The sequence below is a fragment of the Chiloscyllium plagiosum genome, unplaced genomic scaffold, assembly GCF_037043375.1.
Source record: "Chiloscyllium plagiosum isolate Xiang-an unplaced genomic scaffold, Cpla_swu_hap1 HiC_scaffold_33, whole genome shotgun sequence".
Taxonomy (NCBI): Eukaryota; Metazoa; Chordata; class Chondrichthyes; order Orectolobiformes; family Hemiscylliidae; genus Chiloscyllium; species Chiloscyllium plagiosum.
In genome coordinates this window covers 18,395,422-18,539,600 of record NW_028270171.1, presented here as the reverse complement: position 1 = coordinate 18,539,600, position 144,179 = coordinate 18,395,422, and the positions used below count along the sequence as shown (strand labels likewise).

Sequence of the window (144,179 nt, the reverse complement as noted above, 5' to 3'; positions counted from 1 at the left end):
ACTTCTGACTTCCATCTTATGGACTGCAGACAAGTTTTAGGGAATTGAGAGGTGAGTTACCAGCTGGACTGCTCCTATTGGTTGACCTGCTCTTGAGCCACTGAGTCCAGTGGAGTTTCTGGTTGGTGGTAAGCCCCAGGATGTTACTAGTAAGAATTCAGTGATGGTAACACCACTGAATGTCTCTTACTGGAGGTGGTCATTATCTGGCATTTGTGGGTATGAATGTTACTTGCCACTTGTCAGTCCAAGTTTGGATATTGTCAGGATCATGTTGATTTTAGAACACAAACTGCTTCAGTATCTGAGGAGGCATGAATGGTGTTGAAGATTGCCACTTTCACCTTCTGATGGAGAGAAGATCATTTGAAGCAGCTGAAGATGTTCAGGCTGAGGACACTACCATGTGAAATACATGCAGGGATATCTTGGAACTGAGAATACTAACCTTCAACAACCTCACTCATTACTCATCTTCCTATGTGCCAGATATGACTCCAACCAGCGGTGGGTTTGTACCCCAATATCTCCTTGATGCCACATTGTCAGATGATGTCAAGGTCTGTCACTCTTGCCTCACCTCTGAAATTCAGCATTTTTGTGCCCATGTTTGAACCAAGTCCGTAAAGAGGTTAGGAGCGGAGAGGCCCTGGCGGAACCCAAACTGGGTGTCGCTGAGCAGATGCTGCTAGATAGTACTGTCGCTGACACATTCCATCACTTTTACTGATGATTGAGAGTAGACTGGTGGGGTGTTATTTGGCTGTTTACTGTGGCAGTTACAGGGACAAAATTTAGCAAAGTGATCAAGGAACTCAGCAGGCCTGACATCATCTGAGGAGAGAGAAAAACAGTTAACAATTTTGAGGCCTGATATAATTCTTTGGATCTGGAAGGGGCTGGAAAATGATTTTCATCCTGTTGTAAGGAGGAGGAGCATGTGGAATAAATGGTGAGGGTTTTGGAAAAATAGACAAGAAATATACATGCAAATAGGTGTTATGGTATGTGTCCATAGTAGAAAATAGATCACCTGTGTTAACAGCAAACACTCACACAGGCGAGGGACTAGGGGAGGAAGGGTATGTAATCAAAATGGAGGACTTTGTGCATGCTCTGATGTTGTTAAATTCACTGTTGAGTACTGATGGCTATAAGGTGCCTAATTGGGGAATAAGCTACTGAACTTTCAGCTTGCATTGAGCTTGACTGAAGCGCAGCAGCAGGCCTCAAACAGAAACATTCGCTTGAGAGCAAACTGCAGTATTGAAGTGTTAAGTAGCAGGGAGGTTGGACTCATTCTCCGGCAGCATAGGTGTTCCATAAAGCAGTCACCCTGTGTATTTTGCCTTGCTGTTGTAGAGGTGACTATACTTGTGAGAAGCAAATACAACAGATTGAAAGTCGTGCAAGTAAACTGCTTCACCTAGAAGGTGTCTTGAATCTTGGACAGTGAGGAAGGAGGTGGTAAAGGGGCAAAAGTCTCACTATCTGAAGTTGTATGGGAAGACGTTCGTTCTTCCTTTTGGCAAAAGCATGAAGTTATTTACCAGCTCCCCTCAGTTCTGAAGCAGTCAGGTTGGATATGAGATGTTTAACTCTGCTTTTATCTCTCTCATTCTGCCAAATTGGCTAAATTTTTTCCAATAATTCTGTCTTTAGTTCAGATCTTCAGCTTCCATAGTACTTTGCCTTTAACTAATTGAATGCAGAGACAATTGTAATAAGCAGGGTTTTTAGATTCTTCAAAAATATGGTGCTCTGAAAATGGTTTCCCAACCTGAGTACTCTTTTATTTATTTATTTCTTGGTATGGAGATATTAACAAGGCCTCTTTGCCCTGAGAAAATGGTGGCAGCGTGGCACTTCTTTCTGCAACTGAATGGTTTGCTGACTAGTTGCCAATTGTGTAAATTGGGACTAGAGAACCTGAAGAAAGGGGATGGCAAATGCACTTCCCATATGACATTGACCTGTCATATTGACCATATGGCAGGGAGGTCCTTTATTAGGGATTAAATTATTTAGCTATACTAGTTATTGTTGATTTAATTTAATCTAGACCAGAAGCAGAAACCAATATATTACTCTGGTCAGGCAGCATCTGTGGAGTATAGACAAGTTAACTTTTCCAGATGGACACATCTCAAATATATTTTCTAAATTTTGGGCATTGTGCATAATGTTACGAGAGTAATGAGGAATTGCTGTGTGCAAATGTTCACTACATTGACAATATCCAGATTGTAGTAAACCATTGAATTATTCTAGATGGTTAGTTAATGAATTTTATTGGTTGAGAACAAATAATTTGTGTACACATCACTCGTCCTAAATGGAGGTTCAGAATTTTCATGTGTTCTAAACTCCAGCGAAATGCTACTTCAGTCACCAAAAACTCAATGTCATCAGAATTTTGGAGTTAATGACGAAAAATGGCTTGCTTTTTGTAATTTTTTTTCTACCCACACACTGCTTTAGTGATTTTGTTGCCAGCTTTTATTTTAATGAGTGAGCTCAGAGCAAATTATATATATTGTAATGTTTCTTAACACATTCATAATGAATAAGAAGGTGTATATTAGCATAGCCAGTAGAACCTCACCTGCTTAAGTAATGTCTTATGCAATATACTTTTGGTTTAGTGAGCACGCAAATGTTTACAGACCCTCCTTAACTGTGGCTAATTATGGACACTCAAGGAGGACCATTGACCTGAGCAGGACATCAGAGCCTTAATTAGTTTACAGGAAATTCATTTCAATGTTAATACAATCTTGTGCATATTAAGTAAGTGTAGGTTCTAAGTTATTTTTCTTTGTGTTCTAATCATAATCCAGAGCAAACAACTACGTTTTATAAGATTAGAATCTTGAAGCGCTCATACTAAAGTTAATGCAGTGGTCTGCAAAGAGCATCCTGCACTGGTCAATATCCTCGTACTGTAGCTTTACATACTTGTCATCCGAATGTACATTACTGTTAAACAGTTTTTAAACAAGCTGAGCCAAGTTCATTTTTTTTTTTAAATTGTCAAAGATCAAATCTGTTACACCACCAAATTGTGAAAAGTCCCCATGTTATGAAAATTGGTTCTTTTACAGTTTTCCTTCTAAATAAGCAGTCTTGGATTGTACTAGGCCTTCCATTTCTAATTATTTTTGTTAAATCAAACTGAATCCTCCAACAAAACTTTGACTAAACAGTGGGTTGAGATATCTGGTCGGCATGGACGAGTTGTTTCCGTGCTGTAAACCTCTATGACTCTATTAGTCTGACTTTTTAATGTGCTGAGTATGCTTTATATTCCTTAACTGGTTTACTTGTATTGGCATCAGAAATGTTGCATAAAACCCAGATTTCGATGTCGGTACATTCATTCATGTTACTGTCTAATAAAGGAATTGGGAAGAGTGTACAAGTTCATGCTGTTTCCACTGTTTGTTTGGACTTGACTTCATATCCAAAGACCGCATAATAGTTAGACAAATTTTTTGGGGATGAAACTGGAGAGTAAATAGTATTTTCCACCCTTGGACTTATATTCCCAGAGATCACTTCCATCCAGAAAGATTTAAATTGACTTTTGATACCAAATTGGATGAGCAACATTTCATTTTCACTCTGTCATTGGACTTCTACAGTCTTCTGTGGCCAAAAGGAAGAAGTTATTGCCCAATAATCAATATCTGTACCACTACTATGATTGTGTTTTGACATTTTAAAATGAGTTTAGAAAACCTGGATAATGGTAGAAACAGTATTTTCAACAATATACACCTTTGGTTCATTATTGCTATTATATAACGCCTAGGAGCATCTGTTGTACTTCTGTTATTATCTATATTGCTTACATGAGAATTTTCTCTCCAATCTGTGGTGTATTTGGCAATGAACTGGGCAAGAACTGAATATTTGTGAGGTTTTGCCTAGTAATTTCTAATCTGCCACAGTTCAATGTATTTTTAAAAATTCTTTAAGCTTAAACGGTACCATCAATGATTAACACCAATTTGGGGTTATGGAGCAAGAATACTGGCAGTGGCCACTTTAGGAGGAGTGTGGCTTTTATTGTAAATGCTTTTTTTGTGTAACTTTTGTAATGAACTCAGCAGGTGGCGATCGTTTTAAAATGAACATGAAGGAGCATTGCATTATTCTAAATAATGCATAGATTCTTACCATTCAGATTTTGCACATGTGACCATGGCGTTATATAATATGTTACTCTTACCGTTAGTGTTTTTGGGAATGCAAATATGAGCTGATGGATTGACTGTGTATGAAAACTGCAAAGAAGTTGTGTTTCTGAATGAAATGTGAGCTGCAACATAATGGATTCTTTACTTTTCAGTGAAACTGACTTTCAAAACAATGTGCATCTTTTTGAAAAATGAAAGTCCTCGAATTTGGAAGGCTGTCAGATTATTTAATAATCTCCCTCCTTGTGTGTCTGTAATGTGGCAGTTGTAAACTACTAATTAACATCCAAATGTTTTGTGACCATTAGGGAATGGAATAAAAGTGCAAGGCTTTGATTTATTTGGCTGATCAGTGTTGTGCAATTCTTGTTAAACACTGAATGAGGCCTTGTGCTTAATATCCTTCACTGGTCTAAAAAATACTTTTGAGTGCAATTTATCTCAAGTATTTTAAGCCTAAACTGAGGACAATAGCCAATAGTGGGTGTTTTTGTAACTCCCTACTGTGGAACTGGGGGCTAACTTGGCTACAAACAACTCTTGGATCAGCATTCATTCCTCAAGTCTGTTGAAGAGTTTACTGTATATTTTGGCTTTCCTGTGAATGCTGTATTCTGTTTCTTCTTGTGCTTCAGTCAGCTCCTTTCCTTCTATTGTGTGCATCCAACTCATTGATAGAATGTGCTTCCATGGGGCCATTTACCCAGAATCATTAGAGATCCCCACTGCCCTGCCAAAAGTAACTTTCAATATTAGGGCGGCACAGTCGTTGGCACTGCTGCCTCACAGCACCGGAGACCCGGGTTCAATTCCTGCCTCAGGCGACTGACTGTGTGGAGTTTGCACATTCTCCCCGTGTCTGCGTGGGTTTCCTCCGGGTGCTCCGGTTTCCTCCCACAGTCCAAAGATGTGCAGGTCAGGTGAATTGGCCATGCTAAATTGCCCGTAGTGTTAGGTAAGGGGTAAATGTAGGGGTATGGGTGGGTTGCGCTTCGGCGGGGCGGTGTGGACTTGTTGGGCCGAAGGGCCTGTTTCTACACTAAGTAATCTAATCTAATATCTTCAGTAGTTTATAAATATCAAATTATTCAAAAGTCATTCAAATTTGGTTAATATGGTACAATAACAACGTTGCAAACTGAGATTTAAATGGCATTGTGGGTTGGGTGACCAGTGGGATTAAGAAACATTGTCATATCCCTGTAGGTGGCCCCAGTGAGAGAGCTGCCACGTTTGTGTTTAGCAGTTTACTCTCCATTCTCATGCAGTGCAGATTCTGCATTGTTGCACTTTAGATTTCTAATATTTGTCTTTCTTATCACTTGCACTTTAATCTGCTTTAACCTCAATTTCATTTCATCCTCAGCTAGTTATACTATGTGCAGCCGTCAGTTTCTGCTTTAATCTTTTCTGCTTTACCGTTAGTGCACTCTGTCTCCAGTGTTGTTGAGAAAACAAATTGTTCCTTGTGTCAGTAAACTGGCTGCTTTGTCATTATTTCAGTGTAAGAGCTGCATTATTGTGATAAACTAAGCCTTACTGTGGTTTGTGTATGATATATACGTTGCATTACACTGACATGCTCCAATTTATTCTGCATCCTCTCTGTGCATAGATTGTAATCCATCATATGTTGTGGGCCCAGGGTACTGAGGTATATGGACTGCAGTGCTTAGCTGTTAATTTCTCACTTCACATGCTCTATTCAGTGTAAATCCAGTCAACACTGTAGCCTCATTGAAATGATAAATGGGACAGCAGAATATCTTTGTTCAAATAAACGAAGTTGTAACACTTTGTGGATTTTAAAACTTTATTTTGAACATGATTAATTGTTGCATAAGTGTTGGTTCCAGGTTTGCTTAATTGCCAAAATTCTATTTGCATCGAATGGGAGGGCTCTTCTGGTAGTCTTAATGCCCCTATCTCTGAGCCAAAGAGGCCTGGATTCAAGCCCCACCTCCTCTAGAGGTTGTGTAATAACCTCTCTCAACAGAAAAATTGACTAGGAACATGCAAATAAAAACAAATTTACTAGAAAAACTCCACAGATCTGGCTGCATCTATAGAGAGGAATTGGAGTTAACATTTCATGTCCACTGATCCTCCTTCAGATTAGGAAAATATCTTGTAGTGAATGGTGAGAGCTCAAAGTTCCCTCTAATGACTTAGTAACATCCTCCCCTTTACCAGTCATCATCCCTCCCATTTCATTTCCTCTGCTGAGGATGCTGTAATGTTAAACCAAATTCCACAACATGTGCAAGTGGTTTGTTGGTAGCTCCCTCCATTGGTAAGATTTGTGAAATTCGAGAGCTCATTGCAACTCAATCCTGTCCTCAGTGACTACACCCACACATTTCTTTTTCTATAAGATTCAGTGAATGGTGATTGGCAAATTTGTATGGCTGCTACACTTTCAGCCCCTGACCCACAGTTGAGGGACACGCAGGCAATTTATGGCACCTCTTCTACAATTTCCTAGCTGAGATTCTCTAAACATCGCATGTGTAACCTCATCTGGACATAAATAACCCACAATTTGCCCATTAAAAAGAAAATATTTCAGTTTCCATGAGCCTATGGAAACTCTTAAGTACTCTGTTTTTATGCTTCCATTATAATCAATTCAGAAAAACCGAATAATGAAAATAAAATTACCATTTAACACATTATGCCTGTGCCCACTTTTGGTTATATTTTCCTGCAACCTGGAAATTTTTCAATCTAATTTTTTTTAAAATTACTCCAGTTTCATTCCTTCAGCTTTTCAGAAATCACATTTCAAACTGCAACTTGCTGCATTTTGAATGAAAAGAAATTTCATATCATTTCTGGTTCTTGCACCAGTTTTGACAATCTCCGGTTGTTTACCCATCTCGCATTGAAAAAATACTTTTTTATTATCACAAGATGGACAGTTTTGACTGCAGCACTGTTGAATGATTTGCATTTTTAAACCTATTTCATTGTACTCTTAACTTTCAATCCACTTCATTTTCCCTTGAAACTGGAAGCTGCAGTTACTCTTCTTGGTTGTATTCTCCTTCCATCTCTATCTCCTTGCACTTTAAAACAGCTCATGTTAAGGAATGGGAGAGTTGTAAAGTATGTTACTAGACATAAACATACAGCACCACTGTCTCTTAAAGCACTTCATCGTGCCCTCAAAGCTTCCATTTCTAGTGATGCTATTTAAAGTCCAGTTGCGTAATTGGATTCCAAGCATCCATCCACATCCCAGCAATATGCAGAATCACCATGTTGAAGTTTGAACAAGCTGTTGGACTAATTGTGGTTGGTTTTGTATTCTTTTGTATAACAACAAGCTGCTGTATAATCATGCAGTTCAGCTTCTCCTGCAGACAGAATTTGCAAAGAGGATAGATTTTTTTTAAACAAGAAAATTATGGAATTTTACTTTTTGAAGTGGGTGAGTTATAGGGTCGTGATGAGTGCTGGTTACTGATTCCTGATTTCCTCATTACCTCATTACATCACAAACTGATGGTTATAACTGGATAAGTCCTTCAAAACAGGGTCTGATTCCAAGCAGACATAGTTGTTTGAAGTACTGTTAATCCTATAGCACCATTGCCATTATCCTAGCATCAGACAAAAGGGATGCAGTCAATCAGTTTGGAAAAATTTACATCTAATACAAGCATAAACACGATAATTCAGGCAGTGTACTTTTTTCATGAGAAATCATAGCTTACCTTTGTTAGATATACAAAATCTTACTGGATATTTTTAATTCTGCAGCAAGAAACTGATTAAAATATTGCAAACTCTAAAAGTTATGACCTTTTATACTGAATGGTATTTGTTTAAAATTAGACATTCTAGACTAAAAGCAATGCACACCTGAGCAGAATACCACTGCTTTGTACTGTGTAACATTCCTGTTCCTATAAAATATTGCAACATCTGATTTATGGTAACTGAAAGTACAGAAGCTGCATTGGTCACTACTTAAAATCTAAATTAAGCATCCTTCTGCACTTGCATATAATATTAACTGACAAAGATGTTACCAAATTATAAGCTAAAATGACCATAAGTTTCAACTGTAGTAAGTCATTCCTTTTTGCAACTAGCTAAGGACTATTTACTTCCAATGTATGCTTTCATTATACAGTTGGTTCTGCTATAATGCACATTTCTTCAACGCGAATTGGCTTTAACGTGATTGAAGAAATTGCACTTACTTATAGAATGCAAACTTTCCTTACCACTATTGACTATAACGCAATTCAGTGCCCATTAGTTCAAGTGGCGTGACTATTGGGCAATTTTCTTATAATACGAGATCACACAAGAACGGAGCTATCGCATTATATCAGAACCGATTGTAGTTTGTCTGTGCCACTGTGGGAATATTACAGTAGTCTCAGACCACCTGCATGAATGCTTCCAGAAGATGCAAAAAGACTATATAACATTTTATAAAGAGTTGGAGAACACTATAGAAGAATGTGGGTTTGTTTTTAAAAAAAAAATAACTGCAGGAAGATTGATAATAGATAAGAAAATGGCAAGCTTATTAAATGAATATTTTGTATCAGTTTTCATGCTGAGAAGAGGGCAAAATATCTGCAGTAGAAGGGGACCCCAGCATAAGTTAAGGCAAGGAATCTTTTTGTTTAGAAAACACAGTAATGGAGAAAATTTAAGGTGCAAGTTTTTTTTTAACCTAGCTTCCTAGTATTCTAAAGTAATTGAGAATTTCGGATACATTAGTCATAAATGACTTTTCAAGCATGGTAGACATGTCTTCAGATTGGATAAGTACAAGCTTTCTCATGAGATGAGTGAAAAGCCAAAAATGTACAGACCAATCACGCTTATACAGGGAAATTAACTGGAAATTTATTGAAGTCATCGATCACTTGCACAATTATCACTGAGTATTTGTACAAGGGTAAGCTGATCACAGAAGCCCAAAACTAGAGGTTATGCACATTAATAAATCCATTGGGACTTCAGGAGAATTTTCTTCAACTGAAGTGCTAATGGGGAGCTCACTAGCATGTGTCAATAGCATGACAAGCTATTTGAATAAATAAGTGAATAAGAGCGAAGCAGACCAAGTTAGGTGAAGTAGGCTCATGTGGAGCATAAACCACAGAATAGACCACTTGGCCAGTATCTGTACTGGAGATTTGATTAAAGTACGAATCCTGGCTGTATAACCTAATTGACTTCTTTTAGGATCATTAACTAGGTGGATAAGAAAATATCTATTGATGTTTTCTATGTGAACTTCCAGAAGGCAGCTAACAAGAGGCCGTGTAAGATTTGAATAGGAATCAGTGTGTAAGGAAAGTGCGATAACCTTGTAAATAGGTTAGCTATTATTTGGGCAACAGGACTTAGAGATAAAAGACAATGCTTTGGAAGAATGAGGGGTGTTCCCCAGATAATTTATGCAAAATAGTACTTTGGATGAAAGAATGAAGTTGCACATCCAACTTTGGAGATGATATTATATTTTGAGTATTACATTAAAGTGAGCAGATAGAAGCAGGAAGGTGTGTTGTTTTAGTAGGTAAGACCAGGGCCCATGGAGTTCAAAGTGGGTCCAGTTTTGAACCAAGAGTGTTACAGAATTTTCTTCTATAATGGCAAGTTTCTGGAAATGGAGAACCAAATGCGTTTGGACTGTCTGCAAACATGATCTTTAAAAATGAACATGTTGGTATAAAATGTAATCAAAATGAAATGCTCACCAAGAATCAGTCTGACTGATCTGTTGTACTTGCAATACATACACATATAAAGCCTATTCTTGGGGTCAGTGAGACTTTGTTTTGGGTATTTTTTTTATTCGGGTTTCACGAATCAGGGGTGCAGGTTTACTGCTGGATTCTTAAAGACGTAATATATTTTCTGACATTTTTTATCCTGTAAATGGAGTTGGATGAATTGTCTCCCTTGGTTCTGGAACATCTTACATTGGTCACATTTAATTATGCTTATTGGTCTGTTTTAAGCAATCTTTGTATTTTTAGCTTTGACCATTGGAAGGTTAAACTTGTACTTAAATGCAAGATGAGAGACTAAGAGAAGTAGTGTTTGATTTTTTTTTTAAAAGGGATCTGAAGGACACCACTAAACGTACCCAATCCTGCAACCTGAAGCATGTCAAAGGCAAGCACAAAAGCTAAAGTTGCAATTGAAGAGCAACTACAAAAGCATTTTAGTGCTACATATGGTGTAAGCCATCTATCAGAAATTCTAACCTGCTCTACAACTTAGACAGAAATCCACGATCTCCAGAACTCTTTCTCCCCCCCCCCCCCCAAAAAGTGGTAAATATGCAAAAGTCTATTACTAATGGTAACGTGTGTGTTGGTTTTGGGAAGACACAAATGTTGCAAACAGAATTTCTTCTTGAAGACTTTGCCTCCCATCAACCTACATTTGTAATTTCACTTATGATGATTTTCAATTTCTTGTGATTTCAACAGACCTAATCTGCAGGAACGAACTATAATTGCCTGACCCCCATACAGTGCCAAGCTGGAAGTTAGCTGCAGAACTGTTTCCAGTGCAAAATAAGCCTGTTACTGTAATATGAAAAATAAAGGAATGTTACAGTACTGTTTTTTTGTTGACTGTTGCTCAGGCATGATTGTTTTTTACAATTTAACTTTTTATTTCTGTGAAATCACTAATGAAATAAATTACTGCAATTATCTGACACTTCACTACATTCCTATCAAGCTCATTTTGATTGTTCCCCTGACTGTCACTCCTGTGATCAGAGGTTTCAGTTACCTTGAAATCTTCCAATTTGACCAACATGAAGATGATCAGTAATCCCTTATTCCAAGGCAGACAATGAATGAGAATTTGCTATCGGTAATTCCATTCTTGAACAACTATAGACACATCAAAGTAAGTTCTCGTGGATGACTTTATTTCCTGTGGCTATTCTGCTGAAGTCATTGAGGACACCTTAAGAGAATGGGAGAACTTTCTGTGGTAACCATCTCGTGTGTGCACTTCAGTGTTTCTTTTATTCCCCAATTTGCTCAGGTTATATGTATTAATTCATTTTTCTCCATTTTTAGAATTTCTTTTCACACTTTCAACTTCTACACTTTTGTACATAGGTAGTGCCTTTTAACATAAAAATCATTCAGATCGCTTGGCAGAGGGGCGATATTATTTGACAAGCCGTATTAAAGATTAAGATAAGGAATCTAAGGAGTGTTTTAAAGAAGAGAGGGTTTTAGGGGAAGGAAGTCTATAGGTTAAGGTCTCAGACAAAGTAATTCTTCCAATGATGACCATTATGAAAACTGACAATGCACAGAAGGCCAAAACTGAATTGCATAGATCAGTGAGGTGTGGAAGAGTTTGTGTAGGGCTATGGTGTGAGGATGGTGGGTAGAGAGAGAATAAGGCCTTGGAGCGGGTTTGAAAATCTAAACAATGCCAGACTTTGAGTCACTGAACACTCAAGTGTTTATAGATCTTTTAGGAACGTCCAGGTTCTCGTCCCACCTATCCCACCTATGTATAATAGCTTGTCTGAATAGGTTAATTAAAATCTACATGTGAATAAAGCTTTGAATAACCCCACATTTGTGGATAGTGCAAGATGGGAGACCAGCCAGGGGGGCATTAGTTATCAGGAGTAGTCAACGGCATGGATTAAGTTTCCGACAATGGCTCTGGTCTTTGGTCTTGTCAAATATTTAATCAATAGGAATTTCTGTTCATCCGATGCTCAATATTGAATGAGCATTGCTCTACGAGAGGCATTGGAGGAATTGGAAGGGGTGCAGTGGCAAGGCAGAACTAAGAGTCTGGGAGCCAACATCACCCCAAATATTAAAGCCAACACGTTTTTTTTTCTCTTAAGCTGTTTTTTTTTTAAGAAATAGCATGTGTCCCTGCTTCAATTCCATGCAACAGTGCTGCCATTTACATTGGTTAGATTTGAGAGGCTGCTGTAGTTATACACAGGCCTTGTTAGGTTATGACTCAGTTTTAAATTCCAACAGGCATATCTGCCACCTCAGCTCGAGGTTTCCATGTTATTTCTGATCTGCTCATGGGATTGATGGTTTTCTGACCTCAAGCATCAAGATATTTTGGTGGGAGTTGCCTCTGATTTGCCTTGATTTGTAGATACTGGAGTTCCAGAAAACATTTGAAAGTTACAGTTCCAGGGATTGACTGACAAACAAGAAAATGGTTCCATTTCCACAGCTGTAAATTTGCACTGGTGTTGTTTAATCCTTAGTCATGCTTTAATCACTATCTCCTTATCAATAGACAGGTAAGACTTGCAGAATTCTAGGCATTCACTGGTGTGAGTGTTTTATTTCATGATTTGATGCACTGTTAATTAGTGTTAAAGTTTATGGAAAAATGCAATAGTCACTGACTGGATTTTTAAGATTAACCAGTAGACAATGATGAAAAGCAACAGTACAATTCATACCGGTCAAAGGTCTGTATTTAGTGATGTGACCACATGTTGTTAATGTAGCCCATCGCGAATAGAGGAATGCCATCGCAAAACAGCAGTTTTTTCTTTCAGAGTGCAAAGACAGGAGGAAGTGACATGGGAGCTGTCATTGACTTGACTGGTGATGATGAGGATGATGTGACTGCCCAAGGTATGGACCCATATAATATTTCTCCACCTTCCTCCAACAACTTGTTATATTTAACATGTGACGTAACATTATTTGAGTCAAATCTCCAAACTTCACCTGTAATTGATACATACTCTAGATTAACTTGCTAAGCTGCTTACCTGGTATAGTGCAAATACCTGTTAAAGGAAGGAATAAATATTTGTCTCATCTTTGGATGAATTTACCTTCCTCTTTATAGTTGTATTATTCATTCCTGTTTTCAATGGAGATTGTCTTGGTATTGCATTTTAACTGTTCTATGATTCTGTTCAACCAGTAGCTTCAGTTCAGTATTCTTGAGGAGCTTGAGTGCTTAAGGATAAATTCTTTTCAAGAGTACATATCAGCAGGTAGAATTAAGCAATGCAAACTGATTTAAGGTATGGTTGACTTGTGTATAAACCCCACTGATAGCAATTATGTAATGGTAGATTAAATAAATTCTGAGATTAGACAAGTGTACAGCAGAGATTTTTAACTTGCATTCAGATTTTTGGCAGCAGACTAGCACATGGCAAAGCGTGGTGAATTTGTTGAATCTGGCTAGGATAGTTTCTGGAACATTATGCTTTAGTCAACAAAGGAAGAAGCGGTTTTGAATTTGGTAAGAAACATTGCTGATATCCTAGACCAATCTCTTGGAAATTTGTCAACTTTATAATTAAAGTTCCATGTTGACCACACATGTTGAAAACTTTCAGCTGACCAGTGAGAACTAGCTTGAATTTTTTGGAGAAAAAAAATCATGCCTGACAAATGTGAAATTTCTGTTTTGAAAAGCTGATCAAACTAATGGACAGGAGAAAGTATGGATGTTGTTTATGCGACCTTCCAGAAGGCAGTTGGAAAGGTCCATCATGAGAGACTGATGGCTAAAGTTGAAGCCCATGGAATTGAAGGAAAGCTATTGGTGTGGTGTGAAAATTGACTGGTGATAGAACATCAGGAGGAAAGATAATGGGCAGTGTGATGATGCTGTGGTTTTAAGAGGTGTTTTGTCCTGGTTTATTTTAGAAACAGATTGGGGAGAGGCTTCGAGCAGTCTGAGAAGATAAACAACTTGTGTAGCCTCGGTTTTTAAAAGTGGGAACAATAGAAGCAGCCTGAATGGGTGGTGTTGAGTTCCCACTGAGCCAGGGATTTTAGGGTTAGCTCTCGGCGTTGCTATCGAGGTCTTGAAGTGAAAGTTGCATTTTCCCCTTTTCAGTTACAGCTGAAAGCTGGGGTTCTCTGTCCCTTTCAGAATTGTCTAGTGATGCCCTTTCTACCTAGATTAGAGAACTGCATGTAAGACCATGTTTTCTGAATCTCCCTTTTGCCAAGGGTGTGTTTTTGTAATGTTACTATATTGGAACAGTTAATAATAGTTACTGTATCTATTGCTCTAAGTTTTCAAATAGAGTTAAGTTATTCCAATTTCTCACCTTTTTTTGTATTTTAACCATAGTGGATGAATAAAGTGTGTTATGCTTTAAATTCGATAGCTTGACCAATTGAATTTCACCTGGAACGCAGTATCTCCCACTTACCTTTTTTAAAATAAGAGACAGTTAGGGTCTAGGTTACCACCTAAATATATTTTAAAGGGGTCTGGTCTGGCCCATAAGAGCAAGTATTCTACATGGCAAGAGGTGACTAGTGTTCTGTTGTAAACAATGTTGGGGCTACACCATCACTTTGTGATAGAAAACCATATATCCAAATTTACTGATGAGACAAAGATAGGTAGCATTATAATCTGTACAGTTGGAAGTGTAAAAGAGCTATTGACACAGTAAGGGAATTAGCAAAACAAGTTCAAAAGTTCTATATTTTGAATGCTGAAAAGTGAAAAACAGTGGAGGTTCAAAGAGGCTTGGAGCTCCTTGTACATTGTTTTCTATATCTGTTCATCGACTTTCCATCATCAGTCGAAGACTAATGGGATCTGGCTTTTATATCTGGAGATCTGGAACACAAGCTAGTGGAAGTTATGCTATAACTTTACAAAAGCCTGGGTACTGTCCCTGTTGTACAGTGATTTGGTTGGAGTAATAAATCTTAAATATGTAATGATATTGGTTGAGTGTGCTGTATCAATTTGCAGAATGATGTTCGAACTCCACATTGCAATATAAGCTTATGCAATACCTGGGGTTGTGTACCCTGGAATTTAGACTGTTACAATATTCATGACTCAAGGGTAGTTGGAGAGAAATTAACTGGTCACTGTAAGACTGAGGTGGGGACATTATCTGAAACTTGCAACCAGTCCTTTAAGGACTGAAATTACAAAATACTTCAACCTACTATGTGGTAGAGTTTTGGGACACTCTTCCACACAAATGGCAATTGATGCATGATCAGATATTAATTTTAAATCTGAGAATTCTTTGTTATCCATAGGTATACAGAAGTATAGACTAATCATGATTTTATTGAATTGTGATTAGTTTTAGATGCTAAATGGCCTCCAACTTTTCCTCCGTTTCCAAATGCCTTCTAATACACATTTATCAGATTGCATAAATAAGGTAAAGCAATATATCGGTAAGAATGTTTGAGTTGAATGGGAGATCTGAAATAGAACAGTAGGATGATTTACAGAGGACAAGCAGCCTGAAATGAAACATACTATTCTTATGTTCACTATTCTTATATGTTCACAATCCTTTTAAATTAATTTGTGCATAAGCTTCTATTTAAAATGGTTGCTAAACTATGTCTTTGCGCAGATGCCAGGAAACATAATCAGGCTGCTAACCAAGGAGCAATGGGAACAACTCTGCTGCAGACGTCTCCACCTACAGTCCAACCGCAGATCAGACCACCTACAACTTCCCAGGGACTCTCACCACAGCAGACATCAACACAGTCCCATTTGCCAGCACCACAGAGCAACCTCGGCACCACTGGGTTGACTGTGCAAACTACCAATGTGCAAAGCGTGTCTGCAGGTAGAGTACAAACAGGTACTGGAATCAGTAATAATGGTCAGAATTTCCAATCATATCCAGCTTCAGTGGTAAGATTGAGAAGGGCTGGGAATTTATCTAAACTGATGCTTAAGTAGATCACTGAGGAAGAGCTGCATCATCAAAGGTTGAATCTTTAGGATGAGATTTTAAACAGCACCGGTGGATAGAAAAGATCCTATGGAAGTATTTGAAGAGGACAGTGGTTTCTTCACTTTCCTGATTTTGTCCCTCAACCAACATCACTAAGCAGATTATCTAGTCATTATTGCATTACTATTTGCAGGAGTTAAGCGTGCACAAATTGGCTGCTATGTTTCCTACATTACAAGTGACTGCATTTCAAAAATACATAATTGGCTGTAAAGTGCTTTGGGATGTATGAAGTTGGGAAAAGTGCACTAGAAACACTTTTTTTTTCATTATTTCCATAACCTTCATGAAGTTGATGGCTCTATTATACAGCTGTTATCAGCATTTTCGGTATCTTGCATTTACACATTTTATGAAAAAGTTAAATTGTCTGTTATTTGATTACATGGTACCTATAGGAGGATTGCTTTTGGTTTCTTAGCATGTTTGTTCTAGCACGTTTTTAGAATGTTGAGAGCTCAATAATGTTATCACATTACTGTTCATGAAAGGTTACTGTGCACAAATTGTCTTGTTTTTCCTACATTTCAGCAAAACTGTGTTTTAATTTTAAAGCACTTAATTGGCTGTAAAATATTTTAGGATATCCTGGGGTTTTGAAAGATGCAATATAAATTAGTGTCTTTAATGGGTTTGGCTGTACAAATCTGCTCTGGAGATTTAAAATGTAGAGCGATTATGGGAAGATCTTTAATGTGTTCTCTTTAAAGGGCAAACAAGTGCTAACATACTTCAGCACCAACGTCCTCAGATGCCTCCACCGACATCGCAGGCCCCTGTGAGACCACCACTTCCAACTCTCCAAAGAGGAACCTCGAACCCCACAGTTTTCACATCACCCCCTCCATACCAAAGTCACAATCCAGTGCGGGCTGTCACAACACAGAGCCAGGCTATACGACAGCCCAGTCCTCAGCCTCCAGTTAGTGGTAAGGAAGCATATTTCGTTTTCTTCTTGTTTACTGTAAGGACACAGTCTTACAGATCATTCCCAATCCTTGTTTTCCAAAATCATCTTATTGCCTAAGAATAGTCAGTGTTTATTTAAACAAGCTAGTAAATAGCCTGTAGCATTCCACACAGTCAGTAGTTGAGTTTATTTTATTGACTAAATTGGTGACTGCATCAGGAGTCAAGAGTGGTGCTGGAAAAGCACAGCAGGTCAGGCAACATCCGAGGGGCAGGAGCCCCTGATCAGGAAGAAGGGATTATCAATTCTCCTCCTTGGATGTTACCTGGCCTTCTGTGCTTTTCTAGCATCACACTCTCGACTCTGGTCTCCAGCATCTGCTGTCCTCATTTTCTGGATCGGGAGCAAGAATTCAGAAAAGACCTTCAGATGCCCACTTAATAATGGAACCTGTAGTAGTATTTTGATGACATAGCAAAATTGAGCACTATTTATGGAAGTGGCAATGTACAGCAGTAAATGTTAACAGGAAAGCATTGCCAAGAATCATAATGGCAGCAAGTCTGGTTTGTGGACCAGAAAAGCATTCCCTATTCCAGATTATTCATAACGTGCCAATGTCTTTGGACAGGCATGAGCCATGTTGGCTTTCTTCCACTCCAGTGATGTTTCCAACATGGTAGAGACCATTCATCTAGCAAGTAGCTCTTCTGAAGGCATGAGCAGTTGGAAGCTTATCCAGAATGCTGTTGCCTGAATGGAGTAGAAATTCATGGCATTTGAAAATTAACTTGCTGAGCAATCGGCCAAGAGGTGTGCCACTTGGACTGGATCAAAGACCACATCCAAGAATTAAATGGACTGCTCTTTAACAGTACTATTATAAAATGGTTGCGTTAGCCTCCTCAGTCCCCATTGCCTCTCATGTAATTTCCCAACTCGAACTATTTATCTCGGAGCAAAATTCCAGCCCAATGTTTCAGTTGTGGCTGAGACACTGAATTATAAAGGTTCTTTATAATTCCTCTTGCTGTTATGTTTTACGAACAGAGGCATGAAGCATAAGATCCCACGTGCCTCTTAATTACTCTCTCAATATGTCTCTTCCTTCATCCCTCCACTTTAGAATTGTTTTGTTTAGTTACACTGACTTTCCAGCTTTTTCCTGCAAACATATACACATTTATATTTATCTGCACTAAATTTCATCCACTATATATTTGCCCATTCTACAAGTCTATCCTCTTGAAGTGTATCACCACAACATTTCCAAGATTTGTTATTGTAAATTTTTTAATTTTCACCTAAGTCTTATATACATATGTACAGAAAAAATTGTGGTCGTTGTAATTACCCCTGGAAACTCCAGAGTACATCTCCCTTAAGCCAAATTGCAACCATACTGACTGTCTTTGTTACTCCATGGACATTAATTGATGCTGTCAAGCCTATTTTGTGGCACAATGGCGTTATTGAAATCTACGCACTGTTTATCAACTTGCCCTTGCCACAACACTCTCTTTATCGAAAAATCTCAATCAAATTTGTTTAAACACTACTTTTGCCTTTAATAAACATGCGCTGGTATTCCTGAATAAATACATCCTTGTCTAAGTAACCGCTAAATTTGTTCTGCTGTGATTTTTGAAAGCTTTCCCACCACTGGGTTTAAATTGTCTGGCTGTAGCTGCTGGGCTTGCATATGTCCACAGCAATTAATACTCCTCTCTCCCATCTGTTAGAGAGAACCCAATGACTGACTGTGGTTAGCAGAGCAGGGTGGCACGGGGCCTCAGTGGTTGGCACTGGCTACCTCAGTGCCAGGGACCTAGGCTCGATTCCACACTTGGACAACTGTCTGTGTAGAGTTTGCGTGGATGCTCTGGTTTCCTTCCACAGTCCAAAGATAATGCAGGGTTACAGGGATAGAGTAGAGGGTGAGTCTGGATGGGATGCTTTTTGGAGGGTTGGTGTGGTCTCAATAGGCTGAATGGCTTGATTCCACACCTTGGGGATTTTGATTCATGAGCATTTGACCAAATATCTAGCAAAAATGAACAATAAAAAAGATACATTTGACATGCTGTGTTAGTCAAATGTGAGAAAAGTTCCTTATGCTTTGTCATAACTGTCTATCCTTGTGAATCTTGATCCACCTTCATAATCCTCCACCTTGTAAATTTTGAGTAAAGAGATAGCAAAGGTATGGGAGGGACAGTGGGTCGAGAGAATCAGCAACAGGGAAAATATCTTCAATTAAGCATTCCATCTGAATTTTCACCTATTACTGAGATTACCTGTTGCCTAACTCAAGTGTAAGGAATAGGAAGGGGAAGCAATTAACTTGATCTTCTGAACCTGCATTACCATTCTACAAAATAACAGATGACATTCGCTCTCCTTTCCTGCACAACCCGATATCTTTCAATTCTAATATTACCCAAAAACCTGGACAACGTTCTGTATTCCTCTGCCAAAGGAAACGTTTTCTTAGGATTTAAACTGTCAAATGCCTTCAATTATTTTTCAATTATTTACTTTTCATTATGAAAGTAAAAGTCCGGCCATATGAACCAGTTGGGTTTTTATCATTTGACATTTTTGTAAGTTATAAGAACCCTCGTTAGTGGTCTCTTAACAATTGTGCTATTCTGTGCATTTGTGTAACCATCAGGTATATAAATTCTGTTATGTATTAAACCAGAATGTAAAGAATCTTACCAGTGACATTTTGAAGTACTACAGGTATTTGTTATTTTGATGAACAGGGATTTGGGAACCAGCATCTAATATCCTGGACCGAGGAAAGTCTCCACATTTACTTTCACAGCTCTAATGTTAAATCCACCATAACCACTTGTTCTTTGGAATATTATTGCAGTGCATGTAATGTTGCTATTGACTGACTAGATGAGAGCTTTTCCCGTACTTCACCTTTTCCCGTACTTCACCTTTTCCCGTACTTCACCTTTTCCCGTACTTCACCTTTTCCCGTACTTCACCTTTTCCCGTACTTCACCTTTTCCCGTACTTCACCTTTTCCCGTACTTCACCTTTTCCCGTACTTCACCTTTTCCCGTACTTCACCTTTTCCCGTACTTCACCTTTTCCCAAAGTAATTCTTTTTGTTTTAGTTTCAAATACTGCAATCATTATGGTCATTTTTCAAAGACCCCACAATAAAGTATGCTCCAAATTTAAAAGTCCTCTGCAATAGAAAAGCCCCTCTATGATGCCTAGACAGCCAGTCATTCATATTGGCCCTCACCCAACCTTCTTTCACTCCCCACACCAATATTGAATGATGGTATGTGCTATACTTCAAAATAATATGTTGCTTTTTATACAGCAGGTGTGTCGGTCAGGCTGCCTCAGACATCTTACATAGTGAACAATGTAATCTCCATTCCTGTGATGCCAAATATGCCTCAGTTCACAGTCCATCACCGGCCTTCACAGGTAAGGCTTTCTAAGTGTTGATATTCAGGCACTTTGGAACCAACTATTAATAATTGAGTGTTAGCCACAATCAGGATTGTGGATTGAACCGTTTAACCTCGATATTTGAAGAGAAACCTGAAACTTTGTTTTCTGCTACCCTGCAAAACAAAATCCCTTTCAAAGTTTGTGACAAGATTTGTAGCTCGGGTGCTCGTTGTTGTGGTTCTGTTCGCCGAGCTGGGAATTTGTGTTGCAGACATTTCGTCCCCTGTCCAGGTGACATCCTCAGTGCTTGGGAGCCTCCTGTGAAGCGCTTCTGTGATGCTTCCTCCGGCATTTATAGTGATTTGTACCTGCCGCTTCCGGTTGTCAGATATGTGGATGACACATTTGTAATCATTACAAACACAGAAATAGAGAACACACACCGGATTATCAACGCCACACTCACAGGAATCCGATTCACTAGAGAGGAAGAAAAGGACAACCAACTCCCATTCCTAGACGTGATGGTACAGAGAACACCGAACGGAGATTTCACCACAAAGGTATACAGGAGAGTCACACATATAGACCAAGTCCTGAACTACAAAAGCAACCACCCCAACACACACAAGAAGTTGCATCAAGACACTATTCAAAAGGGCCACAACACACTGCAGTACACCAGAACTGCAAAAAGAGGAAGAAGAACACCTATACAATGTATTCGCCAAAAACGGATACCCGCGCAATTTCATCAACAGATGCCTAAGGGAAAGACTATGGAACGAGGACATGCAGCAACCCAAAGGACTCTGCACACTACCATACACCAAGAACATTTCTGAACTGACAGCCAGACTACTGCAACCAATGGGACTCATAACAGCACACAAACCAACAGCCACTCTCAGACAACAACTCACCAGGATGAAGGACCCAATACCCAGCATGAGCAAAACCAATGTAGTGTACAAAATCCCATGCAAGGACTGCATAAAACACTACATAGGACAAACAGGAAGACAGCTAACGATCCGCATCCATGAACACCAACTAGCCATGAAACGACACGGCCAGCTATCCTTAGCTCCGATGACAAGCAACATGCATTCGACTGGGACAACACTACTATTATAGGACAAACCAAACAGAGAACAGCCAGGGAATTCCTAGAGGCATGGCACTCATCCACAGATTCAATCAATAAGCACATCGACCTGGACCCAATATACCAACCACTGCAACGGACAGTTGGAACCGACAACTGGAAGCGACAGATTCAAACCACTATAAATGCCGGAGGAAACATCACAGAAGCGCTTCACAGGAGGCTCCCAAGCACTGAGGATGTCACCTAGACAGGGGATAAAACGTCTGCAACAGAAATTCCCAGCTCAGCGAACAGAACCACAACAAAATCCCTTTCAATCGAGGACATTTTAATGTTGTGGATCATTGAGTCCCAGTTCAAATTTATTACAAATTTTAGAAATGTGGATGATTTATAGCATTAACGTCTGAAACTGAGACAATCTGCATTGACCAGAAGGCAAGGTACATGAGAGAGAAACCGAAATCTGCTTTCATTTGTATTTTCTCATTCTGACTCTTTTGTGTACATATTGTGTGTTAAATGGGCAGACCTGCACAGTTGGTATTTCCACATTGCAACAAAAACTGGAATGTAATCCAATCAAGAAAAAAGTAGTGTGAGGCTAGTCACATCCCTACATGGTCCAGGAATGAATTCTGGAATTACTACACACCTGGCTACTCCTGTAGCATGATGAATGGTGCTGGCTTGTGTACAAGTGATGTACCTTCCCTTTCCTTATATGCAATTGTTAAATTGTCCCTGACCTGACATACTGAAGTTAACTTTCTTATTCAGAGTTGTTCCGTTTCAGGTGGAGAACAAGATATGTTCTTTCAATACATAATAAAGCTTTCACAACTGCCAGGATAACCAGCTGTAAAATAGGTGTTTTGGTCAGAAACCCTACTACTTTAGGTCATCTGTTATTTACTTGTACCATTTCCTGGTTCAAATCATGATTCCATAAGACATAGGAGTGGAAGTAAGGCCATTCGGCCCATCGAGTCCACTCTGCCATTTAATCATGGCTGATGGGCATTTCAACTCCACTCACCCGCACTCTCCCTTATCCCTTAATTTCTTGTGAGATCAAGAATTTATTAATCTCTGCCTTGAAAACATGTAATGTCCCAGCCTCCACTGCACTCCGTGGCAGTAAATTCCACAGGCTCACCCTCTGGCTGAAGAAATGTCTCCTCATTTCTGTTCTAAATTGACCCCCTCTAATTCTAAGGCTGTGCCCACGAGTCCTAGTCTTGTCACCTAACGGAAACAGTTTCCCAGTGTCCACTCTTTCTAAGCAATGCATTATCTTGTAAGTTTCTATTAGATCTCCCCTCAACATTCTAAACTCCTGAATACAATCCCAGGATCCTCAGCCGTCATTGTATGTTAGGCCTACCATTCCAGGGATCATCCGTGAATCTTCACTGGACACGGTGCAGTGCCAGTATGTCCTTCCTGAGGTGTGGGGCCCAAATTTGGACACAGTATTCTAAATGGGGCCTACCTGGAGCTTTAAAAAGTCTCAGAAGCACATCGCCGCTTTTATATTCCAACCCTCTTGTGATAAATGACAACATTACATTTGCTTTCTTAATCACAGACTCAACCTGCAAGTTAACCTTTTAGAGAATTCTGGACTAGCCCTCCCAGGTCCCTTTGTACTTTGGATTTATGAATTTTCTCACTGTTTAGAAAATAATCCATGCCTGTATTGTTTTTTTTTCCCCCAAAGTGCAAGACTTTGCAATTGCTGAGTTGAATTTCATCAGCCATTTCCTGGACCACTCCTAAACTGTTTAAATCTTTCTGCAGCCTCTCCACCACCTCAGTACTACCTGCTTAACTTCGTGTCATCGGCAAACTTCGCCAAAATGCCCCCAGTCCCTTCATCCAGATTATTAATATATATAAAGTGAACAGCTGCGACCCCAACACTGAACCCTGCGGGACACCACTTGTCACCAACTGCCGTTCCAGAAAGGAACCCTTTATCCCAATTCTTCGCCTTCTGTCAGACAGCTAACCCTCAATCCATGCCAGTAGCTCACCTTGAACACCATGGGTCCTCACCTTACTCAGCAGCCTCCCGTGAAGCATTTTATCAAAGGCCTTTTGGAAGTCTTGATAGAAAACATCCACAGGGTTTCCCTGGTCTAACCTACTTGTTACCGCTTCAAAGAATTCTAACAGATTTGTCAGGCATGACCTCCCCTTATGAAATCCATGCTGACTTGTCCTAATCTGACCCTACACTTCCAAGAATTTAGAAATCTCATCCTTAACGATGGACTCTAGAATTTTACCAACAACCAAGGTTAGGCTAATCGGCCAATAATTTTCCATCTTTTGTCTTCACCCTTTCTTGAACAAGGGGGTTACAACAGTGATTTTCTAATCATCGAGGACTTTCCCTGACTCCAGTGATTTTTGAAAGATTACAACCAACGCTTCTGCTATATCCTCAGCCACCTCCCTCAGAACTCAGGACATAGGCTGTTGGGACCAGGAGATTTATCGACTTTTAGATCTTTTAGCTTTTCTAGCACTTTGTCTTTTGTAATGGCTACCATACTCAACTCTCCCCTGACACTCCTTAATTGATGGGATATTACTCATTCTTCCACTGAAGACTGACACAAAGTACTAAAGTTCTTCAACTATTTCCTTACCTTCCAGCACTAGCCTTCCTGCATTAATTTGGAGCAGCCCAATGTCTACTTTTACAATCATTTCTAATATGGCTAGCTAGCCTACCATCATATTTGATCCCCTCCTTCCTTATTTCTCTTTTTATTATCCTGTTTGTTTTTGTAGTCTTCCCAATCTTCTGCTCTTGGCCACTTTTTTTGTTTGATACATTTCCTGATTTTCTTCTCTACCGTCCCCGTTTTCCCCCCCCCCCCCCCGATATTTTTTCTTTTCTTTGGGATAAACCTCTGTATTGTGTCCTCAATTACACCCAGAACTCCTGCCATTGTTGCTCTATTGTCTTCCCTGCTAGGCTCTGCTTCCAGTCAATTTTCGGCAGTTCCCCTCTCATGCCCCTGTAATTACCTAACTGTAACACCATTACATCCGATTTTTTGCCTTCTCTCTTTCAAACTGCAGACTGAACTCTGCCATTTTATGATCACTGCCTCCTAAGTGTTCCCTTACTTTAAGACCTTTTTATAAAGGCTGGCTCATTACATAGCACTAAGTCCAGAATAGCCTGCTCTCTTGTGGGCTCCATCACAAGCTGTTCCAAAAAGCCATTCTGTAAGCATTCCATGAATTCCCCTTTCTTTGGATCCACTAGCAACATTATTCACCCAGTCCACCTGCATATTGAAGTCCTCAGTGATCACCGTGACCTTGCCTTTCTGACATGCCCTGTCTATTTCCTGGTGCATCTTGCGCCCCTGATCCTGACCACTGTTAGGAGGTCTGTACATAATCCCATTATGGTTTTTTTGCCTCAACTCCACCCACACAGACCCCACATCATCTGACCCTATGTCATTTAATGCCATAGATTTAATTTTATTCTTAACTAACAATGCAACCCTGCCCCTTCTGCCCACCTCCCTGTCATTTCGATGTTGTAAATCTTTGGATGTTTAACTGCCAGTCCTGAACCCCCTGCAACCATGTCTCTCTGATTCCTACCACATCATAATCATTCACGATGATTTGTGCTGATAATTCATCTACTTTGTGACATACACAAGCATTCAGATAAAGCACCATAATGCTAATTTTCTTATCCTCGTGATTTCCAACGTCTCTAGTAATATGTCCTAAGTTATCCATCCTTTTTGCTTCATTCCTAGTCTGCCTTGAACTTAAACCCTGCGCACATGCTAACCTGTTGCAGATCTTTTCTCCCTGACTCCATACTCCCCGTCGCTTTCCCTTTCCCTTCCGCTGACTGACCAGTTTAAAGTCCTAGTGACCACCCTGTTTATCCTTTTTGCTAGAACACTGCTTCCAGATCAGTTCAGGATGGAGACCGTCCCATCAGTACAGATCCTCTTTTCTCCCCCCCCCCCCCCCCCCCCCCCCACCCCGCGCCTTCCCCCGTTCTAAAACTGATGCCCATGTCCCTTGAAATGGAATCTCTCTTTCCCACACCAATCTCTTAGCCACACGTTTACTTCCCTGATTTTCTTATCCCTATGCCAGTTTGCACGTGGCTTGGGCAGTAATCCAGAGATTATGATCCTTTTAGGACCTGTTCTTCAATTTCCTTCCTAGTGCTTGATAATCCCCAAACAGGTCCTCCTTCCTAGCCTTGTGGACCGTAACTATATCTTCTCCCTCCTGCTCCAATATCATTTCAAGCTGGTCGGAGATGACCTGCACCATAGCACTGGGTAGGCAACACACCATGCAGGACTCCTGATCTGGCGCTCAAAGGATACTATCTGTCCCCCTAATTGTAGGATCCCTTATAACAACTAGTGTTTTTGCTCCCTGCTCTTGAATGGCCTTTGCACCATCGTGCTGTGGTCAGCTGGCTCATCCTGTCCACAGCCCTTTCCCTCATCCGTATAGGGAGCAAGAATCTCATAGCTGTTGACCTTGCCCAACAGGTAAAGCTTCTGCACTCCAAATGCCCCTACCTGCCTCACTTACAGTCGCACCCTGTTGTCCCTGATCACTTACTGAATTTGAATTATTTAATCTATCTCTTGAAACTAAGCGTCCAGGTAACTCTTCCCCTTTCCAGATGTGCCACAATGTTTGAAGCACAGATTCCAGATAATCAATGCTGATCTGGAGTTTTTCCAGAAACCAACACTTGCTGCAGACCTGGTCACTGCCATTCACAATGGAATTGGCCAGCTCCCACATCATACAGCTACAGACATCACCTGTCCATCCATCTCTACTTATTTAATTAATTTATACAAATTTATGATTCAAACAGTACAGATTCAAACTACTTCTGCCCTTAAGTTAAATCTTTTTAACAGTACTCTCAAGTAATTTGCTCAAGATGTCAACATTGTAAGACACTAATGAATGTAAACACCATAACCTTGGTCACAGAGTTTGAGATAACAGAAACAAAAAAGGAATCTTCATTTCCATGCCCAATTATATCAAAATGTAAGCCCTTCCAGGATTTCTCCTATTCTCAACTCATTTGACAGTAAAAGCATCTGTCATAGGAAGATTCACTGCAATTGTTATTGAATTTGAGTTCACCTTCCTTCAGAACTTAATGTGTTGCTGGAAAAGTGCAGCAGGTCAGGCAGCATCAAAGGAACAGGAGAATCGACGTTTCGGGCATAAGCCCTTCTTCAGGGCTTATGCCCGAAACATTGATTCTCCTGTTCCTTTGCTGCCTGACCTGCTGTGCTTTTCTAGCAACACATTTTTAAGCTCTGATCTCCAGCATCTGCAGTCTTCACTTTCTCCTAGTTGATTTTCACCTTCCTTCAGGCCTGTCTCAGTTAGATTGTTTGGGTGTTACTGAGATCATTAACAAGTGAGTTATTTTAGTTTTACCAGATCATCCCTAAATCTCCTAAAATCAACTAGGTTTATTCAGCCTGTCTTCTATTTTAACTTTTTAATCCCTGTTATAATTGTCTTCTACACCATAACTACTCCAAGACCTGTATATCCACCCTGAGGTGCAGTGGTCTGAGTTGATTAGACCTCACCTAGAGCAAATCTGATCAAGAACTTACAGCTGAAACATCATTCTGTACTTCCTAATCTTTTGCTGTTGGGAAATAACTGCTGGATTCTGCTTTTTATTAATTGTGATTTTTGCGTTGAAATTAGGCTAGTTATTTTCTATTGATCTGTTAGCATTTATGTTCCATACCAGCCTCTTTCTACCTCTTCACAACCTAACATTCATTTATTTCTTACATTCCTTTGTTTCCTCCCTTCCCTCCCTTCACTGACCCCTCCCCCATTCCCTCCCTGACCCCCATCTCTCAAACTCCCTCATCTCTCTCTCCCCCTCTCTCTCTGCCCCCCACCTCTCCTGCCTCTCTTTCCCCCCCACTGCCCCTCTCTCCCCTCTGGCCAGCGATCTGAGTCTAGAAATTACTAATCAATTATCTGTTTTGATGTAGGATCCACCTCGACCTATCCACCCAGCACCACTTCCCGAGGCCCAAGTGCCGCAGCGGTTACCTCCAGAAGCTGCTAATACCTCTCCGCCCCAGAAACCCCACCTGAAGCTAGCCCGTGTTCAGAGTCAAAATGGAATCGTCCTGTCGTGGAGTGTCCTTGAAGTGGACCGGTCTTGTGCACTTGTGGACAGTTACCATCTCTATGCCTACCATGAAGATCCTGCTACTACGACTCCTTCCCAATGGAAGAAGATTGGAGAAGTCAAGGCATTGCCACTTCCCATGGCCTGCACCCTTACTCAGTTTGTATCTGGAAGCAAGTACTACTTTGCAGTCCGAGCAAAAGACATTTATGGACGATACGGGGCTTTCTGTGATCCACAGTCGACTGATGTGATGTCGACTCAGAGTAATTAATTCAACAAAAAAAAATCAAAGACAATGAACCTCAAGGCCCACAATGATATTTTTTCATTTCTTTTCTTACATCATGCATGACGTGTTGTAGTTTTTCTATAGTTGTCTGATCCTCTTGGTATCTGTGTACACTACACTGTAATACACAAGGGAGTCCTAGTATAAATTAGGCAACGCTGATTTGCAGCAAAGAAAGGACAGGACACTGCACCAAGGGTGCTGTATTACTGCTGCCAGACAGAAGTTGCTTCTTTTGTCACCATAGACCCAGTTTGACTGGGACACAACGTGATAGTGACTGATGAAGCAGCAGCAACAAATGACATTTCTTTATTCTCTGGTCAGCCATTAGTTTGGGTTTTAAAGAAAAACATTCCCAAATGTGACGCGTGATACAGACCATTAACATGATCATTCATACATGTATTATCTTATTGTTATTTTTTTAAACTATATTCACTGCGACTTTAGTTATCACTTCAAATAGCAGTGGAAATTGATCAGCAGTGACCATAGGAAAGTGAGTTTTATTGCATTCTGAAATACTGAAATAAATGCAACTTGCAATGGACTGCATACTTGATTATTAAGAGGTGTTATATCGACCATGAGCCTCATTGAAGAAATCGGACACGCCTCATTCATTCATATCCAGTGAGATTGTTGAAACTTCCAAGTTTTTAAAATGAGATGCTTCTCTGTGTTGTGGGGGTGGGAGATGAATAAAAGCAAATTCTGTTTTTTTTTGCCAAATGCTTTTGTTAAATGTGTTATCAGAGTAATCTGTGCACTCCAGAGACAGATAAAATTCTCAAAATATATTTTTAATCAGTGTGAAAGGAGTACTTTGTGATGTGGTCACTGGACAGTGAGTTTGACACTTTGAGAGAGCCCTTTTCATCAGTACCACTTTTCTGGTCTAATGAATATTTTTTGAATATATGTGTGTGTATGTCTCTATGTAAATTTTCAGACCTGCTCTCCCATTAAAGCCACTATGTTGTACATATTCTTGCTTGCCAGCAGCAAAATTTCATGCCTACTTGATGTAATCAGCAAGCACAAGTTAAATCTCCAGTCACTTTGCCTGTCAAGGCAAGTCAGGGTTTTGGGAGCATGCAGCAGGACCTGTTTGTCCTCTGAGGCATTGCACCCATCAGTCAGCATGAAGAGAAAATGAACTCTCAACATCTGCAAATTGTTGCAAGCTATCTTCTCCCCATTTTGGTTACTTTCTTCAGCTGTTTTGGACTGCCAACATTGGACATATCACAGATGTGTTTGAGCTTGCACATTGACAGCCAGCACTGTTTATGTAACTTTACTGTTTAGAACAATTATGAGCATCCCAGCTGGTTACACAGACCATGGTAAAGTGACAAAGCAAGCCCAACTTGGTGTAAGTTGTGCATCCTGTGTTCTATGGTGACAGTTTTGTCAGTGTTCTACTGCTGCCTTGGTCACTAAGGGATCGTGACTCATCAAGTAAGTCATTCTCAGCACAGTATCCAACAAAGTCTCTGCATTCTTTTGTCATTGAACTATTGTAAATTAAATAATTTATGAATAAAACAAAATATTTCTTAACTCAGTGATTTCAATTAAGATGCAACTGATAATGTGAGTAACATAGTGTCCTGTTTAGGAAGGATTCCCTGAACGCACTCCCCAAGTAATTTAAAAGTTGATACATTCTAATCTGATGTTTTTAAGCTGCCAAGATATGACCTGGAACTAACCTGAACCCAGAGATTTGCTCTAATTCTGAGGATTTTTTATATAAAACTAGAAAAGCAGCAAAATTTCCTTCCATAATCTTTACACAAACTTTGAACAGCAACAAATGTAATTCTGTGCACAAATCTTGATTTCCATTGAAGGCTGTACTGGTAACATTTTGGTCAAATATTACTGCAATTTAATAAGCGATTGCTCCAGGCTGCAGCTTCACCCTGCTGTCATTCACAGCCAGAATATTTTCATCAGTATTTGTATGCCCTTGGGCTGAATTCAAGGAAGATAGTTCTAAAATATTCACCATGATTGGAGTTAACCAGAGCATGTTTTGCTTTGCAGTGTGGTGTTCAAAGTTGGGGGAGGGGGAAGGGGTGATATAGTAGGAAGACTCCCCTCCTTCCCATATCAGCTGGTAAAAAGATTGCAACCAGCTGAGGTGCAAAGTTACTGCCTGTCACCAGATGCATGGACGCTATGTTGCATGGTATCTGTCCAGGATACAGCACTCTGGACCTTGGGGAAATAAATGATGCCACTCCTTGTAGACAAAATGTATATTGCACTGCATGTTATGGAAAAGGGATTCAAGTACCTGCCAACTTGTGCGATATTGGGAACTGATGCTCCTTTCATCAGTAGAAGAAGTGAATTTTAACTCACTGCAATTTCCATTTATTAAATTGTGAAGGCTTCTAGCCACAGGGTACAGAAATAAATTATGATAAACCTATTTGTAATAAATACTAAGCAATCTCTCTCCCAGGGAGGGATTAAACACTGAAATGCTGGAACATGTTGAATGTAATTAAGTATTGCCATTTTTAATTGCTTTTTTTAATTTGTTAAAAGTAGTATACTGTCAATTGCAAGTTAAACGTGCTGATGTTGTATTTCAGAAATGTGATGTCATCCTGTGTTGCCCTGCAAATTACTTTTAAGTGATATTTTGTTCACTAAAACCTGAAGTTTATAGTTTGAAAATAAAGAACCTATCAATTTTATCTTCTCTTGTGTATAACTAAAATTTGAACTTGGAATTTAGTTTTCTATGATCTGCCCTTCTGCCACTCCCTCCACCCCCTCCTCCCCCCCCCCCCCCATCCCCCTCAGAACCACCACCACTCCCAAAACTCCTTTCCTCAATGTATTTGATTTGTCTCACCATTCTCAGTTCTTTTTATGTAGACAGCCTGCATGTTTAAAAGACTAATAAGTGGAAATCATGGTTGTCACATGGCAGGATGCAGCTTTTTAAATACTAGTTTCAGCTGAGTTATCTGAATATCAACCAGGCAGATGTGAATCAAAATTGCCCAAAGCAAATGTGGAAGTAAGTTGATATAGCTGCTGGACATCCAGTAAAACATGCTGGTCAATGCATATATGTGGATGTTGTACAAGGCAGTACTGGACTGATCTGTGGATTTCCTCCAAGCAACAGTCAAATAGCTTCCTATGTGTTCACTGTGTGGACTTGCCCATGTAATACAATAGGGGAGGTTTATACTGCATCATTGGGAACTATATGGCCAAGGAATTTGACTAGTCTCTGGGAAAGGGAAGCAATTATTCAACTAACTCATTTAGAAATTCTCCAAGCCCTGGGGTTTTAACTGACTAGATTTGTGTTACCAGTTGTCCTATCTGGATATTTTGAATATCAAAGAATTCCTGCAATTAAGCTGCTGCCAAGTTGTAATGTCATAGAACTTGTGAAGCTGCTTGAATGTTGTGTTTCATATTTTAATCATACATTTTGTGTATGTAATGGATATTGGAATTCTTTATGTTGACAGTTTTGAATGTACAATAACAACTTATTCCTTCCCAAACAGATTCATTGCTGAATTCTAAATGCACACCTCAATATTGGCAAAGACTACGTATAAATACTCCTGTTGTTTATAGTGAGTCAGGTTCTTTGATAATGGAAACTAAAATGAACTAATGCTATGCAATGTGTGAAACAAAATGCTAGATCACTTTGGTCGATGGATACTGCTGAGGAAGATGGGCAATATAGGTTGCTTGTGTTACTTGATGAGTTGGATGACATTGGTGTGCCATTATCCCTCCAGTAACTGAACTAACTTATTATCCTTTGCCTTTCTGATGCAACACATTCGTTTAACCAAGTGTTTTCCATAGGATTTGTAATGTAACTATTTCAGCATTTCAGTTTTTAAGGGAGAAGAATGTCATGTAATACTAAATTGCCAGTTGTTTTTGGCACAAGATGTCAAAACATTTTTGAACATTATGCAACTATAACATGTTGTATGAAATTTGTGTTCTTTTCACTTTTCACTCTCTCTCCAACTAATAACCCAAACCCAGTATTAATTTTTTTTGTGGATGATATACTTCAAGCCAGAGGAGCAAAGCTGCATATTTGCGACAAGTCGATCAATAAGTAAAACGAAACTTTCAATTTGCACTTGATTTGCCAACCTGTTAATTCGAGTAGGGTGTAACATTTCTGTTTCAGTGAAATCAGATTCCACCCTCTCTCAATGTCACTATATTCCAGTGACCTGGTTGTCACATTAATTGAAGGGGGAGTACATGAGCAAAACAGCCTCATTCGTAAGATGTCGTTATTAATTATAAACAATGCTGGAGAGACTCAGCTGTCTGGCAGTATCTGAGGAGAGAGAAACATTTAACATAGAGTCCAATGTGACTTCAGCATTCTTAAGACCACTCTATTAAAACAAGTTTCCCTATTTAATGTTATAGATTTCATTTATGGGCAGCACAGTGGCTCAGTGGTTAGCACTGCTGCCTCACAGCGTCAGGGACCCTAGTTTGATTCCAGCCTCTGGCGACTGTGTGGAGTCTGCACTTTCTCCCCATATCTGTGTGGGTTTCCGGATGCTCTGGTTTTCTCCCACAGTCCAAAGATGTGCATGTTTGATTAATTGGCCATGCTAAATTGCCCATAGTGTTCAGGGATGTGTAGTTTAGGTGCATTGGTCAAGTAAATCTAGGATAATAGGGTAGGTGAATGGGTTTTGGTGGGTTACTGTTTGGAGGGTCAGTGTGGACTTGCTTGGCCAAATGGCCTGTTTCCACACTGTAGGGATTCCATGATTGCTGTGACACCTCTCACTTCAAAGTGTACATCTAATTTCTGACTTGGAAAATATTTGATATTCCAAATCTGGCACGATGAGGGTGGAGGATACTATAGAATTACAAATTTTTGTTTATTGACCATACTGTAAGTGGTCTGTATCTTTCTGCTTCCAATTTATCATATTCAGCACTAAAATTGGCTTAGTTTTCTTGTGTGTATTTAAAGCTTCAAAGGATATTAAAATCAGGGGTTTAAGAGCTTTTGTACTTCCTGATTCTTGATGTGCACCTGGCTGTTATTTCCATTTGAGGGACAACCAAACCAGATTTTGCACCAGTTGTGATTTTCATAGCAATGTGACGAATTTAAACCAGTAAACAGATCAAACCCATTGTTGCAATCTGACCATTCAGTGCAGATGTTTAGTGGCTCACACTTGGAACACAATTATTTTTGAACTATCCAGGTAGTAGCAACAACAGGATTTGCAGCAGCCTGGTTGGAAATTCCAGAAATTTAGGTCTCTCTGCCCAAATAGCTCAACCTCTGTAACTCATTGATTTCCTCTATTTGAATTTTGTAGATCTTACAGGACTATTTTAAATATTCTCTCATTGTTGGAGTAAATGCTAAATCAGTTACCATTATGGAATTTACTAATGTGAGGATAACAGATTTTATAATTATGCTGTATCTCAGATTTTATATACAAAATTTCCGAAATAGTCCATGAAGGCTAATGTCATGCCAACACCTGTTATGCGCTATGAGGTACTAATCTGAGGGGAGGGTTAATCTACAAGGAAGAGAAATCAGTGGATTTTCACCTTTCTCAAACTATTCACGGTTTTGTAATGTAATGCTGGCAATTGAAATGAGGTTTGTGAGAAAGTCTTGTAGAAATATACACAACAAAAGCAAAAGATTAGGATTTTTTTTAAAAATTGATATAAAAAGCAGCATTGACTGAGTTCTTTTATAACCATTTAATAGATCAGGTGATACAAATGAACAAAAGTCATTAATTATAAATGTATATTTCACAAGTAATATTTGTTCCAGACCTGGTGTACTCTGTCAACATTAGTGATTTGAGGTTTTTAAGAGACCGATTAATTGTTCTGTAAAACTGTCTGGTCCAAGCTGTGATTCCTCATTGCAGTTTTTTATAATTTGTGGGCAATTTACAAGGGACTTGATAGCATCAATAGTCAATGATAAGCAATCCAGATAATTCACACCAACTAACCTAAGTAGTTTTGAATATTACAATACCTGATTTTTATTTTGTATTTATTCCTTGAATGTCTCTGTGGTAAGTTGACTATGCCTTAATTGCACTTGCAAAGATGGTAGTCGGTCAGCTGTAGACTTGCATTTATGTAATTTATCTTGTGACCATAGGATGTTCTACAGTCTTCACAACCAATTACTTTGAAGAATGACAGCATGATGACACTGCTGCCTCACAGCACCAGGGACCCAGGTTTGATTCCATCCTCAGGCAACTGTGTGGAGTTTGTACATTCTCTGCCAGTGTCTGCATGGGCTTCCTCTGGCTTCCTCCCACAATCCAAAGATGTGTAGGTTAGGTGCATTAGGAAGGGTAAATCCAGGACAATAAAGGTAGGGGAATGGGTCTAGGCGAGTTACTCTTCAGAGGGTCAGTGTGGATTTGTAGGGATTCGATATATACAAGTTCTAATGCTTGAATTTGTGAATGGAAATCTCTCCCAAATTATGCAATAATGACTAGATGATTTATTTAAGAAACAGGAGCAAGCTTCTCCAACCTAGCCATCTATTCAACAAGATACCACATAATTCTAAATTATGTTGAGGGAAAAATATCCTCTCTACACTAGCCCCCTCAGAATTGTGTGCGTTTCAATAAGCTCATCTCTGTATTCTAAATTCCAATTAGTAGAGGCTTAATCTTACCTTATGAGAACCCATGCATGCCAGCCATTGACTCAGTGAATTGTTCTTAGTGCAGGTATATACACCTCATTAAAACTGTAGGTCATAACTTTCATAATAATTTAGGTGTATCTAACCAATGCCCTACTTTTTAAGACTGTTACCCTGGAAATAAAGGCCAATATTCAGTTTTTGGTGCCAATTAATTGTTGTTTCACAGGAGACATCCAGTCCAGATTCCTGTGTCTTGCAGTGTTCTGAGGTATTCCCATTTAAATAAATGCACTGCTTTACAATTTTTCTACTCTGCCAAATTTATGCCTACTGACCTTTCTATAACTTTGCATCCTTAACTGGTTTTCCCACTTTCTCATCAGCAATTTGGATACAGCAAATTTTGATCTCTTCATCCAAGTCATTTACACAGTTGTAAGCATTTGAAATCCTAGCAGATCCTGTGTTCCTTGATAGTTAGTGTTCCAATGCACAAAGTATGGATTTATTACCCCCCCCCCCCAAATGTTTTGGTCATTCCTCTATGTAGGCTGATAAAACACTGAACAGGATAACAGGCCATGATGTATGTGGCTTGTAATTAAATACCTTGTTAAATCCAGATAGACTACATCTACCGGTTCCTCTTTACTTTGCTTGTTACATCTGCAGAGAACTTTTTAAAAAGACTGTCAAATACAATATTCCTTTCCTAAAACCACCTTGACTCTGTCTGATAATTTTCTAGATGCCCTGCTGCTACTCCCTACTACAAAAAGCGTTCTGCTTATCCAGTACAACAACCCAAGTGATTGCACCAGTCTTATGTTTGAGTGCTACTTATATTACCCCAGTGAATGAGCCCTCCAGCATATCCTGAGTGCAGCTGTGATATTCTCCCCTGATTTGTAATGCAATGCCTCCATCTATTTTACTTCCTCTCTATCTTGTCTAAAACAATGAAATCCTGAACTGTTGAGCAGCCAGTCCTGTTCCCCTCTCAACCAAGTCTCTGTAATGGCCACAACATCATAGAGCCCAGATCAGCGCATGGGACTAAGTTCATCTGCCCTACCTATAATACTCCTTGCATTTAAATAAACACACTTCAGCCCATTAGTTCTGTCATGTTCATTTACGTCTCTGCCGAGTCTTCCTCTCTGACCTACTGATCCTAACATCTACTTTGCCCTCCATCCCACCACTGGCTGACCCTGCTGCACTGTTTCCCAGCCCCCTGCCATTGCACTCTGAACCTGTAGCACTTCAAGCTTACATCTGTGATCACTCTCTTTATCCTTTGCAATTCAAATCCTAGTTTTCTCATTTCCATATTTTCTTTGAGCATTGAGTTTTTTTTTAATAAATGTTTTCCTCATGATCAAGCTGCTTCAGCTGTAAACTCTATTACCTGATTCCATTGTTCCATCACCCAGAGGACTTGTACTTCTTAAATAGCACTGCACTTGCTGTCAAATAAGTCCCACTCTCAGGGGTAAGAGGAGAGAGTGTGTTACTGGAAAAGCACAGCATGTGAGGAGGAAGAGAATCAATGTTTCAGGCATAGGCCCTTCATCAGAAATCACTTTCTCTAGAGTGGAGGCAAATTATTGGCCATTAATACATATAAAAACTAATGTGTGCTCACCTAAAAGATTTAAGATGCTTGGGATCAGTGATGACTTGGCTGTGTGGATTCAGAATTGGCTTGCCCATAGAAGGCAGAGGTGCGTGGGTGTTTTTCTGGCTGAAGGTACATGACTAGTGGCTTTCCACGGATCCTGGGACCTCTGCTGATTGTGATATAAATACAGCAGGATATAGATCAGTTACAGATATGGGTAGAGAAATGGCAGATGAGTTTAATCTAAGGCACTACACTTTGGGATTATATGAATCTCAATTAGTACTGAGGCATTACACTTTGGGAGATCAAATGTTAAGGAAAAATTAAACCGTTAATGGCATGACCCTGCATGGCATTGGTTTTCAGAACGATCTTGGGGTTCAAGTCCAAAGTTCCCTGAAAGTGGCCACTCAAGTAAGAGTGGTAAAGGACGGTAAAGAAAGCACATGTCATGCTTGCTTTTATTGGTCAGGGAATGGATGCTGGAGTCAGGATGTCATGTTGCAGCTTTATAAGACTTTGGTTAGGCCACACTTAAAGAGTACTGCATTCAATTCTGGTCACCACATAACAGGAAGGATGTGGAGGCTTTGGAGAGGGTATAGAAGAGGTTTACTAGGATGCTGCCTGGATTTGAGGGTATGAGCTGTAAGGAGAGGCAAGAAAAACTGTTTTCTCGAGGATGGTGAAAGCTGAGGAGAGACTTGATAGAAGTTTATAAAATTATGGAGATGCATAGATAGGATTGATAGAATCTTTCTTCTCCCACAGTTGACCTGTCTAATACTAGGGGGGCATGCATTTATGGTGAAATAAGGGACATGTTTTATATAGACAGTAGGGTAGGAGTTTGGAACGTGCTGCCAGGGGTGGTGGTGAAGGCAGATAAGGACATTTAAGTGACTTTTAGATAACCAAATGAATATGCAAGGAATGCAGGCATGTGGACCAAGAGTAGGCACAACATCGTGGGTTGAAGGGCCTGTTCCTGTGCTGTACCTTATGTTCTATGTTTGTGCTGTTCGATATATTAACTTTCCTTATTTTAAAAAAAAACTAGCGATCTATTACAACCAATTTCACTAAGGACTACATTACTCAGTTTAAACTTTATTCATTTAAATTTTACATTTAATACATATTTACTGTCACAACACAACATTCCTGTCACCAAAAACTGCATGGCACAAACAGACTCTGACAGTGAATTTCAAGTTGTTGGTTTGTTAATCAAACCATTGTCACCTGCAATAAGAGTACTTGGAAACAATCAATTTCTGCTTTAACAAGTCAACAGTCCCCATAAAATTCTTCACCATGAAGGTGACATGCTTGTATATCAGACCAGTCCATATTGTTATACGAAGATAGTTTCAGGAGGTTAAAAAAAATCCTACCAGAGCTAAAGCTCATTGTCTTGGGAGAGCTCAGTTTCAAAGCTTGCTTCCATAAAGATTTTAATCAACATTTCCAATACAATAAAAAGTGAGAATTATGTTATTAAAATCAAAAGGTCACAAACACTGGCCTGTTTTAAAAAAAAATCAGTCATTTCTACATTGTTTTCACTTGTTTTATATTTTTTTTACATCAGCTCCTGTAGAATTGTACCAATGACAAATGGAAAGACTGTATTCAGCTACCTTGTACCCAAGTTGTGTATTTGTAGACTGAGTGTAGTGAAGCTTGACAGCAAGTCAGCAACTTCATCAACCTGTAAGGATAGCAGGAAGGCCAGTTAGGTCAAAGCAAGTTAACAAACAAGAATTTCACAAAAAAACCCACAAAACTCCAAAAACACAAGCAAGTTGAAAGTTTTTTTTAAGTCAATTCTACATTGCTGATCCATTTGCATATTTCTCTTTACATTAAGTCCAATAAAATCATACAATTTCTAGATCAATTTCTAGAGCATCATATACTAGTCTGGTCAGCTAGCTGCTACCCATCACATATTTGTTGGCCGAGTGCAGTGAAACTCTTCATGATCACTACAGAGAAACTGACAATGATGATCAACATTATATTCACTAACATACAAACAAATGTGACTAGGAGGAGTGGACCATTTGGCCCCTTTAGCCTGCTCCACCATTCAACAAAATCCTGGCTGATTTATTGCTGCATCAACTCCACATGCCAGCCATTTCCAATAATCAATCAAGGCTCTTGAATAGCAGAATTAAAGTATTCAATAACCACACTTGCGTTGCTCTGAGGTAGAGCACTCCAAAGACTAAAACAGTTCCTTCTGTCTCATTCTTAAATTGGAGGTGATCATTCACTCACACTCTCTCTCTCACACACACAATATTTCACATTAAATCTCTCTCACTGAGGATTCTCACTTCAGATTACTCCATTTTTTATACTGATGCAGAGATTTTAAATAGTCAATAGTGGAGCTTGCACATTCTCCCCATGTCTGTGTGGGTTTCCTCTGGATTCTCTGGTTTCCTCCCACAATCCAAAAATGTGCACGTTAGTTGAATTGGCCATGCTAAATTGCTCATAGTGTTAGGTGAAGGGGTATATATAGGGGAATGGGTCTGGGTGGGTTGCACTTCAGCGGGTCGGTGTGCACTTGTTGGGCTGAAGGGCCTGTTTCCACACTAAGTAATCTAATCTAATTCAAATCTACAGCCATCAGTGAGTAATGTATTACCAATTATTGTACCAAATAATGAGGACTAGCAAAGACCCCAATTCAATCTTTGGTCTACTTTGAAGCAGTTGTCACAAACAGGAAGTTAATCTGGGGATACAGCCAGATTACCATGCAGAAACTGGAACACTCATTCATCACCATTCTGAAAAATGCTCTGGGGCAACAATCATCTTAGAATAGAACACCACTGAGCAAAAACACAGGAATGGCAGAAATTACACCACTTATAATTCTTCCCATTTAAAAAGTATCCGTTGCATGGTGGCTCAGTGGTTAGGAATGCAGCCTCACAGCACCAGGGCCCCAGGATCGATTCCAGCCTCGAGCGACTGTGTGAAGTTTGCACATTCTCCCATTGGTTTCCTCCCACAATCCAAAGATGTGCAGGTCAGGTGAATTGGTCATGCTAAATTGCCCTTGGTGTTAGGTGCATTAGTCAGAGGGAAAATGGGTCTTCAGAAAGTCGGTGTGGACTGGTTGGGCCGAAGGGCCTGTTTCCACACAGTAGGAAATCTAATCATCTAATCTCAAAACTGTGAGAGCACAATACAGGAGTTTAGAACCAAAGAGACTTTCAAGTTATAGACTAGATAAAAATCAGGGAATTATGATTATGATTACATTACAGTGTGGAAACAGGCCCTTCGGCCCAACAAGTCCACACCGACCCACCGAAGCGCAACCCACCCATACCCCACACTACGGGCAATTTAGCATGGCCAATTCACCTGACCTGCACATCTTTGGACTGTGGGAGGAAACTGGAGCACCCGGAGGAAACCCACGCAGACACGGGGAGAATGTGCAAACTCCACACAGTCAGTCGCCTGAGGCGGGAATTGAACCCGGGTCTCTGGCGCTGTGAGGCAGCAGTGCTAACCACTGTGCCACCGTGCCGCCCAACAAATCTTCCCAACAAATCTGAGAATGTACCTACCCCATGAAACACTTGTTCAAGAAAGTGGCTCACTGCAGCTTGAAACACTGACATACCAAAAAGTGAAGAATTAAAACAACTGTGTATCTAAATCTTAGGAGACTGGCTCAATTACAAGGTAGGTCACTCAACACAATCTTATTCTTCCCTCTTTGTATGTTAATGTAAAAGAAAGTAGCTAAGTCGCTGTCTTGTACTTTGTCTTGCCTGCACAGAATTTTCTCAATGAAAAACAAAATCCATTTGTTCACAGTCAGACTGTCCCTACTCATCAGTGCCTACTTTAAAGAAAAAAAAAACAATTTCCTTCCTGTTTGTGTCCCACCTGTTCTTTTGTGCTGGTCATCTGAAGTTTTGTACAAAGATCATCCAGCTGCTCAGTCTCTTGGTGATTACCCAATCTTTCCAAATATTCACGCAGCATCTGAATGATCTGAGAAGTAAATATATATAGTAAAACACAGTTAGATTCAGGACACTGTAAATGTAAAGTGACAAGATACTGAATTAAAGTGGTCACCCAGTTATGGTTAAATTAATCCTATCTTACATGAAGCATAAAATGTGCACAATAGTTAAAGTTCTGGATGCACAATAATTAATTGTCTGTCTCTCTCTAACAAGAACTTACTTGGTAAATGAACAAAAAACCTTAGAAAATTAATCCTCTACGATCATGAGTTTTTAGGTAAAACCAGCCAGAATTCAGTTCTTCATCTCTACCTTGTGACTCCTGCAGAAAGTCGCATGCATGTAATTGGGTATAATGATAAGGTGTGAGATTTATATATGATAATATCACTTTATAAGAGTTGAGATTTTAAACTAGGAACATGTGGAATCTTGTTCTATGGGTTTGAAGAGGCTAACAAGATCCCTTTTTATGGAATCGCAATTTTAAACCAATCTGGACTGCTTGGAGTATTAATAGAAATTATTTAGATTTTGAGCTTTAGGATAGGAGGAAAAACAAGTATTAAGTCATTATGTTAGCAGAAGCTAGGATAAACCAGATTTTTTTAAGTTAGCAAAAAGCTTTTGAATTATGCTCAGAAGAAACCTGACTGTAAGAGTTGATTCTCCTAGAAAAAGGCATAAGGGTTAAAAGAATAGGTTATCATAAAGTTTATTTACAATTTCCAGACCAGGAGTGTTTGGTTAGAATTTTGCATACAAATAAGCTGAGCAAGTCGAAGACATCAGTGGTGGCAGTCAAAAGAAAAAGTTTCACAACTCAGGATTGAATCTGAAAAGAAGCTTTGACATCTACCTACAGATTTGACAGAGAAGAACAATTTCTCTGGAGTTTAATTAACTGTAAAGTGATGGTATTGGGGAGAAAGTGGGATTTTGTTTTACTGGGTCTTTGAAACATTTAAAAACTGTATTATGCAGATAGTTTAGCTTGTTTTATTTTAATTTTATCTTTCTTTTGTGCAATGAACCAGCTTTATTGTTAAAACCAAATTTGTTGCATGTGTTTCAGCAAAAGACATGTTTGAAAAACAGCAAATATATATGATCTATCAAGCTAGATTTCAGTCTGGGATCTGATTTCTCTAGTTACATTTGCTGAATCACAACAGGCCAGGGCTCAGCTGTCATGCTCCCTCAGAATGATGGGTAAGGAATGAGAGTGAAGGAACAAGAGGTATTCACAAAGAGAAAAAAAGCATGCAGAGAGACAATTTGAATGAGACACATTCACGGATGTGGAAACTGAAAAGGAGACAGATACAAAAGAGATTTGGGGATAAAGATAGGAGACACACGAACACCCAGGTATCAGCATGAGGTGGGAGAAGGCAAGTAAGAAAGATTTTAGACAGATTACAAATAAACAAAGGTGGAGATGTTTACAAAGAAAGGTTGACAGCGCTTGGGAGGAGTACGTGAGGATTGAAAGAGTAAAAGAATCCAACAGAATTTGGGTGGAGAGCGAACAAAAAGAAAAGATTTGGGAGAAGCAGGCAATTGGCAGATGGGCTGACGGAGATGACCGAGTTGGTAGTTAGTCAAGAGAATATGAGGACAAATGAGGGGAAGAGTGCATAAGACAGCGAGGCAAAATAAAGAGAGAGAGCAAGAAGTACTGATAAACAGGAGATAGTTCAAATTTTGTAGTCATGAGACAAAAAAAAAAGACAAAAGGTGTGGTCATGTGTATGTAATGAAAATATAATTCGTTTGACTCCTAACATGGAACACCAGAGAAGGCCAATTGGTCAAAGAAAGCAAAAAGTATACATGCAAGTAAAAAAAAACAAACAGAGCTTAACTAGGAGCAGAAATCTTCTAGCTGCTGAAAGCCTCCCGCCTCACTTTATGCCTCACCTGTTTCACCTCTACCCGAAGGGCCTCCAGGCTTCGTGAATGACCATCTTGCAGGATGTTCAGCTTAGAGCGAGCGAGGTGGAGCGGAGTCCTTCCTGCTCGATCCAGGGCATCCACTCTGGCACCTGATAGGAACAAATGGGAAGTTTTCAGTTAGCCTTGTAGTCCAATCATTGGCAAGATAAGCTGAGAATTGCTGACCTGTTGTTTCCACATGGTATGTAGCTTCTTACAGACCACTGCCCCAACTTTTACAGACCACTGCCACAGAGAAGAGAGTACAAACAAAATTGGTAAACTAGTATTGTCCAGATGAAGTGAACCTAAACATATAGATCAGCAGTCCTCTACCCACAACAGTGCTGGACTCTTCACTAGCTCTTCTACTACTAGATACTACCAGGTTACCTCAACAGGGATGAGGAACTTTTGAGGGGGAAGAAAGGGACCAGAAACACTTCCTTCTCATCACTTGCTGGCAAAGATGTTATCTATAGATATTTGACTGCTGACTAAGGCAGAAACAAAAGAATGAGGGAGGAAAGAAAATGTATAGATGAATACAATGTAAATAAAACAAAGTTCAATCCAAGGAAAATATATGAATCTCCAGGACAGAGGAATTATCTCAAGTCTAAGTTCAAGGGGAGACTTTTCCAGTAGCTCCAAAGTTAAAACTCTGCATTCAGATTTCTCACTTCAAGTCTCAGTCACAAACGATAACATAAAAATACGCACTGTCAGAATGGCCACTGAATGTTTTGGTCTTTGGAGATAAATGAGTAAGTCTACTAGTCCCCAGTCAAATTATTTTAAAGAGAATTATTTCAAGATAGCAAGATTTGACTGGCATTAATTATGGGAGTAGTGTGCAGTCAGATACAACAGGAGGCCATTCAGCCCAACAGCCCAGAACTCATGGTGTTAAACAAACTAGGTTACCTACTGTTACAGTATGGAAAGACAGATTTACAAAGAGAATAGAAGATGCATGAAAACAGGTCTTTTAATCAAAATAATTTGTAACTCCAAATGTATAGTAATCCCAATGATAACAATATTATACTATAATAATAGTTAAATTATGAGCTTTTATTTAAAGTAGTGTGCACTCACCTCCTCTTAAGAGTGTAGTGATCACAGGTACATGGTTTGTACAAGCAGCTGAAAACAGAAACCGAATCAGCTGCTTAGTAATGTTAATGTTTACAATACAGAACAGAAGAACCAGGAACTCCCTAGTGCACAAACGCTAACATCAATCAAACCACAACACCAAATATACATGACTCAGTCAACTTTTATTGAAGGTCAGAGTAAGATCAAAAGATAAATGTTCTACTCCTGCTCTTAATTTATATCTTTCTAACTCAGCACTCAAAAGATTAAACTTATTCTTGATATATCTTGGTGTCATGATATCAAGAGTCATTTCAGGGATGCAAGCTTTTTGTGTTCATTTGTGGGACTTGGGCGTCGCTGGCTGGGCCAGCATTGATAGCCCGTCCCTTTCTGCCCTAGAGAAGGTGGTGGTGAGCTGCCTTTATGAATCGCTGCAGTCTACATGCTGTGGGTTGACCTACAATGCTGGTCGGGAGGGAATTTCAGGATTCTGACCCAATGACTGTGAAGGAACGGTGATATATTTCCAAATCAGGGTGGTCAGGCTTGGAGGGGAATTTGCAGGTGGAGGTGTTCCCAAGTACCTTGACCTTCTAGGTAGAAATGGTTGTGGGTTTGGAAGGTGCTGTCTAAGGATCTTTGGTGAATTCTGCAGTGCATCTTGTAGACAGTACACACCGCTGCTACTAAGTGCCAGTGGTGGAGGGAGTGAATATTTATAAATGCAGTGCTAGTCAAGCAAGGGCTACTTTGTCCTGGATGGTGTCAAGCTTCTTGAGCGTTGTTGGACCTGCACCCATCCAGACAAGTGGGGATTATTCCATTACACTCCTGACTTGTGTCTTGTAGATGGTGGATAGACTTTGGGGTGTCAGGAGGTGAGTTACTCACCGCAATATCCCTAGTCTCTGACCTGCTTTTGTAGCCACTGTATTTAAGCGGTAAATCCAGTTGAGTTTCTGATCAATGGTAACCCAAAGGATGTTGTCAGTGGGGGATTCAGTGAAGATAATACCGTTGAATGTCAAGGGGCAGTGGTTAGAGTGTCTCTTATTGGTGACGATCATTGTCTGGCATTGGTGTGGCACGAATGTTACTTGCCACTTGTCCACCCAAGCTGGATACTGTCCAGATCTTGTTGCATTTGAGCACGCACTGCTTCAGTACCCAAGCAATCGTGAGTGGTGCTGAACACTGTGTAATCATTGGCAAACATCCCTACTTCTGACCTTATGACAGAGGGAAGGCCAATGATGAGAAAGCTGAAAATCATTGGGCCGAGGACACTATCCTGAAGGACTTCTGCAGAGATGCCCTAGAGCTGAGATGACTGGCTCTTCACAACCACAACCATCGCCCTTTGTGCCAGGTAAGACTAACCAGTGGAGAGTTTCCCACCCGATACCCACTAATTCCAGTTTTGCCAGGGCTCCTTGATGCCAAACTAAGTCAAATGCATCCTTGATGTTAAGGGCTGTCACTCTCACCTAACCTCTGCAATTCAGGTCTTTTGTCCATGTTTGAAGAGAGGCTGTAATGAGATCAGGAGCAGAGTGACCCTGGTGAAACCCAAACTGCGTGTCACTGAGCAGGTTATTGCTGAGGATCACGGATACAAGTCTCCAGCCAATTCAGTTCACTCCATGTGATATCAAGAAACGGCTGGAGGCACTGGATACTGCAAAGGCTATGGGCCCTGATAACATTCACAATAATACTGAAGATGTTTGCTCTAGAACTTATTGCTCCCCTAGCCAAGCTCTTCCAATATAGTTACAACACTGGCATCTACCTGACAATGTGGAAAACTGCCCAGGTGTGTCCTGTACACAAAAAGCAGAACAAATCCAACCCAGCCAATTACTGCCCAATCAGTCTACTCTCGATCATCAGTAAACTGATGGAAGGGGTCATCAGGTCATCAACAGTGCTATCTGGGCAGTTTTCCACATTGTCAGGTAGATGCCAGTGTTGTAACTATATTGGAAGAGCTTGGCTAGGGGAGCAATAAGTTCTAGAGCAAACATCTCCTGTATTATTGCGAATGTTATCAGGGCCCATAGCCTTTGCAGTATCCAGTGCCTCCAGCTGTTTCTCGATATCACATTCAGTGAACTGAATTAGCTGGAGACTTGTATCCGTGATGCTGGGAACCACTGGAGGAGCCCAAGATGGATCATCCACTCGGCATTTCTGACTGAAGATTGTTGCGAATGCGAGTGATGCCATCAAGGCTGGCATTCAAGCTCATGGTGTAGATGGTGGTGAATCTATTCTTGAAATGTGATCTGGTGCTCTTGGTGTTCTTCTCTGGTGGGAAATTCCAAAAAGGTGTATTGAACAAATGGCAATATATGTTCAAGTCAAGATAGTGCGTGATTTAGAGGTGATAGAAGTGCCATGGATCGGTAGAGCTTGGTCATCTTTTTGATCTGTTGTCCAATATGGTCCCACGTCCCATTGTGACCCTCTGAAATTTGTCACAACCCTTCGGTGGTAGTGAAGTAGGGAGGAAGAGAAGACCTATGATTATTAGAACAGGAGGTCAGCCTCTGCTGCCTTACGAGTTCATTACCTCCATTGGCAGAGTCATAGAGATGTACAGCATGGAAACAGACCCTTCGGTCCAACTCATCCATGCTGACCAGATATCCTAACGTCATCTAGTCCCATTTGCCAGCACTTGGCCCATTTCCTTCTAAACTCTTCCTATTCATATACCTATCCAGATGCCTTTTAAATGCTGTAATTGTATCAGCCTCCACTACTTCCTCTGGCACTCATTCTCCACCCCCCCCCACCTACATGAAAACATTGCCCCTTAGGTCTTTTATATCTTTCCCCTCTCACCCTAAATCTATGCTCTCTAGTTCTTCACTCTCCTACCCCAGGCAATAGACTGTATCTATTAATTCTATCCATATCCCTCATGATTTTATAAACCTCTATAAAGCTCACCCCTCAGCCTCCGACGCTCCAGGGAAAACAGTCCCAGCCTATTCAACCTCTCCCTAAAGCTCAAATCCTCCAACCCTGGCAACATTCTTGTAAATTTTTTTGAACCTTTTCAAGTTTCACAACATCCTTCCGACAGGAAGGAGACCAGAATTGCACACAGTATTCCAAGCTCCACTTTGGGAGGCCCTGTTCTAGATGGTCAAGACAGACATTCTGAATGATAAAATATACAGCAGCCACAGAATTCAATTGTAGGGATGGGTGTTTAGATAGAGAATGAGGTTCTGATGGCACGGATTTGCCCTCAAACTGCTCAATTTCCCAAATGGAGTGTATTCCTTCACACTCCCAAGATTGTGCTCTTTAGGTGGCAAGAGGGCAGTGGATACACAGGAGGTGAGCCACCCACTGCTGAAACTTGGATCAGAACTGTTCCAGTAGCCAGTCCAGTTACATTTTGGTCAGTGACGACCCACAAAGTACTCGTGGCAAAGTAATGTTATTGAATGTCAAGGGATAGATCCACTCTTTTTTTGTTGAAGAACTTTCCCAAGCACTTGTGTTGCATGGGTGTTACATGCTTTTATCAGACCAACCCTCGACTTTACCCAGCCTGGCTACAACACAGCATGAACTACTTCTTTACCTGGGGGACTGTGAATGGGGCTGAACACAATACCAGAAACGGCCACTTCCGATTTTATGCAGAAGGAAAGGAAAGGTCTTTAATAAGGCTGAAGATGTTTGGTCTCGGACGCTGGTTTGAGACAGTGGGGATGATTGGCTTCCACAAGGAGAAATATCTTTATTTGCATACGAGATATGATCCCAACCATTAGAGCGCTTTCTCCCAATCCCCACCTGTTTCAGTTTTGTTATCATTCCCTGGTGCCCACAGTCAGCAGTTATTCTCATCTCACTGCATCACAGCTCTAGAAACAGATCTGGTTTCTAAATCTGGCTCCAGGTGATTTTGGGAACCATTAAGTAGGATACTGTAGAACAACTGTGTTTTGAAAACACTGCTGACAACTCCTTTAATTATTTTATTGATGACAGAAGTTTCAATGGGAAGCCATTTGTCTGATTGGATTTATCCTACTTTTTGAGAGTAGGGCAAATGCAAACTTCAGACAAATCTCAATGTTGTAGATGCACTGGGACAATTTGGGTAGAAGCACAGGTAGTTCCAGAGTCAAGTTAATACAGCTGGGACATTATGTTCGTGTTCAGTGTGCCAGCGATTTCTGGATGTCACGGAAGTGAAATGAATTAACTGAAGGCTAGCATGTGATGGGATGTAGATATCTGGACAAGACCAGGATTGATCAACCACTTCTGGCTGAAGGTAGCTGCAAATATTTCGGTCTTGCCTTTTGCATTCTCGTGCTGGGCTCCATGCTCAAGGACTCCTTTAGGCCAGGAGTGCATTGGGCATATCCTGATTTAAAGCCTTGATCACAAGTAAGCAATATATTCAGTTTTGCAGTGGTTTTTGTGCAACTGAGTAATATGTCAGGCAATTTTCGAGACTAATCAAACATCAACCACGTTGCTATCAGGATTGACATTACCAAGAACACATCTTCAGTGCTTGGGAGCCTCCTGTGAAGCGCTTCTGTGATCTTTCCTCTGCCATTTGTAGTGGTTTGAATCTGCTGCTTCCGGTTGTCAGTTCCAGCTGTCCATTGCAGTGGTCGGTATATTGGGTCCAGGTTGATGTGCTTATTGATTGAATCTGTGGACGAGTGCCATGCCTCTAGGAATTCCCTGGCTGTTCTCTGTTTGGCTTGTCCTATAATAGTAGTGTTGTCCCAGGGAATTCCTAGAGGCACGGCAGTCATCCACAGATTCAATCAATAAGCACAGCGACCTGGACCCTATATACCGACCACTGCAGCGGACAGCTGGAACTGACAACCGGAAGCGGCAGATTCAAACCACTACAAATGACGGAGGAAAGATCACAGAAGCGCTTCACAGGAGGCTCCCAAGCACTGAGGATGTCACCTAGACAGGGGACGAAACGTCTGCAACACAAATTCCCAGCTCGGCGAACAGAACCACAACAACAAGCACCCGAGCTACAAATCTTTTCACAAACTTTATTACCAAGACCAGCTTTGATGGTGAAAGAACCGAAAATATGAGTGCTTTAGTGTTACAGTCAAGCAACCAGAGTAATAATCCAATATTACTGATATGAGCACTAAAATTTAAAATTATAGTCATATTTTCAAACTAACAAAATCTGAGTGATTGGAGCTCCTACTCTCTGGATTACTTGACCACTGACATGATCATATCCCATTGACCAAACTGGCAAGTGGAAATAATATTTAATTGCAGGTAATTGATAGGTTGAAATATACCAGACTAAGTGTCCTGTACAGACGAAGTCAGACAGCATTAGAATGGACATTGGAACACAAAGCCTCAAAAGCTCCATAAACTTGGCAGCATGTGAAAAACTACAGCCCTGTTGGGAAAACAGCCACATCCAAGCATATCTAAAATCCTAGTTTTAAACAGAAACCATCTCAAAAATAACTCAATGTATTTTTTACGATAAGAAATTAACAACTAGAATAGGAAACACAGTAGCTGAAGATTCTGAGTAATACTATGCTGTAGCACTAACTCCCATTGCCACTCAAAACATGAACTTATTACAGCATCAGAAATATTAAAGTTCTTCATCGTTATCATACCCAGATGCAGCGGTGTGTTTCCCAGTCCATCCCTCTGGTTAGGGTCTGCTCCATGATCCAACAGCAACTGCACTATAATGAGAAGGCAGAAGTGGTCAGGTTTCACCACTGGTTTCAAACAAAAAAGCACACATTCTAACCCCTAAACAAATAATGAATCCTCATTAGATCAACATTCCTCAAACCCTACTCATACCATCTGGTTAATTGATGTCAACAAATTGAAATTGAGCTCATTTTACTATCCAAAATTGTGCACGTCCCTGGATGTACACTTAACACCTTTTATACAGTTAGATGTGCAAATTGACAATCACCTGTTCCTCTAACTGATGGACCACTTGTGAAAGCAGAAAGGTAAAACAGCCAAGTATATATATCAGAACAGAGTGGGTTGCAGAGAGAGGAGGTTTAAAGAGTAAAGAGAAATTGCATTTTCACTCTACTCACCGATTGAACTGTTTCCATTACAAGAAGCGAAGTGAAGAGCAGTCCTGCCTTTGTCATCTGCTACACATGGTTCAGTGCCACATTCAAGCAGTTGGCTCACTAAATAAAATGATACGGTTGGCCTGTTACTGAGATCAGACTAATATAATCCATGCCAAGCATTTCAAACTCCCACAATCTCCGTCCCAGTATTTTAAGACTGCAGCCAGTCAGCAAGACCTTAAAAGTTCAATCAGCTTGAAGTTCCAGAGCTATCTTATGTGAAGGAAATCTTGCTCAGTGAACAAAGTTAAGGATGTCACCACACAGTTTCCTCCCAGAATCCAAAAAATGTGCAGGTTAGGTGAATTGGCCATGCTAAATTGCCTATAGGTGAAGGGGTAAATGTAAGGGAATGGGTCTGGGTGGGTTGCGCTTCGGCGGGTCGGTGTGGACTTGTTGGGCCGAAGGGCCTGTTTCCACACTGTAAGTAATCTAATCTAATTTTATATTTTATACAAATTAACCTCAGTTCTCATCGATCTGCATTTGAAACTCTCTTGGCTTAGACACCTGAGGTGTGTCCTTTTGGAGAAAGCCTTATGGCTGTGTGCAAGTCAAACATGGTGATAAGTCATGATTTGGAGATGGCGATGTTGGACAGGAGTGTACAAAGTTAAAAATTACAACACCAGATTATAGTCCAACAGGTTTAATTGGAAGCACTAGCTTTCAGAACACTGCTCCTTCATCAGGTGGTTGTGGTTATGAAGGAGCAGTGCTCCGAAAGCTAGTGCTTCCAATTAAACCTGGTGGGCTGTAATCTGGTGTTGTGCAATTTTTAACATGGTGATAGGTCCACACCAACAAAACAGATTGACCAAGAAGCAAGACATGATGACATTTCGTTGAAAACATTCAAGTATCTATCAAATATTTATTTCCACAACATAGTTTCTTTAAAGTATGAACTCCAGTGTTAGTTTAGCTTATTTGATCATAACCTTCATTTTTAGAGGCAAGGCTATGGGCTGAAGCTCCATCTTAGGTTTTGAGCAAGTACTACAGGTTGACACTTCAGTGTGGTACCAAGGGAGTTCTGCATTACAATCGGATTACAAGATCAGACACAAGTCAGGCAATCACCAAAGTTTAAATCTGGAGATGAAATGGAATGAATATCAGCAGCATTTGAGCTCAGGCAGGGATGCCAAGTGTTAAGGAGACACAAGTTTTGGTGGAGAGCATACAGCTCAGTAAAGCATTCCAAAAATGGGAACAGTCAGGTTCACTCAATGTGGAAAAGGGGGTTGGCTTGATGACAAGTAGAAAATTTGTGACAGTGTCCGAATACAATGACTTCAAGTCTAGGCTCATCCAAAGTGTTATGGGCCCCAGAAAGACCAGTAATTTTCTTTTGAAAACATAAACCTAGTTAATAGCAAAAAGAGTGATTTCACAAAACTTCACATTTTAGGACTTTTACTGTAAAAAAACAGGTAAAGCACCATAGATGAAAGACAATCCTTGTAAGCAACTTATATTTTAGTCACAGGACAGAACTTTACCCCCTTCAGTTTTAACATAGTTGAGGGAAAAAGGCATTTCACTTGATAAATTTTACACTATCTTTTTAAGTAACTGCTCAATTCTCCATGAATCAGTCCAAGCTGATGATTCCTAGCTAATGAGTATCTAATTCTGTTTTTGCCTAACTCAGCCTAATAACTTTTAATCTCAAAACTATCTTTTATAACAAGTCCGTTACGCCTGGAGATTCAACCTCTAACAAATGCTGGCCATCTTCCAGCCCCATTTGACTCCTCACAAATTTGATCTTTCCAATCCAAGTGCAGGCCATCATTGGCATTTCTATACCACGAACCTTTTGGGTCTCTCTCTCCCAGGTCATGGCAGATCAACAATATATGAGCATTTCCAGGTATACCTTAAAAATCCCTCCCTCCCAAAGCACATCTTGGTGTGGGCCTTGCTTCCAGGTAGAATGATAATTAGTTATGTTTGAGATCTCACATATTAAAAACTATCCATTTATGTCCAAGATAACTGTTCACAATCCAACATTCTCAACATTTTTCTGGGACTTTAAAGACTGAGTGTATCCACTGTTGCCACACAGGATGCTGCCATTGCCTCCAAATGTAAATAACATGCATCTGCTTCTCAAAAATAAAAGCTGCTCCCCCCCTTTTTTTTATATGTAATAATCAAAGCACTCGAGCATTCTGTCAAGTGGGTTTCAAAAGAGGTCACATCATCTGCTTCAGTCAGTCCTAAAATATGGCATGTTACAAACATCATAATTATTACACAACACTAGAAGCGTGCAGGATGGGGAGGATTCAAAGAAAGGAGATCAAGAGGTGGAGTCGTTAGTTGTCAGCAGAGATTTTTTTTTGCAGGTAGGCAGCGAAGATGAGAATTTTGAAAAGGAGGTTCAGCATTTGAGTACAGAGTAAATTAATGCAGTGTAAATTTTAGAAAGAGGACCTGAATGTAGCTAATGCTAATATGAATAGGTGAAGTTAACTGGAATTAGTACTAACAGTCAAGCATCTGACTTTTGCTGACTCACTGGGGGTAAAGCTTCACTGACCACCATACCAACCTCCGTCATTCCTTAACACCTTAAACATTCACTTCAGTTGAATCATAAGGAACACAATCTCGAGCACAGAGAAAAGCCCTGTAATATTACACATCTCATTTCCCTTAATTCCCTGATAGAAATCAAAATTCTGGCTATGTTTAAGGCTGTAATGGACTATGATGGGAGCATCCACAACCTTCAGGGAGTGCAAAGTTGCAAAACCAACAGAGGTTTAGTAGCAAAATCAAGGAGAGGCATTAAACTTATTGCATTGGGAAAGTGAAGACAAGAAAATGACTGAGGATACAAGCAGCTGAATTTTTTTTAAAAGAACTGGAGGCAAAGGAAAGAACGCCGGCAAGAATTAAATTGGAAAATAAATCTACAGAAGAAAAATGCACATATACAACCAGAAGAAAGGACCCATTATTTCCAGTGTAATTATTGATACAAGATAGGCTTAATTCCCTTTCAATGTGGACACAACTAAGTGCCTAAACTACAAACAAAGAATCTGTGTGAAGACATAACACAGAAAGCTAAATTAATCTTACCAATATCAACTTCGTTGGCATTTGCAGCTTCTCGTAAACGCTTCTGAGCTGCAAAATAAGTAGAATTACTTGTAAAAACAAACTATGAAATAACAACCAAAGCTAGTACATACGTCTAACTGATAAAAGTTTATGAACTATGCTTATTTATTTATCCATGGTTCTAAGCAAACTGTTCCTGGTCAGCTCATTTAACAGCCAATAAATACTGCACTTGTGGTTTCAAAACCAAGTGTCTCACTCATCAGTCCTAATATCTGAAGTCTGTTGCTTTTGCATTGCAGTTTCAATTGGTGTTGCCTTTAAAATTACTAACTGGGGCTTTCACCTCCAGGATAGCCCCACAATACCCATCACTCGTCCTACATAATGAACAGTGAATAGTAAAAGCATTTCTTCTTGAGGTGGAACTGCATGTAGACAGTAATTCAATTAAGCTTATATTCCAAAAAATCTCAGCACTTGCAAACTGTTTAAAACAACACATGGCCCAAACATAAACCAGATTATCAGAAATGGACTGAGGGTGGGGAATGAGGGTGGGGAATGAGGGTGGGGAGACGACAGGAGTACAGGTTTTTGTTAAGTGCATGTTCAGCAAATTGCCACCAATCTTTTCGTGTAGAAATAGGCTGCTTGCTTTCCTTGGGCAGAAAATGCTTTAAGCATGTCCCAAAGCCAGGAAAATTGCAATTTAAATGCAAAGACTATTCCTCTCACACCAGCCAGCCACTATCAATAACATGGAGACATTTGCATCCAAGAGGTCCATTTACAAATTAAACCAAGATCCTATCTGTCCTCCAAGTTGAATGTAAAAACAAACACAAAGCATTTCTTGTAGAGTGTAGATTCTCCAGTTATTCCTCAAAATACTGCCCTGGATTTGTAAAAGATCCCAATACAGCAGATACCCAATCTTAACACCTCTGACAGTGCAGCATTCCTTCAGTGCTGCACTAAAGCAACAACCTAGATTACATGGTCACTGAAAGATCACTTGAACCCACATATCTCCTGACTCCAAGGTGAAAGTGCTGCCCAATTAGCCAAGGCCAAACTTTCAGCAGAAGCAGGGAACATAGTAAACATCTTTCAATATATCCAGTCAACAAATCCAACGTAAATCCTACTGTCCAATTGAAGAAAATTCAAGTATCTCTGACCCTAACTCAAAGCAACATAATTGAAAATGCCCCAATGCAATGCAATCTCCCAAGCCAAGCTGGTCAAGCAACGGACTCCAGTGCAACTTCCCAAGACAACCCGGTGCAATCACCCAATCCCAATGGGACAGACTGACCATGAATGTCTTTGCCCAGGGGACAAGCCTTGCGGTGAACCTTGACCTGCCGCTTCAGGCGGTTGACGCCCATTTTCCCGGTAAGCTCCTGCTGACGGCCGCCGGGCTCCTGCCACATGAAGTGCAAGTAGCTGAGGCCCTCGGTGTAGTCCCCGGTTCCGAGGCGGTGTCGCCGGCCGCAGTCCGGGCCGAAGGCGGCCAGTCGGAAGGTGTCGTCGACGACGGCGGTGGTGGCGGCCGCTGCCCCGCGCTCGGACACCGGGTACTCGCCCTCGGAGCTCGAGCGCTCCGACACCGTGTCGTCGTCCGAGGCCGCCATGGAACCGCTCATTTCATCGCTCAGCCTCTACCGCATCATTGGTGACGGCGGGTCTTCCTCGTTAAATTATTTTTATTTATTTTCTCTCCTTCGCATTCATCCCGGAGGCCGACTGTCCTGTCCACTGATTGGACCAAGGCTGGGTGATTGACGTTGCTTTCGACCAATCGACGTCCGCACCGCGTCGAAGATGTCATACGTGTCCAATCGGAATGTGTCCCCTCCTGAGGGGAGCGGGTCAGAGAGGTGGTCCTTTGACCGCTTTAAGGCGGCCAGGCTGAGTGCCTGATGGCAACGTCGCTGTTTGTCGAGTTGAGGTGTTCATGAGTTTGTGTCTTTTCTAGAGATCAAGGTCCAAGGCATATCTGCTCTGGTGTACAATAACATCTCTGAGCAGAGTGGTTTAAAATACATTTAGAGATTTTAACGTGAGGAAAAGACCCTTCTCGCCATCATGCCAAGCCAGGCAGCATTAGGAGGTGGAGAAGTCAACATTTTGGGTATAACTCTTCTTCAGAAATAAAGGTTATAAACGTTGACTTCTCCACCTCCTGATGCTGCTTGGCTTGCTATGTTTTTCCAGCCTCCTGTGCGTCTACTTTGGATTCTGGCATCTGCAGTTCTTTTATCTCCAATATGATCATGGCTAATTGTCCAACTCAATACTCTGTTCCTGCTTTCTGCTCATATCCCCTTAGCTCTAAGAACTAAATAACATGCAAGACAATGAGACCAGTATTGGAAAGTGGGACTCTCATATGTAGTAATGCCATTTTGGCAGTACAGACTCAATGAGTCAAAGAACATCTTCTGGAATGTATGATTCTGTAACTATATCTAATTCCTTTAGTGTTTAGACCTCAACTGTTTTCTGTAGTTGGGAAGAGAATAATCTATCAACAAGCACCTATCTACAAACCCAAGTTTCAGCACATGGTCTGTAGCTTTGTATGTTCTTTTTTCCAAGTGCTCATCTAAACACTTCTTAAATGTCTTCAGCAATGTTCCCTCTAAGCTGCATGGCTGAGTGAGTTCACAACAGCTCCAATCTTCTGCACGCTGTCATCAGCATCAGCATACTGAGCGCAACATTGATTTTTGGATCCAGATGTCACTGCTGCGCATAGATGTCATTACGACGCGCGACCCACCCAGTCTCATACCCCTACATTTACCGCTTCACCTAACTCTACAGGCAATTTAGCATAGCCAATTCACCTGACCTGCACATCTTTGTGACTGTGGGAGGAAGCCAGAGCACCCAGAGGAAACCCACGCAGACACGGGGAGAATGTGCAAACTCCACACAGTCAGTCGCCTGAGGTGGGAATTGAACCCAGGTCTCTGGCGCTGTGAGCCAGCAGTGCTAACCACTGTGCTGCCCATCTTTACCAGAGTTACAGATACCCACCACACTTTTTTTAAAAAAAACTTAAATAACTACTCAGAGGCCAGGATTCCATCATACTTTATTTGCATATGGCCAGTCAGTCCCTGAAGTAAGGATACTCTGAATACCCTGTTTCTTTTCTTTTGCCACTTGGGTGTTTCTTTTCTTCCTGGTGGTAGAAATTGAATAAAGATTTGTACACCCTGTGTCTTTCACTGTGTTTCATACCTGCGTGCGTGCATGCGCGCGCACACACACACACACACAGACAACATGGGTGTTGGGGAAAAATAAGCACTACCGCAAAGAAAAGAAACAGGAGTGTCAGAGATTCTAATTGCCCTGAGAGCTGGAAAAATAAATCCCCTGTTTGTTTCTTTATTTTATCAAACAATTCACAGTTTACAAAACAATTAACATTTACAGCTGTATACAGAGAAACAACAATTTTACAAGGGAGAGGAAAGGCAAAGCCAAGCCCCAAACCCTGACATTCAAACGGTTTTCAGCGAAATGAGGACAAACTTCAAATCCCAGTTTCAATCATTACAAACAGTAACAATGACATTTGTACATACAAGACAGTCCAATCATGTAAGAAACAGTGCATACAATACAAACACCCAGAAAACCCAACAAGACCCCGCCCCCATCTCTCCCACTTTCCGGCTACTAAGGCAGCCCACCCCTACGCACCATCTGGCTCTCGGTCCACCCGATGTCCCTTCCAGTTCTCAGTTCGCCCTGTCACACCTTTCAACCACTCTAGGATAGCCCGCCCCAGTACCCGCAAGGGGTGAGAGCGCTGAGGATGGCCTGCCGGCCCTCTGTCTGCCTCTACGTACCATTCGGCTCTCACCCACCCTGATTGGCCCGTGGACTACCCTGACACACCGTCCTGCCACGTCTAGGACAGCCCACCCCTTCCTGAGGGACGACAGCACCCAGGACAGCCCACAAGCCTTCCGGATCTCAGCCCGCCCCTACTCACCTGGCTCTCAGCTGCTCTGACACACCTTCCGACCACCTCTAGGACAGCCCTTCTCGGAACAACAGTGCTCAGAACAGCCTACCCATCTTCTGGCTCTCGGGGCGACTGGAATCGGGGTGGCTTACCCTCCCACCAGCTTTCAGGACAGCCTACCAACCTTCAGCTTCACAAGATGGCCTACCCACCCTCTGGCTCTCAGGGTGACAGCTTTCAGAATGACCCATGAGCCTCCCAGCTCACAGTAAGGCCTGCCATAACCCAGGACACACAAGACAGTGCAGGTGATGACCCCAACAATCCTCATGACAGTTAATTATCAACAAACAGAGTCCTTTCTGGTAAATAGAGTCCATTAGCATAGACAGTTCTCTTTAAAATGTAGAGTTAATTCCCAGAAACAGAGTCCACTCCAGTATACAAAGTGCATTGTCAGAAATGGAGTCCAGTCCAAACTGCAGAGTCCGTTGCTAAAGACAGAGTCCACAACTGAGGGCAGAGTCCAATCCCAAAGGCAGCAAATGCACACTTCACAGCACAAGGTATTCAATCTCCATGGATTCCTGGCCCTTCAGAGAACCAGGCCCACTCCCAGGAACAGAGTATATTGTAAAGGTATAGTTAACTCACAGAAGTTTGGTCCACTCCTCAAGGAAAAGTCTGCTCCCAAACTTCAGGATACAGCAAGTGCTCACCTCCCAGCACACACACACACAGGTGTTCAATCTTCAGAGGCCCAGTCCCAGGGCTCGGCCTCCCCACAGGAACAACTCATCTGGCAAGGTGTATTTTTCACAAGGGCTCAGTCCAAACACCAAAAAAAAGTGAAGACACACATACAAAAAAGGAAAACTAGAGTCCAAGGGCTTAGCCCTACCACAAAAATCAACATTTGTCCTTTTCTCAAAAGTGAAAGAGAAAAGAGTAACACACAGGCTGTAACCAGCCTGTGAAACAACAATCCCCTAATGAGAACTGAGTTATACCTGAAACACATTGTGTGCATCAAGAGTTTAGAAATCAGTCCTCACTAAAGAAATACCAGTTAACAAACTGGCTAAATAATTCAGCCAGTTCAGGAATCAGGTTTTCCTCCCCCCTCGAAAAAAAAAGCCGAAAGCAACAGTAACACACTGACTGTGGTCCAGCCAGCACAGAGTCAGTCCCCTAAACTGACAAGGATCTAAATCTCCTGGGTTTTTTTTTCCTTTTTTTTTCTTTCCCACACTACTGCCTAACTGCGGTAGTGCTTATTGTTTCCCCAGCACCCATGTTGTGTGTGTGCAGGTGTGAGACACAGTGAAAGACACAAGGTGTACGAATCTTTATTCAATTCCCACCACCAGGAAGAAAGGAAACACCCGAGTGGCCAGTGACCACCAGTGCCCTTCTCATCAAAGGGCAATGCTGTGTGATCAAACAGTGAAGGGGAGGGCAGGGATTAAATCAAAATAGAGTTGGAGGGGGAAATAATGCACTCCACTCCCTGCGGTGCTCACCTCTCCCTGAACAACTCTAGGGTGTCGGTGGACACCACGTGCTCCCTTTCCAGAGACACCCGGGCTCTAACATAATCTCCTGGTTATATCTGTCAGCCAGGGCTCCCTGAGTGGCCCAGATTCACAACCCCAATCAAGGATTTCATAGCTAATAAGATCCACCTGGTTCCATTCACCACAAAACCTTATCCTCAAATCCCCTCTAAACTTCCTGCACCTTACCTTAAAACTGTTCTCTGGATACTGACTCTTCAACTAAATGATAATATTTCTCTCTATCTATGTTCTTAATAATTTTGTATACCTCAATTAGGTTCCCCCCCAACCTTCTCTGCTCTAAAGGAAAATACCTCATTCTATCTAGTCTATCTTCATCACTCCAGTCACAGCAACCTCCTGATAAATCTTCTCTGCATCCTCTCTAGTGCAGTCACATCCTTACCATAGTGTGGTGACCAGAACTGCACACAGTATTTCAGCTGTGACTTAACCAATGTATACACATCAATCATAACCTCCTTGCTGTTTTATCAGAACCAAACTGCATTTGTGACTATGTATATGTACAAAGATGTGAATATGAATAAAGTATATTTTTGAAATTAAACGAAGTTTATCAATGTTTTGACTAACAAAGGCAAGTAACAATATGCCTACTTAAGAACCTTATCAACTTGTCCTGCTGCCTTTACGAATCTATGGACACACACCAAGATCTAGGTTAAAAACAATGACTGCAGATGCTGGAAACCAGATTCTGGATTAGTGGTGCTGGAAGAGCACAGCGGTTCAGGCAGCATCCGAGAAGCAGTAAAAAGTTTCAGGCAAAACCCTTCATCAGGAATACAAGCAGAGAGCCTGAAGGGTGAAGAGATAAGTGAGAGGAGGGTGGGGTGTGGAGGGGGGTGGTGGAGAAAGTAGCATAGAATACAATAGATGAGTGGGGAGGGGATGAAGGTGATAGGTTGGGGGGGGAGGGTGGAGTGGATAGGTGGAAAAGAAGATAGGCAGGTAGGACAAGTCATGGGGACAGTGCTGAGCTGGAAGTTTGGAACTGGGGTGAGGTGGGGGAAGGGGAAATGAGGAAACTGTTGAAGTCCACATTGATGCCCTGGGGTTGAAGTGTTCCGAGGTGGAAGATGAAGTGTTCTTCCTCCAGGCGTCTGGTGGTGAGGGAGCGGCAGTGAAGGAGGCCCAGGACCTCCATGTCCTCGGCAGAGTGGGAGGGGGAGTTGATTGGTGCGGGTGTCCCGCACACCAAGATCTGTCTGATCCTCTATGTTTCTCAGGGTCCTGCTATTCAACATTGTCTTGGTGAACCTTGCTGCTGAATTAGGCTGCTTGATGGTTGGGTTTCTGGGCTCGACGATCAGAGCTGCCCAGATTAGTGATCCAGAGATATGAGATCAAATCCCACCAGGACATCATGGAAAAATTTAAATTCAATCGCTTCAGTGAATAAGACTATAAAATAAGGTTAGACAATAGCCTATCAAAATAATAAATGAACAATTGTTGCCAATGCAGGTATGACAAGACAAATTATAACATTGTGACAAATTGCATTATAACAATTCTGTGAATTCTGGTATTTGAAAACCTGCCTCAGCTCATCTGCGGGTGAACTGTTAGATGGCTGTTTTTGACAGACGTAGACGCAATGGAACAAAGGGCATTTTTCTGTGCAGTAAATCGCTATGACTCTAACCTTCCTTCGTGCCTTTTTTACCACTAGCACTAGACTTGACCGTACTCATGCGCTTCCACATTTGACCCTTGGTTGACTTTCTCATCCAAAATTTTGCAAATAGCAACTCAGTCATAGAGCCATAGAAATGATAAGCACAGAAGGGGACCATTCAGCCCATCTTGTCTATGCCGACCCAAAGAAACCCAGATGCCTTTTCCAATCCCATTTTCCTGCACATGGCCCTTAACACTCAGCTTACTGCACTTAAGGTTCGAAAAGTGTGGCACTGGAAAAGCACAGCAGGTCAAGCAGCATCCGAGCAGCAGGAGAGTTGACATTCCAGGCATAAGCCCTTCATCAAGAATAGTGTGGGGGGACGGGAGGGGGCTGAGCGATAAATATGAGGGTGGGGATGGGGGAATGTAGATGGGAAGGCAATAGGTAGATGCAGGTGGGGGGTGGTGGTAATAGGTCAGAGGGAGGGTGGAGCGGATAGTTGGGAAGGAAGATGGACAGGTAGGACAGTTCAAGAGGGTGGTGCTGAGTTGGAGGGTTGAGGTAGGTGAGGAGAGATAAGGAAACTGGTGAAGTCAATGATGCACTGTGGTTGGAGAGTCCCAAGGCAGATGGTGAGGTGTTCTTCTTCCAGCCGCTGGGTGGCTTGGATTTGGCGGTGAAGGAGGCCCAGGACTTGCATGTCCTTGGTGGAGTGGGAGGGGGAGTTGAAGTAGTTGGCCACAGGGCAGTGGGATTGTATGGTGTGTGCGTCCCAGAGATGTTTTAACTTTGTTCACCCCAGTCCAACACCAGCTCCTCCACATCATGGTCCCCAATGAAGAGGAGACCACACGGGAGCAACGGACACAGTAGATGAGGTGGATATGCAGGGAAAACAGTGCCAGATTTGAAAGGATTCTTTGGGGCCTTGGACAGAGGTGAGGAGGGAGGTGTAGGCGCAGATTTTACACACCTGGCGGCGGCAAGAGAAGGTGCTGGGAGTGGAGGGTGGGTTGGTGGAGGGGCGTGGACGTAACAAGGGAGTCACAGAGGAAATGGTCTCTACGGAAAACAGATAGGGGTGGGAAAGGAAATATATCTCTGGTGGTGTGGTCTGATTGTAGATGGCGGAAATAGTGAAGGATAATGCGTTGTATCTGGAGATTAATAGGGTGGAAGGTGAGGACCAGGGTGATTCTATCCTTGTTGCGACTGGAGGGGTGGAGTTCAAGGGGGGAGGTGCAGGAAGTGAAGGAGATGTACTGGACGGTATTGTTGATCATGTGGGGGGGAAATTGCAGTCCTTGAAATAGGCCATCTGAGATGTCCTAGAGTGGAATTGCTCCTTCTAGGAGCAGATATGGCGGGGCCAGGCCTGGAGGAGTTGGGAGGAAGGGATAGCATTTTTACAGGAGAGGGCAGTGAGAGGAGGTGTACTCCAGGTTGCTGTGCAAGACTGGGTTTGAAGTAGATGTTAATGTTGAGTCGGTCACCGGAGATGGAGACAGAAAGGTCCAGGAGGGGGAGGGAGGTGTCCAAGATAGTCCAGCTGAACTTAAGGCCAGGATGAAATGTGTTAGTGAAGTTGATGAACTGTTCAACCTCCTCATGAGAGCATGAGCTGGCACCTATACAATCATCTGTTTAGCAGAGGAAAAGGTGGGGTATGGTGCCAGTGTAACTGCGGAAGAAGGACTGTTCCACGTATCCAATGAAGAGGCAGGCATAACTGGGGCCCATATGGTGCCCATGGCTACCCCTTTGGTCTGAAGGAAGTGGAAGGATTCAAAGGAGAGATTGTTGAGGGTGAGGACCAGTTCCTCCAATTGAATGAGTGTGTTGGTGGAGGGTACTGGTTGGGTCGGTAGGAAAGGAAGAAATGGAGGACTTGGAGGCCTTTGCCGTGGCATTGGATATGTACAGGGACTGGACGTACATGATGAAGATGAGGCATTGGGGTCCGGGGAAATGAAAGTAATGGAGGAGGTGAAGGGTGTGGTTGGTGGGCAAATGTGTATGAGGAGGGTTCCTGGACCAAGAGGTACAGGACGGTGTCAAGTTATGAGGAGATAGGTTCAGTAGGGCAGGAGCAGGCGGAGATGATGAGCCAACTGGGGCAGTCAGGTTTGCGGCTTTTGGATAAGTGGTAGGACGGGGTGGTGGGGTGTTCCAGATCTATGAGGTTGAGGCTGTGAATGGAAGATCCTCTGAGGTGATGAGGTTGTGGATGGTCTGGGAAATGATGATTTGGTGATGGAAGGTGAGATCATGGTTGAGGGAGCAGTAGGAGGAGGTGACCATGAGTTGGTGCCTGGCTTCAGCGGTGTAGAGGTTGATGTGCCAAGCTAGCATTGCCTCCTAGCTTGAATGCTGATTTAATGGTAAGGTTGGGGTTGAAGCATAGGGATTGGAGGGCTGCACTCTGTGAGGGTGAGAGGTTGGAGTGGGTGAGAGGGGTGGACAGGTTGAGGTGGTCAATGCCATGACAGCAGCTGGAGATAAAGAGGTCGAGGCTGGAAAACAGACTTAACATGCAGATCCAGGTACTTTTTAAAATATCTGAATTCCATTACTCAGGCAGCAAATTCCAGACACCCATCATCCCCTGTGTAAAAAAACCTTTTCCTCACATCCTCTCTAAATCTTCTGTCACTTCACTTCAATCTATGACCATTGGTGTTTGAACTCATTGCCAAAGGTAATAGGTTCCTCCTGTCTCTGACCCTCACAATTTTGTATACATTGATCATGTCACCCCCTCAGCCTTTTCTGTTCAAAGGAAAATAACCCCAACTTCTTCAATCTCTCCTGGTAGCTAAAAATCTCCAGCCTTGGCAATATTCTAGCAAATCTTCTCTGCACTCTCCCCAGAGCAATTACAATCATTCTGTAATGTGGTAACCAGTACTGCAGACAATACTCCAGTTGTGGCCCTATGCTTACAGACCTACATTAGGTGCTGGTCAAACAATGCTTCAAAGTTTTAATATATTTCAGCCGCATGACATTGTAACCTTTTGCTATAAATTCTGTGTCTTATGGTCCTGCTCCACAACCACCTGATGAAGAAACAGCACTTCAAAAGCTATAGCTTCCAAATAAGCCTGTTGGAAGCCTGAGGGACATGTGGCAGACTGCCTTTGAGTGGCTGGAAGGTGGGGGGGGTCGGGTAGTTTGCTGGGTTGCCAGGGGTGTCTGTGTTATATGCACTGTTTAATTGTTCAGTTTATCAGACTATCAGTATGTTTCCTACTCGATAATGTAAGATGGGAGGATAAGGTTTGTCCTTGTTTCCCTGCGACCTGGTTGTACAGTGGAGTTTGGGGTCTGGCTTTGCCGTCCCTTTCCCCTGTAAATTGTTGTTTTTTGTATACGACTGTTCAGTTAACTGTTTGTTTGTGCTTTGTACTGTTTAATAAAATAAAACAAAATTAAAATCTCCTCAGTTGAGTTAAAAAATCACACAACACCAGTTTACAGTCCAACAGGGTTAACTGGAAGCACTAGCTTTCGGAGCGCTGCTCCTTCATCAGGCGGTTGTGGAGTACACAATTGTAAGTCACAGAATTTATAGCAAACGTTTACAGTGTGATGTAACTGAAATTATACGTTGAAAAATACCTTGATTGTTTATTAAGTCTCTCATCTCTTAGAATGACCATGGTAGTTTCACTTCTTTCATATGTAAATCACAAAACGTTTTTTTAAAAGTTACATTCTCAGGTGAACTTTAACAATTGGTGTCAGCCCAGATAATATGTTGAAGGTGTTAGTCCCCTGTGTGCTGTAACATAATGTTTGGACTGATTCTAATCTAAAACGTGAATTAACAGTCTTACACGGATTCATGAAGTTTTTGAGCAAAGTACAACGTAACTCTGCAAGTACATATTCACCTCACAAATGTATATGTGTACGTGTGCGTGTGTGTGTGTGTGTTGTGGGGAGGTGGGGGAGATTGTGAGAGAGAGTGTATATGTGTGTGAGTGGAAAGGAATCTAGGTCTGTGAGAGGGTGCATGTGTGAATGTGGGAGTGTGTGTGTGTATATAGGAGCGCCTGTGTGTGTATGCGTATGTGTGCAGGAGTATGGGTGTGTATGGGATGGGGGATTCTGAGTGTCTGTGGGAGAAAGTGTATATGTGTGTGTGTGAGTGGAAAGGGGGCTAAGTCATGAGAGGGTGCATGTGTGTGTGAGTGTTTGCGTGTGTGTGTGTGTATATAAGAGTGCCTGTGTGTGTATAGGAGTGCCTGTGTGTATAGGAGTGCCTGTGTGTGTGAGACCGCAAATGACCCCATTGCACTACACACACACACACACACAAACCCACATGCATACATACACATATATGTTTGTGCGGTGAATATGTATTTTTCAACGTACAATTTCAATTACATCACACTGTAAACTTTTGCTATAAATTCTGTGTTTTACAATTGTATATTGTACATATTCACCTCACAAACGTATATGTGTATGTGTGTTTGTGGGTTTGTGTGTGTGTGTGGGGGGGGGGATTGTGAGTGTCTGTGAGTGAAAGTGTATGTGTGTGTGTGAGTGGAAAGGGATCTAAGTCTGTGAGAGGGTGCACGTGTGAGTGTGGGAGTGTGTGTGCCTGTAAGAGCGTGTGTGTGTGTCTGTGTGTGTAGGAGTGCCTGTGTGTGTGTGTAGGAGTGCATGCGTGTGGAGTGGGGAATTGTGAGTGTCTGTGAGAGAAAGTGTATATCTGTGTGTTTTTGAGTGGAAAGGGGGCTAAGTCTGTGAGAGGGTGCAGTTGTGAGTGTGGGAGTGTGTGTCCCTATAGGAGTGTTTGTGTGTGTGTGCATAGGATTGTCTGTGTGTGTGTAGGAGTGCCTGTGTGTGTGTGTGTGTGTGTGAACACAGGTGACCCCATTGCACTACACACACATAAACTCACAAGCATACATACATATGTATGTTTGTGGGGTGAATATGTACTTGCAGAGTTACATTGTACTTTGCTCAAAAACTGCATGAATCCATGTGAGATTCAGTTAATTCATTTCAGTCTAAACATTATGGCACAGACAGCAGCACAAGGGGGCTAACACCTTCAACACATTATCTGGGCTGATGCCAATTGTTAAAATTCACCTGAGAATGTAACTTTTAAAAAAAAGTTTTGAAAGAAGGGAAAATAACATGGTCATTCTAACAGACGAGAGACTTAACAAACAATCAAGGTATTTTTCAACATATAATTTCAGTTACAACGCACTGTAAACTTTTGCTATAAATTCTGTGTCTTACAATTGTGTACTTCATAACCACTTGATGAAGGAGCAGCGCTCTGAAAGCTAGTGCTTCCAATTAAACCTGTTGGACTATAACCTGGTGTTGTGTGATTTTTAACTTTGTCTACCCCAGTCCAATGCTGGCATCTCCAAATCCTCAGTTGAGGACTGACTCCGAGCTGGCTGGCCACAGCCACTGTACTGTGTATTAGTAAATAAAGGGTGACTTGGTGACAGGGAAAAAAGAATAAACCTGTTAGACTATAACTTGGTGTTGTGTGATTTTTAACTTTGTCAAATTTTTTAAATATTCAGTTGTTCCATGGCTTCTGTAGGTAGTGGAATGTCCCCGCTATGTAAAACAACAGCTCTTTTATAACATCGAGCATAACCTTTGGAATACTGAAAACACAATTAGCTGATTGAACGGTATGCTGGAAAAATTGGCCAACTAAACAGCATGCTGGGAAGGGAACCAAGATAGTAAGCCAGGAAGCTTGCAGAGTTCACTATCAAATTGGTTCAGGTCAGACAGATATGCAAAGCATGTACCTTGATTAACTATATTGAATTGGTGTTGATGAGATAACATTGCAAAGTTTTGGATGGAACAACGGATCAGAATTTCAGTAGAACTGTTGTTGGGACAGCTTGGCTTCTAGGGTCAGCTCAATCAATATGGAAATTACAATATCCAATATTGCCTTTTGTAACACCTTTTCCTGGGACATAAACTCATTCACATGGAATAACTGGGTTATGTTAATTACATTGCTGTATCAAAATGGGGTAACTGCATGGGAGGAATTTGCATGTCAGTTACCATGCCGACATGGTAAATGGTAGGAAGCCATTGTACTTGGGGATAACCCGGAGAACTGCATTTAAAGGAGCTTCTCTAATCAGAGGGTCTTGACACAATGGAAGCAATGTCAGCACAAGAAGTAGGAGCAATGGAAGTGAGAATAACGTCAGCTTCAGTTCAGTCAGCTATATTCGGGGTAATATAAACTTCTTTACCATTTTGTGCTTCTAAAGCAGATTTTAAACAAGTGTGAGAACATAGTAATTTCAGAACAGTAAGGTTACAGGGGAAATCATCTCACAGTAAACCCCATCTCATTATTAGTGCAAAATGGGTCCCAGTAAGTAAGCAAGTAAATCAGACACACGTGAAAGCAATGCTTACACTTTTCTCTTCCTCCAATCTCACAATCCTCTAATGTGTTCATCTTATTCTGGCCTTTGAGCATCCCTCCTTTAAACCAATCCACCAGGTTATATGTTCTAGAATTCCCTTTCTGCTTCACTTTCCTTCTTAAAGGCACACCATAAAACCTAGCTATTTTACAAAACTTATTTGCCATTTATTCTGTATATTTCATTAAGTGATTTAGTCTAATTTTGCTCCTATAAAATGCTTTGGGATGTTCCACAATTTTCAAGGTGCTACAAATGTGTTTGTTGATTGAATATACAACTAGATAGTCATTCAAAAAAAGATCATATGGTTTACTTTAAGAAAGAAAATCTGTCTTCCTTACCCAGTCTGGCTTATGTATGAGTCAAGAATGCAAACCAATATGGCTGACTCCTGACTTATCGTGACCATAAACTCTAAACTGAATCCACAGAAGCACAGTATGGGAGCGTAGCAAAGTCGTCAGGACAGAAAATGTAGGTTGCACAATATAGCAAAAAAAAATTCAGTCACCTATAATTTGACAGTTTAATTTGTACACTACAAATGCAAAACAAATGTTAATTGTGATGCAGATGCGACATCACATTCAAAGTGCACTCAGACTTAGTTATAAATAATTCAGGCTTTTCACGCCCATCTTTTTTTATGGCTCAATTTCACAGTGAAAAATGTCAGTAACAGAACTTGAATTAGCACATTCTGCAAGAGACTGTTCAGTGATACATTTGTGTTCTTTAATAACTGCCTTGTCTTCACTGGCTGAAAGGTATAATTCTGAGTATGGCTATGGTGTGGAAGTGCCAGTGCTGCACTGGAATGGACAAAGTTAAAAATCACACAACACCAATTATAGTCCAATAGGTTTATTTGGAAGTTTTAGCTTTCGAAGCACTGCTCTTTCACCAGGTAGCTGTTGAAGAACAGCTACCTGATGAAGGAGCAGCGCTCTGAAAGCTCGTACTTCCAAATAAACCTGTTGGACTATAACTTGGTGTTGTGTGATTTTTAACTGCATGTGACTATGTCAGATTGTTGCTTCATTAACCTGTAGAATAACTCTTCCAATTTGCTGGAAGTAGAATAAAGAACAATTTCCAGATTTTTAAACTGGCTTGTTGTAAATATGGAAAGCCCTTTGCTGCAGGTGTAAATATAACTTTTAGATGCAATTTTCACTTCGCACCTTTGAATCTCCACTGCCTTATATGATCAGTCTTTCAGTCAGCATTGTTTTATTTCAACCAAAATAATGTACCATCTATGTTGTAGATAATTACTATGAATTTTTTTTATTTCTGGGAAGTTCGCATGTTTCTTATCATTATTTACTAGCAGATATGTGTTTCTTTGATGTGTTACACTACACACCGTATGCTGTACCTCTGTTATGCTTTTGAATGAGTATAGCTAGAAAATAAAAAGTTAGTGGTTTCAGGAACAACCCTCATGAATTAAGGGATCTTCCAGATAATAGGCTATTATCACACTGTCATAACTGCCCTCTGAAATGTCATATTATATCACTCAATTGTATCAAACTGCTGAAAGGAAGCCATAATAATAAAACTGACCAGACCTAGACACTAACTTTGACAAGTTTACACCCATCTAATGAAAAATTCTCCTCATGGAATTAGACAGGAACTTTCAAAAATTGATTGGGGAAGATTGTTTGCAGGTAAAGGGATGTTTAGCCATTGGGAGGCTTTCAAAAGTATGATAACGAGAGTTCAGGGTCAGCATGTTCTTGTTAGTGTAAAGGGCAAGGCTGATAGGAGCAAGGAATACTGGATGACTAGAGATACTGAGGCTCTGATCAAGAAAAAAGGATGAGGCATATGTCAGGTATAGACAGCTGAGATCAAGAGAATCCCTTCAGGAATATAGGGGGTTTAAAATGTGACAATGCTGCCACTTTAAAAAGGTTATTTTGTCCTTGTTTTTTTTGAAGAGTCATAAAGGCAGAGGTGCAGAGGAATCTAGGGAGTTTTAACAGTTGGAGAATAGAAGGGGAGAAGCCAGTTCTCCCAGTTCAGTTTTTTTTCTAGTTATTTAAATGATACCAGTCACACAGTGTGTGAGTCCAGAACAGTTGCAAACTTCAGTAAAGAATTCCTCACTGACTTTCCTGGAAATCTCTTTGGATGTTGTTCCCTCCTGTCTGTAAGAATCTGGGTTTGAATTTACCTTTATGTCAAGGGGTGTGTTTATGGGATGTTACTGTATTGCAACAGTTAATTAGTTAAGTTACTGTGTTGAGTGTTCGGTTAACTTTTCCAATAGTTATTATAAATTCTACTTTCTTTTGTTTATGTTCAATTGTAGTGTTGAAATAAATTGTGTTTTGCTTAAAGCTAAGTGGTTTGACCAGTTGCATCACACCTGGAACAGCCACTTCACATCTACTTTGAAAACAAAAAAATGTTAGGGTCTAGACTACCTTCGTAAATAATGCATTGTCTAGGCCAATACGGCAACTATTGTTAACGTTCACTTGAAAATGTAACATTAAGAAAGTTCTAGAATTTACATATGAAAGAACTGAAACCAACATGCCCATTCTAAAAGATGAGAGTCATAGAGTCATAGAGATGTACAGCATGGAAACAGACGCTTCAGTCCAACCCGTCCATGCCGACCAGATATCCCAACCCAATCTAGTCCTACCTGTCAGCACCCGGCCCATATCCCTCCAAACCCTTCCTATTCATATACCCATCCAAATGCTTCTTAAATGTTGCAATTGTACCAGCCTCCACCACATCCTCTGGCAGCTCATTCCATACACGTACCACCCTCTGCGTGAAACAGTTGCCCCTTAGGTCTCTTTTATATCTTTCCCCTCTCACCCTAAACCTATGCCCTCTAGTTCTGGACTCCCTGACCCCAGGGAAAAGACTTTGTCTATTTATCCTATGCATGCCCTTCATAATTTTGTAAACCTCTATAAGGTCTCCCCTCAGCCTCCAACGGTCCAGGGAAAACAGCCACAGCCTGTTCAGCCTCTCCCTGTAGCTCAGATCCTCCAACCCTGGCAACATCCTTGTAAATCTTTCTGAACCCTTTCAAGTTTCACAACATCTTTCCGATAGGAAGGAGACCAGAATTGCACGCAATATTCCAACAGTGGCCTAACCAATGTCCTGTACAGCCGCAACATGACTTCCCAACTCCTGTACTCAATACTCTGACCAATAAAGGAAAGCATACCAAACGCCTCCTTCACTATCCTATCTACCTGCTACTCCACTTTCAAGGAGCTATGAACCTGCACTCCAAGGTCTCTTTGTTCAGCAACACTCCCTAGCACCTTACCATTAAGTGTATAAGTCCTGCTAAGATTTGCTTTCCCAAAATGCTGCACCTCGCATTTATCTGAATTAAACTCCATCTGCCACTTCTCAGCCCATTGGACCATCTGGTCTAGATCCTGTTGTGATCTGAGGTAACCCTCTTCGCTGTCCACTACACCTCCAATTTTGGTGTCATCTGCAAACTTACTAACTGTACCTCTTATGCTCGCATCCAAATCATTTATGTAAATGACAAAAAGTAGAGAGCCCAGCACCGATCCTTGTGGCACTCCACTGGTCACAGGCTTCCAGTCTGAAAAACAACCCTCCACCACCACCCTCTGTCTTCTAACTTTGAGCCAGTTCTGTATCCAAATGGCTAGTTCTCCCTGTATTCCATGAGATCTAACCTTGCTAATCAGTCTCCCATGGAGAACCTTGTCAAACACCTTACTGAAGTCCATATAGATCACATTTACTGCTCTGCCCTCAATCTTCTTTACTTCATCAAAAAACTCAATCAAGTTTGTGAGACATGATTTCCCACGCACAAAGCCATGTTGACTATCCCTAATCAGTCCTTGCCTTTCCAAATACATGTACATACTGTCCCTCAGGATTCCCTCCAACAACTTGCCCACCACTGAGGTCAGGCTCACTAGTCTATACTTACCTGGCTTGTCTTTTCCGCCCTTCTTAAACAGTGGCACCACGTTTGCCAACCTCCAGTCTTCCAGCACCTCACCTGTGACTATCGATGATACAAATATCTCAGCAAGAGGCCCAGCAATCACTTCTCTAGCTTCCCACAGAGTTCTCGGGTACACCTGATCAGGTCCTGAGGATTTATCCACTTTTAACCATTTCAAGACATCCAGCACTTCCGCCTCTGTAATCTGGACATTTTGCAAGATGTCACCATCTATTTCCCTACAGTCTATATCTTCCATATCCTTTTCCACAGTAAATACTGATGCAAAATATTCATTTAGTATCCCCCCCATTTTATGTGGCTCCACACAAAGGCCGCCTTGCTGATCTTTGAGGGGCCCTATTCTCTCCCTAGTTATCCTTTTGTCCTTAATATATTTGTAAAAACTCTTTGGATTCTCCTTAATTCTATTTGCCAAAGCTATCTCATGTCCCCGTTTTGCCTTCCTGATTTCCCTCTTAAGTGTACCTGCTTTCTTAATACTCTTGCAAGGATTCACTCGATCTATCCTGTCTATACCTGACATATGCTTCCTTCTTTTTCTTAACCAAACCCTCAATTTCTTTAGTCATCCAGCATTCCCTATACCTACCAGCCTTCCCTTTCACTCTGACAGGAATATACTTTTTCTGGATTCTTGTTATCATTTCTGAAGGCTTCCCATTTTCCAGCCGTCCCTTTACCTGCGAACATCTGCCTCCAATCAGCTTTTGAAAGTTCTTGCCTAATACCGTCAAAATTGGCCTTTCTCCAATTTAGAACTTCAACTTTTAGATCTGGTCTATCCTTTTCCATCACTATTTTAAAATGAATAGAATTATGGTCACTGGCCCCAAAGTGCTGCCCCACTGACACCTCAATCACCTGCCCTGCCTTGTTTCCCAAGAGTAGGTCAAGTTTTGCACCTTCTCTCGTAGGTACATCCACATACTGAATCAGAAAATTGTCTTGTACACACTTAAGATATTCCTCTCCATCTAAACCTTTAACACTATGGCAGTCCCAGTCGATGTTTGAAGAAGGGCTTATGCCCAAAATGTCGATTCTCCTGCTCCTTTGATGCTGCCTGACCTGCTGCGCTTTTCCAGCAACACATTTTTTAGCTCTGATCTCCAGCATCTGCAGTCCTCACTTTCTCCAAGTTAAAATCCCCTACCATAACTACCCTATTATTCTTACAGATAGCTGAGATCTCCTTACAAATTTGTTTCTCAATTTCCCTCTGACTATTGGGGGGTCTATAATACAATCCCAATAAGGTGATCATCCCTTTCTTATTTCTCAGTTCCACCCAAATAACTTCCCTGGATGTATTTCCGGGAATATCCTCCCTCAGCACAGCTGTAATGCTATCCCTTATCGAAAATGCCACTCCCCCTGCTCTCTTGCCTCCCTTTCTATCTTCCTGTAGCATTTGTATCCTGGAACATTAAGCTGCTAGTCCTGCCCGTCCCTGAGCCATGTTTCTGTAATTGCTATGATATCCCAGTCCCATGTTCCTAACCATGCCCTGAGTTCATCTGCCTTCCCTGTTAGGCCCCTTACATTGAAATAAATGCAGTTTAATTTATTAGTCCTACCTGGTCCCTGCCTGCCCTGACTCTTTGACTCACTTCTGTTCTCAGCTGTACCCATCTCAGATCGTTCTCTTTCCTCACTATCTCCCTGGGTCCCACCCCCCCACCTTACTAGTTTAAATCCTCCCGAGCAGCTCTAGCAAATCTCCCTGCCAGTATATTAGTCCCCTTCCAATTTAGGTGCAATCCGTCCTTCTTGTACAGGTCACTTCTACCCCAAAAGAGATTCCAATGATCCAAAAATATGAATCCTTCTCCCATACACCAGCTCCTCAGCCATGCATTGATCTGCTCTATCCTCCTATTCCTACCCTCACTAGCTCATAGCACTGGGAGTAATCCAGGTATTACTACCCTTGAGGACCTCCTTTTTAAATTTCTGCCTAACTCTCTGTAATCTCCCTTCAGAGTCTCAACCTTTTCCCTTCCAATGTCGTTGGTTCCAAAGTGGACAATGGCCTCCTGCTGGCCCCTCTCCCCCATGAGAACATTCTGCACCCTCTCTGAGACATCCTTGATCCTGGCACCAGGGAAACAACACACCATTCTGCTTTTTCTCTGCTGGCCACAGAAACGTCTGTCTGTACCTCTGACTACAATATCCCCTAACACAATTGATCTCTTGGAAGTCGACATACCCCTCGTTGCATTCGAGCCAGTCTCAACACCAGAAACTTGGCTGTTCGTGTTGTTCCTCTGAGAATCCATCACCCCCTACATTTTCCAAAACAGCATACCTGTTTGAAATAGGTATATCCACAAAAGACTTCTGCACTAGCTGCCTACCTCTCTTACCCTTCCTGGAGTTAACTCATCTATGTGACTGTATCTGAGACTTTTCCCCCTTCCTATAACTGCCATCCATCACAATTCCTCATTGCTTCTATCTGTCTCTTCAACCGATCCACTCGATCTGATAAGATTGGTATCCAACAGCATTTACGGCAGATATAATCCGCAGTAACCCTTTAACTCTCTTTGAACTCCCACATCTGACAAGAAGTACATATCACTGCAAAGGCCATTTTTGCTCCTTCACAATCTACAGACCCAGAAAATAACACCGTCTTATTCCTCTACAAACACTGCCCCAGGTTAAATTAATAGCTATAACTTATATTTTAAGTTTAATCAAGAGACTTATCTCCAAAAACATATAATCAAGAAATAATCCACTATACTCACTACTGCAGCCTTTCTCTTGGACAGACTTAAAACAACAATTAACTTATCTGATTCTGTGCTGTGAACTTCGCCCAACAGTTCCTCCAAATTAGTTGTGAATTTCACTGTTTGTTAATTTTCCCAGATGCACTCCGATGTCCAGCGATACACGAGTTCAAACAGCAAAGGCAGTAACTGTGCAGGTTCTCTCTCTCTCTCTCTCTCTCTCTCCCCTGCACTGTCCTCACCATGACACAACAAAAGAACCAGGTCTTTTTCAATATATAATTTCAGCTACATCACACTGTAAACTTTTGCTATAAATTCTGTGTCTTACGATCTTATACTCCACAACCACCTGATGAAGGAGCAGCACTCCAAATGCTAGTGCTTCCAAATAAACCTGTTGGATATAACCTGGTGTTGTGGCATCATGGATGGCCTCTTATTAACCTTGCCAAATTGTAGCTTTCGCAGGGGACGGGAGGTGTGGATTACCCCGATTTCAAGAAGTATCAAATTAAGTTCACTACTATCCTATGTGGCTGATTGGACTTGCCAAAACCTGTGGTCAATGTGGCTGGACATCAAGGCCTCCCAGGCAAAATGCCCCCTTGTTAATTTGTGGTTTATGGGCAAGATGAGGACTGCTATGGACCATTGCAGAAATCCGATTGTCCTTAATACGATTAAAGCATGGAGAATGATTAGATTAGATTTAGATTAGATTACATTACAGTGTGGAAACAGGCCCTTCGGCCCAACAAGTCCACACCGACCCGCCGAAGCGCAACCCACCCATATCCCGACATTTACCCCTTACCTAACACTACGGGCAATTTAGCATGGCCAATTCACCTTACCTGTGGGAGGAAACCGGAGCACCCGGAGGAAACCCACGCAGATACGGGGAGAATGTGCAAACTCCACACAGTCAGTCGCCTGAGGCGGGAATTGAACCCGGGTCTCCGGCGCTGTGAGGCAGCGGTGCTAACCGCTGTGCCACCGTGCCGCCCACGATGTGACAAGGTGAGGGCAATTTACAAAAAACCTTCCCCTTTTACTCCCATAGTTGGAACGTTAGGATTTGGCCGGGATCAATGGATTCCGCCTTTAAGCTTTGGGAGTCTAGAGGAGTTTCCTGTTTGGGAGATTTACTTGATGGGGAGGTCATAATGTCTTTTGAGCAGCTGAACCAGAAACGTGAACTATCTAGGAGGGACCTCTTTTCGTTACTTTCAGATTAGGGACTCTATACAGAAAAAGACTACATTAATGGTTAATCCCTATAAATAGGATGTGGAAAGGAGAGTACTTCGGTCCAAGGGTACTCTCTTGGTCAGCACCCTCTGTCAATTATTAGGAGGTAGTGTATGGAAGGACATTGAGCAGCTATGCAGAATCTGGACTCAAGAATTGGGGATGGAGATCTCGTCAGAGGTGTGGGAGGATATTTGGGAGAACGTAAGGAAGATTTCGACTTGCAATAGAACGCAGGCTATGCAACTGAAGGTACTCCACAGGACCCGTTTGGCACTGGAGCGGCTTGTGAAATTTAAGACAGGAGCGTACCCAATATGCCCCAAATGTGAAACAGATATTGGTACTCTTACTCATTGCTTGTGGTTATGCCACAAGCTTCGTAAGTATTGGGGTGCTATAGTGAGTGTTTTGGAAGGGGTCTTGGGAACCGAGGTCAAGGTAGACCCGGTGTCCCTCCTCTTGGGTTTGCCGAATCTCTCCTCTTTGGACGCGGATGGGAAGAAACTGTTTAATATTCCTTCATTTGTGCAAGGAAGAACATTCTGATGAGCTGGATGTCAGAGAATACCTCGGAACTCTCAGGGTGGTGTAGATTAGTTATGGAGCATATCCCCCGGACTTCCTTACAAGTATGGTGCACTAGAAAATGGAACTTTTTTATAGGAAGTGGCAGCCCTTTCTGAATTATATAGACAAGATTTGGTCAGGATCTTTGTGTGGTCATGAGGACTATGTCTGGCGGGCCGAAGCCCCTGGGAGGAGGAATTCTGAACAAATACAGGTATGCCAACTGATACTCCTGGTGATGGGGAGCTTTGGTGGGACTGCACTGAGTATTGTAACTTAATTTAATTTAATTTGCCTTGGTTCAACTCGGTTTAATTTAGTTTCTTTTCTTTTGATTTAATTATTTATTGAATTGTAGTTTGTGTAGGTTTTTTAACTCTATTCTTTTTTTTCTTCTCAATTGTTTGTGGAGTACAGTAGTAGTTTGTTTACTGTTATTGTTGTTATATTATAAGATTGTTATACCATTTTGTAGTAATTTTATAATTTTGTAAAAAGTTCAAAATCTTTTTCTCAACAAAAATATTTACCAAAAAAACCTGATGTTGTGTGATTTTAAACTTTGTACACCCCAGTCCAACACCGGCAACTCCAAATGATCACAGTATAAGGTGCAATTTTGGCACAGCTGCACCCACTATCCCAGGCTACCCAACTTGGGCTGACAAATAACAAACAATATTTGCACTACACAAGCACCAGTAAATTACCATCTGTGTAAAGATGAGTCTGAAGAATCTCACATTTACATTAGTGACAAGAACACCAACATCTTGTAGGTCACCATTGATTAGAAACTGGACCAGCCCACCTAAATATTGTGGCTAAAGAGCAAGTCAAAGGCTGGTTTTCCTAAGGCAACTATCTCATCACTTGAGTCCCCATCCACAAGACACAAGTTAAGAATATGATGGGACACTCTCCACCTGTCCGAATAAATGCAGTGCCAATGAGATGCAAGAAAATTGACACCATCCAGGACAAATTATATGCTTCATAATCACCATGGCCATTACCCAAACATTCACTCTGCCCGCCGCAGACATGATATGATTGAGTGTGCTCCTTTTACAGAATATAATTCAGCATATAGGATACAGGATGGACATAGAGTGCTTGGTATCGTGGTGCAATGATGACAATCTCTCTCTCAATGTCAGCAAAACAAAACAACTGATCATTAGCTTCAGGAAGAAAAGAGGAAGACATTACAGAGGAGGAAGTGCTGGATGTCTTGAAACGGCTAAAAGTGGATAAATCCCCAGGACCTGATCAGGTGTACCTGAGAACTCTGTGGGAAGCTAGAGAAGTGATTGCTGGGCCTCTTGCTGAGATATTTGTACATCGATAGTCACAGGTGAGGTGCTGGAAGACTGAAGGTTGGCAAACGTGGTGCCACTGTTTAAGAAGGGTGGTAAACACAAGCCAGGTAACTATAGACCGGTGAGCCTGATCTCAGTGGTGGGCAAGTTGTTGGAGGGAATTCGGAGGGACAGGATGTACATGTATTTGGAAAGGCAAGGACTGATTAGGGATAGTCAACATAGCTTTGTGCATGGGAAATCATGTCTCACAAACTTGATTGAGTTTTTGAAGAAGTAACAAAGATGATTGATGAGGGCAGAGCAGTAGATGTGATCTATATGGACTTCAGTAAGGCATTCGACAAGGTTCCCCATGGGAGACTGATTAGCAAGGTTAGATCTCACGGAATACAGGGAGAACTAGCCATTTGGATACAGAACTGGCTCAAAGGTAGAAATCAGAGGGTGGTGGTGGAGGGTTGTTTTTCAGACTGGAGGCCTGTGACCAGTGGAGTGCCACAAGGATCGATGCTGGGCCCTCTACTTTTAGTCATTTACATAAATGATTTGGATGCGAGCATAAGAGGTACAGTTAGTAAGTTTGCAGATGACACCAAAATTGGAGGTGTAGTGGACAGCGAAGAGGGTTACCTCAGATTACAACAGGATCTAGACCAGATGGGCCAATGGGCTGAAAAGTGGCAGATGGAGTTTAATTCAGATAAATGTGAGGTGCAGCATTTTGGGAAAGCAAATCTTAGCAGGACTTATACACTTAATGGTAAGGTGCTAGGGAGTGTTGCTGAACAAAGAGACCTTGGAGTGCAGGTTCATAGCTCCTTGAAAGTGGAGTAGCAGGTAGATAGGATAGTGAAGGAGGCGTTTGGTATGCTTTCCTTTATTGGTCAGAGTATTGAGTACAGGAGTTGGAAGTCATGTTGCGGCTGTACAGGACACTGGTTAGGCGACTTTTGGAATATTGCGTGCAATTCTGGTCTCCTTCCTGTCGGAAAGATGTTGTGAAACTTGAAAGGGTTCAGAAAAGATTTACAAGGATGTTGCCAGGGTTGGATGATCTGAGCTACAGGGAGAGGCTGAACAGGCTGGGGCTGTTTTCCCTGGACCGTTGGAGGCTGAGGGGAGACCTTACAGAGGTTTACAAAATTATGAAGGGCATGCATAGGATAAATAGACAAAGCCTTTTCCCTGGGGTCAGGGAGTCCAGAACTAGCGGGCATAGGTTTAGGGTGAGAGGGGAAAGATATAAAAAAGACCTAAGGGACAACGGTTTCACGCAGATGGTGGTACGTGTATGGAATGAGCTGCCAGAGGTTGTGGTGGAGGCTGGTACAATTGCAACATTTAAGAGGCATTTGGATGGGTATATTAATAGGAAGGGTTTGGAGGGATATGGACCGGGTACTGGCAGATGACTAGATTGGGTTGGGATATCTGGTCAGCATGGACAGGTTTGACCGAAGGGTTGTTTCCTTGCTGTACATCTCTATGACTCTATGCCCCTATTTACATCAACAGAACTGAAATGGAGAGAGTCAACAGCATCCAGTTCCTAGGATTGATGACAACCAATAGTCTGTCTTGGACCTCTCGCATAAATGCAATGGTCAAGAAGGCACAACAATACTTCATCTTCTTCAGGAGGCTTAGGAGATTCGACATATCAATTAGGACCATCACCAACCTTTACAGATGCACCACAGAAAGCATTCTATCCAGGTGCATAATGTCTTGATATGGCAACTGCTCTGTCCAGGACTGTAAGAAACTACAGAAATTTGCTACCTGCAAGTTGGCCTCTGTGTTTCCTACATTATAACAGCTAGTGCTATTCAAAAGTATTTCTTTGTAAGGTGCTTTGAGCTGTCATGTGTGCTCTATAGTATAGATACTATTCAGTATTTTTGTGGACTGTGGTCAGTCTGCCACAGTAGCACCCAGTTTGTGAATGGGTTGAGTTTGACCCAGTGCCAAATGGCACCAATTCATGTGAAGATCGCACATGTCAGGTCAATTGGCAATTCTTTTAGTTTATATTGGTACCTCACAATTAATATTGTAAAAATATCTCAAAGTGTTACCAAAAATAAATAATGGATCTATTTGTATTTTAAAATAATTAACAATTATACTTGCCATTCTGAAGAATGGTCACTAAACCCAAAATGTTAGTTCTGCTTTCTCTCTGCAGATGCTGCCAGACATGCTGAGTTTGTCCAGCAATTTCTGTATTTGGTCCTGATTTGCCATATATGCAGTTCTTTTTTTTTAATCAATGAATACCTTTAAAGTTGATATAGGAAATTCTTGTTAGTCAAGGGAATCAAAGGTTATTGAGTGTAGATTGGAATGTGGAATTCAAAGCATAAACAGATCAGCCATGCTCTCATTGAATGGTGAAGCAGACTAAGGGGCCGAATGGCCTAATTCTGCTCCTATTTTGTATGTTCATAAAATGCTGGAAGTGCCCAGGCAGGTGGCACCTTTGCCGAGTCAGAGAATCACAGAGATATACAGCATGGAACAGACCTTTTAGTCCAATTCGTCCATGACGACCAGATATCCTAAATTAATCTAGTCCATATCCCTCTATAACCTTCCTATTCATGTACCCATCCAGATGCCTTTTAAATGATGTCATTGTACCAGCTTCCACCACTTCCTCATTCCATACCCTCGGATTAAAAACGTTGCCGCTTAGGTTCCTTTTAAATCTTTCCCCTCTCACCTTAAACCCAGTCCCTCTAGGTTTGGACTCCCCTCTCCTGGGGAAAAGTCCTTGGCTATTCATCCTATCAATGCCCCTCATGATTTTATAGACTTCTGTAAGGTCATCCCTTGGCCTCTGATGCTCTGGAAAATAGCTTCAGCCGATTCGGCCTCTCCCTATAGTTCAAACCCTCCACCCTGGCAACACCCTTGTAGATCTTTTCTGAACCTTTTCAAGTCTCACAACAACCTTCCTTTAGCAGGGAGACCAAATTGAATACAGTATTCAAAAAATGGCCTAACCAAAATCCTGTGACAGCTGTAACATTAACTCCCAATACCTTCTTCACTATCCTGTCTAGTTGCAACTCCACTTTCAAGGAGCTATGAACCTGCACTCCAAGGTCTCTTTGTTCAGCATCACTTCCCAGGACCTTACCATAAAGTGTATAAGTCCTGTCCTGATTTTCCTTTCCAAAATGCAGGACCTCACATTTATTCTAAATTAACCTCCACCTGCCACTCCTCGGCACACTGGCCCATCAGACGAAGATCCTGTTGTACTCTGAGGTAACCTTCTTCGTTGTCCACTACACCTCCAATTTTGGTGTCATCTGCAAACATAATAACCTCCTATGTTCACACCATTTCTGTGACCTTTGGTCAAAAGTGGGGAGAACTCTGCTGCTCTTCCTTATTGAAATAACATTACAGGGTCTTTTAGAACTGTGGGTATCCCTCTACTCCGAGGGCTGAAAAAGGTTGAAAAGGCAGCTCAATATCACCTTCTCTCTGGCAATTAGGGATAGATGCTGGCCTGTGCTTCCACATCCCATGAATAAAAGTAAACATCCTACTGAGATGGAAAAATAAGAGGAAGAATAAATATCTAAGGTATAATATATAATATATAATAGATAGCAATAATAAATAAGATATCATTTAAGGGAACTGAAGCATTTTCCTTTAAGACAGCATTGCATTGTGGCTGCAAAGACTTTGTGAAGAGGAACTGTTCTTTGGCACTTGTGCTGCGCGGGGGAACCTTTTCTGTGGAACACGAAAGGCCGGTTGGTTGTGTTCTCTTCTGTCTGCGGGAAAATCGAGTTTCTCTTTTTTAAAAAAAAGTAAAATAGTTTTGCAGAAAGAGAGAAACCGAGAGGGAGATGTCGGCTTTTGCGGATGATTATGGGACGGAGGTGAGTTTGCGGCGACGGTCGAGTGATATTTTGCTGTTTCGTTAATGTCACAAACACATGGTTCCTGCAGCCTGAGGCCCAAAGGAGCCTCAATTTACCAAACAACCCCCTTCCCATTAAAACTTAGTGTTATCTTTAAAATATTGTACTGATTTATTCTTTCTAGTGGATTCAGAATCTCCATCTGTTTGAAATAGGATCTTTTACGTCCAACTGGGCAAGTAAATGGGACCTTGATTGAACCTCACTCTGGATCGGACAGTACAATGCTCCCTCAGAACTGTACAGGAATGTTAACCTTTGTTTTTGAGCTCACGCAGAGGAATGCAACTTTATTTTGGAGTCCAAGGCGAACTGGAGACTGGTTAGCCCAGTTGGCTGGGTGGCTAGTGTCTGGTTCAGAATAGCACCAACATTGCACATTCGATTCCCTTTCCAGTTAAAGTACACTTGGTACCTTCCTCCATGCCGTGTCCCTGAGTTTGGAAGGCAATGGCAACCTACTACTGACAAAACTGCCTAGAAAACGGATCCAGGATCAAGCATCAGCAAACAAACGAACCAAGCATCTGCCTTGAAGCATAATGCATATCATAGAAATGCTTATTATTCTATCCCAATCTATTACTGGATCTCAAAGCTGTGGAACTGCTTACCATCTCCGTCTTTTCCTGTACAATCTACAATCTTTTAAGTTGAACCTTAACATTACTTCAGTTTAATTATCTCAACTGTTTTTCCAATTTTCTTTAGATTTAAGGTTGTGCAACATGGGCTTTGACCCTTCACTTAGACTTTGCATTTACCAGAGAAGGTTAAAAATTCCAATGCTTTTTAATGGATTAATTTTATACATTTGTGGGATTACTTCATACTGTAATGATCAAATGTCACTCTCTGGGGAAAGCAATTTTTCTTGAAATCCTTGTTGCGTTATTGTGATTATTATGAGTGGCTATCTTCCATTTGCAGCCTGACGTTGTTTTAATCTTCAGGGGTTAAGTCATGAGGAGAGGTTTGGATGTAAATATAGAAGGCATGGTTAGTAAGTTTGCAGATGACACCAAAATTGGTGGTGCAGTGGACAGTGTTAGCCTTCCTCCAATTTAGAACTTCAACTTTTAGATCTTGTCTACCCTTTTCCGTCACTATTTTAAAACTAATAGAACTTTGGGGCCAGTGACCATAATTCTATTAGTTTTAAAATAGTGATGGAAAAGGATAGATCAGATCTAACAGTTGAAGTTCTAAATTGGAGGAAGATTAATTTTGATGGTATTAGGCAAAAACTTTCAAAAGCTAATTGGGTTTGCAGGTAAAGGGACGGCTGGAAAATGGGAAGCCTTCAGAAATGAGATAATGAGAGTCCAGAGACAGTATATTCCAGTAAGGGTGAAAGGAAAGGCTGGTAGGTGTAGGGAATGCTGGAGGACTAGAGAAATTGAGGGTTTAGTTAAGAAAAAGAAGGAAGCATATATAAGATATAGACAGGAGTGATCAAGTGAATCGTTAGAATATAAAGGCAGTAGGAGTGCACTTAAGAGGGAAATCAGGAGGGCAAAAAGGGGACATGAGATAACTTTGGCAATAGGGCTAAGGAGAATCAAAAAGGTTTTTACAAATACATTAAGGACAAAAGCGTAACTAGGGAGCAAATGGGGCCCCTCAAAGATGAGCATGGCTGTCTTTGTGTGGAGCCACAGGAGATCGGGGAGATACTAAATGAGTATTTTGCATCAGTGTTTACTGTGGAGAAGGACATGAAAGATATAGAATATGGGGAAATAGGTAGTGACATCTTGAAAAATGTCCATATTACAGAGGAGGAAGTGCTGAATGTCTTGAAACACATAAAAGTGGATAAATCCCCAAGACCTGATCAGGTGTACCCTGGAACTCTGTGGGAAGCTAGGGAAGTGATTGCTGGGCTTCTTGCTGAGGTATTTGTATCATCGATAGTCACAGGTGAGGTGCCAAAAGACTGGAGCATGGCTAACGTGCTATCACTATTTAAGAAGGGGGGTAAGGACAAGCCAGGGAACTATAGACTGGTGAGCCTGATGTCGGTGGTGGGCAAGTTGTTGGAGGGAATCCTGAGGAACAGGATTTACACGTATTTGGAAAGACACGGACTGATTAGGGATAGTCAGCATGGCTTTGTGCGTGGGAAAGCATGTCTCATGAACTTGACTGACCTTTTTTTGAAAAAGTAACAGAGAGGATTGATAAAGGCAGAGTGTTGGACGTGATCTATGTGGACTTCAGTAAAGCATTCGACAAGGTTCCCCATGGGAGACTGGTTAGCAAGGTTAGATCTCATGGAATACAGGGAGAACTAGCCATTTGGATACCGAACTGGCTCCAAGGTAGAAGACGGAGGGTGGTGGTGGAGGGTTATTTTTCAGACTGGAGGCCTGTGACCAGTGGTGTGCCTCAAGGATCTGTGCTGGGCCCTCTACTTTTCATCATTTATTTAAATGATTTGGACATGGATGTAGGAGGTATAGTTAGTAAGTTTACAGATGACACCAAAATTGGAGGTGTAGTGGACAGCGAAGAAGGTTATCTCAGATTACAATGGGATCTTAGTCAGATGGGCCAATGGGCTGAGGAGTGGCAGATAGAGGTTAATTTGGATAAATGCGAGGTGCTGCATTTTGGAAAAGCAAATCAGAGCAGAACATATACTCTTAATGGTAAGGTCCCAGGGAGTGTTGCTGAACAAAAAAACCTTGGAGTGCAGATTCATAGCTTCTTGAAGGTAGTGTCACAGGTAGATAGGATAGTGAAGAAGGTGTTTGGTATGCTTTCCTTTATTGGTCAGCGTATTGAGTACAGGAGTTGGGAGGTCATGTTGCAGCTGTACAGGACGTTGGTTAGGCGACTTTTGGAATATTGCGTGCAATTCTGGTCTCCTTCCTATCTGCTGTGAAACTTGAAAGGGTTCAGAAAAGATTTACAAGGATGTTGCCAGGATTGGAGGATTTGAGCTACAGGAAGAGGCTGAATAAGCTGGGGCCGTTTTCCCTGGAGTGTTGGAGGCTGATGGGTGACCTCACAGAGGTTTATAAAATCATGAGGGGCATGGATAGGATAAATAGACAAAGTCTCTTCCCTGGCATGGGGGAGTCCAGAACTAGAGGGCATAGGTTTAGGGTCAGAGGGGAAAGATATAAAAGGACCTAAGGAGCAACCTTTTCACGTAGCAGGCGGTATGGAATGAGCTGCCAGAGGAAGTGGTGGAAGCTGGTACAATTGCAATAATTAAAAGACATCTGGATGGGTATATGAATAGGAAGGGTTTGGAGGGATATGGGTCGGGTGCTGGCAAGTGGGACTAGATTAGGTTGGGAGATCTGCTCAGCATGGGCGAGTTGTACCGAAGGGTCTGTTTTCGTGTTGTACATTTCTATGACGGTGAAGAAGGTTATCTCAGTACAGTGGGACCTTGATCAAAAAGGCCTATGTACCAAGGATTGACAAATGGAATTTAATTTAGAGATAAATGTGAGGTGTTCCATCTTGATAAGGCAGGAATTATACAGTTAATAATAGGGCCCTGAGGAGTGTGCCAAACAAAAAGACCTAGGGGTGCAGGTACCTAGCTCCTTGAAAGTGGAGTCATAGATAGACAAGGTGGTGAAATCTTCAAGAAATTAATAGGAAAAGGCAGGGTGGATGAAAATAAACCAGTGGTAGAGGATTCTAGAACGAGGGGGCATAACTTGAGAATTAGGTCCAGACTGTTCCAGAGAGATGTTAGGAAGCACTCTTACACAAAAAGGGTGGTAGATATTTAGAATTATCTTCCAAGACTGGCAGTGAAAGTTGGATCAGTTGTTAATCTTAAATCTGAGATAAATAAACTTGTGTTAAGTAATAGTATTAAGGGATATGGGTGAAAGGAACGTACATTGAGTTGGCCATAGATCAACTGTGATCTCATTGAATGGTGGGACCTTGATGAACTGAATGGCCTACTCCTGTTTCTAGGTAAAAACAAGGACTGCAGATGCTGTAAACCGGAGTCTAGATTAGAGTGGTGCTGGAAAAGCACAGTAGGTCAGGCAGCATCCAAGGAGTAGGAAAATCGACGTTTTGAGCAAAAGCCCTTCTCGGATGCTGCCTGACCTGTGCTTTTCCAGCACCACTCTACTCCTGTTTCTAGTCTTCTCCAGACGTGATAGCAGCATCTTTTCTATATCTGTTCTAATCAAAACCTTTGATAATTATAAATACCTCTTTCGGGCTATCTCTTGATTTTCTCATTTGTCAGGAGAGGAAATTTAGCTTCAATGGGGGATTGCAATTTAAATATCAGTGCAGAATAACAGGTAAAAGAAATTCAATGAGAAAGAACTGGGCAGGTTTTTTGTGGGTGCCAGTTGATCTCAGGATAAGAACTTTCATGACTGCAAGTCTTGTAGGAAGGTCTTGCAAATTTTTCATTTTATTTTGGGTTGAACCTTGGACTGGGATTTCCTTATGTATCAGTATGAATAATATATTTTATATGGAACTACAATGAGGGGTGTGCTCTGACATTAGTTCATTCATGGGATTGGGGTGTTGCAAGCTGAGCCAACATTTATTGCCCATTCCTTGTCGCACTGGGGAAAGTGATGGCAGGCTGTATTCTTGAACCCCTGCAGTTTATTTTGTATAGGCACACCCACAGTTCTGTCATAGAGTTTCAGGGCTTTGGTCCACTGGCACTGAAATATTTCCAAATCATGATGATATATGGCTTGGAGGAAAACTTGCAGGTGGTGGTGTTCCCATGTATCCTGTGTTCTTGTCCTTCTGATGGTGGTGGTCATAGGTTGGGAAAGTGCTGCCTAAGGAACCTTGGTGCATTTCTGCAGTGTAGCAAAGCAAGATACACTCTGCTATTGAGTGTTGGTGGTGGAGGAAGTGTGTTTTTTTGGACGTGGTTTACGGAAGTGCTGGAGAGAGCTGACAACAGGTCCAATGACCTGGAGCCCTAACAGTTCTCCTGTGACGCTGATTTGCATGTATAGTAATGTCCCTGTTATCTAATACCTAGCTATCTGGAATTCTTGGGCAACTGGCAGTCAGAAAGGCACCTCCCTACTACATGCAGTAGTTCTCCCATAATACAACGGTCTGAGATTAAAAGGCTAAATCAGAATTGTAACCTTCTCATTGCTCTGGGAACTGATTGTTTGTTTGGTTTCTCTCTCTACTTTTGATTAAAACCTTGTATTTAAGAGCGGTCCTGGCCACTAGTTTTTAGAACGCACATTAATCTTGTGGCAGTGACGAGTTGAGTTCTCCCAGCCACTGTTAGTATTTCTCGTGCAACCAACAGATTCCTGTAACCTGCACTTCCCATTGTCTGTGCGTACTGGATTCTGGAGGTTTACTGTACTTCCTTCAATCTCCTGTGCTTTAATCACTACGATTGTAGTGTCAACTGTGTCTCAGTTGGTAGAACTCCGGGCAAAGCTCAAACAAAATTCCGTCAGACAAAAGACTGATAAGAATTTAGAGGGAACTTATAAAATGAAGAAGAATTGTCACCGTGTCCCTGTTACATTCCATGCTCTGCAATTCTTAAGATGAACACAATGTGCTACTTTTCTTGAATATGGCCAAAACTCTGGAGCAGAAACAGATACCCAGCATGACCACTCCCACAGACAATGTGTAACATGGATCCTGTAGGTAGCCAGCTTGGTCAGAAACAACAACAACGAGGTCCTCTGGTTTTCCCAATCACCTGTCACAGTTGATCAAGAGCGTGGAACTGATTATGGAGCCAGAGGTTGAGGAGCAGCCCCTTCAAATAACGAAAGAGGGACTGCAATCTCACATTGTGAAACTTGGAAAGAAATTGAGGATAAATTATCTTTTTTGGGTGGGAGTTTTTTCCTGGCACAGAACAATGTGTTCAGCCCAGCACGTCTATGCTAGTGTTTGTATTTTGGAAGAGCTTCTTTCCACGTGGTTTTCTCCTCTTGCCCTTAGACTGCTGTATGCCTCAAGCTTCACTTCAAATACATTAATACTATCTGTTTCTGAGTTTCACGCTGCCAATATTAAAGAATCTTATTTTAATGTCATTTGTTGCTGCACCCTTGTGTGGACTTCATCAGTCATGGAAACAACTTCTCCACCTCCACCTTGTGAACCCCTTCATGTTTTATGGGCAGACATTCAATGTGTTTAATTTGTCCGAAGCATTAAATTCAAATTTTTCTTTGAAAGGAACACTTGCGTTTAGAAAGCACTTTTCACAACACCTGACACAAAGCTAAGAGTCTCAGTTGGACTCCAGTTGGAGAAGGTGAAGACTGGAGATCAGAGTCAAAAGGTGTGGTGTTGGAAAAGCACAGCCAGTCAGGCATCATCCGAGGAGCAGGAAAATCGATGTTTCAGCATAAGCTCTTCATCAGGAATGAAGATCTTATGCTCGAAACGTCGATCCTCCTGTTTCTTGGATGCTGCCTGACTGGCTGTGCTTTTCCAACACTACATTTTTTGACTCCATTTAAGAGGGAATCAAAGCTGAGAAAAGAAATGTAGCTGAGAAAGTGAGTTTTGGTAAATACCTGATCAGAGACACAAGGAGGAAACAGAAAGCATTGAAGATGAACAAGAGACAGAAATCTTGGCTGAAGGGAGAATAGAACTTCCATGTGGTGCAATTTTCCTGGATGTTCTATAGGAAGGATATTGTGAAATTTGAAAGGGTTCAGAAAAGATTTATGAGGATGTTTCCAGCATTGGAGGGTTTGAGCTATAGGGTGAGGCTGAATAGGCTGAGGCTGTTTTCTATGGAGTGTCAGAGGCTGAGGGGTGACTTTATAGAGGTTAATAAAATCATGGGAGGCATGGAAAGGGTAAATTGATAAGGGTTGGGGGAGTCCAGAACTGGAGAGCATAGGTTTAGGTTGAGAAGGGAATGATTTAAAAGGGTCCTAAGGAGCAACCTTCTCACGCAGAGGCTGGTGCATTTATGGAATGAGCTGCCAGAGGAAGTGGTGGAGGCTGTTACAATTACAGCATTTAAAAGGTATCTGGATGGGTCCATGAATAGTAAAAGATTAGAGGGATATGGGTCAAATGCTGGCACATGGGTCTAGATTAGTTTAGGATATCTGGTTGGCATGGACAGGTTGGACTGAAGGGTCTATTTCCATGCTGTGCGTCTGTATGACTAAAAGCGACAGTGAGTTCAACACAAATACAAAAGCAAATTGCTACAGATGCTGGGAAAGGAATAACTCGGCAAGGCTTCTTGACTGAACCCTGTAAACGTCAACCTCTACCATGTCAGAGGACAAGGGCAGCAGATGAATGGGAATATCACCATCTACCAGCGAGACACCATTTGTATTTGGGACTATATCGCCATTCCTCCCTGTTGTTGAGTAAAAACCCTTGGAAGTCTGTTCCTTACAGCACTGTGTGTATCCCTACGTCCGAAGCGCTGCAGCATTGCAAAAGGGCAGCTCACATGATCATTCAAAAGCAGTTAGAGATGAGCAGTAAATGCTGGCTTTCCCTCACAGCTCATGAATAAATGCCAGGCAGCATCTGTGCAGAGAGAAACAGAATGAATAAATCAGGTTAAGAGCCTTTTGTCGTCTAACCTCTCCTGCTTTCCATTTTATCCTGACCATTTCTTCATTCTTCTGCTCCCCCTCCAACTCTACTTTTCCCCAATTTCCCTGTGTCTGTATTTGCTTAAACTCTCTTAGTTACATAAATTATTTCCAGTTCTGCTCTTGTTCGGTGAAATAAAATGAGAGGAAACCTGTTGTGAGCATGAGCACTGACATAGACCAACTCAACAATGTCTCTCTAATTTTGCTGCTGTCTTGAAATTTCTCCTTGCCGCTGATCCTGTGCATAATGCTGCGTTGCACAAGGTTATTGTAAAGTGCTTTGTATCACTTGGTATTTAATAGATAAAAGGGGGTTGGTCAGCTTAGTTGGCTGAATACCCAGCTTGTGATGTCAACAGTGTAGTTCCCCACTGGCTGAGGTTACCATGAAGTATTCTCCATCTCAACCTATCCCCATGTTTGAAATGTGATGACCATTGGGTTAAGCCATCACCAATCTTGTCGCTGTAATGAGAAATTAGGACTGTGGCAACTTTGACAGGAGAAAATGATGGTAGTGGAGTGGTTACTTTTACATAATTTTGGTTTTACTGCACATGTGATTTGTCTTGCCTGAAAAGTGTCTGCACTTTTCCTAACTTTTGCCACTTGTTTTATGTTTGCATCATTGATGCTAAATTGTCTTCACTTCTGTCCACAGTATGATCCATATGCCTACAACGCTGATTATGACCTCCATACAGGTAAATCTCATATTTATTGTTTGGTGTGCTGGCTTAGATACTGTAAACATGCCAACACATGAGAGTCTGTAACTGATTGTGATTATTGGCTTGAACTAAAGGGACAGCCGAGCTGAGTGAGTGAAACAGTGAATTGGTCACATTGGCCCTCATTTTAAAGAAATAGGGATTGGGGAGTCAGGGCAGCTATCTTGTGCATGAACCCCAATGTGATGTTAGGCCTTGCTGATTTTAACAGCTAGGCCTTGCCTTGCACAAATGTTTCAGGAGTCCCTGGGGCTGTTTTGTTGTAAATAGCCTGCAATCTGGAGGGGCACACTTTCCTTCAGTGTAACTATTTTAGGCATGGGAAGAAGGGGGCATGGCTGGCCAAGTAAATAGGTATATCACCCAATATAGTGCCTGTACTCCTGGGTAATCTTAGAGTAGGCATCCAGTATGTCTTGGCTTACAATTACCTTCAATGCTAAAGGTGTAGAAAGGAGAATTCAGCCACAGCCCTTAGTGCAAATGTGGGCAGTAAATGTTGGCTTTGCTTCACAACTCATGAATAAATTTTAAAAAAAACAGCATGCCAGGCAGTGTTGTTGGAGAGAGAAACCGAATTAACAATATGCAAATGGATAGAGTGGAAAGTATGCGGCTTTTTCCCGGGGGAGAGGAGTCAATTACTAGGGGATACAGGTTCAAGGGGCAGGATGGGGGGTGAGTTTAAAAGAGATGTGTGAGGCAAGTTTTTTACACAGAGTGGTGAGTGCCTGGAACCTGCTGCCAGAGGAGGTGGTGGAAGCAGACACAATAGTAGTATTCAAGAAACATCTGGACAAATACGTGAATAGGAAGGGAATAGAGGGATACAGATTCTGTAAATGAAGACCGTTTTAGTGTGGAAGGGCAAAATATGTCAGTGCAGGCTTGAAGGGCCAAAGCGGCCTGTTCTTGTGCTTTATTGATCTTTGTTCTATTGGCTGAAATGTGTGGTGGTTTAAAATTCCTAATTTGGGTAAATACCAGGAAGTACCAGTAGTACTTCAGTTATGTGGAAGGAGAGAAAGAATGTTAGGAAGGGAGTCAATTATTGTAACAATCGTTTTTTATTTTCTCAGGTGACCCTAAGCAGGACCTTGCATATGAACGTCAATATGAACAGCAAACGTATCATGTGATCCCGGAAGTCATCAAAAATTTCATCCAGTACTTCCATAAAACTGTCACTGATCTGATTGACCAAAAGGTTTATGAGTTACAATCTAACCGTGTATCCAGTGATCTCATTGAACAGAAACTTTATGAAATTCAGGATATCTATGAAAACAGGTACTGATGGTAAACATTCACTGCATATGTTTGTAGATCACTAAATGAAAGAACTATGTGTTTTATAAAGAGAAATATTTGTCAAACTTGCCTTCACACTTCTTGTTAAAAGGCTTAGTTTGGTTTTCAGTCCATTGTTACTTCTGATGCATGCTTTGCAGGAGATTGAGGGAAGTCAAGAAATTAAAGTTGAAATTGCAACGGATCAGATTTTATTGAATGGCAGAGTAAGCTCAAAGGACTAAATAGATACTCTCCATAAGTTCTATGTTCCTAGAACATGAAGACATAAGAAATAGACTGTATGAACCACTGGGCCACCTGTACCATCAACACTATGCTACTGTATCCACATATCCAAAAATATATTGAACTTTGCCTAAAATATACTTGGCAGCTGAATGTTCGCAGAGGTCTGGAGTGGAGAACACTAAGGATTCACACTGAATGAAAGCATTTCTCCTCTTATCTCTGAAGTAAATATCTCAGCCCTTTTCCTGAGAGGAGGATCCCTAATTCAAGACTTTCAAGTCAGATGAAACAGCCTCTCTGTATCTACCCCATTAAGTGCAGTAAAGAATCTGTTTCATTTCATTGAGGTAACCTCTTTATTCTAAATTCCAGAAAGACTAGCCCTGTTCTATTTAATCTCTCCTCTTAGGCCAGCCTCTTATCTGCAAGAATTTATTTAGTGACTCTCTATAACATTGCTTGACAAATTAACTGTAATTTTTCAAGGATATAAGTAATAGAGTTGATAAGGAGGAACCAACAGATGTGAATTACTTGGACTTTCAGAAGGCTTTCGATAAGGTCCCACATAAGAGATTAATGTGTAAAATTAAAGCACATGAGACATGGGTATAGTGTACTGACATTAGTAAGAGAACTGGTTGGCAGACAGGAAATAAATAGTAAGACTGAATGGGTCATTTTCCAAAAGTGGCAGCCAGTGACTAGTAGGGCTTGGACCCCAGTTATTGAATATATATTAGTGATTTAGATGTGGGAACTAAATATAATTTCTTCAAAATTGCAGACGACATAAAGCTGGGTGAACTGTGAGGAGGATGCAGAGTTGCTTCAGTGTGATTTGGACAATTTGAGTGAGTGAGCAAACATGGCAGATTAAGTGTAATGTGGATGTATGTGAGGTTATTTTGCTTGGGATCAAAACCTGGAAGGCAGATTATGACCTGAATGGTGATACTTCGGGAAAGGGTGCAATGAGATCTGGCTGTCCTTATATGCCAGTCACTAAAAATAAGCATTGCAAGTGCAGCAGGCAGTGAAGAAGACAAATGGTATCTTGGCCTTCATAGAAAGAAGATTTGAGTACAGGAGCAGAAGTGTTTTGCTGCACTGAACCAGAATTTTCAGAATCATATTTAACCTGTTACTAAAAACCAACAGCACAGAACTATTCAGCAAGAGATATCATCTGTGGTGTAAAAGTGATTTGGTAGCAATATAAACAATGATGGAAACTACTTGAGTAATTCTTTCATTCTCCTGTTTCTTCAGCTGGAATAAACTGACGGAAAGGTTCTTCAAAAACTCCCCTTGGCCTGAGGCTGAAGCTATTGCATCCATATGTCGAAATGGTAGTGTTCGGGTTTTCAGCTTGTTCTTTTTGATAATCTTTGGTTAATGTACTGTTCCATAGACGACTCCCTGCCCACAAAATAACATTCCTGAAAGCCAGGCAGTGGATAGAACTGGAATTCAATCTTTACACGCTTTTATAAAGTTTTATTTAACAGCAATATATGTTACAAACATACAATTCCAAGCTTAACAATCTCAGTGTTAGTCTGCTCCTGTATATTTAAAAACAGAAGTAAATCCCCAGATGCCCACCACTTGAATAATTTTTTTAAGAAGTTTTTTGGTTGCTGTTTAAGCAGCAGAGGAGATGAAATTTGTGTTTGGAGAAAAAAGAACGGATAACCTTTTCAAAAATTTTGAAGATTGCTTATCTCGTGTATTGTAGATCTCTTCTAATGTGCTGAATAATTTACCATACCTGGGGTATAGGACAAATACCCCAGTTCAATGTAGTGTGTTTACCTTCCAAAATGATCTTTTACAGATGCTGTCTTCCTCATTCTATACAAGGAACTCTACTACAGACACATTTATGCTAAAGTCAGCGTAAGTCTGAACTCCATCATTCTGTTTGCCAAATAGTTTAACTATGTTAAATGTATAACATTTTACATGCTATTTTTCATCGATCCTTATGGTTGCACAGCTTTTCCTTTGTAGTTTTCATATTTATACCAGTGATTAATTTAAAATGTAATGTATTAGAGTCATAGAGATGTACAGCATGGAAACAGACCCTTCGGTCCAACTCGTCCATGCCGACCAGATATCCCAACCCAATCTAGACCCACCTGCCAGCACCCGGCCCATATCCCTCCAAACCCTTCCTATTCATATACCCATCCAGATGCCTTTTAAATGTTGCAATTGTACCAGCCTCCACCACTTCCTCTGGCAGCTCATTCCATACACGTACCACCCTCTGAGTGGAAAACGTTGACCTAAAATTAGAACTTTTTGGTCTTCTGTATTGGAAGTGACTTGGACTTGTATTTTGCTTTTCAAAATCTTAAATTTTTAAGCAGCCTACCTGATTGGTGCAACCAACCACTGTCTTCCACATGCACTACTTCAGTAACTCTCAGTGGCAGCAGTGTGTACCATCTACAAAGTACACTGCAGCAACTCATGAAGGCTTCCAAATCCGTGATCTCTTCCACGAAGAAGGACAAGGAGAGCAGATATGTGGGAAGACCATCATCTGCAAGTTCCCCTCTAAGCCACACAACATCCTGACTTGGAAATATATTACTGTTCTTTTACTGTTGTTGTGCCAAAATCCTGGAACGAACTCCCTTACAGAATTGAGAGTGTCCTTACATGCCAAGTACTGCAGCAATACAAGAAGGCCACCACCTTCATGCCAGTAAATGCTGGTCTTGCCAGCAATGTCCATATCACGTGAATGAATAATAGTTTTTGTAAAAAAAAGCAAACACTTACTCTATTCCGTAAAAATAAAGTTTGATAAAACCTTATGAGTCAACATATCCTTCCAATTCTGTAGTGTAATTTCAGGATTTCTACAAGTTTTGGCTTGAGTTACTGAGAGTGCAGGTCATTGTATTCTGTGTTGTCTTCATTTTATTGGAGAATAGTCATTATGATTGTTATGGACCGGACCACTCCCACCACCCACAAAATATATTAAGATAGTCTAGACCCTAATCTTTTCTTACCTTAAAGGTAAGTGTAGGGCATTGCATTCCAGATGCAATTCAATTGGTCAAACTACTCGACGTTAAGCAAAGCGCACCTTATATTTGCACTACAGTTAAAATACAGACAAAGTAAAAAGAAAAGAATTGGTTCGACTGTAACTATCAAAATGCTTAACAAATATTAACTACTACTGATTAACTGGTGCAATATAGTAAAATCCCATAAACATGTGGCAAAAGCAAATTCACTAAAATAGTTTGTCTCACGTGCAATTCTAAACAGCAGGAAGAGAACCCCAGCTTTTGGCTGTAACAGAGAGAGGAATAAGAGCTTCCACATCCAGCTTCAAGACTGCAGAAACTGCTGAAAGCCAAAACTAAAAATCCTGTTTCTGTGGAGCTTGACCCCATCCATTCAAGATGCTTCTATTGTTCCAATTTTATTTTAAAGAGCTTCACATGCTCTTTACTTGATTTGGCTTTGAGCAGAGTGCTCAAAACTTCTGTCTCAACTTTTCCTAATTTCAAAAAACAGGATAAAATAAACCTCTTAAAGCCATAGTATTGTCACATTATGCCATTGCTACTGCTGGTACAATTGCAACATTTAAAAGGCATTTGGATGGATATATGAATAGGAAGGGTTTGGAGGGTCATGGGCCGGGTGCTGGCAGGTGGGACTAGATTGGATTGGGATATCTGGTTGACATGGACGGGTTGGACCATGGAGCAACCATGGCAGGCTAACATTAATTATTTTGAAACTCCACAGCACAGTGCACTATAATCAGTAGTTTGGTATTGCTTTGTCAAAAGTTTGTTGAGTAGAGCACTGATGGACTTTAAGCAGAGCAAACTACAAGAAACATGATTTAGGAACTACTCCTGTCATACTCACTGTTTCCATTTCATTTCCTTTCCTTTCTAGGGAGGACCTACATTGGAGCAGAGGTTTGAATCCTATTACAATTACTGCAATCTGTTCAACTACATTCTGAGTAAGTACACTTTGTTGTAATAAAATCGTTATTCTCGCTTTTACTTGCACCTGCTTCTTCCACAAAAATTATATGTGTGAGGGGGATGGTTAGAGAGAGTGAATAGGGAGGAGACAGTCTTGTGAATACAGTCATTACTGAATCGTAATCTTCAGTAGAGGTTGTCAACATGGTGGACAACAAGGAGCTGAAGATATATTAACAGAAAAGCTCAAATAGATACAGGAAGTGCTGGAAATACTCTGGTCAGGCAGCATCTGTGGAGAGAAATGGAGCTAACATTTTGGATCTTTCATTGGAACAGATCTCCAACATCTGTGGTATTTTGCTTAGTAGCAGGGCAGCACAATTCTGAATTAATATTCACATTCTTTGTGTTGGAGTAATTAAAGTATACTATTTGAGCTATAGGGGGAGGCTGAACAGGCTGGGACGTCGGAGGCTGGGTGGTGACCTTATAGAGGTTTACAAAATTATGAGGGGCATGGATAGGGTAAATAGGCAAAGTCTTTTCCCTGGGGTCAGGGAGTCCAGAACTAGAGGGCATAGGTTTTGGGTGAGACGGGAAAGATATAAAAGAGACCTAAGGGACAACTTTCACACAGAGGGTGCTACGAGTATGGAATGAGCTGCCAGAAGAAGTGGTGGAGGCTGGTACAATTGCAACATTTAAAAGGCATTTGGATGGATATATGAATAGGAAGGGTTTGGAGGGTCATGGGCCGGGTGCTGGCAGGTGGGACTAGATTGGGTTGGGATATCTGGTCGACGTGGATGGGTTGGAGCATGGAGCAAGCAGTACAGATTCTGCTCATTTTAAATCAGAACAATCTCATCCCTTTCAGATGCAGATGGTCCAGTTCCCCTGGAGCTCCCAAACCAATGGCTGTGGGACATCATCGATGAGTTCATATACCAGGTGAATTTCTGCCTTTCCTTTAGATCAATTTGCTTAAATCTCCACAGCACATTACTTTTCTGTAACATGTATTTTTGGTTTGGAGATACCAGTGTTGGACTGGGGTGTACAAAGTTAAAAGTCGCACAACACCAGGTTATAATCCACCAGGTTTAATTGGAAGCACACTAGCTTTCGGAGCGACGCTCCTTCATCAGGTGGTTATAACCTGGTGTTGTGTGATTTTTAACTATGTATTTTTGGGATATTCTCAAGAGGCTGAGGGGCCTTCTCTGTACTTTTGAGTCTCTGCAACAACTAGTATTAGGCTCTGCCTTTTATTGACAATTGGCAGCTCTCATCTAGATCGTCAGAATGCTTCCAGTGGATGAAGTGTGATGCTGGGTAGGAAATCATCAGGAGATTCATCCTTTCTTGCCAACTACTTTTCTGTTTATGTTCCAAACTACTTCTATGAAGAGCAGAAATAACTGTTCTTGTTTACAACCATGAAGCGAGTCCAGATTCAGCCTGAGTAGTTTATATTGGAATCTATCTTATACCTTCTGTCTGTTGACCAACTCAAGTAAGATATGATGTGGTGAAGAGAAGTGCATGATAATTGAACTACTTTACCTACTTTCTTTTGGGTTTGTACTGGAACAAACATTATTGTGCAATATGTCCTTTCAACCTCTTCACCACATTGGTACTGTGGTTGCAAACAAGTAGGAACAAAATACACCTTCGTATTGCCTGTTGTGACTCTGATGACTAAGCAGAGATTGAAATGTTAAGAATATGCCATACATTTTATTCAGAGCAAAAATGAAAACTTGTTTTTGTTAGGGTGCTCTGCAAAATTGGCCAGTCAGCAGAAATTTGACCCTGATCTGGCTAACTATGTTGATTTCTTCCATTGAAACCTCTCTCTTTCTCTGTACAGTTCCAGTCTTTCAGTCAGTACCGCTGCAAAACAGCCAAAAAGACAGACGAGGAAATCGACTTCCTGCGGTCAAATCCCAAAATCTGGAATGTTCACAGTGTCCTCAATGTCCTTCATTCACTGGTTGACAAATCCAACATCAACCGGCAACTGGAGGTCTACACCAGCGGAGGCAAGTGCAGGATGATTCTCATTTGTGTAAAGTCAATGGTTTTTTTTGTTCCATGTCCCTCTTAATATTCCAAACTACTTCTATGAAGAGCAGAAATAACTGTTCTTGTTTACAACCATGAAGTGAGTCCAGATTCAGCCTGAGTAGTTTATATTGGAATCTATCTTATACCTTCTGTCTGTTGACCAACTCAAGTAAGATATGATGTGGTGAAGAGAAGTGCATGATAATTGAACTACTTTACCTACTTTCTTTTGGATTTGTACTGGAACAAACATTATTGTGCAATATGTCCTTTCAACCTCTTCACCTTTCCCCTCCTCGCCTCTCATTTCTGTTTTGGGACTGAATATCTTGGGAAAATTTCAGTTAGTGTTTCCATTGATCGTGAAAAATATTTATTATCAGGTTGGCCATGTGCTCATTAACTAATATTTGTTTCACTTTATCTCTTGGCATTGGACTGATTGTTAATTAGCAGCTAAAATGCAGAAGCAACGACTTTTTTTCTCAAACAAGTGCTACTTCACACTTTGCAGACCCCTGAATGACTGGCATACTTTTTCTTTTTAATTCAGTTTCAAGCACTTCTTTTCTACCTGTATTTTTCCCTCCATCAGTTGTATGAACCATATTTCCATATAAGTGATATCCCTTTTTTTTTTTGCAAAAGAGACTTGTATTTAAATAGTGTCTAACACAATCTTAAGTCTTGCCAAAGAACTTTACAGTCAATTAAATGCTTTTAAAGCGTAGTCGCTGTTGTAAAGAAACATGGCACAGCAAGCTCCCACAAAGTGTTGTATGGTAACAACCAGATGATCTTTTGCAGATGTTGGTTAAAACTGACTGCTGTAAAGATTTACATTTACTCCTGTATTGACATCTACTATTGTTCATCTCATTACAGGAGATCCTGAGAGTGTTGCTGGGGAGTATGGACGTCACTCTCTATATAAAATGCTAGGATATTTCAGCCTGGTAGGACTTCTGCGCCTCCACTCACTTCTTGGAGATTACTACCAGGCTATCAAAGTACTCGAGAATATTGAACTCAATAAAAAGGTGCATCCCATTATAACCTACCTGCACCGCTTTACTGAACTTAGTTAACCAGCTAATCTTAACCACTGGTTAGTTTGTTTCATAGCTGTCATTTAAAGAGGAGTAACATTACAGGAAACAAGTTCATAATTCCAGAGAAATTGAAAATAAAACACTGTAAATCAAACATAACACTGAGACCAGTCCCTCTTCCAGTCCATGTAATCAGCTAAAAGTTAATAATGTTTGAATTAATTAAGGGAGACAAAAGAAAAGGAAGCGTACACATCTGCTAAGAAGACACCCTTCAAGATGCATTATTTCTGGCCTTTGAGTTAGGGTAATTTGAAAGAGCCTCTGCAGGTTCTGTTAAGTATTATGCTTCCTCAAAACTACATTATGATTTCCACACAGGTCTTCCATTTATGTCTATCTTGCAACCATAACTTGCAAACTTGTGCAAATTTACTGGATAATAGAAATTCTTGTGAAGTCTCTCCAAGCCCTAGATCTCATTCACTGTCCTTTTTAGCAAAAAGTGTTCAGTTCCTCAATAGCTCCCTGCAACTACACATTACACAATGTTCATACAGATCCTGCCTTAGCTCTTGATAGCTATTGTGCAATTGGGAGTATACTAATTGCTGTCAGAACTTTTCCTATTAGATTGGGAAAGTTTCCAGAGCCAGTGGCTCTTGTGTGAGTATTGGTTGAGTTCAAGTTCATTTATGGGCTTTTTCAGGTTGAATAGCTCCTGATGCCCACTGCCAAAGCTGCTGAACAATGGCCACTGGAATGTACCTATAGAACCATATTGCATGAAGGAATTATTCTTGCCAGCATCAGAGGGCACAACAATGAAGGATATCTTAGTCTTGTTCAATGTTTGCAGCGTCTTTATCAGAATAATCAATGCTCAGGGCTATTTAATTAAAATAGCTGGTAAAATGAGAATTAAAGCTTAGTGAATTTAAATGCATCTCAACCCCTGTTCAGATACTGACTTTCTACCCTAGTAAGTTCCAAACTTAACCTGATTGTCCCCAGTTCCTATTTCATCTTGAAAGATTGTTCACCACTAGTGAGGGCAAGTAGAATAAGATTCCAATGTTTCTTCTTTCAATTTGACATCTGATGTAGTGCCAGCTCCTGACATATCAACATCTTGTGGTGTGAAAATATTCCTAAGTATTCCAACTCCTGCTCCACACATCCTGCAATGGTAATCTTGTAATGACTCTCAATTTGTTAATTCTCATCAACAAATCAAGAATGTTTTGCCACATTTACACTGCTTAATAAATGTACAAGAAGGATTAAGTAATTGCTTTCCAGATATGTATACCTGGGTTTTAGAATAGGGTGCCTTACATAATATTACTTTTTTGTTCCATTCCATTACAGAGCATGTACTCCCGAGTACCAGAGTGTCAGGTTACAACTTATTATTATGTGGGCTTCGCGTACCTGATGATGCGTCGTTACCAGGATTCTATTCGTGTGTTTGCCAACATATTGCTATATATTCAGAGGACCAAGAACATGTTTCAACGTTCAACCTACAAATATGAGATGGTAAACCTGGAAAAAAGTATTACCTATGTATGCTGTACTCTTCATCTGAAGTTGGTTGATTTGAATTGTTTAAAGTAATTTTGGTGCAAAAAAGAAGGTTGATTTTATTTATATAAGGCAATTTAAGCTGCCTGCATTTCTACATTTTTACAAAGCCAAAAGCTTTGAATTGGCAAATGTTACTAGCTGATGGTAGAACTGTGCAAGTTAGATCCCAGATTTAAACCTGGCTTGACAAACCATAGGCTTTTTAAAGGTTTACCATGGAGCTCAGTCACTGAATGTATTCTCAGAGGCTGCCAATGTACTTGCAATAAAAGAATATAAAGGTTTATTGCACAAAAGAAAATTCAAACTTTGTGCGAAGATTTGTAGCTCGGGTGCTCGTTGTTGTGGTTCTGTTCGCCGAGCTGGAAGTTTTTGTTGCAAACGTTTCGTCCCCTGGCTAGGCGACATCATCAGTGCTTGGGAGCCTCCTGCAAAGCGCTTCTTTGATGTTTCCTCCGACACCGAAGCGCTTCGCAGGAGGCTCCCAAGCACTGATGATGTCGCCTAGCCAGGGGACGAAACGTTTGCAACAAAAACTTCCAGCTCAGCGAACAGAACCACAACAAAATTCAAACTATATTACACCACTTGAGAAATATTAGAAGGATTTCATTGCAAACATCAGAAAGAAAAGTTAATCCCACTTATCCCAACAATAACCTTGCAGATACTCAAACCCCAATGATGAGTTACCCCTATCTCCAAGTTAAAATTTTTCTTGCTCAGCTGGCATGGCTATAATCAATTATCTTTCTGCAATTTCACATTCACTAGAATTTTTTTTTTGAGAAACTTCTGTCTCTGAAACCCTTAAAACAAATTGCTAACTTAGTTCACCATCACTTAACATGGGTTCCCTAAACCCCTTTCTTTTAAAATCAGAGATACAGCATGGAAACAGACCCTTTTGTTCAACTCGTCCATGCTGACCAGATATCTTAAATTAAGTTAGTCCCATTTGCCAGCATTTGACCCATACTGTCTATTCACATACCTATCCAGATGCCTGTTAAATGTCGTAATTATACCAGCCTCCACCACCTCTTCTGATAGCTCATTCCATACATGCACCACACTTTGCATGAAACAGTTGCCACTTAGATCCCCTTTAAATCTTTCCCCTCCCACCTTAAACCTATGCCCTCTGGTTCTAGACTCCCCTGCCCTGGGGAAAAGACCTTGGCTATTCACCCTATCCATGCACTCACATAAAGTAATTTTATAAACCTCTATAAGGTCCACCCATCAGCCTCCCAACGCTCCATGGAAAATAGCCCTAACCTATTTAGCATCTTCCTATAGCTCAAACCCTCCAACCCTGGTAACATCCTTGTCAGTCTTCTCTGAACCCTTTCAAGTTTAACAAAATCTTTTCAATAGCATGGAGACCAGACTAAGCTGAATAGCATTCAAAAGGTGGTCGAACAAATGTCTGTCTTAATTTTGGTAAATGAGTTAGAATCTCAACTTTTTTTTTCCTAGTCCAAGGCCTCCACTAAAATGCTTCCTCTCTGTCACATAATGGGCAGACATGGGGGTTGCTGAACCAAAGTGTGAATCCATCCTCAAGTAGAAATGCAATGGACTAATTACAGAGAGAATTAAAACCCCATTTTCTTCTTCTTCTCTTCCCCTTGCCCTTTTCAAATCTACCTGTAGATAAACAAACAGAATGAACAGATGCATAGTCTGTTGGCAATTGCCTTGACACTTTACCCGATGAGGATCGATGAGAGCATCCACACACAGCTACGAGAGAAATATGGAGACAAAATGCTGCGTATGCAGAAAGGGTAGGTCTGCTATTCCTCTTAGTTGTCCATTTATTTATAATATTGCAGTTATTCAGTAATGATGCCTTGTCCAATGTGCATTTATATAGCACCAAGAAGGGGATAAAATGTCATAGAATCCCTACAGTATGGAAAGAGGCCATTCAGCCCATCAAGTCTACATCAACCTTCTGAAAAGAATCCCACCCACCCACCCCTCCCATCCTATCCCTGTAACTCTGTATTTCTCACGGCTAATCCACCTAACCTGCACATCTTTGGACCGAGAGAGGAAACCGGAGCACCTGGTGGAAACCCATGCAGACACTGGGAGAATGTGCAGACTCCACACAAACAGAACCCGAGGCTGGAATCAAACCCAGGTCCCTGGCACTGAGGCAGCAGTGTTAACCACTGAGCCACCGTGCCACCCCAGGCCTTTGACAAGAGCATTCTTAGATACTTCATGAAGATAATTGGATAATCAATCACAAATCTGATCAGCCAGATGAAGTTTGAGGCAGATAGACTCAAAGAAGGAATTCTTGTTGGTCCCAGGCTTGGATGTCAATGATAAAGCAATGAAAGTTGTAATAGGGTTAAAATTGGGGGAACTCAGAATTGCAGTGTTGGGGTTACAGAAATGAAGAATTTTGAGACCAGTGGGGAGGGAATTTAAAAGCGAGTCTAGTACCTTTGTATACCTCCATTATTCAATTGTTGTTGTTAAGATTATACTTCTGTTGAAATGATTAATGGCTAATTGTAATTTATAAATGGGGTTGTATAAGAGTGACTAGGAGAAAGTGAGGACTGCAGGTGCTGGAGATCAGAGCTTAAAACTGTGTTGCTGGAAATGTGCAGCCGGTCAGGCAGCATCAAAGGAGCAGGAGAATCGATGTTTCGGGCATAAGCCCTTCTTCCAGCAACACATTTTTAAGCTCTTGTATAAGAGTGAAATAATCAGGCACTATGTTAACATCACCCAACAATTGGAGTTTTTGGGAGCTGCTGTAAATGTAAGAGACCTGCTGGTTAGAGTGTTTCACTAAAGGAGAATCAAATGGATTCTTAATGACAATCAAATAGATTCATGACCACCATTACATGAGACTGGCTTTTAGTTCAGATTTATTTAACTTAAATGATTTGAATTGTCCACCTCTTATACTGGGTTTTGAAACTTGAACCTATGGATTACTAGGAGGTTAAAAATGTGTTGCTGGAAAAGCGCAGCAGGTCAGGCAGCATCAAAGGAACAGGAGAATCGACATTTCGGGCATAAGCCCTTCAGGAATGAGGAGGGTGTGCCAAGAGGGCTAAGATAAAAGTTGAAACTTTATTGCTGGAACAGCACAGCAGGTCAGGCAGCATCCAGGGAACAGGAGATTCGACGTTTCGGGCACAGGCCCTTCTTCAGGAATGAGCAGAGAGTGTTCAGCAGGAGAAGATAAAAGGTAGGGAGGAGGGACTTGGAGGAGGGGAGTTGGAAATGTGATAGGTGGAAAGAGGTCAAGGTGAGGGTGATAGGTCGGAGTAGGATGGAGGCGGAGAGGTCAAGAAGAAGACTGCAGGTCAGGAAGGCGGTGCCGGGCTGGAGGGATCCGGCTGAGACAAGGTGGGGGGAGGGGGGATGAAGAAACTGGTGAAGTCCAAGTTCATCCCCTGCGGTTGGAGGGTTCCCAGTCGGAAGATAAGACGCTCCTCCTCCGACCGTCGGGTTGTTGTGGTTTGGCGGTGGATGAGTCCAATGACCTGCATATCCTCGGTGGAGTGGGAGGGGGAGTTGAAATGCTGTGCCACAGGTTGGTTGGGTTGGTTCGTCCGGGTGGCCCAGAGGTGCTCTCTGAATCGCTCCGCAAGTAGGCGGCCTGTCTCCCCAATATAGAGGAGGCCACACCGGCTGCAGCGGATGCAGTAGATGATGTGGGTGGAGGTGCAGGTGAATCTGTGGCAGATATGGAAGTTTCCCTTGGGGCCTTGGAGAGAAGCGAGGGGGGAGGTGTGGGCGCAAGTGTTGCACCTCCTGCGGTTGCAAGGGAAGGTGCCGGGAGTGGAGGTTGGGTCGGTGGGGGGTATGGATCTGACAAGGGAGTCGCGGAGGGAGTGGTCTCTACGGAAAGCTGATAGGGGAGGGGAGGGAAATATATCCTTGGTGCTGGGGTCTGTTTGGAGGTGGCGGAAGTGACGGCGGATGATGCGCTGTACATGGAGATTGGTGGGGTGGTAGGTGAGGACCAGTGGGGTTCTGTCCTGGTGGCGGTTGGAAGGGCGGGGCTCAAGGGCGGAGGAGCGGGAAGTGGAGGAGATGCGGTGGAGGGCACCGTCGACCACGTCGGGGGGGAAATTGCGGTCCTTGAAGAAGGAGGCCATCTGTGTTGTACGTATTTTGAACTGGTCCTCCTGGGAGCAGATGCGGCGGAGACGAAGGAATTGGGAGAATGGGATGGCGTTTTTACAGGGGGCAGGATGGGAGGAGGTGTAGTCCAGGTAGCTGTGGGAGTCGGTTGGTTTGTAGTAGATGTCCGTGTTGATTCGGTCGCCTGAGATAGAAACAGAAAGGTCTAGGAAGGGGAGGGAGGAGTCCGAGACTGTCCAGGTGAATTTGAGGTCGGGGTGGAAGGTGTCTCTCTACTAAGATAAAAGGTAGGGAGGTCTCTGGATTATTAGTCCATTAACAACCATTATGCTTTGCCAAGTAACATTTTTGGACTGGGATTTCTGACAAAAGTGACTAGTTCTCAATGATTTAAATGAAACACCAAATTAATGATCAAAACAACGGGACTGCTAGCTCGATTTCTGCAAAATAATTTCTGTCTGCTCTAATCAGGATTTTGTATTTGTGTTCCCACCTGCATTGGTAACTCTGTGTAAACAGGATCGGGGAAGTGGTTGTTCAGTGTGTTTGGACTGTGCTTATGTAATTGGGTGCATGTACATTATTTTAATGCTGCCTGAAGGAAGTTTAGATGTTGTATTTATTTTAGAGCCTTAAGTTAGGAAAAACATGAAATTAAAATCAATATAAAGGAGAAAGGCAGCTCAAGAGCTCTCCAGAATAATCTAGGTTGACACCTTTGTGCCACTCTGCATCAGCTGCCGTCTTTCAGATGAGTTGCTAAACTGAAGCCCTGTTGCACTCTTTAATGCTGAGAGATCCCTTTCATCCATCTATTTCAAAGACAGGCTGGGAAACTCCTCAGCCTATGTTTGGTGTCTCGGTTAACACCTGAAACAAATGATTTGGTCATTTATTGTCCTGATGTTTGTGGGAGCTTGCTGTGCCATATTTACTGCATTATAACGGTGGCTACACTTTAAAAGTACTTTTGATAACAACTTGCCAGTGAAGGGTCCAGGGTACTTCATGAGACCCTTAATTAAATAACATTTGATGCTGAGCTTCATGGAATAATAGAGTTAAACAAAAGCTTTGTCAAACAAGTCAATTTGAAGGAAAATCTTTAAAGAATGAAAGAGATGTAGAGGTACGGAAATATGTGGGCAAGAATCACAGAATCCCTACAGCATGAAACTAGGCCGATCGGCCCATCAGGTCCACATCTAGACACACCCCCTGCCTTATCCCAGTAACCCTGCATTCCCCATGGCTAACCCACTTAGCCTGCACATTCCCATACACTATAGACAATTTAGCATGGCCAATCCAGCAAACCTGCACATCTTTAGACTGTGGGAGGAAACTGGAGCAAATCCATGCAGGCCCAGGGAGAATATGGAAACTTCATACAGGCAGTCACCTGATGGTGGAATCAAACCCAGGTCCCTGGGATTGTGAGACAGCAGTGCTAACCACTGAACCACTGTGCTGCCCAGAATCTAGGGCCTCAGCATCTCAAGGCTTTGCCATCAAATGGTACAGTGATTAAAACGTGCAAGTAGCCAGGACTGACCGTGAAGCAGTTGGGATGTCCTGTGGTTGTGAAAGGCACAATATAACACATCTGTATTAAGTTTTAAATTCTTGTCATTAGCAGAGTTTGCCTAGCTCATATATCTGTGAAGTTCATTTCCTTATTAAATTCCTTCTTCCTGCATCCCATTGTATTCCCAGACGTTCCAATCTTTCCTCATCTTAATTTTAGTTATTTCCTTTGGACATTCCTTGCAAATCACAGCCCCTTCTGAAAAATCTACGCCTTGTCCTGAATGCCACCATAATTAGATGTGGTACAGTTTTGGTCCTGGTTAAAAGATCCCATTATTTTTCTTGCTTAGTCTTAACCTGGGAACACAGCCAGAGGTTTTAATAACCTTTCCAGCAAATCTTGCAGACTTCCCTCTGTTTTGTCACCTCAAGCACACTAATTTAATAAGGAGAAAGGACTGCAGATGCTGGAGGTCAGTATTGAGAGTGTGGTGCTAGAAAAACACAGCAGGTCAGGCAGCATCTGAGGAGCAGGAGAATTGACTGATGAAGGGTTTATGCCCGAAAGGTCGATCTCCTGCTTCTCGGATGTTGCCTGATCTGTGCTTTTCCAACACCGCACTCATGACTGTAATATAATAAGCCCCAGTCTTGCTGCCTCTACCTAATCTCATGGTTTTATCTGTAACCATGTTTTTCATCTTCAGGCTCTCTGCTTGCTGAACCAGCTTTTCCAGATCTTCCTGGATTATTAGCGTTGTTAAGCCATTAAACCTAGGTTTTCTTTGCAAACATTAGACACTTCTCCAAAAAACAACTCCAACATCTACCATTTTGTGGAACTGCACTGCAAGCTTTTTTTTTCATTCTGGCAGTTCCTTGCATAACACCACCCCTTATTTACCTTGGTCACACATCATGTTAGCCAGGCTGGTATGTGGGATTGTCCCATATGTTTCCAAAGTCACAAATGTTAAGAGAAAGAGACTAGATGACTAGCTTTGTTTGTGTCACCTCCTTAAAAGAGGTCAGAAGTCACGTGACACCAGTTATAGTCCAACAGGTTTATTTGAATTAGCAACATTTCAAAGCGCTGCTCCTTTGTCTGGTGAAGGGTTCACTTAATAAAGGATCAACGCTCTGAAAGCTTGTGATGTGAAATAAACCTGTTGGTACTAGAACTGGTGTCATGTGACTTCTGACTTTGTCCATCCCAATCCAACACCAAAACTCCCACATCATGGCTCCTTGGAAGAGGAATCCAAAATGAATCATGTTATTGCATTGTCACCCTGTGGCCCACTAACTTCCTCTGCATCAGATATGCATCCACCTTTTCTCTTAAGAATGCGATAGACTCAATTCGAGCTGTGTAATCTTCTACAATCCAGAAAGAATGAGACATTTGTGGTGCAACATTGCCACCTACTGCAACCTAGAGTAAGACCCAAAGATCTCCGTATCCATCTCAGAATTTATAGTTATAGAACAAGTCATCTAAAGTTGCTAAGAAACTACCTCAAGTAGGATCTCTTTTACCTCTTTGGCGTGTCACACTGAAACCTCACCTGGGTTTGATTAGTGGTTTGCGATTCCTGATGATTGTAAGCGTGTAGACAATAGAGCTAGAAATTTGATGGGTACAGGAGATCTAGTCTAGTTCCAGAATGTTGTGTCTTCTCTTAGCTGCTGGTTAGGAAATGAGATGGACTCTTGCAAGGCCCTCTCATTATAAAGTGCCAAGGTAACAAGACAAGGCTGTTATTATGTGAGCATTAATACAGCATGACAACAGCATGCATTTATTAGGCATTAACTGCATTGTAAAAGTTAGAATGGTCCAGCTGAAACTGTAATCCCTAAATGCATTGTTTTTCAATTATGATTTTTTTTTAAATGACCCTCTCACAATATATGTTTTCTTAATTTCTAACCCTGCTCTTCTTTTATTCCCAATAGTGAGATGCAGATTTTTGAGGAGCTGTTCAGCTTTGCTTGTCCCAAGTTCCTGTCACCAGTGGTACCAAATTATGAGTCGGTCCATCCTAACTACCATAAAGAGCCATTCCTGCAACAGCTGAAAGTGTTTATGGATGAGGTGCAGCAACAGTCTGTACTGTCCACTATACGTAGGTATGTCGAGAAGTAGCTGATAACAGTGCCAACTGTTTGTAAAAATATTTAGTGGTATGTAAAGGTTCCGTGTCCAGTTACTTCTGGTTAACTTGTCCCAGATTAACAATTCCCCAGAAATCAGTGAGTACCTTTTTGAGGAACTGAAGAATGAAGTTAACTGGTAAAGAGGGAGGGAATTAAAACTGTTCTGTAAAATAAGCTTCTAGATAGGATAGGGAAGAAGGCGTTTGGTATGCTTTCCTTTATTGGTGAGAGTATTGAGTACAGGAGTTGGGAGGTCATGTTGCGGCTGTACAGGACATTGGTTAGGCCACTGTTGGAATATTGCGTGCAGTTCTGGTCTCCTTCCTATCGGAAAGATGTTGTGAAACTTGAAAGGGTTCAGAAAAGATTTACAAGGATGTTGCCAGGGTTGGAGGATCTGAGCTACAGGGACAGGCTGAACAGGCTGGGGCAGTTTTCCCTTGAGTGTCGGAGGCTGAGTGGAGACCTTATAGAGGTTTACAAAATTATGAGGGGCATGGATAAGATAAATAGACAAAGTCTTTTCCCTGGGGTCGGTGAGTCCAGAACTAGAGGGCATAGGTTTAGGGTGAGAGGGGAAAGATATAAAAGAGACCTAAGGGGAACTTTTTCACATGGAGGGTGGTATGTGTATGGAATGAGCTGCCAGAGGATGCGGTGGAGGGTGGTACAATTGCAACATTTAAGGGGCATTTGGATGGGTATATGAATAGGAAGAGTTTGGAGGGATATGGGCCGGGTGCTGGCAGGTGGGACTAGATTGGGTTGGGATATTTGGTCGGCATGGACGGGTTGGACCGAAGGGTCTGTTTCCATGCTGTACATCTCTATGACTATCTCTCAAGATCTCATTTTCATGTATGCATTTACCCAAGAACTGATGTTCCATTCTGAAGTGGTTGTGATTCAGGGTGGTCCAAATGCACCTCCAATCCACAATCAGTTGAGTATTGAAATCCTGGAGAGGAACTTGGCAGCAGAGCACAAGATATTTATTTTTATTTTAAGGGCTTGTCTTGGGGGGCTACATTTTGGTTTTCACAGGCTACTTTTTTTTGTTCCTGTAGTAGTTATATGAAGTGCCTTTGATATTGGTGTTAAATATCATCAGTTTCGATGCTAATATCATTTCTGTCCACTCACTCTAGCTTGTTGTTACCTTCTCTCCCTTTCAGTTTCTTAAAGCTGTATACTACCATGCCTGTTGTCAAACTGGCTGGATTCCTAGACATGACCGAGCAGGAGTTCCGCATCAATCTCCTGGTGTTCAAGCACAAGATGAAGAACCTGGTGTGGACAAGTGGGATCTCGGCCCTGGACGGTGAATTTCAATCTGCTTCGGAGGTTGACTTCTACATCGATAAGGTGAGATTTATCTACAAAAGAGCACCTTTGTATCTTAACATGTACATGCTGATGGCACCTGCTCCTTGACTCTGATAGCTTTTCTGTGTGACCCCAGCCAGAGGTTCCCAAGTCATGGACCTAGACACCCTTCCCCCAGTGATGAGGCCATGGGTAAAGTGATTTAGGTTGTTAGGCAGTAATGGCAGGATAGAGGATCAGCCATGATCATGGGGCGGCATGGTGGCTCAGTGGTTACCACTGCTGCCTCACAATACCAGGGACCCGGGTTCAATTTCAGCCTTGGGTGACTGTGTGGAGTTTGCACATTCTCCCCTTGTTTGCGTGGGTATCCACCGGGTGCTCCAGTTTCCTCCCACAATCCAAAGATGTGCAGGTTAGGTGAAATAGTCATGCTAAATTGCCTATAGTATTAGGTGCTTTAGGCAGGGGTAATGGTGGGGAATGGGTCTGGGTAGTTATTCTTCGGAGGATCTGTATGGACTTGTTGGGCCGAAGAGTACGGAATCCATGCTGTAGGCAATCTAACCTAATCATTTTGAACAGCAGATCTAGCATAATGGACCAAATGGCCAAATTCTGCTATTTTCTGTGGCTCCTCACTGCACTTTGAACTCAAAGGTTAAACATTTATCAGTTCTTCTGTCTCCATTGCCAAAGAAAACATCGATCCCCAAGTCCTGCTCAGTAACTCTCCCTCCTGGCTTCCTCCTAAGCACTTAAAATGGGACACGTCCTCTGGTATGAGGACAATTCTTGCCTCATTCATTTGTTACCTTGACTGTCCTGGGGTCATACAGCAAGACCAACTGGTCCAAGGCGACCAGGTTTCCCAAACTAAACTAGACCCATTAACTTGCATTTGGCCCATATCTCTCTCAACTTTTCACATTTATGTACCTATCCAAATGTCTTTTAAATGTTACAACTGTACTGGCATCTATCACTTCCTGTGTGGAAAGGTTGCCCCTCAGGTCTCTTTTAAACCTTTCTCCTTTCACCTTAAGATATGCTCCCTAGTTTTGAATTGCCTTGCCCTGGGGAAAAGACCTTTGCTATCCACCCTATTGATGCCTCTCATGATTTTATAAGCCTCTGTAAGGTCACCCCTCAACCCCCTACACTCCAGTGAAAAAAGTCCCAGCCCCTCCAGCTTAAGCTTATAATTCACACTCTTCAGACCCATCAACCTCCTGATAAATCTTTTCTGAACCCTCTCCAATTGAATAATATCCTTTCTATAGCAGGGCGACCAGAACTGTACACAGTACTCCAAACATAGCCTCACCAATGTCCTGTGCAACCTCAACATGATGTCCCAACTTCTGTACTCAAAGGTCTGAGCAATGAAGGCAAGTGAGCTAAGCACCTTCTTAACCACCCTATCTACCTATGATGCAACTTTCAAAGAACAATGTACCTGAACCCCTCGGTGACTCTGTTCTGGCAGGTAACAAACTAGGATTGAGCTTGGGCCAATATTGCGTAAGCTGCAAAGTATTGAACTCTGTCTAAGTATACAAGGGGTAACTTGAATTTCTGTTTAAACATTGCTTTTCTGTTGATTTTCAGGATATGATCCACATCGCAGACACCAAAGTGGCACGGCGATATGGTGACTTCTTCATCAGGCAGATTCACAAATTTGAAGAGGTAAAGCTGTTTGTTTTATTCTTCACCTATTGTCCTCATTGAGTTCTTTTCAGGCCATGTAGTGACACTGCACCCCAAGGTCTCTTTGTCTGGCAACACTCCTCACGACCTTACCATGATGTGTATAAATCCTGCCCTGACTTGCCCTATCAAAATGGATCACCTCACATTTAACTCCATCTGCCATTCCTCGTCCCATTGGCCATTCTATTTGTGGTCCCATTGTACTCCGAGTATAGCCTTGTTGGCTGTCCAGTACATGCTTAAGTTTATGTCATCTGCAAACTTACTAACCTTACCTCTTATAGTCACACCCAAATCACTTACATAAATAACAAAAACAGTGACCCAGCACCGATCCTTGAGGCAGATTGCTGTTATAGGCCTTCAGTCAGAAAAGCATTTCTCCACCATCACCCTCTGTCTCTAACCTTCAAGCCAATTTTGTGTCCAAATGGCTAGCTCTCCCTGGATTCAATGTGATCTAAATTTGCTGACTAGACTATGGTGTGGAACCTTGACATACACCTTACTGCAGTCCATAAAAACAACGTCTCCCGCTTTGCCTTCATCAATCTTCTTTGTCACCTCTTCAAAAAGCTCAATCAAGTTAGTGAGACAGGATTTCCTATGCACAAAGCCATGCTGACTATCCCTAATCAGTTCTTTCCTTTCCAAATACATGTAGATCCTCGAAGTCAGAATTCCCTCCAACAACTTACCCACCACTGATGTCAAGCTCACCAGTCTATAGTTCCCTGGCTTTTCCTTACCACTTTTCTTAAATAATGGCATCACATTAGCCACCTTCTGGCACCTCACCCGTGACTATCAATGATACAGGTATTTCAGTAAGGGGCCAGCAATTACTTCCCTAGCTTCCCACAAAGTTCATATGTCTCACTTTCACCCAAATAATTTCACTGGATGTACTCCCCAGAATATCCTCCCTAAGTACAGCTGTAATGTTACTTTAAGAAGAGCTGGATAGAAGTATTTGGGAAAATTTATTGATTTTTTAAAAAAAATTTGTCCCTTTAAATATGAGGCTCTCCCTGGTGTTTAAAGGCAGAAAGAGCAAGGTAAGTAATCATTTCATGCTGATTTCTATTGCCAGGAGCTGCAGTTTTACCAACACCCATTGGTCTGCAAAAGTCCTTCATAAATTGTAATGAGCCAGTTTATGCACTTGAAACAGCGGATTAGTATATCATGTACTGTAGAGTGCCCATTACTATAAAAATATGTCAGAACACCTGCTAAGGATGGACACTAGCTTGCCGGCCAGAATATTTCATAACAAGTTTCTTTTATTTTTGTAGCTCAACAGAAGCTTGAAGAAAATCAACCCCCGGTAATGGAACTTCTGTACCCAGAGCAGCACACAGTCACTCGATAAAGAACACAATGAATGATGGTTGCCTTGCAAGTTCTCCTGTAGCTAGTGCTTTTGATTTCTGAATGGCCAGCCATGTTGCTCAGTTGCATGTGGTCCAGAGATCAATTATGTCAGAGCTCTCAAACTACCACTTAGACCTTGGGAACAAAAGTTTTTGATCTTCTGTAAAATATGACAAAGGATCCTGGAGATCTGAAACTAACAAGAACAGCATTTGCTGGAGAAATTCAGCAGGTCTGGCAGCATCTGTGAAAGAGAGAAACAGGCTCAGTGTTTCAGGTTCCAATGGCCCTTCATTAGATGATTCTGAAGAATTGTCAGTAGACTTGAAACATGGAGCCTGTTTCTCTCTCCACAGATGCTGCCAGACCTGCTGAGTTTCTCCAGCAAATTCCGTTCTTGTTTATTTGTCTTCTTTCTTGTTTTCTACTGTATACAGCTCAAAATCTTAGCCAGCTTTCATTTTCCTCTGTGAACTGGTGCAGACTTTTTGTGAGGGGTGCTGTAATACTGGAGAGGGAAAATAATTCAGTCTTCTGAATGAATTGATAATGGAACATTTAAAAAAAGCAGAATGCCTCGGGCTGTATGCATTATAAAATAATAACTGGTTACTATTATTACAAATCTTTAGATGCGATACAATCCTAAGTGAATCAGACCTCATGATACTCTAACCTTTTGGTGTTCTGTATAAATGCAGACAATGCCACAAAAACACACATTTTTGATGCCCATCTCTTGGTGAATTTGCACTCTGTGGACTGAGATGTCACGGTCCAGTTATTCTGGGCAGCTGGTTACGAAAGGATCCACCAGCTCTCTACAAACCACCTCCTTGCCTCTGTAATCCATTCATGACTGGTTTCACGTCCATTGATAATCTGGGTGTGTTTGGATATTCAAAATAACACCAAATCTTTCAATAAATATGTAGTTGCCTTCTCTGTGTTTTATCTCAGGATATTAACGTATAGCTGAATATTGCATGTAGCGGATTGTTGAGTGAAACCCAGAGCACGCAACTAAATCTCACCAGTGTTTGGATAAAATTAAAAAATGCAACCGATCTGAGTCTCTGTGGATGTCTTGATTTGTGCGTGGAATGGTTTTGATAGTGTACATAGATCAAAGAGTATTCCCCCCCCCCCCCCCCCCCCCCATATTGTCTTTGGGAAAGCACTAGTCTAGACCAGTTTGGTCTGCTTCTGTCAGAAACCCAGTGTAATCATAGGGGACAATACGATCTCCACATGAATTTTACAAATATAGCAGGATCTTTGAGTGGCTGATACCTCAAATATTCATGTTCACAGGAGCCATTCCCATATCCATTCATTCCCTGAGAAACCAAAACTCTGGAATTACCTACCCGAAGGGTTGCGGATGCTTTATCAATGAATCTAAGGCCAAGATAGACAAAGATTTTGTAAGCCTTTTGAACAAATTTCTACTCTGTCCCAAATGGTCGGCCACTTATTCTAGATTTTCCAGTCATGGGCAACACAGTCTTAACATCTACCCTGGGAAGTCCCTCACAATCTTGAATATTTCAATGAGACCACCTCTCATTCTTTTAAGCTCTAGAGAATATAGTCCCAGTATATTCAGCCTAACATCAAAGTATAACCTTCTTTCAACATGGATCGCAAACATTGTACACCGTATTCCAGGTGTGGTCTTACCAAAGCTTTGTATGATTGTAGCATGACCTTTTACTCTTGTATTCCAGTTTGCATGCTTTAAATATCAACATGCTATTTGCTTTCCTGTTTGTTTGGATTAGTGGTGCTGGAAAAGCACAGCAGTTCAGGCAGCATCCGAGGAGCAGTAAAATCGATGTTTCGGGCAAAAGCCTTTCATCAGGAACCTTATCTACATTATATAAGCACACCCAAATGCCTCTGGACATGTTTCACAACTTAGTGAAAAAAAATTCAGTTATGTTCTTGCTACTAAAGTGAATGACCTCACAGTTGATGACATTATATTTGCTGTCTACTCATTTTATCTACTTCACAGCTATGTTCTCCTCATGACTTGCATTCCCATTTAACTTAGTCGCACCAGCAAATTTGAATACATCACATCCTGTCTCTTTGTCTAAGTCGTTAAAACAGACTATAAATAGACTTTTGCAATCACTTGAAACTGCTCAATTTATCCTACTCTATTTCCAGTCTGTTGATTTCTTTAAAAAATCCATGTTAACATGAGTCCTTGCATGGCAGTTATTAAATTCATTTTGGAAATCTGAGTTTACTACATTATACAACTACTGGTCTTCCTCGGTATACCTTACCCATTCTCAAATCATTCGAGTAAATTTGTCAAACAGGATTTCCCTTTCTTAAGACACCTGCTTCTAATCAGATGAAGCTTTACTGAGTACATTATTAAGAATTCCTTAATAAGAGATGGGGAGTCTGTTTAGCTCAGTTAGCTGGATTGTTGGTTTACAGAGCAGTGTGACGCCAACAGTGTGGGTTCAATTCCCATCACAGGTTTGAGGTTAGCATGAAGGACTCTCCTCCACCTCTTCCCTCGCTTGAGGTCTAGTAAAATCACCACCAGTCGCTTCTCTCAAAATGAGAGTAGCCCCTATAGTTTGCTAAGACTATGGCGACACAATAAGAGATGTCAGTATTTTCCCTACGACTGTTGTCAGGCTAACTGACCAGTAGTTCCTTGCTTTCTCTTTTCCTTCTTTCTTGAATAATAGTCTTGCAATTATGAGCTTTCAATCTGATGGGACCATTCCAGAAAATAGAGAATTTTGCTAAATTAAAGTCACCACACCTATCTGCAGTTTCAAACATCTCTCACCCTCTGTGCTCTCTCACTATATAACGTTTTTGTTCTTTCATAAGATGTTGGTATTGCTTACAAGGCCAGCATTTGTTGCCTATGCTTAGTTGCCCTTGAACTGAGTGGCTTGCTCAGCCAGTTGAGCTTGAACCACATCATTGTCAGTCTGGAGTCACATGTGGGCCAGACTGGGAAAGGATGGCAGATTTGCTTCCTGAAAGGGCAATGGCAAACTAGATAGAGCTAGAGAGATTTACAGCGTGGAAACAGACCCACCAGTCCAACTCGTTTATGCTGACCAGCTTTTCTAAATTAATCTCATCCCATTTGCCAGCATTTTGTCCATATCTCTCCAAGCTCTTCCTATTCATGTACCCATTCAGATGCGTTTTAAATGTAATTGTATCAGCTTCCACCACTTCCTCTGGTACTTCATTCCATACATGCACCACCCACTGTGTGAAAAGGTTACCTTTAGGTCCCTTTTAAATCATTCCCCCCTCACCTTAAAACTGTGCTGTGTAGTTTTGGACTCCTCTACCCTGGGAAAAAGACCTTGACTATTCACCCTATCCACGCCCCTCATGATTTTATAACCTCTCAGCCTCCAACGCTCCAGGGAGAATAGCCGCAACCTATTTGGCCTCTCCCTATAGCTCAAACCCACCAACCCTGGCAACATCTCTGTAAGTCTGAATTTTTTCAAGTTTAGCAACATCTTTGGATAGCTTTCCTATAGATATGTTCTATCAACAAGTTATGATAGTTTCAGTGATGGTGGCCTGAAACTAAACTTTATAATTCCCCTGCCAGTTTTTCTCCCCTAGTTAATTGCATTTAAATTCCACCAGTTGCCATGGTTGGATTTGAACCCGTATCATCAGCCTCAGGATTAATTGTCTCGGAACATGTGGCAATAATGTGATCAACGGTAGTCCCCTAAAACATATTCCATTATTTAATTAAATCTTAACTGATCTGTCTGATAGTGGCTCAGTGTTTAGCACTGCTGCCTCACAGAGCCAGCGACCTGGGTTCAATTCCACCCTTGGGCAACTGTTTGTGTGGAGTATGCACATTCTCCCTGTGTCTCCATGAGTTTCCTCCCACAGTTCAAAGATGTGCATTGGCCATGTTAAATTATGTCCAGAGCTGTGTAAAGATAGATTAGCCATAGGAAATGCAGAGTTACAGGGATAGTTGGGGGTGGGTCCAGGTCAGGGTCAGTTGCTCTTCAGAGGATCAGTGTGGACTCAATAGCCTGACTTCCACACTATATAGGGATTCCATGTACAGTCAGTTCTGCTGTAACATTATTCCGTTCTCGTGCAATCTCATGTTATAAGAAAATCACGTAATTGCAGTACCATTTAAACTAATGGGGCTGGAATCGTGTTATAATCCATGCTTTAAAACTTTGCGCTTTAGTGTCCCCAATTCATCAATCATGTTATTAGTGAATTTGTGTTAACAGAACACTCGTTATAGCAGAATGACCTGTATGTTTACTTAATTAATCTGACTGCTCTATTTTCATGGATAGTTTTTTTTGTTAAGGGAAGTTAACAGCCTTAGTTTTGAAAGTTTAATGTTCCCAACATCCGCAGCTTTCTGGAGGTGGGGGGTGATGTGGTGGGGTGGGGAAGAGTTCCAGAATGTTACTAACCTTATGTGTAAGGAAGTGCAGGAAAATGACATAGAGATAGAGAATTAGCCAGGATCATATGGAATGGTAGCGAAGGCTTGATGGGCTGAATGGCCTACTCCTGCTTCTATTTTCAATATTTCCAGACTTCAGTTCTGCATAAACACGATCTTCTATACTCCAAGGAATATAGTTTGAGAAATCTGGAAAAATTAAACAATGCCTAAGACTATAAGGATAGTTTGAAACATAGTGTAGAAACAGAAAATGCTGGAAAAATTCTGCAGATCTGACAGCATCCATGGAGTGACAACATGGAAGCCAAAAATACTATTTAAAAATAAGAAAAATCAAAATATGACATTAAACTATTCTGATTTCCTTATGAATGACACCAGTGGACAGAGTTAGCAGGGAAATACTCTTGATCTACGCTAGCTCTAAATAATAGTTAAAAACTATATGTGGGGTAGTTCAGTGGTTAGCCCTGCTGCCTCACACTGCCAGGGACCTAGATTCAATTCCAAACTCAGGCAATTGTGAAGTTTGCACATTCTCCCTGCGTCTGCATGGGTTTCCTCACACAGTCTAAAGATGTATAGGTTAGATAGATTGGCCATGCTAACTTGCCCATAGTGTCCAGTGGATGTCAAGCTAGGTGAGTTAGCCTGGGGAATGCAGGGTTATAGGGGTTGGGTATGGGTGGAATATCTTCAGAGTTGGTGTGGACTTGATGGGCCAAATGGTCTGCGTCCACACTGTAGGGATTCTATGATGTCAGCTTTCTGGTTAAGATTTATTGAGAGTTTGCATAATGAGGCATTTTTATATATAGCAAGCACATTTTCAGTTGGTGATTTTATAAGGAGAGAAAGGTAAAATTACCACAAGCATGTCAGCAGCGTGTCCCAATGCTCTTTGTAGCCACTGAAGTACTTGCGAAATTTGGCAGCACATTTGTGCAAAGGAAGAGCCAACAAACACCAATGAGTTGCTGGAACAGCTAATTTGTTTTAGTGATAAGGACATGGAAATTCCCAACTCTTCAAATAATGCTGTAGGATCCCTCCTGCCAGCCTGAAAGCTCAGAGGGGCCTCCATTCAACTTGACAAGGCAGCTCCTTGTGTGGGTGGGGGAATTGTAGTTCAGTAATTCTGTGCTTGCACAATGTTTAAACTACTTTAGCTGCAACTAGCAGTGATTTGTCTTCCATAGCTCAAATTTTTAAGGGAAAAAAATCTTTAATTTTGCTGCTAGGAATGGTCAGTTTGAATAGAATCAGCATTTTGGGAAAGCAAATTTATTTATTTTTCCACAAGTTTACAAAAGAAAACTAAAAAAAAACCAAGTATAAAAATTGATATATGGTTAAATCTTAAATAAATGATCACCAAAATCTATCAAACAAGAAAACAGAAATACCAAGAGAAAAAAAAGACAAAACTCAACTAACCACTCATCTAACTTACAACTAATCAGAGTGTATCATTAAATTTCTTACATTATTCAAGAGAGAAAACAAAATCCAACAGATAACACAAATTGAGCAGTGATATACATGCTCGGAACGTATTAACATCAGATCACAACAAAACCCGTATTTATCCAAAACATCCCGAGCATAGAGCATATAAAATTCACAAAGATAAAAGCTCTCTAGTACATTCAGATCAATATAATAAAAAAAACTATTTCTAAATAGTAAAAAAAAAAGTATAAAACATATTTAAATGGAGATCTTCCCCCTTATTCCCAGGGGGCATCACTTCCTTTCCAAAAAGCCCATCACAACCTCTCCCAACCAGTGCTCCACCCTTGACCCAGGCACCCCATGATAGGATAAAGAAAATTCAAGTATACTACTGAACTAGAACTAACAGTGAGTACCCTATCCCCCCCAATACGATATATTTGGTAATGTTAATACCATATATGAACATATATGACTATAAAATTACAGTCTCAGCAAATAATAATTAAATATATTAATACAAAATAACAGGGGAAAACAACCCCGCTCCCAAGGACAAAGATAAAATAAGATAAGGTAGCCACCTTCCCCCCCATCTACATTAACTAGACCCCATGGCCTATTATATATATATATTATATATATATAAAAAAAAGGGGAGGGGAAAGGAAATCGCGAAGTAAAGGATGAATAAATAAGCCCTTCTTCCCACCCCCCGGAGATAATATTAAACAGTAAGATAATGAAAGGAAAAAAAGAAGGGGGGGGGGGGGGTAAACTGGGGTGGGGGTAGGGCAAAAAAAATCAATTAACTCTTATAATTTGTCTAAGAGAGTCCAAAAGTTCCTTGGCCTTCTCCAGTGATCCGAAGTTAAACACGAACCCTTCATGGCTAAAGCGTAGTATAGCTGGATAGCGCAAGGAGTATTGAATGTTTAAATCCCTTAAACACTTCTTTGCTTCATCAAACACCTTCCTCTTTTGAACCAAAGCTGGGGAAAAGTCCTGAAATAACATAATCTTGGATCCTTTATGAGTCATGGCTGGTGGATCTTTCCCAAGATTTCTGGAGGCTTCCAAGAGCATCTGCCTCACCTTACAGCTCTGCAGCCGGAACAGGACCGGGCAGGGGCGCTGGTTCGAGCCGGGCCCGCGTATTGCAACTCGGTAGGCCCATTCTACCCTTACCTGGCCTGATCCAGCCTCCAGATTCAATAACTGCGGAAGCCACTATTCAAGGAACCTTGTAAGCTGGCCCAGCAAACGAATATTTTTTCAACGACCTCGATTCTCGAGATTGTCAATGTGATTCTCTAAGGTCCAGACTTGCTGCTCGAGAGTCCGGACCTGATCCACGGCTGATTCTGCAATGGCCTAGAAGGTCGCGGCCTTTAGCTCCGCCCCTCGATGTCTCAACCGTGCTTTTGTAGTGCGGCCGAGAGTGAGTCCCATCGGCTCCGGGACTCTTCTATGAAAGCATCAATCTTTGCGTAGAGTTTGGAGATTATTTCCGTGAGTCTCGCCACCGTAGGTAAGTCCCCCAGGGCAGCTGCGGATACCTCTGTTGCAGCTGGAGAGGGTGGGAGAGGGGGCTCCTGCCTGCTGAGAGCTGCGGGATCCTTTCCCTTGAGTCATTTTTACAGGAGACTGAACTGTACAAATTTAGTACTAAACCACTAATTACATTAAATAAAAACTATTTTTAGTTGATTTGGTGAGTGTGGTGGGGGAGAGTGGCCCACTTTGCCTAGGTCTTGGGAGGAGCACTATAGGCTCAGACTTGCTGAGTTGCCGCCATCTTGGATCTCCTCCAGGAAAGCAAATCTTAGCAGGGCTTATACACTTAATGGTAAGGTCCTAGGGAGTGTTGCTGAACAAAGAGACCTTGGAGTGCAGGTTCATAGCTCTTTGAAAGTGGAGTGGCAGGTAGATAGGATAGTGAAGAAGGCATTTGGTATGCTTTCCTTTATTGGTCAGAGTATTGAGTACAGGAGTTGGGAGGTCATGTTGCGGCTGTACATGACATTGGTTAGGCCACTGTTGGAATATTGTGTGCAATTCTGGTCTCCTTCCTATCGGAAAGATGTTGTGAAACTTGAAAGGGTTCAGAAAAGATTTACAAGGATGTTGCCAGGGTTGGAGGATCTGAGCTACAGGGACAGGCTGAACAGGCTGGGGCTATTTTCCCTGGAGCATCAGAGGCTGAGGGGTGACCTTATAGAGGTTTACAAAATTATGAGGGGCATGGATAGGGTAAATAGGCAAAGTCTTTTCCCTGGGGTCGGTGAGTCCAGAACTAGAGGGCATAGGTTTAGGGTGAGAGGGGAAAGATATAAAAGAGACCTAAGCGGCAACTTTTTCACGCAGAGGGTGGTACGTGTATGGAATGAGCTGCCAGAGGAAGTGGTGGAGGCTGGTACAATTGCAACATTTAAGAGGCATCTGGATGGGTGTATGAATAGAAAGATTTGGAGGGATATGGGCCGGGTGCTGGCAGATGGGACTAGATTGGGTTGGGATATCTGGTCGGCATGGACGGGTTGGACCGAAGGGTCTGTTTCCATGCTGTACATCTCTATGACTCTATGTACTCACATGGAGTACAGTGAAAGGTTTACAAGTCACCACTTACGGCGCCATCTTCGGTACAAAGATACAGATTCTTGAGTACAAATTCTTAGGGAAAAAAATAGAAAAGTAAAGGAATAAAAGGTTCAGAGTTACAGTCCATCCAGTCTATGTCTATACCTAGCCTCCAGACAACAAAATGAATTTTTAAAAATTACATAGCGAGTTTTGAGAAGATTTGTAGCTCAGGTCGAGGTTTTGGATGTAGGTTTGCTCACTCAGCTGAAAGTTTCATTTCCAGACATTTCATTACTTTACTAGGTAACATCTTCAGTGGACCTCATGCAAAGCAATGCTGAAAATTCCTGCTTTCTATTTATATGTTTGGGTTTATATATATAGACAATGAGCAAAACTAACATCATTTACAAAATATCATGCAAGGACTGTAACAAACACTACACTGGACAAACAGGCAGAAAACTAGCCACCAGGATACATGAACACCAACCAGCCACAAAAAGACATGACCCTCTCTCACTAGCATCCTCACATATGGATGAGGAAGGATACCATTTTGACTGAGACAACACATCCATCCTAGGACAAGCCAAACAAAGACACGCCCGAGAATTCCTAAGAGCACGGCATTCCAACCAGGACTCTATCAACAAACACATCGAGTTAGACCCCATCTACCATCCCCTGAAAAAAAGAACAGGAAGTGACTTCACCACAGGAAATAACATCACAGGAAATGACATCACCAACCCAAACATATAAATAGAAAGCAGGAATTTTCAGCATTGCTTTGCGTGAGGTCCACTGAAGATGTTACCTAGTAAGGTAATGAAATGTCTGGAAATGAACCTTTCAGCTCAGCAAGCAAACCTACATCCAAGAAATTACATAAATAGAGTTCATCTTCTAAACAAGGGGTCGACAGACACAAATACAGGTTTTTGCGAGGTCCTGCAGCCAGGAGTTCATATTTCAGGCATTGCTTCCGCCACAGCCAAAGATCCCTGAATCCATGCTGCAGGCCTATCGTAGTCAGGAATCCTCTTCTGGGCATTGTCACCACCACCGCTGACCACCTGCCAAGTTCCCGAGTCTAGGCTCTGGGCCTACCATAGTTGGGAATCTTCATTCCAGAAACTGCCTCCACCTCAGCCAACTGACACCGCTCCAGCCTCCCAACGATGTCAGAAGATGAAGTAAAAAAGAGAAAGAAAAGTTGAGAGAAGAGACAAAAAGTACAAGCAGACGAATTCTAGGCTCCTGGGCCTAGGAGCCAGAATGCTACGCTGCTACTCCGCTGTCATCTTGAGAAGGTGATAGAGAAAAAGGCCTAAACGTTTCTCTTTTGCACTACTTGGCAGAAATCTGACAGAAAGTGTCTCTTTATGCTTTCATTGGGTGTCGACATTGCTGGCTGGGCCAGCTTTGGTTGCCATCCCAAACTGTCCTCAAGAGGGTGGTGGTGAGCTACCTTCTTGAACTACTGCAAGCCGCTTGGTGGAGGCACACGCATATGGCTGTTAGGAATGGAATTCCAGGATTTTCACATAATAACAGTGAAGGAACAGCAATACAGATCCAAGTCTGGATGGCTTGGCTTGGAGGGCAACATACAGTTAGAGATTTGCACAGCACGGGAACAGACCCTTCGGTTCAACTCATTCACGTTGACCAGATATCCTTAATTAATCTAATCCCATGTATCAGCATTTGGCTCCTATCCCTCTAAACCCTTGCTTTTCACATATCCATCCAGATGCCTTTTAAATGCTGTAATTGTACCAGCCTCCACCACTTCTTCTGGCAGTTCATCGCATACATGCACCACGCTCTGCATAAAAACATTGCCTCTTAGGAACCTTTTTTATCTTTCCCTCTCACCTTAAACTTGTACCCTCTGGTTTTGGCTCCCCTACCCTGAGGAAAAGACCTTGGCTATTCACCCTATCCATCCCCACCATCTGCATCTGCGTGATAAAATTTTACTTCAGCACGCCTGGATACAATTTAAAATTCAGAAATCTATCCAGATGTGGTCTAACCAATCTATTGGCTTTTTAAAAAATATTGCAGACATTACAAAAAATCTGAATTTGTCAGTAGAAATAAGCTGAGCAACTGTGCTTTATAATTGTGGCAATTAGGGATCGCAGCTGTATAATCAAAGAATTACAGAATGATTACAGAGGCCATTCAGCCCTTTGTGTCCATACTGACCTTCTACAGCAGCCATGCAATCTAGTACCAATCCCCCTCTCTTTTCCCCATAGATCTGCACATGTATGCTTTCTAGATGATGATCTAATTCCCTTTTGAATGCCTTGATTGAATGTGCTTCCACCACCTTCTCAGGCAGCACATTCCACATGCTGCTTGGAATTGTGTCGCCATTGATTATTTGCTAAATTCTTTAAACCTGTGTCCTTTGGTTCTCGTTCCTTCCACCAAAGGAACAGATTCTCCCTATTTACTCTTTACCCTTCACGATTTTGTCTCTAGGCTTTTTTATGAGGGTTGACTTGACCAATTGGATGTGCATGACTAAACCTGTGCTTCTTTGGGTAAGAAGGGGATAAGGAAATGGATGTTGAGCTCATACAGTGCAACAAATTCCTTAAATTCTCTGAAGGTGAATTAGGTTCCATTGCCATATTCTATTATTTCAGGAATATGTTACTCATTGAACAGAACTTGCATTGCTGCAATAATCGCTGTTGCTCTGAAATTTTTCACTCTTCAGTTAAATCTATATTTTGAATAGAGGTCTGCAATGTTCTGATGGCAATTACAGAGATGTGACTACAGGATAACAAGGAATAGGTCCTGAATATTGAGGGGTATATGACATGATATATTAAGGGGAATTGAGGGGAATAGGAAGCTAGTATTTGGGCAATAATTAGCGATGACCTTGGTTGAAGAGATCAAGATGGCTGCATAAAGGTGAGAAATGGTTGAGGAATGAAGTCACCAATGGGAATGGTCTACAGAACCCCTTACATTATCAAACTGTGGAATGAAGTATACATGAAGAAATATTGGATGCTTGTCATAAAGGTACGGCAATAAACATGAGTGACTTTAATCTACATATAGACTGGAAAAATCAGATTTGCAGTAATAGTCTGGATGAGGAGTCCTTAGAACACTTTTGAGATAGTTTCTAAGAGCCACACATTCTCGAATCCACCAAGAACGGATTATATTAGACTTGGCATTATGTAATGAGACAGGATTAAAGTTGACCTCAGAGTAAAGGCACCCCTTAGTTGCAGCAACCACAATATGATTACATTTTAAATTAGTTTAAAAAGGTGAAGATTTGGTCAAAGATTGATACTTTAAACCCAAATAACAGCAACCATACAGCCATGAAAGTTGAACCAGATGAAGTGAACTGCCAAACTGGGCTGGAGGATACATCAACAGAGACACAGTGAAAGACATTTAAGAGGATATTTCAGAATTAGTGAGTTTTGAGAAGATTTGTAGCTCAGGTTGAGGTTCTGCTTGTAGCTTTGCCAACTGAGCTGGAAGGTTCTTTCCCAGACATTTCGTCACCATACTAGGTAATATCTTCAGTGAGCCTCTGAGTGAAGCACTGGTGGTGTAGCCCGCTTTCTATTTATATGTTTGGGTTTCCTTGGGTTGGTGATGTCATTTCCTGTGGTGATATCATTTCCTATGGTGATATAATTTCCTGTTTTTTCCTCAGGGGTAGTAAAATGGGATCTAAGTCAATGTATTTGTTGATAGTGTTTTGGTTGAAATGACATGCTTTTCATATTTTGGAATACTCAGAACATGTATCCGTATTATAAAGAAAAATTCTAAGGGGAGGAACCTATCATTCATGCTTAACTAAAAGTGTTAGGAAAAGCATCAAACATAAGGCATAAGCATATAACTATGCAGAGATAAGTGGCAGGCCTGATGATGAGTTAGAATATAGAGAATGAATGAAAGGTTAATCTGGAGGAAGAAAATTAAAGTTGACCTCAGAGTAAAAGCACCCCTTAGTTGCAGCAACAGCAATATCATTACATTTTAAATCAGTTTGAAAAGGTGAAGATTTGGTCGAAGATTGATATTTTAAACCCAAATAACAGCAAACATATAGGCATGAAAGAACCTGCTAAAAACCAGGTGTGCGGCCTTCAGATCAGGAGACCCACTCAAATATAAGGAATCCAAGTACGACCTTCATAGAGCCATTCAGATAGCCAAGGACCAATACCGATCCAAACCGGAGACCCAGACAGACAACCAGCGATTATGGCAAGGACTGAATGACAACATAGGTTCTAAAGAGAGACAGTGCAAGATAGCAGACGATGACATATCCCTCCCAGATTGTCTCAATGCCTTCTATGCTCACTCTGAGTAGAATTTCGGCGGAGAGCTAACACCTATTCCAACAAGTCCTGATGAACCTATCCCAACAGTCACTGCATCAGAGTCAGATCAGTTTTCCTTCGTGTGAATCCAAGGAAAGCGATGGGACCAGACGGAGTACCAGCCGTGCACTCAGAGCATGTGCAGATCAACTGGCAGAGGTCTTCTCGGACATCTTCAACCTCTCCCTGCAGCAGGCCACTGTCTCTGCCTGTTTCAAGAGGGCCAACATCATCCCTGAGCCCATGCAGCATGTCTCAATGACTACCGCCCAGTGGCCCTAACTTTGCTGGTCATGAAGTGCTTTGAAAGACTGGTCATGGCATTAATCAACTCCATCCTCCCCACTACTCTTGACCCACTTCAATTTGCCTATCGGACCAACACATCCACGTCAGATGCCATATCACTTGCCCTTCACTCCTCCCTAGGACATCTTGACACCAAGAACAGCTATGTAAGAATTCTACTCATTGAATACAGTTCAACCTTCAACACTATTATCCCTCGAGACTGATTACCAAACTTAGTGGTCTCGGACTAAGCCCCACTCTCTGCAACTGGCTCCTTGGTTTCCTGACCCACAGGCCACAATCAGTGAAGACTGGGGACAATATTTCATCCTCACTACTGGAGCCCTTCAGGGTTGTGTACTCAGCCTCCCACCGTACTCACTAAATACCCATGACTGCATCGTGAAATACCAGACTAATGCCATTTATAAGTTCGCTGATGACACCGCCATAGTTGGTCGAATCTCAGATGGCGACGAAATACTACGGACGGGAGGTGGAAGACCTGGAAAAATAGTGCACTGAGAACAACCTAGCTCTCAGTGCCAGCAAAACCAAAGAACTCATTATTGACTTTCAGCAGGATGTTACTCATGCCCCCCTACATATTAACAGCACAGAGGTGGAAAGAATGGAGACTGTCAAGATTCTGGGAGTGGTCATCCACAACAAGCTTTCTTGGACTCTTCATGTGGATGCACTGGTTACAAAGGCCCAACAACGTCTCTTCTTCCTTAGGCAGCTGAGAAAATTTGCTTTGACGGCAAATACCCTTGCCAACTTTTATAGGTGCACCACCGAGAGCATTCTGTCTGGGTGTATCACTATCTGGTATGGCAACTGTACCATTCAAGATGGGAGACGGTTACAGAGAGTGGTGAACTTGGTCCGGACAATCACAAAGGCCAATCTTCCATCTATAGAATCCATCTACCAGGCCCGCTATCAAGGAAAGGCGGCCAGCATTCTTAAAGATCCATCCCACCCTGGCAATGTTTTTCTGTAATCTCTACCATCGGGGAGAAGGTACAGAAGCCTGAACACACGCACCAGCCGGTTTCGCAACAGTTTCTACCCTACTGTTGTTAGAATACTGAATGGACTCACAAACTCTTAACATTCACCTGTACCTGTATTTTTGCTTTTGCCACTGTTTACCTGTTATTTACTATCTATGCTATTTAATTATATGATCTACCTGTATTGCTTGCAAGACAAAGCTTTTCACTGTGCCTCAGCACTCGTGACAATAAATTCAAGTTATTCAATTCATTCATTCAAATTGTAGTCTGAGAGAAAGTGAGATATAAGTGTAAAAACAGTTAGTAAGAGCTTCTACAGGTTTTTAAAAGTGGGTATTGATCCTCCGGAGAGTGTGACTAGGGAGTTAAGAACAGATAATATAGAAATGGTGGATAAATGAACAAATAATTTACTTCTATCTTCATTGCAGAGGTTCAAATAAAATCCAGTAATATCAGGAGGTGGAAGGGAGGGAGGAATTTAGTGAACTTACAATCCCTAGGAAGTGGTACTGGACAAAGTGATACAATTGCAGGCTGACAAGTCTCTGGGTCCAGGTGGACTCCGTACAAGGGTCTTGAATGAGGTGCCTATTGAGGGAACAGATGTTTCAGTGTTAATTTTGTAAATTTCTCTAGATTCAGGGATAATTCTGAATGGCAAGTGGCAAAAAATATCCCTCTATCCCAAAAGGAATGAAACCAGTTTGTTTGATATCGGACTAGCTACCTAACAAAGGAGCAACACTCCGAAAGTTTGTACTTCCCGATAAACCTGTTGGACGACAACCTGGTGTTGTGTGATTTTTAACTTTGTCCATCCCAGTCCAACACTGGTACCTTCACATCATGTTTGATATCTGTCATTGGAGAAAGGTGTATGGTCGAACATTAAAGAGATTGTAGCTAGGCACTTAGAAGAATTGAATACAATCAGGATCAAGAGTATATGTTTGTCAAAGGAAAGTCACGTTTAGCTAATTTACTGGAATTTTTCAGAAGAGTAATGATTAGATAAAGAGGAGTCTATTGGGAATTGCACTTGGAATTCAAGCAGGCATTTGGTAAGGTGCCATATCAAATATTACTGCAGAAAATAAAAGCTCATGGGAACATGGATCGAAGATTGACTGGCAGGCAGAAAACAGAGTATACAATAATGGCTCCTTGCCTGATTGGCAGAATCTGGTGAGTACATTTTTTACAATTTACATCAATGAGTTAGGTGAGGGGAACAATGCATGGCAACTAAATTTGCAGATGATTCAAAGATAGTTGGGAAACTATGCTGTGAAGAAGACATAAGGAGTTTATAGAGAGATATGCGTCTTTGAATTTATGTTTCTTGGCTGCATTTTTCAGTTTTGTTTCTTTGCATAGCTACTGAAATATGTTGTGAGGATTTACACATTTATACTGTTTGGCTGCATTATGAGCAGATCTTCCTTGCCCATCAGGTCCTGGAGTGGGACTTGAACTCAGCTGCTAGCTCAGAGTATGTCACAAGATTTCCTTAAGGTCAGCAATAAATGCTGGCTAAGCCAGTGACACCACAAACCTGTGAATTAATCAATGCAAAAATAAATTGTTGGCTACCTGTTTATTCTATCACTGAGATGAAAGAACACTAATCCTAAATTCTCAACAGCTCACATGCTCCTGACTCAAGCATTGAAGTTTTTATTGGTGAATCCAATGAATTACCTCTGGATGGAGATAGTGGTTAACTTCACTCATCTCTCTTGGCTATTAAACAAATTTAACTCCTATCTGCAAGATACAATATACAGTACAATACAGCACAGGAACAGGCCCTTCGGTCCACCAGGCTTGCGCCAATTCCTAATCCTTAATTAGACCCACTACTTATTGCCATACCCTGGTTTCTATTCCTCTGTTCGATTCCCTTTCATGTGTCTATAAAGATCTGATGATTGATCTTTTTCACTTTCCTTTCAGAAATCTATTGATTTAAATTTCATTCATAAATCTAAAAAATGAAGCTAGTCTCAAGAATGTTGACTATCAAGAGCGGAGTGAGACTGACATGAAATCAACCATGATCATATTAAATGGCAGAGCAATCTCAATGGGCCAAATAGCCTACTCCTGTTCCTAGTTAGATTAGATTCCCTAGTGTGGAAACAGGCCCTTTGGCCCAACAAGTCCACACCGCCCTCTGAAGACCAACCCACCTAGACCCATTCCCCTAACTAATGCTAACTAATGCATAGCTGCTGAAATATGTTGTAAGGATTTACACATTTATACTGTTTGGCTGCATTATGAGCAGATCTTCCTTACCCATCAGGTCCTGGAGTGGGACTTGAACTCAGCTGCTAGCTCAGAGTATGTCACAAGATTTCCTTAAGGTCAGCAATAACACTAACACCAAGGGCAATTTAGCATGGCCAATTCACCTAGCCTACACATCTTTGTGACTGTGGGAGGAAACCGGAGCACCCGGAGGAAATCCACCCAGACACAGGGGGAGCATGCAAACTCCACACCATCAATTGCCCGAGATGGGAATTGAACCCGGGCCCCTGGGGCTGTGAGGCTGCAGTGCTAACCACTGAGCCACCATGCCACCGTTCTTAGGTTCTTATATTGAATGTCACTTTGCACTTTTGTTTCAATTTCTCAAATACCTCTGTGATATTATCAACATTCAAATTCATCATGGTGTGTAGCTGTGCACATATTGCTATGGTGGTAGTCATATTATTTTGTTTGATTCACTCAGTTTTACTCTCTCTCTCTCTCTGGCTCTATTTCATTAATTTTTACCAAGTTTATGCAGCATTAAATTGGTTTAGAATGTTTGAATCTTACAGACATTGGTACACTATTTGGCACTCAGCAGCAGCCTGGATGAACATTTCAGTAGGAGAAAAATACCATGGTTCTGAGATAAAAACAGAAAGTGCGAGAGGAATACAGCAGGTCTGGCAGCATCTGTGAACACAGAAACAGAGTTCATGATCTGAGTACAGTATGACTCTTCTTTGGAAGTGAAACAAACTGGAATATGGTGCTGTATACAGAGGGAGGTGCAAATGGGACAGATTGTGTGGGTGCCCAGAGGAAATCACAAGGACACATAATTGTAGTGAAAAAGAGATAGAGAATTAGGTGGAAGTGTGAAAAAGAGATAATGGGACCATTCTGCTGAAAGCAAAGCTAACAAGACACAGCTGAGGGAGAGTGGAGAATGTAAGGAAAATGGAATACAGAGGTCAAATCCTCATTTATCTTTTAAACCCTAGCTCTTTACGAATAATATGACAGAATTTAAATCTTTCACGGAGAGATCCCTCAATCAAAAAGCCCTTGTTTTATTTCCTCAATTTTTGTGGATTGGGGCTTGAACCCACAAACCTCTACAGGTAAAAGTACAGTCACAACAGTCCTACTGAAGAATGGGGCTTCTGTCTCATTAGAGAGAGAAAGAGACTGGTGGTGGTTTAACCTGAGGGTCACCCACGTCTCAGGATAGGGGGAAAAATTAAGGAGAGTCCATCATGGTAACCTCAGCCCAGCATTGAATCCACATTGTTGGCATCATTTTGCATTGCTCAGTTGTTCAGTCAACTGATCTAACCAACGGCCTACTCCGTGGGGTAAAGGCTATAATGATGCTAGCAAACTGACCTAATGTAGACTGACAAACAAAAACAGAAATTTCCCCAGAAAATCAGCAGGTCTAGCAGCATCTAAAGTTGTAAAGAAACATTAATTCTGTTTTCCCTCCACAGATGCAGCCATACCTACATTTTTAAAAATCACACAACACCAGGTTATTGTCCAACAATTGTGTCCTCCACAACCACCTGCTGATAGAGCGACGCTCCGAAAGCTATGCTTCCAATTAAACCTGTTGGACTATAATCTGATGTTGTGTGATTTTTAACTGTACACCCCAATCCAACACCGGCATCTCCAAATCCTATCCACATTTGTTTGTTTTATTTAGTGTGGACAAGATCCTGTCTACTGTTTCATCCAGAAAGCAGAGGTGTGTAGGTAGCCATGGAAAGCTCCCTGCAGGGTGATTGCAGAGAGCCACTGTCTTTGGAACAAGGGTCACTGGACTCGAAATATTAGCTCGAATTTCTCTCTCCACAGATGCTGCCAGACCTGCTGAATTTCTGGGGCAATTTCTGCTTTTGTTCCAGAATTTCAGCCTACACGGTTCATCTGCAGGTTCTCCATGTCTACTTGCATATCACTCTTTTCTGGAGGAGGGAGCGCACAGGGTCACTTGCACTAAAATAAAACAAAGACCTGCGAATGCCAGAGAGCTCAAAAGAAGTCACTGGACTCAAAATGTTAACTCCGCTTTCCCTCTCCCACAGATGGTGCCCCATTTGCTGAATTTCTCTAACCACTTCCGTTTTTGATTCAGCTTTCCAGCATTTGCAGTTCTTTGCTTTGTTTTAGCATGGAGTGACCCTGTGTACTCCCTGCCCTAGGAAAGAGAGAGGTAGCCATGGAGATTGCATTGTGGTGTGGTTGCAGAGAGCTACTGCCGTTAGAACCAGAGCCTCCAGTTTGATTGACAGCAAAGGCTGACCACACCCCCTGTATGCCCCACGCTGTGACGTAAGACGTGACCCGGAAGTAATTGCGGAGATTGCTTGATGCCATATTGTCCGTCCGCGGAAGCTGGGAGCGGCCAAATGCCGAAAGGTAAAAGATAAAATGTTCACGTTAATTGTCCTCGTTTTGCGGTTCAGGTACCGGAATCCGGACAGGCCTGTTGGCATCGGGTGGTCGCTCGTAATAAATCACGGAGCGGCGATGAAATGGGGGATCTCCTCCACCGTCAATTCCATTGGCCCGCTGGGCAGATGATTGACAAAGGTTAGGGCCAATCGGGGAACGGCACCGTGAAGCCAGCGGCCAATCATCGGTCTGGGAGGACGGGACATGTGGCCTGAGGGCCACATTCTGGGCAACTTTTATATTTATATTAAAAAACGCGACCCGTCCGTTGTTAATGGAGTTTCACCCCTTTCATCATCTCACGTCCATTTGTTTAAGATTCTGATTCCCACTCCGAGTTTTGCCAAGCTCACATTGACACACATCAAAGCCCAGAGGAATAATTAGAGGGGGCCTTGTCAATTCAGACTTTGGCTTAACGAACAACTCCTGTTTGAGATATTTGTGACTCTGACAAGGCTGTAATGCCTGCAGCCAATCGGTCATTTAACCTTTGTGAAGTGAAAGGGCGAGTGATCTACTTTGTTTTCCTTCTGTGAAGCTATAACTTTCTGGACCAAGGTCAAAAGTTATGAGTCATGTTAAGGTATGTAGTTTTTGTTTCAGAGCTGTTGCCTATTTGCAGATGTGCCTCAAATCATCAATCTTTTGCTAAATTTGCAGGACTTTTCTATGTCTGTTTGAAGCTGAATGTGTTGAACAGTCTATAAATGAATAGAGGTTATGGAAGTAAAATGTGTATGGTAAGTAAGGGCAGTGAGGAGATTGTCCTCAAGGAAAACTAACAGTTTAAGTGAGAAATCTGAATTTACAGAGATAAGATAATGCAGGAAATGTACCTGCCATCTGTTGGAAAAATCTACTCATCAATTTCAGTTTAGAGAGCCCCAGACTGAGAAAGATGAGATTTTGTTAAAGGCATATGTACTGGCTTGATTTGATTGGTGTTGAAACCTCTTAAGATGTGAAAATGTGTGCAAATGGGATTAATGCCTGTTCTCTTCTCTTTCCCCACTGCATCTTATTCTGTCCTATCCAGGAACAAGCTTATCCCTCACTTATTCTAGAATAGGGGGTCATGGTCTCATAATATAGAGTAGGCTATTTAGGACAGAGTTAAAAATCATGCAACACCAGGTTATAGTCCAACAGGTTTATTTGGAAGCACTGGCTTTTGGAGCGCTGCTCCTTCAACCACCTGATGAAGTAGCAGTGCTATGAAAGTTAGTTCTTAACCTGGTGCTGTGTGATTTTTAACTTTGTACACCCCAGTCCAACACTGGCCCCTCCAATTTAGTACAGAGATGAGGAAAATTATCTTCACTTAAGGATACTGAAACTGTGGATTTTCTACCACAGAAAGTTGTGGAGATCAAATTATTGTATGCATTCAAGAAAAAGATTGATACATTTTTAGACCGAGATATGGGGAGAAAACAGGATTATGGCATTGAGATAGAGGATTAGGAGAACGGTGTTCTGATGTTGTGGATATTGCCAACAAATCATTGTAAGAGGAACTATTGTGTAAGAAATGTACGTTAAATTTTTATTTTTTTAAAAACTAACCTTTTTTTTCTAATGAGCTTGTTCAAAAATGTTGTTATGTACCTCGAGGGCAGGTGGGACTCGAACGAGCATCTCAGTCTAGGGGTTGGGGGCATCACGAGGGTTATAAGAATTGCACCTTAATGCTTTTGCCAGTGTACTTTGTACCTTTTGAAAGTAATCTCTGATTACCAATCCTATTACCATGTGGCAAACGTGCAGCCATTTGTCGCCCAGCCTGGTATGGAGTGAACATGTTGTCTCACATGACCACCAAAGCAGAGAGAAAAGAAAACTGCCTGGCAGGAAGTCTGTGTTAAAATTTCACATCATTATAGAATGATAACTGTGGGATAGGAGGCCATTCAGTCAGTTGTGCTGCTGCTTTGACGAAAGCTATCAAATTAATTTCACTCTTCTGAAATTTCTTTTCTGTTTTGTGTATTTCTACAATTCTCTTTTGAAAGTATTATCAAATCTGCTTCCACTATAGAAACATGAAGTCGTGCAGCACAGCAACAGATCTTGTCCATGCCAATCAAGTTTCCCAAACTAAACTAGTGCCACTTGCCTGGATTTGACCCATATCCCTCTAAACCTTTCCTATTCATGTACCTGTTCAAACGTCTTTTAAATGTTGTGACTGTACCTGCCACTTCCTCTGGCAGTTCATTACACATATGAACTGCCCTCTGTATGGAAAAAGTTACCCCTCTGGTCCCTTTTTAAATCTTTCTCCTCTCACCTAAAATTTTTCCATCAAGTACTTTAGTTGTGTACAACTAAGAAAACTACTCTTTGACAATATTGATATCCATACAGGGTGTTGACAGTGGGGGTTTTAGGTAGTGCTAATTCTGCTCACTTTCAAGCAATGAATTCCAGATTATCATATTCACTGAATTACAGATAAATTTTATCACCTCTGGTTCTTGTGGCAGTTGTTTGCCATGCAAATGGCACTTTAAAGTGGAATACCAAGATATTTACTGATAATGAAAATTGTTTTCAAATTTGTCTGAATATTGCAAAAAAAGGGAGGCATTGACGAGGGTGTGGGTAAAGATTTCCTGTGATGATGTCAAAATGGAGAGCTTATACCTTTTCAGGAAGGACTGAACAGGCTGCAGCTTATTTTAGACAAGAGTATTTTGGGTAGTGACCTGTGAGAGGTATGAAGGGATTTTTCAAGATCAATATAGGAAAGATGTTTCCACTTGTGGGCAAGTCCAATACCGGAGGGCATAAACATATGGTAATTATTAATAAGACATTCGATGGAAACTTTATTGCAAGCAGTCAGAATGTGGAACGTGCTAGCAAATACTATACTTGAGGGTGAATTAGATAGATGCCTTTAAGGGAAGTTTGATGTAGGAAAGAAAAAGAAAGGGAACATTTTGATCAGGCAAAGTAGGTTTGAGGGACAGGAAAATGGACGTTTCAGGCAAAAGCCCTTCATGCCCAAAACGTCGATTTTCTTGCTCCTCAGATGCTGCCTGACCTGCTGTGCTTTTTCAGCACCACTCTGATCTAAACTCTGATTTCCAGCATCTGCAGTCTTCACTTTTGCCTAGTAGGTTTGAGGGACCCCAGCATAGGCCATTTGGACCAACTGGCCAGTTTCTGTGCTGTGCGTTCTATTATATTGATCTGAGCTGTTGAGAGAAAACAATTTTCCTTTTTTTTTCTCCCTCAGGTATGGCAACAATAACTTCACATTGATTGATTGGGGAACAGTGCCAGTTTTCCTGCTAGATATTTCTTGTCATGGCGACCTGGTCACGTGTAGCAGTGTTGAATCTTTATCGAGCTCTCCTGCGTGAGGGACGCAATCTCCAGTACACTGACCGAGATTACTACTACACATTCATCAGAAGGGAGTTCAGAAAGAATCAGCACCTTACCAGTGAGAAAGAGAAAGTTAAGCAACTGGAGAAAGGCATCTATTTTCTCGCGAACAAGCTCGGAGGTCTGGTTTAATCTAGGGCCTAAACACGTCTATTTTCACACTTCTGGGTATGTCTTTTTTAAAAGTAATTATTGCCACTGTTTTGTTTCTTAAAATCTTTTGGTTAGACATTCTGTATGGCCACAGTGGAAAATGGATTGTCAAATGTGAAAACGATTCTTACAGACTGGGAAGTTTTACATTTGATTTAATTGAGGTGTAGGTGGGAGTTACATGATCAACCACAGTAAGGTTCCCTTTGCTCATCACTGTTGAGTAACTCCAAATAGAAATTCTGCATGATGTTCATAAGGTGATTGTCAAAAGACCCAGTGCTGACATGAAATCATTTTAACGTAGCAACGTGGGATCTGAACTGCATTGCCAGAGAATGTAGTGATGGCAGGTTCAGTTGTGGCTTTCAGAGAGGATTGGATAGCTCCTTTCTAACAAAACAGTCTAGGTCTTTTTCACTGTTTCACAGCTTCCTCACCCAGGCCCTACGGTCCCTCTAATTTTTTTCCTGAAGCTGAGTGGACTTTGCTGAACTCGAAGTCACATGCCTTGAGCAACCATCAGGCTGCTCAGCTCCGTTTTCCTGGCCTGTTGTTGGGCTGATTTCACATTGATTTCCTTCATTTTACTATAAAGACTATCTCAACACATCATGTTAAAAACCTTTTACAACGATAAATATATGCATGATCAGTAAAAAGAAAATAAGTAATTGAGATTGAGACTGCTCAGCTGTTTGTAGGATGAGGAGCAGCAGGTTCAGTTGGGGAATTGCTGTTTTTCTTTATATTTTATTTAAAAACTCAAGAACTTTTAGGAACTTAACCTATTCAATCAAAAATTTGAGCTTTGATCCCTGAACTTGATGACTATTTTCTAAATGGAGAAAGATTTCAAACATCTGAAGTACAAAGGCACTTAAATTTAACATACAGGTTCAGTTAGTGGTGAGGAAGGAAGATGCAGTATTAGCATTAATTTCAAGAGGGCTAGAATACAAAAGAGATGTACTACTGAGGCTATATAAGGCTCTGGTCAGACTATATTTGGAATACTATGAGCAGTTTTGGACCCCGTACGTAAGGAAGGATATGCTGGCATTGGAGAGGGTCCAGAGAAGGCTTACAAAAATTATCCCTGGGGCCTGGATAGTGTGGACATGGAGAAAATGTTTCCACTGGAAGGAGACACTAGGACTAGAGGGTGCAGCCTCAGAGTGATGAGATGACCATTGAGAACTGAGATGAGAAAGACTAACCATCTTCTGGCTGAAGAAATTCTATGGAGCTTATTGCTGCAGAGGGCTGTAGAGGCCAAGTCATTGAACATATTTGAGACAGAGATAGATCCTTGATTGTTAAGGGGATCAAGGGTTATGGGGAGAAGACAGGAGAATGGGGGTTGCAAAATATATCAGCCATTGCCGAATGGTGGATCAGACTCGATGGGTCGAATAGCCTAATTCTGCTCCTGCACCTTATGGTCTTATGGACAGTAGCTGAGGTAATCGTGGCTTAATGAGAAAAGACAGTCATGAGTTTCCTCCAGAGCTTTGATCAGCTGTAATGGAGACATAAGCCAGTGTGACTCAGCACTTTCAAGAGAGGCATGAGTAAAAGCCAACCATTGAATTCAGATAAAAATGGGAATAAATAATTTACCTGGGTTTAGTTCTCTCTCTCTCTCTCTCTCTGTGCATAGGTTTGTCTTTAATAACATGATCAGCATGTTGTGATCTGTAAATTTATGATAATTCTTACAAATTAAAACCTGATTCGTCTTAACAATTTGTTAGCTACACAGTTTTATAGTTCTTTGTATGGAACATCTGCAAAGTATCATGTGATAAAGAAATACAAATTTTTAGAATAGTATTTGTCATGCCTAGATTCCAATGGTTTATTTGAATTGCATGTTTTTTAACTCTTTTTGTTTGCTGATTGAAGTGATGAGGTAAAGTTCTACAGGTGCAGAAAAGTTTGTCATACCTCCCACATAGCCCACATACTCCAGCAGCCTTGCTCAGCCATCACAGCCAAGTGAAGTGTTGGTTCCAGTACAAAATGGCTTAAGAAAACCCTCCAGTAGACTGCTGGGCATTTTACAATCAAAGGAACCCTGACTGTTCCCTAGCTTATGTTTGCGACTTATTGGAACAAACGTAGGCCATTCCGTTCCTTCAATCTGTCCTAACATTCGATTAGATTGTTCATTTGCAAGTTGTAGGCATCACTGGGTAGGCCAGTATTTATTGTCCGTCCTTAGTTGCCCTTAAGAGCTGCCAGCTTGAACCACTATTGTCCATGTAGTACAGGGGCACTGACGGTGCTGTTGAAGAGTGAGTTACCAGGATTTTGACCCAGTGATGCTGGAAGGATTAGAGATCTAGTTCCATGTCAGGATGGTGAGTCACTTGGAGGGGTAGCTGAAAGTGGTGGTGTTTCCATGTATCTTCTGCCCTGTCCTTTTAGGTGGCAGAAGATGCAGGTTTGGAAGGTACTGTCTGAGCATCTTTGCATTTCTGTAGTGCATCCTGTAGATGGTGCACGCTGCTGCTATTGAGAGTTGGTAGTGGAGGAAGTGGATGTTTGTGGATACGGTGCTAATCAAGCAGACTCCTTTGTCCAGGATGGTGTTTAGCTTTTTGCAAATTGTTGAAGATGTATTCAGAGCTGAAAATGTGTTGCTGGAAAAGCGCAGCAGGTCAGGCAGCATCCAGGGAACAGGAAAATCGACGTTTCGGGCATAAGCCCTGCACAGAAGATGTATTCATCCAGGCAAGTGGAGGATATTTCATCACACTCTTGACTTGTGCCTTGTAGATATTGGACAGGCTTTCGTGAGTCAGGAAGTGAGTCATGGATGTTGTATTCTCTGTCAGTATTTTCAGTTTGATGTAAAAATATCCATGGCATTATTTCATTGAGGGGAGTGCCCTCGGCAATGTTTGTTCCTCAAGCAAAATCACCTGGTCATTTAGTTTTCCAATGACCTCAACCTCAACAGGTTTTTGAGACCAAATTTTTGCCTGTCTCAGGTGGTTATGAAGAGAGTGTGTGAAGATACCTTGTCAAAAGCAGGTAGTGAAGAATTTTGATGAGCGGAGTCATTGAAGTGTTATTGTATGTATCCCCTTTGGCATGATGAAGGCTGAAGACTTCAGGAGAAGATGAGCAGGTTGGTGGTTGGTTAGGTGGTGATTGATGTGGAGAAGTGTGTAGTAGTACATTTTTGAGGGGATAAACTAGGAATGGGAACATAAAGATGCCACATGTGTTCAATGCCTGTTCTGTCATTGGTTTACCAGAAATGGTGAGTGCCGGTATAAACATGAAACAAACTCTAGTGGCATAGAATTTAAATCGAGGGTAGAAATTAAACCACAATTTAGAATACTGTGTGCTGATTTGAGTATAACTTTGTGGGGAAAAAAACATACATCAGGTGGTTGGTAAATATCAAGAAGGCCTGTGACAAAATTCAAAATAATGTAGGTGGGTGGGGAGGAGGGTGTTGGGCCAAATAGAATTTAATGTGGACAAAGACTGAGATTATATGTTTTCTGGAAATGGACACTGAAGGTTGTGAACAATAGAGAGCTAGAGGTTCAAAGTTGTCATCATCTGAAAGTGTAATTGCAGACTGATGAAACTATAAGTAGGTCCAATTGCATTTGGCTTTATAGAATGAGACCAAGCAAGTAGCAACTTGTACACGACAGTAATGTTCAATTATAGACTGACATTAAGGCAAAAGGTGTGCATCTCAATTTTGTCTTCATTTGTTTAGGGAAGATGGTCAAGCCTAACATTTCTTTGAGTCATAGAGTCCAACAGCATAGCGACAAGCCCTTTGGCCCAGAGGTCGGCATGGACAGGTTGGACCGAAGGGTCTGTTTCCATGCAGTACATCTCTATGACTCTATGACTGTATGGTCCATGCCAACCAATACGTCCATCTATGCTAACTCCACTTCGCTGGACTTGGCCCATATCCTTCCAAACCTTTCCTACCCACGTATTTGTCCCACAGCAAGTGCACTGCATCGATTCAAGAAGGCAGCTCACCACCACCTTCTCAAGGGCAAATAGGGATGGGCTATCAATGCTGGCCCAGCTCAAAGTCCCACAAATGAATTTTGAAAAAATTTGTTCAAATGCTTTTTAAATGTTGTTAATGTACTTACCTCAACCATTTCTTCTGGCAGCTCACTCCCTATGTGTGCCACCCTCTGTGTAAAAAGATTGCCCATCAGGTTCCCTTTTATTCTTTCTCCTCTAACTTTACACTGATGTCCTCTCATCCTCGATTTCCCCTATCCATGCCGTTCATGATCTTATACACTCCGATAAGAGCCCCCCAATTCCTACATTCTAAAGAAAAAAGTCCTAGCTTGTCCAACTTCTCCCAATAACTCAGACCGCTGAGTTCTGTCAACATCCTTGTAAATTTCTTCTGCACTCTTTCCAGTTTAATAACATCCTTCCTATAACAAGCTGATCAAAACAGAACACAATACTCCAAGTGCAGCCTCACCAATATCTTGAACAACTACAACATAACTTCCCAATACTCTGTGCTCTGGCTGACAAAGGCCAAAAGTGTTCTTCACTGCCCTGTTGACCTGTGATTCCACTTTCAGAGAAACATGCACCTGAACGCCAAGGTCCCTTAAGGCCCTACCATTTACCTAGAAACTCCTACCTTGATTTTTGAGCTTAAGGGAGAGGCTGATTAGACTGGGGCTGTTTTCCCTGCAGCATCGAAGGGGTGACCTTATAGAGGTTTATAAAATCATGAGGGACATGGATAGGATAAATAGACAAAGTCTTTTCCCTGGGTGGGGGAGTGTAGAACTAGAGGGCTTAAGTTTAGGGTGAGAGGGGAAAGACATAAAAGGGATCTAACTTTTTCATGTAGAGGGTGGTGCATTTATGGAATGAGCTACCAGAGAAAGTGGTGGAGGCTGGAAAATTGCAACATTTAAAAAGCATCTGGATGGGTATATGAATAGGAAGGGTTTAGAGGGATATGGGCCAAGTGCTGGCAAATGGGACTAGATTAGGTTGGGATATCTGGTGGGCATGGACAAGTTGGACTGAAGGATCTGTTTCCATGCTGTACATCTCAATGACTCTATAACACTATTTGACTTTTCCCAAATGCAAGTTCTCACACTTATCTATATTAAACTCCATTTGCCATTTCTTGGCCCACTTCCCCAGCTGATTAAGGTCCAGCTGCAATTTTCCTCACTGTCCACAATACCGTGTATGTTAGTGTCATCTGCAAACTTACTAATCATGCCTTGTACATTCTCATCAAAATCATTGATATAGATAACAAACAATAATCGGCCCAGCACTGACCCCTGAGGCACTCCACTAGTCATAGGCCTCCAGTCCAACAAGCATCCTTCCACTATTATCCCCTGCCTTCTACCTTCAAGCCATTTGTGGATCTAATTTGCCAGCATGCCTGGATTCCATGCAATCTAACCTTTCAGAGCAGCCTATCATACGTAATCTTATAAAAGGCCTGACTGAAATCAACATAGACTACGTCTACCCCTGCCCTTATCAACCTCCCTGGTCACTTCTTCAAAGAACTCTAACAAATTTGTGAGGCATGATCTCGCATGCAAAAACCATGCTGGCTACTCCTAATCAAACCCTGTCTTTCCAAATGCATGTATATCTTACCAGAATCTTCTCAAGTAACTTACCTACCACAAATGTTAGGCTTATTTGTCTATAGTTCCCAGGGTTTTCTTTGCAGTCCTTCTTGAATAAGGGCACAACATTCGCTACCCTCCAGTCTTCCAGGATCTCACTCGTGGCTAACAATGATGCAAAAATATCAGCCAGGGTTCCTGTAATTTCCTCTCTAGCCTCTTGCAGTGTTCTTGGCTTTATCTGGTTATGACCAGGAGATTTATCTACCTTCATACATTCTAATACGTCCAACACCTCCTCTACCGTGATATGGACTGTCCCCAAGATATCGCCACTAACTTCCCAAAGTTCTCAAGTCTTCATGTTTTTCTCCACAGTAAACTCAGAGGAAAAATATTCATTGAGGACCTCGCCCATCTCCTTCGGTTCCACACACATGTCTACTTTGGTCCTTAAGGAGTCCTATTCTCTCTCTCTTGAATTATTCTTTTTCCTTTAATATAGAGTCACGGAACTCGTCCATGCCGAGCAGATATCCCAACCCAATCTAGTCCCACCTGCCAGCACCTGGCCCATATCCCTCCAAACCTTTCCTATTCATATACCCATCCATATGCCTTTTAAATTTTGCAATCGTACTAGCCGCCACCACCTCTTCTGGCAGCTCATTCCATACATGTACCACCCTCCGCGTGAGAAGGTTACCCCTTAGGTTATTTTATATTTTTCCTCTCTCACCCTAAACCTATGCCCTCTCGTTCTGGACTCTCCAGGGAAAAGACTTGATCTATTTATCCTATCCATATCCCCTCATGATTTTATAAATCTATAAGTTCACCCCTCAGCCTCCGACGCTCCAGGGGAAACGGCCCCAGTCTATTCAGCCTCTCCCTATAGCTCAAATCCTCCAGCCCTGGCAACATCCTTGTAAATCTTTTCTGAACCGCAACATGACCTCCTAACCCCTGTACTCAATACTCTGACCAATAAAGGAAAGCATACCAAACACCTTCTTCACTATCCTATTTACCTGCGAATCCACTTTAAAGGAGCTATGAACCTGCACTCCAAGGTCTCTTTGTTCAGCAACACTCCCTAGGACCTTACCATTAAGTGTATAAGTCCTGCTAAGATTTGCTTTCCCAAAATGCAGGAACTCGCATTTATCTGAATTAAACTCCAACCGCCACATCTCAGCCCATTGGCCCATCTGACCAAGATCCCGTTGTAAATCGGAGGTAACCTTCGCTATCCACTACACCTCCAATTTTGGTGACATCTGCAAACTTACTAACTATACCTCATATGCTCACATCCAAATCATTTATATAAATGACAAAAAGTAGTGGACCCAGCACCAATCCTTGTGGCATCGACTGGTCACAGGCCTCCGGTCTGAAAAACAACCCTCCAGCATCACCCGCTGTCTTTGAGCCAGTTCTATATCCAGATGGCTAGTTCTCCCTGTATTCCATGAGATCTAACCTTGCTAACCAGTCTCCCATGGGGAATCTTGTTGAATGCCTTACTGAAGTCCAGATAGATCACGTCCACTGCTCTGCCCTCATTAATTCTCTTTGTTACTTCTTCAAAAAACTCAATCAAGTTTGTGAGACTTAAACAACCTCTTTGGATTCACCCTAATCTTCTCAGCCAAGGATATCTTATGCCCCCTTTCTGCCCTCCTGATATCCTTCTTCAGTAAACTCCTCCTCCCATTAATGAGGAGATGATAGTGAGTTACCACCTCTTGAATCTCCTGGAGTGGCTTGCGGAGTCATTTCAAAAGGCAGTTCAAGAATGATTGCTTTGTTTTGAGTCTGGACTCTGGTTTAGACTAATTTATATAAGGATAGCAAATTTCCTTCCCAAAGGGACTTGAGTGAACCAGGTAGTTTTTTATGATATCAGTAGTTATTTGTCATCAATGCAGAGACTAGCCTTTTCGTTTATTAAGCAGCTGAGGAATTTAAAATCTATTTATTAATTGAATAAATCTGGAGCAGTCATGACAGAAACTGTTTTCTTTCAATCATGTCAGAGAGTCATTCAGCATGGAAACAGACTCTTCGCTCCAACCAGTCCATGCCAAACATAATCCCAAACTAAACTAATTCCACCTGCCTGCTCCTGAACTATATCCTTCCGAATCTTACCTATTCATGTACTTATCCAAATATCTTTTAAATGTTGTAATTGTACCCACATGCACCACTTTCTCAGAAAGTTCATTTCACGCACAAATCACCTTTTGTGTAAACAATTTGCCCCATCTATCTCTTTTAAATCTCTCTCCTGTCACCTTAAAAATGTGCCCCCTACTCTTGAAATCCCCTATCCCAGGGAAAAAGCAACTACCATTAACCCTATCTATACATGTGATTATTCTGCCCAGTGTTCATTCCTCAACCAATATCACTGAAATAGATGATCCAGCCATTATCATGTTGCATTTTGCGGAGTTTATGGTGCACAAAGAGACTGCCATGTTTCATAAAATATTTAGGAGTGTAGTCACTGTTATCAGCTGTAGCACTTTCAGACATCCATGGTTATATTCGATGCGACATAAATGCAAGTTATTTCCGACAGTTTGTAGATTCACCAAACATCCCGTCATTACAGATTCATATCCAACCTACGACATTTCAGAGTGTTGTTAGACAAGGGAGGAGTAAGCTCCCAGACAGGTTTCCCCTCCCTAACCCAGAGCATAGCATTCTATTGAGACAGGCCTGCTGTCATGTCTGAAGAATGTTCAGCACCCATTGACTAATCAAAGCTAACATATTTTCTGGGCTTCAATCACTGTCGATGAAATTGCGGGGGTATCCGTTCTGGGCTTCAATTATCAATAAAATAGAACTTTCTAAATTTGCTAGAATGCTGGTTCAGCACCAAAGCAGCCAGAATTGACGTGTCTGGATGTTTTGCTGAGAGAGAAGTGAATAGAGGGGTATGAGTACAAGGGAGAGGGGAAACTCGTGGTCTGTAAAGACTGACATAGACCATTTGAACCTCATGGCCTGTTCATCCTTACATTATCCTGTGGACTTTCTTAAGCGAGCTCAACAATCTTTCCCAATCATGTGTACAAGATCACACATTGATGAACTCAAGTAAATGAATGTTAACCATCAGTGGCAGAAGTTTGTGGCCTTCATCGCTCCCTCCACTCCCCCACACCACCCATTAACTCTTTCACGTTACAACCGTTCCTCATGTTATTGTGGCAACACATGGAGTGAGGCATAGGATAACGGGGCAAGCCCACAGTTAGTCACTCGGCTACTGGCAAAAGATGGGAAGTGGTGTTCCATTAGGATCAGTCCTGGGGCCAGTGATTTGGATTCTGGAGCACAATTTCAAAATTTGTAGATGTAACCAAAAATTGGAGGGAATAGTTAATATGGAGGAGGATTGCAAGATAATACAGAAACACATTAACAAACTTGCAGAATGTGCCTGTAATGTCAAATAAATGTTAACGTGATGTAAGGTGATAAATTTTGTTAAGAAGAATAAGGAAGACACTCACTTTGGTAAAGTTAAATGGGAAACAGAAGGGTCTAGGAGTATATAGATATAACTCACTAAATTTAGGAACACAGTGTTGCATTAAACTTGTACTGAACTTAGGTTAGACAAACTCTGAGCACTGCAAACAGTTCTAGTCCTCCAATTATGAATAGGATACAGGGGCACTGGATATGTACAAAAGTGATTACTGTAATTGAGAGTCAGTCAGGAAAGAGTGAATGGATCATTTATTTGTAAAAGAGACAACAGAGGGGCAGTATGATCAGGTTTGATAGAATTTACAGAGCAGATGTTTCCACTTGCTGGGTAGATCAGAACAATTGAGATAGTCATTAATAAATTGAATGGGAATTCAGGTCCTTCATGAAAAGAAGTCTGCAATGATTACATGGAGTTTAGCCAACATGTGACTCCAGACCCACAGCAGCAAGGTATTCCGTACTCTGTAGTGGTCTAGCAAGCCAAATCTTATGGTTGTTGGAGGTCAGTCATCTCTGCTTTAGAGACTTTCTGCAGGTGTCCTAGGCCCAACCATCTTCAGTTGTTTCATCAGTAACCTTTCCTCCATCATAAGGTCAGAAATGGGTTTGGTTATGATGATTGTGCTGATGATCACACAATATTCAGCACCATCCCCATACTGAAGCAATCCACATCCAAATGTGGCAAGAGCTGGAAATATCCAATTTTGGGCTGGAAAGTAGCAAATAATGTTTTGCCATACAAATGGCAGGCAACAACCATCTCCAATAGGAGACAATTAAACTACTGCCCCTTGATGTTCAGTGGTGTTACCATCACTGAATCCCTGCAACATCAACATCCTGAAGTAACCACTGAGCAGAAAGTGAACTGGGCTAGCCATGTGAATACAGCAACTATAAAGCAGGTCAGAGGCTAGGAATACGCAGCACCACCTGCCTCCCAAAGCTGTCGGCCATCTACACGTCAGGAGTGTGATGGGATATTCTCCATTTATCTAGAAAATAATACTCCAGAAGCTTGTCATCATCCAGGACAAAGCAGCCCACTTGATTGGCACTGGATCCACAAATACATGCTCTCTCCACCACAAAGCTTGACATCAGTAGTGTGTACTATCTACAAGATGAACTGCAGAAATTCACAAAAGGTCCTTGGACACCACCTTCCAAACCTCAACCACTTCCATCAAGAAGGACAAGGGCAGCAGATATTTAGGAACACCACCACCTATAAATTCCCCTGTAAGCCACTCACCATCATGACTTGGAAATGCATTGTTGTTCCCTCAGTGTCACTCGGTTAGAATCTTGGAATTCCCTTCCTCATGGCAATGTGGGTGTAGCTTCAGCACATGGACTATAGCGGTTCAAGAGGCAGCTCACTACCACCTTCTCAAGGGCAACTAAGGACAGGCAATAAATGCCCAGCAGCAACGTCCATTTTAAAAAAGTCAGTTGCATAGGCATACACAATAAAAGCCAGTGAGACCCTCATTCCAATGATGAATAATATATTTTATGGTTTTTTTTTAAGAAAAAAAACTACTCTGATACTCCAGTGCTGTTCTGGAATTCTACATGTTTCTTGTTAGCTGACACATTAAGTTAAGCCTGTTCTGATGAACCAGATAGGTG

At 41.6% G+C, this 144,179-nt stretch overlaps 4 protein-coding genes across 8 annotated transcripts in view; 3 read left to right on the top strand and 1 right to left on the bottom strand.

Annotated features, from left to right (window-relative positions):
* The window catches only part of LOC122542270 (activating transcription factor 7-interacting protein 1-like), a 191,431-nt gene extending 162,959 nt beyond the window's left edge, over positions 1-28,472 (top strand). For 2 of the 4 annotated variants that reach the window (XM_087978327.1, XM_043679841.2), the window contains 5 exons: positions 12,763-12,841; positions 15,577-15,813; positions 16,680-16,898; positions 20,229-20,338; positions 27,485-28,472. In XM_087978327.1, the coding sequence (XP_087834453.1) occupies positions 12,763-12,841; positions 15,577-15,813; positions 16,680-16,898; positions 20,229-20,338; positions 27,485-27,901 (1,062 nt within the window). In that variant the 3' untranslated portion in view covers positions 27,902-28,472. The remainder of the gene's footprint in view (positions 1-12,762; positions 12,842-15,576; positions 15,814-16,679; positions 16,899-20,228; positions 20,339-27,484) is intronic. The other 2 variants (XM_043679842.2, XM_043679843.2) reach the window with 2 other exon arrangements.
* Positions 28,473-37,348: 8,876 nt separating this feature from the next.
* On the bottom strand, positions 37,349-54,332 carry ankrd54 (ankyrin repeat domain 54). The gene is made up of 8 exons (XM_043679823.2): positions 53,886-54,332; positions 52,583-52,630; positions 49,439-49,537; positions 48,989-49,060; positions 43,314-43,361; positions 42,198-42,322; positions 40,189-40,296; positions 37,349-37,972 (listed from the first exon to the last, which is right to left on the bottom strand). The coding sequence occupies exons 1-8, from the start codon at positions 54,214-54,216 to the stop codon at positions 37,898-37,900; spliced, it is 906 nt and encodes a 301-aa protein (XP_043535758.2). The 5' UTR covers positions 54,217-54,332; the 3' UTR covers positions 37,349-37,897.
* A 25,547-nt stretch (positions 54,333-79,879) lies between these two features.
* eif3l (eukaryotic translation initiation factor 3 subunit L) lies at positions 79,880-111,948 on the top strand. Its single transcript, XM_043679821.2, has 15 exons — positions 79,880-80,033; positions 88,329-88,371; positions 89,478-89,688; positions 91,213-91,292; positions 91,781-91,842; positions 93,886-93,955; positions 94,801-94,874; positions 95,800-95,971; positions 96,882-97,036; positions 98,420-98,590; positions 100,298-100,431; positions 106,262-106,435; positions 107,638-107,827; positions 109,400-109,480; positions 110,803-111,948. Exons 1-15 carry the CDS (start codon positions 80,001-80,003, stop codon positions 110,836-110,838), a joined length of 1,686 nt encoding a protein of 561 aa, XP_043535756.1. The 5' UTR covers positions 79,880-80,000; the 3' UTR covers positions 110,839-111,948.
* Positions 111,949-129,711: 17,763 nt separating this feature from the next.
* LOC122542267 (mitochondrial ribosome and complex I assembly factor AltMIEF1-like) lies at positions 129,712-133,362 on the top strand. Of its 2 annotated transcripts, none has more exons than XM_043679820.2 (2): positions 129,712-129,795; positions 133,079-133,362. In XM_043679820.2, exon 2 carries the CDS (start codon positions 133,150-133,152, stop codon positions 133,360-133,362), a length of 213 nt encoding a protein of 70 aa, XP_043535755.1. In that variant the 5' UTR covers positions 129,712-129,795; positions 133,079-133,149. The 2 variants fall into 2 exon arrangements, with proteins under 2 accessions (XP_043535755.1, XP_043535753.1); XM_043679818.2 differs by lacking the exon at positions 129,712-129,795 and adding an exon at positions 130,011-130,417.
* The last annotated feature ends 10,817 nt before the right edge of the window (positions 133,363-144,179 follow it).

Coding starts and splice junctions, on each gene's coding strand:
- ankrd54 (XM_043679823.2), bottom strand. CDS start 54,216: ATGAGCGGTTCCATGGCGGCCTCGGACGACGACACGGTGTCGGAGCGC. Junction 49,538..52,582: donor TGCCAACGAAGTTGATATTG/GTAAGATTAATT, acceptor CATTTTATTTAG/TGAGCCAACTGCTTGAATGT. Junction 43,362..48,988: donor AAACACACCGCTGCATCTGG/GTATGATAACGA, acceptor TTCTGTTTTCAG/CTGCTTGTACAAACCATGTA.
- eif3l (XM_043679821.2), top strand. CDS start 80,001: ATGTCGGCTTTTGCGGATGATTATGGGACGGAG. Junction 88,372..89,477: donor TGATTATGACCTCCATACAG/GTAAATCTCATA, acceptor TTATTTTCTCAG/GTGACCCTAAGCAGGACCTT. Junction 107,828..109,399: donor TTGACTTCTACATCGATAAG/GTGAGATTTATC, acceptor GTTGATTTTCAG/GATATGATCCACATCGCAGA.
- LOC122542267 (XM_043679820.2), top strand. CDS start 133,150: ATGGCGACCTGGTCACGTGTAGCAGTGTTGAATCTTTATCGAGCTCTC.